Source organism: Podarcis pityusensis, assembly GCF_964106645.2.
Source record: "Podarcis pityusensis genome assembly, chromosome: 12".
NCBI classification, from domain to species: domain Eukaryota; kingdom Metazoa; phylum Chordata; class Lepidosauria; order Squamata; family Lacertidae; genus Podarcis; species Podarcis pityusensis.
Window position 1 is genome coordinate 24,743,232 of NC_138037.1, and position 124,736 is coordinate 24,867,967.

General features: G+C 43.3%; 2 protein-coding genes and 1 long non-coding RNA gene across 4 annotated transcripts; 2 read left to right on the top strand and 1 right to left on the bottom strand.

Moving 5' to 3' along the window:
* The first annotated feature begins 13,688 nt into the window (after positions 1–13,688).
* ST8SIA6 (ST8 alpha-N-acetyl-neuraminide alpha-2,8-sialyltransferase 6) lies at positions 13,689–69,740 on the top strand. 2 transcript variants are annotated; one of them, XM_080974508.1, is made up of 9 exons: positions 13,689–13,822; positions 16,806–16,916; positions 27,749–27,847; positions 49,397–49,483; positions 60,338–60,482; positions 61,901–62,010; positions 62,792–62,884; positions 65,058–65,532; positions 66,123–69,740. In XM_080974508.1, exons 2-8 carry the CDS (start codon positions 16,855–16,857, stop codon positions 65,524–65,526), a joined length of 1,065 nt encoding a protein of 354 aa, XP_080830634.1. In that variant the 5' UTR covers positions 13,689–13,822; positions 16,806–16,854; the 3' UTR covers positions 65,527–65,532; positions 66,123–69,740. The 2 variants fall into 2 exon arrangements, with proteins under 2 accessions (XP_080830634.1, XP_080830633.1); XM_080974507.1 differs by lacking the exon at positions 13,689–13,822 and adding an exon at positions 16,339–16,534.
* Positions 69,741–77,068: 7,328 nt separating this feature from the next.
* LOC308459331 lies at positions 77,069–80,127 on the top strand. The gene is made up of 2 exons (XR_013978011.1): positions 77,069–78,700; positions 78,782–80,127. It is a non-coding gene; the product is annotated as an uncharacterized lncRNA (long non-coding RNA).
* Positions 79,996–93,641, bottom strand: VIM (vimentin). The gene is made up of 9 exons (XM_080974497.1): positions 92,988–93,641; positions 91,468–91,528; positions 85,508–85,603; positions 85,236–85,397; positions 83,436–83,561; positions 82,040–82,260; positions 81,906–81,949; positions 81,332–81,414; positions 79,996–80,359 (listed from the first exon to the last, which is right to left on the bottom strand). The coding sequence occupies exons 1-9, from the start codon at positions 93,545–93,547 to the stop codon at positions 80,321–80,323; spliced, it is 1,392 nt and encodes a 463-aa protein (XP_080830623.1). The 5' UTR covers positions 93,548–93,641; the 3' UTR covers positions 79,996–80,320.
* Positions 93,642–124,736: the final 31,095 nt, after the last annotated feature.

A 124,736-nucleotide genomic window follows, 5' to 3' on the forward strand; every position in this document is an offset into this window, starting at 1 on the left:
TCTCCTGGAAGTTGTGTCACAAGATAACGTGGCTTCTGCCTTACAAATTCTATGCAGACTGACCTGTTCTGTAACTCCCAGACTAACATGAAGATTTGAAAATAGGTTTGATCCTCACTTCTCTATCATGAGGCGGTTTTCAGCTCAAAAACAAAATCATATTCTGACATAAAACACATTCAGAAATGCATGTTTTGAGAAGGAATACATTTTAAGAGAAAGTAGATTTTAAATATATATATGTATTTTTGCATATTGATAGTATCACATTTATAAATTGTAATAAGTGATCTAACAGAGCAATCTATATACAAGGACCCTAGCTTGTGCTATTTGTGACTTGTTGTTTCATTAAATCAAATACAAATTGTAAAACAAAAAGTAGTACAATATGCATAATGATGACGATAAAACACACAAGAAATGCCTATTTAAATGTGAATTTTCACACAATTTTTTTTAAAAAAGAAAATTTGCAGAAAATGTGTCAGAACAGAAATGAACATTTGGGGAAGAAACATGGACTAGAAATAGACTGATCCATCAAACGACATCAGCGGCTGTTTTGTTTCTCCTAACTGAAGTATTCTGATCCATCTGGCTCAGTGGTTTATTAAGCTTTGCATGTTGGTTTGGAACGGTTACCATGCCATCTAGTGTTTACTTTACCTTACTGATGGATGATGTGCAAAATGGCAATGACACAATAGCTTTCTTTTGTTTTATTAAAAGTGTTACAATAGCACCTCAGGAGTTTCAGGAAGTTTTTAATGTTTGACATTTTATTATGTTTATATGTGCTGGAAGCTGCCCAGAGCAGATGGGCAGGGTATAATTACTGTCTAGTTAATAATAATAATAATAATAATAATAATAATAATAATAATAAATAACAACAACAATAATTAGAGTGGAACCTCGGTTTTCAAACATAATCTGTTCCAGAAGGCCGAGGATCAATGGGCTGGCTGCAAAGTTAATGGGGGAAAAATAAAAAACGCACCTCAGAAGCTGTTCAACTTCCGAGGAACGTTCGAAAACCAGAGCACTTACCTCTGGGTTTTCAGCATTTGGGAGCCGAAATGTTCATGAACAGAGCCATTCAAGTTCCGAGGTTTGACCGTAATAGTCATCTTTGGAAGGGATTTCTTCCAAAAGACCCTGTGCACTAATTTCTCAGGGGCACTGAAGGGAAGTCAAGGCACATTAAGAAAGACGTCATTCACCAGATGCCATTGGACTCCAACTCCCACCAGCATGGTCAATGGTAAGGGATAATGGGAACTGTAGCCCAATAGAATCGGGAGGGTATCACTTTGGCTATATTCCTGCCTACATGGTTTGCTTTTGAAGCAACTCAGCTTGTTCAGGTCCTTGTGTTAAGGCAGGATCCAGAGCCAGAGACACAACAAAGCCAGGAAGACCAATGTGCCTCAGACAAAGCCACAACCCAAAGCACAAAGCCATCCACTCATCAATTTTATTGCATATACATACTTTCCCCCTCCCCATGTTATCCACACAACTACCCTGTGAGGTCATGAGTGACTGGCCTCAAGTCACCCAGTGAGCTTCATGGCTGAGTAGGGATTTGAAGCCTCATTTCTTAGGACCTAGTATAACATGCTAACCACTGCACCACACTGCCTCTCTTTATAGCCCCTTCTGAGTAGGCAGGAACAGTTGGGAGCCTAAGAGCCTTCTCTGCCAAATGGTTCACCACATTGGGCAGCTGCACGCAGAAGGGAAAGTTCCCAGTTGCCCCTTAATTTGCTGCAATTAGCAGATGAATAGTATATTTGCCTCCAAGCTATTTAAAAATAATAAGTCTCCTACATATCAAATCCTGTTAAAGGAACAGGAAAAAGACCAGGCCATGTTTATTCCCCTCGTCAGTACAGTGGTAGGCTGCTTATGGCCATGTAGTGTTTATTCCATGAGCATCCTGTACCCCTGGCCTACCTGGAGGCAATTCCCACTGGCATATACGGTACATCAAGTCCAAAGTTCAACAGTCAGGACCAGTCGTCTGGGGGTCAATCCATGTAAGCAAAGTCCATAGTCAAACAGTCAGGAAACACAGTCCAGGGTCAATCCAAGTAAGCCAAGTCCAGAGTCAAACCTGAAGCACAGTCCCATAGAGGTCCAGGAGCATCCAAGCCAAGTTCCCTCAACATGGGTACTTGAGCAGATAAAGCACCTCAGCTCTGCTTCCCTTTTATGCCTTGCATTTTGATTGCAGCACCTGGGCATGATGAGGCATGTGACCTTCACCTGTCCTGAGCCTACTCCAGCTGAGGAATCACCCCTCCTTCCCAAGCTAATGAGCCCCACCTGGGCTGTGGGCCCCTGCCTACCTCAGCCTCCCAGAGCACGCCTCCTGCTGCTCCCTACGCCTCAGAGCTTGCCTTGTTTGTGGAGACTGTGGCCTCTCTGGCTCTGATGAGGGGCCTGCTCTTCTGGTCCCTGCATACTGACTCCCATCCCCTTGCCATCCTTGTATACTTTCACAACCCCAGCCTCTCTTTTCCCATCCCCGTCTTGGCCTGGTGGGTCCCAGTCGTGGCTGCACCCCTTGCTGGGATCCTCTTCCTCTTCCCCATTGTCCTGCCAGTTCATGGCAGTGAGGAATAATCCTTCTCTTGGATCTCACCAGCCAGATTCTCCAACCTTCACCTTGCATTTGCACTGTTTGCCTTGACAAGACCTGGAAATTTTATGTGGTGGTGTGAAATTGACAAATGACTCTCTCCTCACAGAGGCCAGGGAGCAAGGGCTTTTCCTCACGATGCTGTGGCCATTTTGTGTTTCTGGAACAACTGAAGAGTGGTGGTCCTCCCAGTGTTGCTGGTCTAGGGCTGGGCCCAAAACATTCGGCTGCATGAGGCGAAGGTGAAACTGCCTCCCCCTCCACAAACAACAACTGGCTGAAGTGGCGGCTGAATTTTACTTCAATGTGGGCAGTGGGACAGCATCCTCCATAAGCAGGCTATCTTAGAGAGTGCAATGCGGCATATACAGATATTATGTATTATGTGGCATATACAGGTCTGTTGCTATGCACCCCTCAGTATCTGGCACTCTGCCCTGTACCGGACTACCGCTCCCATAATCCATGACCATTGTCCATTATGTCTGAGGCTGATAGGAACAGGAGTCCTACAAGATCTGAAGGGCTGTGGGTTCCCCACCTTTGCTTAACAACAATGTTGTTTCCCATGCTGAACTATGGTGAAATTTCAGTTAACAGAGGCATAAATGGGGACGGGGTGTGAACTGTGCTGATTTTCTCATGTCAGGTTTAGGAGCTTGACCAGAGAGAGGGATAATTCTGCTCCTTGTGGCTGAATTTAAAGCAGCCTTTTGTGCATTTGAATACACCCTCAGATAAATGTAGATCAAAAAGATCAGAAGCGGCTGCAATCCATTAGCAGGGCAGTAGGTAACAGAACAGTCTTTAATGCATCCTGCTTTTTGCAAAATCAGTTCTTCACGATTAGCTTCATGCCTATGGTGACTAAAGGCACCTCACCCTTCCCTCTTTTCAGATTATCAGTTTCGATGCTAGTGGCTTTCACCACAAGTGTCTGTGCCTCCTGCTCCATTTCTTGACAACTGCGCAAAACTCTTAAATGATGGCAATACATCTTGGAGGAAGCCGAAAGAACAGAATCTGCTGTACCTATAAATACTGTCCATTTTCTCTGACACTCCTATAAGAGCTTGTTTGTTTGAGTTGCATGCATGCATGCATGATAAGTGCTGAAAGCACAGGAGTTCTCAGTCTGTGCAGTATTTTCTCATCCTCTATAGTAATTTCCAATAAAGCTGATTGTACTACATGTATAAAAAGAAAACCAGAAAATTCAAGACAAGGTGATACAAAGCATGTTACATCTTCCACATCTTATAAACCCAGCTAGAATAAATAACTTTTACCCACAACATTCCACACCTGATATATGTGTCCTAACATTATCTTGTACAAATCTTGTCTCCTTAAATAAATGAAACAAATATCACTCTTGAAGAAAATGACTATCATTCTAATCTCCCTGAACAGCTATGGATAATTGCTATGATCTTGCTAATAATTTTTACATGCCACGCTTTTTGAAGCTACTTTAAAAAATGGTGGACCGGGTGAGCTGTGTACCTGCTCAGTCTGCTGTCCAAGTGCTGTTAATGGGCAACTTTCAGGCCCCTCTGCGCAGGATGGTATCTGAGCAGCTTCTGTTTATGGGATGGGGTAGGACATCTTACTCTCTGCCTTGAGTAGCAGAATGTATTGGGTCTGCCATGCTGAAAATGAATCTCAGAAACTTAATGCTGTGATTTCTGCTTGCAAGGATTTCTGCTTGTGCAACAGAATGTTCTCTCCCTCTCCTTTCCCCATGTAGCCCCTAAATCTGTTCTAGGGGTTCCCCCAACTCTCTAGAGCAAAATTGGGGAAGCCAGAGGATGTGCATGGGGAGGAGGGAAGGAGAGGGAGGAATGTCTCATGGCGCAAGCAGAAATCCTTGCACTAGCGGGATGTGTTAGTTGGATAGTGCTGCCAGTGGACCAAAGGTTGAGAAGATGACAACTCTAGCCCTGAATAAAGTAAATCTCCCTGTCTCAGAGGCATCCTTGAAAATGACAAGACATGACCCTGCAGGAGATCTCAGGTACATGCTGTTTGTCTGGCTCTGATCCTGCCATGACTTATTTCTTCTTGAGGAGCCTCATCCTGCCCATATTAAACATGCTCTCCAAGGCCACTAGCGCTGCATCTATTTCTCTTTCTTCCATCCGCTCACTGTACATACAATTGTTAAAATTGGCCCCCTGAACTCTGGAAGAAGCTACTACAAATGAAAGGAAATTGTTCATATACTTCACATTTCCTTATACATCAAGGAGGCTCAGGGATGGACTTTTATTCATGAAGCAATTGTCAAACATCGGAAGTTATACATTACACAGCAGGTTAACATCTGAGTCTAATTAATTCAGATGAGCAGAGCTGTCCATATGACTAACTGGTGGGACGCAGGCAATTAGGCTCCAGAAATGATGCAAACTACTGAATAGTGCGTAATAGGATTTATTAACTCAAGCCAAATCTTCTGACTGCAATTAGGGCTTATGCTAAAAGCCCCACAGATGTATTTGTATAAGTGTTGGTACAATATAAACTCTTAGGTTTGAGAGAGTACCTTATTAAATTCAATTTGGAGAAGACGTATGACACTTCTTGTTTACAGAGTCAAAGTTGATAAATCCAGACGACTGGTGTATGAAAAAACCAATCTGAACACGAAAACTCTGGTTTGATCCTAAGTATATGCAGGGAAAAAATCCATTCAAATAATTGGCAGTGCCTTCTATGTAAATGGATTTAGAAATGGATTTGGGTTGCATTTTCCTCTGAAAATCAGTGGGATTTCAGCAATTAACTCAGGGTTTGAAGCCCATTGATTTCAAAGAGATTTGCAGTGCAATTGCATATGTGTCTTCTTGGAAACAAGTCACCTTGATTTTAACAGTACTTGGTCCCAACTAAGTGGAAATAAGATTGCCGCCTAGGCTATACCATATATCCACTTACCTGGGAGCAGGAATAGCAGGTGGTGAAGGCTGTGGTAGCAGACCTGACCTCCCAGCCGTGGCATCACTGCTGCTTACTAGGACAGTGCAAAGGCAGGACAGGGTGGTGGCAACGTTGGGAGAGGGCAGTGTGGGCACACCAGAGGCAGCACTGGATTTGCACCACCCAGACCTCACTGCTGTGCCCCAGCTCAATAAGGGGGCAGTGATGCTGGTGTTAGGAGGTCAGGTCAATTATAGTATCACTCCCTGCTGGGCATAAGGCTGTAGCACTGACCCCACTTACCTGGGAGTAAACCCAACTGAATTCAGTAGGACTTACTTCTGAGTAGGCATGGTTAGGCTTGCACCGTTCTATTTAATTCCATGTGACTTTTGAGAAGGCACATATAAGATTACACTGTAGGAAACATTTAATCTTCTCTGGGTTGCAGCCAATAACGTCTTGTCACTTACTGTTTTCCTCACATTTCTTCAACTTCAAAGTTAAGAAAGTGGAATAAGTGTGTTATTCTACGCTGCATTCCCAAGGCTGGAATTGAATCCTATGCATATTAAATTGGGGATAAATCCACTGAATTCAGTGGGGTTTATTTTTGAATAAACATGTATAGGATTAGACTGCAAATTTCAATCTTATACGAGCTACCCTGCCAAAAAGCAGGTATCCTTGGAGCAACACAAATTAGCACCTACTTTTCATGATACTGAAGGCACAAAATCTTCAGCGACTGGGAGGTTATACATTGGGGGAAACTTTCCAGTTACAGGGATGGCAACTGTGGTCTAACAATGGTCCAGGCTTCCACCTGCTTGTCTTTGAGAAGGCTGGCTCTTTATACTTCCCTTTGTCATGGAGGTTTTATCTATTGAAATCACCTTGCATATTCACAGCTCAGAACAAATAATCATTGCAATCCTTCCTTTTCACCATGTGGCCTGCTCCAAGTTAGATAACACACACTTTCAATAAATCATAGTTGGGGGTCTGCAACTGCCAGAAAACTGCAGCACAGAGGGGTGGCTTGTAATGGCCCTCCTGTGAAGCTACTGGCACCGGGAACTATGGTAATGTCTGAGTGTTAGCAAATACCTGGAACAGACAGACAGACCAGCTAGGCTGGTGGACACTCCCAGCAGCAAATTGCCTATGTGTTTATCTCCAAATGTCTAATTGTAGACATTTTTAATTACATGTAAAAATAAATAGTCTAAAGCGCATTCCACATAAGGGGAGCTAACAAATGACATAAATTAACAAATAAGCATCAAGAAAATAAAACAGAATAATCAGCAATGGTAAAAGGTACAACAAATGTTTCATTGGATGCATATATCTTACTATATAATAAAATTGTAAGGTTGTTGTCATGCTGCAGTTTGCGTGGCTACTAACAGGACAGGACAGGCTGGGACAGCTCCCAAACAAGAATGCTGCCATTGTGCATATCATACTGACAATGATATTTTGACCTCGGCAGCCGAGGTGGAAGACAGCAGAGGAGAATGGATCCTGGCGATCTGTCTCAGCCTGTCTTGCTTGTTCCTCTGCAGCTTGCCTGGGCCACAGTGTGGCAGAGCTGTAAGGGGAGGAGCATGGTTTGACTGAGCAGGCAGGCAAGCGAATGAGGCCAGCAAGGAGGTGAGGAGGAGGTAACTGGAGGCAAGTAGACGGAGGTGGGCAGGGTGGAAAGTAGAAGATCAGATCAGTGCAGCTGCTTGTGGGAGAAAGTCAGATCACCTGTTGCAGCTGCTTATGAGAAGAGGTCCTTCTTCCCTTCATTCACCTGCCCTGGCACCACCACTGCTATAGATGATGTGTGAGTGCACTGGGTGTCCTCAGTTTCAGCAATCAAAACTTGTAATCAAGGTTTTGAGTGATTTGTAAGTGGGTGGGGTGCAGGTCTGGGCAATCTGTAAAGCGAGGGGCATGCAGCTTGGATGATCTCTAAGGGAAGTAAGGAAAGGTGTTGGGCTGAATTTGTTTTACCAGCCTTCCTTCCCTCCCTCTCAGTTCCTTTTCCTTTATGTGTCATGTTCAGGCATTGGTGGTCCAAGCACTGGTTAGCTTGAGATGGGATTACTCCAGTGTGTTCTGTGTGAAACCAAGCTTAACATTGATCTGAAAGCTACAGCTAGCACAGAACATGGCAGCTGTCTGTTAATGGGTGTGGACAGCAGAGAACACCCTGGCTGAGGGAACTGCACTGGCTGCTGACATACTAGTGGGCCAAATGGAAGGTGTGGTGCTGGTTTATAAAGCCCTAAACAGCTTGGGACCAGTTTACCCAAGGGATCATTTTATCCCACTACGTTCATCAATGGAGGTGCATCTAACAGTGTCATATTATGTCTGTTCTCTAGCCAACAGGAGCAGAGCATTTAGTGCAGCAGCAGCAGCAGTGTTATGGAGCTCCCTTCCCATGCATATTAAGAAAGCTCCCTCTGTTTTATCCTTTAGATGCTTGCTAAAAATGCCTCGTTTAACCGAGCTTCCCCTGAAGTGTAACCAGCTTTTGTATTATCCCTTTATTGGATTGCTGAATTGTTTTTAGCATGCTGAATGCTCATATTTATGCAATTCAGTTGTTCAGTGCTTATAATTTCGAATAGCGGTATGCAAAGTGGTATAGGCCTTTCAGCAGGGACTGCCTGGTTACTGACTGTTGCAAGCAGCTGTTGGTCTGAAGCGGAGTGCAAAAACACGGTAAATAAAACAAACAAACTACCATTTCTTTTTTAGCTGGGCTCCACTTCTGCAGTCTAGGCTGCAAAGCCAGTTCCTATAGAAAAAAATGGCACGTTGAAGAGGACTGGGCAGCTGTAATTTGAAATGGGTTGTTTCAGAGCTGATTTGATCATGTCAGTTTGTACTCTTAATGGCAGTATTAGAACTAATTGCCCTGGCTGGAGTTCAATATCATGCCACTGGCCAGTTAGGATCTGCTGGAGTGTGATGTGCTCTGCTTAATTTGCATTCACAGTGTGCTTCATAATGATTCCTTGAGAAGTCGTACTGCGAGTGTGTAGGAACAGCCAAGCAGATTTGGAAGATGTGCTGCAAATGCTCACTCGCAAAAGCAAGCAAGCAAGCAAACAAACCCTTCGCTACCCAGGCTAATGTAGGATGTCTGGAATTGCCAGGATATAATGAAATTTGTACTTGTTTCTTCGTTTCTTTGTTGTGTGAGTGTGTGCACGAATACTCTATACAGAAAAATCCAATGATGGAGAGACCGGCCTTTGGGGATGTAGAGTGAAGCTGTGCTTGATCGTTTCATGCTGCCTTCTCTTTGGAATTCTCCCCCATCCCTTCATATGCCTCCATGTGTGATCTGAGCATCTTCTAAAAGCTCCCCTCTAGGAAGTTAAGTGTGATGGGGCAGAATGAGGATGGGCAGGGCTTACAGGGACCTGGTTCAATGCAGCTTGTCTGCTTCTGGGGACTGAGTACTTCTAGACCAAGCAAGATCCATGCACCACCAGATTCCAAACCAGAGCCCGCTAAAGCACGATTCATTTTTTGTTTAGTTTTCATGAAAAAGCCACATTCAAGTAGCTAGGCAAGCACTGTGCCTTTTCTGTGCAACCTCTGTATGTGTGTTGTGACAATATTCTTCATCCATCTAGAGAAGTTTGCTTACTTCTTTGCTTATTTATTTGAGAAAGGCACTTAAATTTATCTATTTAAAGCACACCCAGGGCTGCTTACAGAAGATCAGCAGCAGAAAAGACAGCATCCCCCCCCCCCGCCCCCCGGCTTCAGGCTCACAATGTAAAAGACATGACTCGAAAGGAAAAAGGGATGGTGGAGTGGGAAGAAGTGGCGGGAAGTAAATTCATGCCCCAGGTCCTGGAGAGATGATCTTGCCGTGCTTGCTGCTTTTGGAATAGTATACTGGCTAAGGAGGAAAAACCTGAGACTCAGACTGTTTATTCCCCCACAGCTGGCTTTTGAATCTGTGTACCCATGACAGTACTCACGACACAGGGCTATCCTTGGGAAATAATGAGAGAGATATTTTCCAATGCATTTCAATTTTCAATGCATGTTCAATGCATTCCCCCTCAAAGCAGCTTCAATCCAAAAGCAAAACCCAAGCCATAGTCACCTGTGTGTACGTTTGAGGTTGCCATTGCACATGCGTGGATGACAGCACATGTGCAGGTGACAGCTTCAGGGATAGGAGTTGCATAGGCAGTAGATCACTGATGGTCCATGGACCATGGCCTGTGGAGAAATAGAATGGCACAATAGGATGCAGGTGCCTCTCTTGTTTCCTCTGTTAGACGATAGCTCACGCTTCGCTGAGTGCTTCCCAAATAGGCCTTCAGAAGCTGAGCAATTTAGCTGTTGTGAAATGAAAAGATGCAAAAGGGAGTCCATATGACTGACAACAGGAGTGAGCTTTATTCCATCCTCTGCACTGAAATGGAGAACACACAGGCTTCCCCCATTGTAAAAGCCAAGGCTATTTTGCAACTTCAACTGCAGCATCACCCAGTACTGTGTAACAATGGGGTCTTTCCAGATTACAGCTTTTTTCAAGGAGCACACAGTCAGCACTCAGGGGTGATGGAGAATCCCTTTTATCCAAATGAAAGGCATCCTCAGGAGTCTCCTCAAGTGACAGGATCCCCTGGAGGAGAATGTTATGTACTGAAGTTCTCACCCTGGGCCAGCAGGGGGATACTGTAGATAGTTATGCAAATAAGGGATTGAAAGTGACGTTCAGTGATTGGATAGTTTTAGAAAATTGTTACAGTTACGTTGTACTGGAGCTCTATATAAGCAGGCTGGCTGAACCCTTCAGTTCAGTACTGTTCTGACCTGTGAATAAACAAGAGCTGTTTGAAGAATCGCTGTGTTGTCTGATATGTTCACTCACAACTTAACAGAGAACCTCTGGAGGTGATCCCAGTACACTGAGATTTATAGCAGCTGGCAGGTTGACGTGGGAAAGAGCAGTCCTTCAGATTCCCTGAGGTTCCTCCAGATGACCTGTCTAGTGAACATTCAGCCTACTTTGCTTGGCCAAAGCTTGCACAGAGATTATACAATGCCCAGTCTTCATTGAAGATTCATCCTGATTTATTTGTATGGAAATTACAGTATATGACTTCCGGTCAATTTATCCCACACACTTCAGTTCATTTTACAATCTCAAAAGTATGTTGGTGGGTTGTTTTTTTAAAACTGAATTTGCTGTACCAGAACTCTTTAATCCACTTTAATTAAACAAAGCTAAATGTCTGGAATGTGACGAATCTCTTCCACAAAATAGTGACTGTCTGGAAGAGACCCAGATAAGCACCAGCTCTTGTAAATAGACTGGGAGCTCTTTATGCTCTGGCAAGATATGCTCCCAATTACCAGTTTAGGATTTAAATTTCAGCAACCCACTGATAATATTTTTCAGAAACCATTTCCATAAAAAAGCTCTACTGTGTTTCCACCCCCCCCCCCCAATGTAAACCGGCTATGAATCCTTCTGGGTCAAAAATCAGGATAGAAATCAATTGTTAATTTTTTAAAAAAATCCAGACAAGATGCTGGTAGCTAAATTCTGGGGATATCTAACACAGTGCAGTTTGCTGTTGTGGCTCTTTGGGTTGTGAGCAGTGGTCTTTCCCAACATAGTTGTTGGGGTTTCTCTAGGATGGAGATGACTGAGATTGAGTCAAGCATCTTTGGCATTTAAAGCCTGTCCTCCTGGAGAACAGAGATGTGGCCCTTTCCCTTTGTCTGCATCAGCCAAGATATTGCCCTCTGCAGAGTACAGCAGCTGGAAGGCCAGCAGAGCTGCAATGAAGTCATTTGCTCACCAGAAGGCTTCATCAAGATGCATCTTCAGATGCAGTCCTGGTCTTATTAAAACCAATGGGTAAACTCCTATAGATCTTAATGAGATGGCAGCTTGGACTCCGGTTACCAGTGTCTTCAGTGCATGGCTGGACCAAGACATTTTTCTGTTTAAGGTATGTATAGCAAGCCATGAGGCACACACACCTGTGTCCTGGGGCCATAGGAAGAGGCTGCCTAATAGTATTGATCAACCAAGCTCAGTACAGTGGTACCTCAGGTTACAGATGCTTCAGGTTGCAGACTCTGCTAACCCATAAATAGTACCTCGGGTTAAGAACTTTGCTTCAGGATAGGAACAGAAATCGTGCGGCAGCAACGAGAGGCCCCATTAGCTAAAGTGGTACCTCAGGTTAAGAACAGTTTCAGGTTAGGTACAGACCTCCAGAATGAATTAAGTTCTTAACCCAAGGTACCACTGTACCGGCAACCTTGACTAGTAATTGCTCTCCAGGTTTTCAGGCGGGGTCCCACCTAGAGATGTTAGGGACTGGAACTAGGACCATCTGTTTGCTCTAGCAGTGAGCTATGGCTCCTTCTCCACATTGGACAAAAGATTCCTGCATTGCAGTGGGTTGGACTAGATGAGCCTTGTGGTTCCTTCAAACTCCGCAATTCTGTCTCCCCACTCCTGTGCACCTGCTGACTCACTTTCCCATTATGGCAGAGCCAGTCCTCCCTGAGATCTTTCATCTTTCAAATCAGTTGAAGTTGGACAAGTGGATGCACTTTAAAAATAGGGTTTTAAAAATAGCATCCTCCATAATTCACAACAGGTCAGGTGATCTGCCTTTTTACCCTGCTTCCTCTCGCTTTGTTCAAACCTGTTGTTTTTATGACACTGCACAGCAGCACAATAGTGAAATATTAATATAATTGGGAGATTCTGATTGAAGGTATCCAAGGAAATGGAATTTCTCCTTGAGCAGTTGATAGTTGGCTGCGTAGCGCCTATAGAAATGGACCTGAGAGGAGACCACCATCTTAGGCATACCTACCTTACAAACAGCTTTGAGATTTCATTGCAATCAAGCGGTATATACATTTTGTTACATAAATAAATATTAGGGATTCCACTGAATCGATTGGAATTTGATGACTGCCAACATGAGCTTGTTCTGTACTTCATTACAAGTGCCTCCAGTCCTGTTCATATTTCTTATGTAAGAAGGATGCATGAGATAGGCTGCCCAGCTATGAAAGGCACATACAAGTGGACTCCTGTTGGAAATCCATTCAGCATCTGCAATAGCTGAATTGTCACACAAGCTCCATGTTCCGAAATAGCAGGCCTCTGAATGTCAGGTGCTGGGAATGGACAATAGTGGGGAGCTGGCATGACTAATGACTTGACTAATGACTTCACTGCATGCCCTGCGTGTAATTTTCCCAGAAGCAGCTGGTTGATCACACTGCTGGAAACAAAATGCCAGACTAGATAGACAATGTCCTGATTCAGCAGGACTCATTTTATGTACTTAATCTCTCCATAGACTTTTCCCTTTTCTTTCTGCTTTGCTTTGTTGAATGCCCTGTAGCTATTTCAAATTTACTGTAAACCAACTTGAACATTCCAGACACTCAGATCTGTCTGCATGACTAAATTATGCCAGAGTTTGTTCTGAAATATACTATTGCTGCATGCTGCCCCAATCTCCCCGCGGTGCGAGATTCTAGGGGGTTCTTGGTGGCTTACCCACGGTTCCTGTTTCCCTTTGGAAATGAGGCACAGCTGAGACTGTGGTGTCTTTATGATAGATGGTTTATTTACACACACACACACACACACACACACACTCACACATATATACAGGGTGAGTCCTTTAAAAGAGGCCCCGTGGATACAGAGTACACAAGTTCCACAGGGCCTCTTTTAAAAGACTCACCCTGTACAACCTGAGCCTATGATGGAGCGGTTTGCAGCATTAATACTGCAAGAGGGTCTTGCTTCTCCTGTAGTTGTAGCCTGGGATCCAAACAGCCTATACCAGACTGCAACGCGTTCTCACATCACAGCCAACACTGAAAGCCCAGGAATTTGGTGTGTATGTGTGTGTGTGCTCCCTCAACCTCCTCTCTTGCCTCATCCATCCCCATGATGGATGAACCCCACCTCCCTCTCTAGGGTTGTCAGAGCATCATCTCTGACACACCCATGGTGCTTGTTGTGCAACTGTGATGGCCTGGGATTCTGATTCAGAGGCTGAACCGGAGGAATCCCAGCCTGCACAGGAGTCCCCGCCTCCAGGGCCGGCTGAACTGGGCAGGGCCTTGATTCTGAAGCGCCTGCACCTGTGCCGGATCCTCAGGAGCAGGCACCAGGTGAATCCACTCTGGCTCCGGAGGTGGTTGAGGACTCAGTGCCTACAGGTGAGTCTCCCCCTGGGCCCAGTAACCCTTAGGCCTCTCCTGAACTGCAGAGGCTCAGGGCAGAGAGGCGAAGGGAACTGGTTTCTCCCAGGAGGAGTGCTCGCCTTAAGGCCAGGAGAGGCGGGTCTCCTGGGGGCCGGGACCGCCCCTGGCCTCAGAGAAGATAAAAGCCAGTCAGCCCGGTCCCAGGTTGCGGGAGCAACGTCGTCGATGAGCTGTTTCGGCCAGCATCCAGTCCTGTTCCCCCAGTGTTCCTGTCCCTGCCCAGCTTCCTGCTTCGGACCTCACCTCGCTCCTTGAGAACTGTTTCCAGACCAGTGACCCAGGACCGGACTTTGACTACGCCAACGGTAACCTTCCCCCCGGGACCAGCACAGCAACCCACCCTGGCATTATCAGATACCCAGAAGGTGATATTTCACCAGTCCTGGCCACCTCTCAGAAGACATAGTCACGTCCCCCTTCACCTAGGTCCAGGAGGATCCACTATGCCGGCTAGGCATAGTGAGAGATTGCAGAAGATGGGTGCACCTCATTCCTACACCAAAGGTGTGTGACGGTGTTGCAACAACATCCAAAGTTTGGGCAGTTAAAAGCACTTGCCTTTTGTTGCAGCTGTAGTTAGGATTAACCATGTGCATTGCCTGAAACCAGTGATTTGCATCAAAGTGTACCAAAGTGTACCAAAGTGATCTCTAAACATTAAGGCCTTGGGAAAGAATCCTTCTTCAAGGCTTTTGTTTTTTCAGCAGCTGGGAGCCAGGACATCTATTATTCTACCACTCTTTAAGTTCATACGCTGGCACAATAAAATGCCCACTTCAGCAGGTTATGCCTGGGACTGACTTAGATCCCCCCCAGTTGAATAGGTACTTGGTGGACTCCTAATTCATGAGATTCCAAAAATAGATGTTCACTGGAGCACCAAAATCCTTCTCCCACCTTGTACAGACACCTTTGAAGGGCAGGAATAAAACATAGTTCCTTTCATTTGATCACCCTGATGAATATCTATTGCCCAGTGCCATCACTGTATTGTAGAAAATTTGATGACACTCATAAAAGAGGCCCAGGACATTCTGGCATCTCCAGGTTTTTTCAGCACATCAGCCTCTTCTTATGACATTTATGGCTTCCCTTAAGGGACTCTAGGAATTGCAATTGGTGTTCGCATTCACAATGTTTATCAGATTCTCGTTGCGAACCTCTCACAACACTGTATATATATATATATATATATATATATAGCCTGCAAGATTTCTTGCATGATCAGGCACATTTTCACACATGTAATTTAAATCACCTTCTGAGATTTCCTCATGCTCTTTAGAAGAATGTGTCATCGTATAAATCGAAAGCACTGATGGGGGCTATCCATCCCCCCGCCGCTAAGATTTCCCCTCTTTCTGTGCCACAGTACAGTTAAAATACAATACAGAACAACAATACAGTCATTAAAAGCCAGTAAAAATTAATCACAGGCACAAGCCCTTGAATGTAACATGTATGGCAAGCAAGAGGGTGAGGCAAAGAGTCAAATCTCTCAAGCCAAGCAGGGAAAAGCCCTCACCCTGGCTCCTCACCTTGAGGGTTTCCCTGGAGGTCCCCAGAGTTTAACTGGACAGGGCAGAATAGTGTGCCTCCTCTGGTTAAAAGAGGAGTTTGTGACTCTGCTCTCCCTATCTCAACTTGAATAAAATATTAGGGGAGCCCAGGTGTGAATAGAAATGCCCATCAACGGGGGGGGGGGTGTTCAATTATTTTATTGGGGCGAAGGGACCTCAGCCCCTAGGATTGGCTCCTATTCCCCACTTTGTCATTTCCCCAACAGAAATCCTCCTAGGCTGCGATTTGCTGGGGGGGGGGGGGGCTGGAGGAAGAGGCAGATTTATGGCAGCAACCCCCCGCCCCGCGCTTCTTCTGCTAGTGGTAACTTTAGAGGGGTGGGCGCGACGGCTCATGGCAGCCGTCCACAGCGGGGGGAATGGTTGGCAAGCCCTCCGCCTGGGCTGCGAGCCTGATCTCCATCCTGCCTCTTCCTTCATCAGCTGAGTTCCCGTCTACCTCTGGCCCTCCGCTGACTCTCTGCACGTGCTCAGAGGCAGCCTTTGCCGTTTCCAATGAACCCGGGTCTTGTGGCTAGGAGAGCTCGCTCGCCCCGATCTTCCCAAGGCACAGATCTCCCCGACCCTCCCCCCCCCCAACTTCCCCATCCCTTCTCTCCGGATCTCTCCTCCTGCCTCTGTGAGACACGAGCCAGCGAGAGTTTGAGCGACTAGCTAGGGCTGCCGAGGGGCTGGGATGAGCTGAGGCCCCTTCGGCGACAGCTCGTCTCCCCAGACCCCGCAGGAGGCGAAGCGGATCCGCCAGGAGCCGGAGGGGGGCGGAGCCAGAGCGGCGTCGGGGGGCGGGAGCGAGCGAGGGGCGGGGGGCGAGAGCAGCCGAGCAGCGCCGCCCCTGCTCTGCCGCTCGCCGCCGCCCCTGCTCTGCCCGACGGGGTCGCCTTCGCTGTAGTGGGAGGCGGGCGGGCGGCCGGGCGGGGGCAGCGGCGACGGCGGCCGGATCCCGCGGCAGGCAGGCAGGCAGGCAGGCAGCTCTCCTCCCCACGGCGGCGGCGATGCGGGCGGTCCTTGCCCTGGCGGCTCTGCTGGGCAGCCTGCTCCTCTGCCTGTGCCTCGGGTGGCTCTCCGCCGATGGCTCCGGCGGCGCGAGGTACTGGAGGGGGTCTTGCCTGGGGGGCTGCTGGGGGTGGCGGGATCCCACGCGGCGGGGATGAAGTCACGGGGATGGGGTCGGGAGAGAGGCCAGCTCCAGCTTCCCTGCACGAGGGAGGCTTCCCCAAGGCAGGGGGCGCGCGTTTTTTGCGGGGGGGGGGCCGTGCACGAAGGTGCCCAGGTCTTTGCTGTGGCTGGACTGGGCTCCTTCCTCGCGCCACTTAATGCTCCCGGCTGGCCAACTTGGGTTTGTCTCGCTTGCTTGCCAGGGGCTGGGAGAAGGAGGTCAGGGCGACGACGGGGGGCACCCCCAGGGTGATGCGATCTCTCCGGGCGGCGTCGGCACCTGCCCAGCTGGAGCCTCCGTTGGCCACCAACAGGTAAAAAGGCTGAGCTGTGTTGTTGTTGTTGTTGTTGAAACGCCTTTTCTCGCCTCCGTGTTGGGTTGGACCAAGAAAGGAGAGTTGCGCTGGTCCAGCGTGAGAAATGCAGCTGCGAACATCTGGATTGTGGACCAGCGGTGTTCCAAGAAGGGCCGATCATCTTGAAAACACCGACGAGTTCCTGATATTGTGGTTGGTCCCTGATTGTCCTGCTCTCACTTCGAGATCCCAACTCTCAGGGGTCAACATACGGTGACCTTACTTTTTCTTTTCTTTTTTTTGCAAAACATTGTTCTTGTAACTTGCCTTTTGGCTTTTTTTTTTTTTTTTTTTTTTTTGCTTTTTGCCAACAGCTGTGAAAAGCTTGTGGTAGATTATCTTATCCCTGTATTATTTCAGTTACTTTTAAAATTGCATTTTGAAGTGTTGATGATATATTTCAACTGAAGCAGCACAAGGAATCATTTGTTCATTTCAAAATTTGTAACTGGTGGTGGAAACCAGATTCCTTTCCAGGAAAAAATGAAATCAGAATTATTTCCCATTTATGTTAGCAGAGAAACCATCTTCAGCTTTGAAGATATTCTACCCCCACTTTTGTTTTCTTTATTATTTCTTACTTACTTTATCCATCATCTTCGCTTCGCTTCAATCCTTTCTGCTGTGAGTCACCATCCTCAAGCTCCGGTGTTTCTCTTTCAAACACTTTAGCTGTGATCCACGAGACCACAGTAATTTTTTCTTGAGAAGTTTCTTGTCTCCTCAACCCACTTATTAAACTCCCACGGCATAAAAAACAAAAATAGTTTTAGGATTTGGTGTGAAAACTTGCAGAAATGGGAAATGTCACCAGAGTAAGATGAACAGTTTCACACAATTTGACCTTTGGAGAGTTCTCAGGTCCAGCCCCCACCTGCTTTTAGAATCCCAGCAGTTTGTGACTACAATTCTATACCAGCCTCCCAATTCCATTTAACCAAGAGTCTTACTTCTGAGTAGACATGTATATGATTGTACTGTAAATAGCCAGTTAGGTTCAGGTTTAAGAGGAAGATTCTGAAAAAGTTTTGCAGGAAGAGAGAATTCAGATTGAGAACATTCTTGTGTCGGCAATCTTTTCCAGCTGGATGGGATTGGTAAGGTTTCTTTTGGGTCTCTATTTCCATTGTTTGGTTATACTGTTTTTAAACCTAGTAGCTTTTATTGTAGGATTGTAAATTGCCTTGAGATTCATGTAGTTCATATAACAACAAAATGCTGTGTTGCCTGGAATGGACTTTTTGAGAAGATGCTTCAGAGTACTGTGATCATTTGGGTATATAAGGGGTGAGACAATCTTTCAGGTAAACTGGTCCCAAGCTGTATACAGGGTTTTAGCCACCAAAGCCAATACTTTGAACATAGCCTAGTAGCCGATTGGCAGCCAGTGCAATTTCTCCAGCAATAGAGGTAATGAGCCGTTGAGTCACTGCATTTTGCACCAGATGCAGCTTCCAGAATCCAGATCAACCTCAAGTGTAGCCCCGCTTAGAAAACATTGGAGTAATCCAGCCTGGAGGTTACCAGTGCATGGACAGTAGAATCTAGGCAAGATCAATACAGCCAGGGAACTGACCAATGTTAAGTCTATTGAGCTTGGAGCTGATCACCATGCAAACCCCATTCCTTAATTGAGGGCTAAACAGAATGTAAGGGGTGGGTTATCTGGTTTGGAGCCTTGCATTACAACACTTGATGGATGAGCTTATACAATGCCTACTAACATTTTGATCAGGGCTTTAAAGGGGAGTTATTGCCTTTGGGTGGGTTCAGCAGCAGGTTCAGACTCCACACCCAGAAGATCTGAATCCCTTTTCTGACACTAGCAACAAGTTCTGATTCTCAGGCAGGTCTACAGGTTATTCTTCCCCTGTATTTTGGGTGGGTTGGGGGCTTTCTCCCTATATTTACATACCGCTTTTCCTCCAAGGAGCTCAAGGTGGTGTTGTTGGCTCCCCCACATTCCATTTTATCTAACAACCTTGGGTGTTGAGTTAGGCTGAGAGATGGTGGCTAGTCTAAGGTCACTCAGTGAGCTTCATGACCGAGTCAGGATTTGAACCCAGATCTCCCAGCTCCTAATCCAACACCCTAACCAATACTTCACTCTGGTGTTCAATTCCATATGTGACAGGATTCTCCTCAACCTGACATTATAGGCTGCTCTGCATTGGTCTCTCCTGGGAGAGAGACTCATTCTTCTTATGTAGCTAGTTCCTCAGCTGATCTGTGCCTTTTGCAAGTATTTCCCCCCCAGCATTTGACTGACATTTTTCTATTACTAAAGCGCTTGCTTCTACAGAACTTCCAATATCAAATAAGCCTTTCCACCTAGATTTTGATGCTGATTAAAGGTATAAACGGAGGCCTTACAAGTCTTATTCCATTACAATTAATAAAGGATTTGCCAAGTTAAGCCGAGCAGTGATTTCTTTCTTTCTTTTTATTTTTAAGCCATGGCACAGAACATCCATTTTCTTGGTCAAAACCCTTTTACAGTAAAATAGTATGTTTCCCTGTCTCTTTGGCCTTCTGTGACTCCTGTATTTTCAAATTACTTTAGGGTTCAAAAGCAGTGAAGAACTGACAATATTTATTTCATTCTGTGGTTGAATGTTCAACATTTGCTGCAATTCTTTAGAACACTGGGGACACCTCCAGGGGCAATAATTGTCAATCCACTTATATAAATTTCCCAACGGCTTTTTAAAGAGTTCCTTTTGTTTGCTTACATCTAGTGTTTAATTGTGTGGAAGCAAAGATAAGAAAATACTTTGCACAAAAAAAGCAACCACAGGAGTAGCAATGCAACAACAAAAGCCTTTCCTTGTAAGCCTTTCTCTACCAGGATGCCAGGTGCTGAACTGCAGGACACACAAACAGATGTGGTGCCTCTTACAGTTTCCCCCCAAACATTCTTGACTCTACTGTCAGTTTCCATTAAAGTTTGTAATGTGCATGTTGTAGGAGCAGCAGTCAGGCAAGAGAGATTAACTGACTAATAAAGAGGGGAAAGCACCTGTTTCCAGGGATGAAACATTACAGCAATATAATGCACTGGAATTATTTGGCTAAAAATTATGGCTGATTATTGTCGAAGTGTTAGCAAAGTCACTTAAGTAATGCAGATGGAGTCCAGTGAAAAAAGAATCTTTGTAACAGTTTATTGAGGGAAACGGAGGGAAATGGTGCATACCGTAATTTGAAGAGAAAGGAACAGAGGGTTTCAGTCCTTGTTTTGGTCAACCAAATATACAGAGGAAAACACTCTTCAGGACATTTGCCACCTCAGTGAACCAGCCAGATGGGTGGGGTATAAATAATAAAGTTGTTGTTGTTATTGTTGTTGTTGTTGTTGTTGTTGTTAAAGAGCATGCCAGTCTGGTTGCTAAGCAATACCTCCACCCACCCACCTCTTGTCTAGTTGGCTTTAACATTAACAGAATTAACCCCTGAGATCCAAATAGAAATATCTCTGCTATTGCACTTCCAGAAAAATGATTGTGTGAAATTCTTTCCACCAGTTGTCTACTCAGCAGCATGTTGCCAGTCCTATTTCTAGGCCCCGTGTGAGCTGTCTCTTCCCTTCTCCATCCTGTCTCCTGACTATCTCTTCATCTGAATTGAATTGATTTTATAATGAAATGATTTTAGTATATTGTATAATTTTACTGTTGTTAGCCACTCTGAGCCCAGCTTCGGCTGGGGAGGGCGGGATATAAATAAATTTTTTTATTATTATTATTTATTATTTCTCTACGCCCCGTTTATTTATGCCCTCATATCCTCTATGCCCACTTCTGCCCAATTTTATTATTTTCTTTCTACTTTCTTGCTCGACAGCTTCTCTATACTACACAACCTCTCCAGGCACTCAGCCAGTCAAGAAGGGTTTTCTCCAAAACTGACACTGCACCTCCCGCACAGCCCCTGCCCTGATATTTGACCTTCCACAATGACAGACTTGGGCTTTAGAGCTTAGAGTGCTTATAAACCTTCCATGACATCACAGCAGCTCAAGCAATGACCTGGCTTGTGTGTGGACACAAGAAACAGGGATGGTGTGTGCTTCTGTGATTGTTATTTTTTTCATGGCTCCTGTCTACAACAACAGACCCTTTTGGAGAGGCTGTGAAATAATTAACCAAATGTAATTAATTATTAACCATGCTACAGAGACCTCTATGTTCTTTCTTCTGTCAGAACATTGTACCCCGAGGGTAAAATAGTTATTACAAAGAATGGGAATAGTTACTTAGCACATAAGTAATGGACTGCAATATACATTGCTCAGCAAGCCTGGCAGCTGTGCTAAATTGACTGCCATCATTAACATTCTTATTTCCTCCCAGACTATGTCTTTAAGACACATTATGAAATAGCCTTTCTGGGGTGCACCTGGCAGAACTGATATGCCGGAAAGCATCGGCCAGCTATCCCCACATTTCTCCTGCAGGGGTGTTGACTTCTGAACTCTCCCTTCTATAGCTGCCCCTTTTAACAGGAATAAATAGGTGATTATGGCCACATTCACACGCTGCATTTAAAGCACTATGATACCACTTTAAACAGTCATGGCTCTCCCAAAGAGTTCTAGGAGCTGCAGTTTTTTTAAAAGGGCTGAGAGTTAAGAGACCCACCCCCCACCCCGTTCCCCTCCCAGGGCTACAACCTCAGAGTGGTTTCACAGTCAATCCTCACAGGGAACTCTAGGAATTGTCATTCTCAGAGGGGCACAGCGGTCTCTTAACAACTCTCAGCACCCTTCACAATCTGCAGCTCCCAGAATTCTTTGTGGACAGGAACCATGATTGTATAAAGTGGTATCATAGCACTTAAAATATATGGTGTGGACGGGGGGTATGTTCAGCTTCACTTGCTGCCAGTCATACATCTCTTCTGTCAGTCATACATCTCTTCTGCTAAAGGGGCAGAAAATAATCCCCACTCCTCTTTTCTTCCTGAATGACATCTCTACACCCCTGACAAGCGCAGGAGAGGTGGAACTTAGCAGGGACCATGCTTGTCTTCCAAACGCAGAAATACTCTTGAAGAATCTGTGGACCCCATTATGGAAATTAAGTTTGTAAATGTGATCGATTATCTCAAGTCAGTGTTCCACCTCAGGCTGTGTTGTGGGTGAGCTTTGGGATTGGCTTCTTTGTGCCAAATTCCATTCCAGCGCAACCCTGTATGTTTCTCTGCATGATCTTAAGGCTCCCATGCCACAGCTGCTACCTTTCTGCTCCTGTTTCCCCTAATCTAGTTGCATAGGCCACATCTTCCACCCTGTCTCTTGCATGTTCAGAAAGTACTCCCTGGATCGGAGGACAAAAGGCACCTCAGCTTTTCTGGAGCACATACCGTTGGAATAAGGTGTGACCCCTTTAAGCCCAAGCAATTCGCCCAGTCCAGCAGAGCTGGAGGCACCCCCCTTGCTGAGCAGGACCACATAGATTTGCAGTTGGCGTCTGACACATCAAGCAAATCTGTGAGGCCTGTAGCCTGGCCTGATCTTGAATGCACAGTGAGCTATCCATGGTCCTGACTCTTAGTCAGCAGATCCATGCTTTGGCTCCTGGCTGGCCAGAAGGCCCCTGCGAACCACAGAAGGAGACCAGAGCATGGGCAGGTGTGGGTTTATTTCAGAGCAGAGCTTAGGGCTCATCCACACTTGTCCCATGATTCCTAAGCACAGGCTTGAGAGGTCATCCTTTTTCTTGAGAGGGAAAACCCACTGTATACAGTGGTACTTCGGGTTAAGAACTTAATTCATTCTGGAGGTCCGTTCTTAACCTGAAACTGTTCTTAACCTGAGCTAATGGGGCTGCCGCGCCGCCGGAGCACAATTTCTGTCCTCATCCTGAAGCAAAGTTCTTAACCCAAGGTACTATTTCTGGGTTAGCGGAGTCTGTAACCTGAAGCGTCTGTAAGCTGAAGCATTTGGAACAAATGTCAATCAGTTTTTCTGAGGGTTTTCCCAGGGCAAGCAGCAGGTGAGAGCTGGGAGGGCTCACCCTCCTTTGTGTGGAATAAGAGTTAAGATGCAACCTTGATATAGGGGTTTGTATTGTTTTATTGTCCTGTTGTCTTATTTTTATTTAGATTAGTTTGACTTTTATTGTATTCTATGTTGAAAGCTTTTTTAAAAAAAGAATTGATTACATGAAATCTCAAGACAAACAGAAATGTGAATGAGTCCTCTGTTGCAGTACATGCAGTATGATGTCTCATTTTTAGAAATGACAAAGTTCCCTTATGCAGAGTTTGCTTTACCCACCATGAGCAGGCTCTGTGCGGATGAGTGAGGGGTTCTGGGGAAGAGGCCGTCATCCCATCCTCGCCAGCTGCTGAACCCAGAGTAGCTATCAATTGAATTCGGCATTCAGTAGTGTTCTTGCCCCTCCAGGCAGAGTTCTGATTTGATTAGGCTCTCTTTTCACTGAGCTTGCTCATGTAATCTTTCTGCACCTGAGTTATAGAAGAAAATAAGCTTGGTGCTTGAAGAGGAGGGAGATCACAGCCCTGAGGCTTCCTTGCTTCGCTTTATAGTCTCTGTGGACATCACCTTATTACCAAGCAATGGCATAGTTCAGTAATTTTAGATTCTTGAGTTAATGGCCTTACAAAGGCTCTCTCTTTTAGGGGATAATTACTTTCCTTTGAAATGTGGTCATCCAGCCCTGCCGCTGTTGCATTTGAGGGGCCTTCCTGCTTCTGTTGTGTGGGGCCCTCGACTTCTGTTTCAGAGTGTGGCCCTGATAGCATTGCTGTTTCCCAGACTTTTGGGCACATGCTATTAGTTGGCCACCCCTGCCTTAGAGGAGAGTGACTTGTTGATGATCCTCACCACAGCATTTTCCAAGGGTCATTCTCTTCTTTTCCCATGGCTGGAATGAATCCTTGAACTTTGGTTAATGCACAGGAGCCTTTGCTTATGGCAAATATGCCACGCTGTCAAGTTTATGGGACTGACAGGACCAGCCCTGCCATTAGGCAGAATCAGACAGCTGCCTCAGGCACTGATTTTGAGTGCCATGAATTGGCAGCAAAACTGTTAGTTACTTAATTGATTGTAGTGACTGTATTTTGACTGACTGGGAATGTGGAGAGATACTTGTGGGATTTTCTGCCTTAGGTGCCAAATGAATGTTATTTGCCTTGTGGGGAGGAGTGGGGAAGCACTTTCTGCTGACCCAAACCAGCTTGGCTTTGTTTAAAATGTCCTGGGATTTTTCTGGATTTGCTGCAGAAACTGGAATTCAGAATGCTAAATGTACTTATTAATTCCCATTCCAGTGGCTTAACTAGTTTGAAGGTTTGATCTTGCTTGGGGCCGTCCCTACTATTAGGAAGAATGAGGCAACCGCCACAGGCAGTAGTTGCTGGGTGGGTTGTGTAGGAGCAACATGTTGGAAGGCAGATCTGAATGTGTCACTAGGCCTACTAGCCTGCCATCCTCAGATGTTCCCCCATTGCCAATGTCAAAGAAAGATTCAACTGCCAATGCAGTTGGCTTCTATACATGGCCTGTGGTGGAAGGAGTGGAGTTCAATGATAGGGCATATTCTTTGCATGCAAAAGTCCTAGGTTCAATTCAATGGTCTGACTCAATATTGAGAAGCTTCCTACATTCCTAGGAGATCCATATTGATTTTTACATCAGACAGCAAAATGTCTTGAGCCAGCCACGGGGCGTGGGAAGGAGATGCCTGCCGGTGATGTCTGGCTTCAGTAACCTTTCATTGGCCTAAAACATTAGTGACAATTCCATTGGGGGAAGGGGGGGGAGTGGGAAGAGAGTGTCAGACAACCTCTTACACAGTTGCCGTGATTAATGTCAGAAGACAATTTGTTACTTCTGCCGTTTAAGATTTTACAGTCCATTTCACCAAGCATTTAGATTGCATATTACCTTATTAATCAAAGTGTCACGAACCCTAAAACAGCAATGCAGTCTCATTATCTAATTCGACAAAATTAGTGGCAGAATACTTAAGAAGTTAAAAGCATGTATCCTATTGGGGAACAACAACTGGTTTATAATGGTCATGGAGTAGCTGACTTAATAAAAATGGGAGAGAATGAAGAATGAATAGCAGTGTTAGAAATAGAAGAACATGGTAGGGTATTTTCAAAATTTGTACATATTTTGTCACTTTGGGGAGTGTCCAAACTGTAATATGGGAGTAGGGAGCCTCAGGCCAGTGGCCAAATGAAGCCCTCCAGTTCTTTCTACCTGGCCCCCAGGCCTCTTCCCAGACCACACCCCTCGTTGGCTCTACTTTGCACCCACCTTGAGTGTTTTCCCATGGCTGGAATGAGTCCTTGAACTGTAGTTAATGCCCCTTGTTTGTCTGGGATGGGTGATAGAGAGCTGTATGTGTAGAAACTAGCCTACATACAAAGGTATGATAGCTTCCATTCTTCCACCCATTTCCCCTCTGGGCCTGCCCTCCATTGCCATGTGGCCCCAGGATTGTTACACATGAAGGGAATGTGTCCCTCAGGCTAAACAACACACTCCCCCCCCCCGGCTGTAATAGCAAGTGAATCCTGGATTTGGGGAAGAAGGATCATAGCTGGGGTAACTATGTGGGTGTCTATCCAGTCCGTATGCCAAGATCCAGCTGCCCGTGTGCCAAGATAGTGCCAGGCACTTGAGACAAGTGTAGAGTCCAGAAGGAGAATTGTAGCCAGCAATCAGGGAATCTATCAGCTCTTTCCAATAGTTTTTTGAAAGGAGAGGGGAAAGAGTGCAAATATAAAGAGCATGTATTGTGAGCTGGCACAGTTTTTGACTTCCCACTTGAAATCCAGAAGCTAAGACGACTAGAAGTAATGAGTTTTAGGCAGTGTGAGAGTCAAGGCTAAGAAAGAAGGGAATGCTAATATGCAGAGAAGGTCAAAGTCACCCAACCTTTGAAAGCTGGAGATTATATTGTGATTGGGTAAGAAAGCATTGGACCAGGAAATATAATATTACCCAGCTTTTGGGAATCATTGGCTACCGCAAAGGAACTGCAGCACACAGAGCTCGTTTTTCATGTTATTAGCTTTCATTTTCCCCTCTAGAGGTGGCAGTCATTTGCACTCCCATGCACTCAGAAGGAAACTGAAAGCGAGATCCATGTTGTGTGTTTCCCAAGCACAAAATGTCAGGAATGGCTCCTGGATCTTAAAAACCCGAAGAGCAAGAGCAAAATGATAGGTGGCCTGGAGATTGGAGCAGAACTGAGCTGAGTGACACTGGGCTGTTTGCTTTTCTTCTATAAGTAATGATGGATTTTATTTAAAGCCTGTCACCACTCTTAGGACACTCTGAGGCCTGTTGGCTGTGGAAGATGGAGCTTCTTTGCTTCAGTCCCTTTTCTGCTTTACACTCTCCTCCAAAATATTTGAGCGGGCACACCTGTTTCTCATGACAGCATAACACATTTGCAATTCTTGCACAACCTCATGCTGGGATAGCTGTGAACTCGTGCTGTTCATAAGCAATTGCATTCTAGCATGTTGACTTGGTCTGCTTGCACTGTCCCATTAAAGCTATTTAATAGAGATACATTCAGAGATAAACTCAGTGTTTGATTTTTATGGTTGTGTGTGTATCTCGGAGCCAGTTTTCAATACCACTTTTATTTTTAGTGCGGCACTTTATTTTCTCTTGTATTGTTGTGTGCCTGTCATTCATTCCTACTGTGAAGATGAAGGCTATGTATTTGGAGACATCATTGCCAGGGGAATGAACAGCGGTCTCCTTCTGAAGGCAGAACCAAGGTTGAAGGGGAAGAGGAATTCTGATCCTGAAATCTCCACCCACCTGACAGAACCATGAACTTATTCAGGGGAATAAGATGAACAGAGGTGATTTAGAGTAAAAGGGGAGTAGGGCCAGGGGTGGGGATGTCTAGGAGAACATTTGCCAACTTGGTGGCCTTCAGATATTTTGGACTGCATGCTTTGGGTTGTGGCTGAATCTGGTGCACAGCCCTAATATCTGAAGAGAATGCAGGCAAATTAAATTCGCTGTGTGGAGCATTTCTTGCCATATTGAGGTGGTTGCCTGACGTCAAGGCCTAGAAAGTAGGTTTAAAGCAGTGGGTGGAAGCCTTTGGTCCTCTGAATGTTGTTGGACTACAACTCCCATCATCCCTGGCCCCTGAAGGGCTGAAAGTTCCCCACCCCTGTCTTAAGAGCACACACAGCAGTAACACTGCAGAAGTGAAGCAGCACAAAGTCTCAACATGATACAAACAAAAGGTGGCCTTGAGTTCAATCATGGAAGAAAGGCTGGGTATAAAGGTAACAAATACAGCTATAATGATGCTATTTGAAATGCACATTCATATTTGAAATGAGCATCTTGGGTCTTTGTAAAAGCCATTAATGTTTATTGTTAATATAGACGTGCCTTTTTGAAATGCAATTATGTTGAAGCTGTGTGTGGTTAGATAGATGATAGATAGATAGATAGATAGATAGATAGATAGATAGATGATAGATAGATATCACATTTCTGATTTACATCAAAATCAACATAACACACTGAACAATGCAAGCAAAACTCACCCCTTTATAATAAAATATGCTTCTGGTGGCAACTCAGAGCAGCCCACTTCTGGACAGAAACCATAGAACGAGAGTGAAACAGACTTTGCCATCCTGAGTTTTCTCCCCTCACAAGCTGGAACTGCTGCTGCTTATCTTTGCTTCACAGCCATCCATTGTGCAGCTGCTGCCAAGACCATTTTTATTCTTTCAAAGACTGATTTTCCCTTTTATGTTAACAGAACGGCTCCCAATCAGACTGGAATTCAGAAGTCTGAGCAAGCCTCAAAATGCAAAGAGTTGTGGAACAACAATTGGTCTTCATCTATCAAGAAAAAAAGGTAGGGAGGTCTTCTTCTGTTCTTAAATTCAGTTGGTTTACATCCAAATACAGCTGCTAAACACAACCCAGGATACCCAGATGTGTGTTGGCAGTAGTTCCAAGGGTGAGATGCTCATTGCAAAACCAGGGCTAGAGTGGAGTCGCATTGTAAAGAAAGGAGTTACAAGACTGACTGAGGTTACAGATCAAAGCGCAGAGTGGCCAGACCTGAATCTAGACCTGGAATGCATAATCTCCAAACCTGAGTCCCTCAGGCCAGTGACAAGAGCTGGAGTCAATGACTTGAACTGGAGCTTGAAGTACACATAAAACAGGCACAGGTAGAATCCCAGGTTCCCAGTATTTATATAATTGTCATCTTGGGGCACCTCCCAAGGCCCACTGCTGATGCCTGTCCTGGGCAACTGGGAGACTGGGTCTAGCCACCATTAAAATCCCCCCACAATGCCCTCAATATCGTATCACCCTGCGGAATTGTGGGAAAGATAGTTGGTAGCTACTGCCATCTAATTTCTGTTGGAAGTGCAACAGCAGGAATCGTGCTGCTTGTAACTTAACAGTTAGTTCTGCTATCAATATGTCAGTTAACCAAGTTGGGGGTGGGGGGGTTGTTTAAGCAACAAGGCAGAGTGGAATGATATTTGTTGAGGTATCATGTGACACTATTGGCAGTGTGATTCTGAGGGAGCATTTCCTCTGTAGGTTTGGTTGAATGTCTCCCTGCTATGTACAAGACCTCAACGAGAAAAGAATATACTTCTCTGTTCCTTTTTCGAATTCGATACTGTTTTTGTGTTCCTCAGCAATGTGTTGTCAGGATTTCTTTTCTCTCTGGGCTACATTATTTAAATGACTTTGCCAGCCACCCCACCAGCACCTATCAATGGCACCCTGGCAATCTAGGAGCATAATACTGCTGGTCAGGTACAAGGGTTGATGCTTCACATCTTATCCCTCTTCCTTTCAGTGCTTGAAGAGGCTCTGAGGCTGGAGCTCACACAGTTTCCATTAGTCCACCAGCCAAACTCAGAGCAAACCCACTGAAATTAATCAAGAACTAACTTTGGATTCAACCTCAAGTCACTGTCTACTTCACGTCCCAGAGTTCCTGGATGTATGGTGTTCCTTGTTGTTGTCTTTCTAGCCCAACAAGCATATTACTTCTAATTTCTTCCCCTTCTTAGTCCCAGAACTTCTGGTTCCACTGTAAAACAGATGAGCAACCTGTGGTCTAATTTCAAAAAGTCTTTTGCAAGCAGCCTGTTGAGTGGGAAGGAAGAAGCACCAGATGAGAGTGGAAAGCCGGCAGTAGAAAGAGGGACTGGAAGAAAGCAGGGTTGCAGAAAACAAAAGAGGTGGTCCTGCCTTGTTTTTGCTCTGGCCCCGCCTACCACTGGATTCAGCCCTGCCCAGTGTCAGCACACGGTCCCTGACAGATTTCCCCAAGGGAAAAAGGTTGTCCCACCATGTCCTCTCACATGATGTGTCCACAAATGTTAATGCACAAGGACAAAGCAAACCTCTAGCAAACACCCTCAGTGTTTTGTTCTTTTCTCTGTGTATTGATTTTTATGCTGCATGTTTCAACAAGCAACAATGACTATACCTATTTCAGCGAGGTATTTCATTTACTGCTTCTCCTGAGAAGTCTCTCCCCCCCCATTCCCTTTTTTTCTCATTAGACTTCAAGCTTTCCAAAATCCTTCATTAGGACGAAAACCATCAAGACACTATCTTCATTTAGGCTTCTTCTTTTTTTAAGTGTTTTGAACAGCAGAGAACGTTTAAAAGTTTGCCTCTGTTGAATGAGATGCCTCTAGGTCAGCTCTCGCATTCAGATTGCTCTGACGAGTCACAATGTGATGGAAGAGCACACAGGACAGCATATCAGAGCAGTAGCTCCTCGCATGGACCTGTTCTGCAATTCTGGACCACCACTAGGGAGTAGGGAGCAAGGAGAGAAGTGCAAAGTCGTGATTCTGATGGCTCAGCTATGGTAACAGGCAAACTCTGCAGTAGTAAGCGGAGCAGCTTGCTGGTGCAATACCTGGCTGCTAGGATGGGGTGGGGGGGGAATTCCTGCCTATATCCTTAAGACCAAGGATAGCCAACCCATGAGCACATTTGCAAACCATAGAAACTGTTGTGGACACCACCTCTGTGCCTCAGCTCTCTGCTTTCGAGCTGCAACCTCCCCTCCCCATAGCATAAAGGTAAAGGGACTCCTGACCATTGGGTCCAGTCGCGGATGACTCTGGGGTTGCGGCGCTCATCTCGCTTTATTGGCCGAGGGAGCTGGCGTACAGCTTCCGGGTCATGTGGCCAGCATGACGAAGCCACTTCTGGCGAACCAGAGCAGCGCATGGACACAGCATTTACCTTCCCGTTAGAGTGGTACCTATTTATCTATTTGCACTTTGACGTGCTTTCGAACTGCTAGGTTGGCAGGAGCAGGGACCAAGCAACGGGAGCTCACCCCGTTGCAGGGATTCGAACCACCGACCTTCTGATCGGCAAGCCCTAGGCTGTGTGGTTTAACCCACAGCGCCACCCGCGTCCCCCCATAGCATAATTAGGCTTAAAAAACATTTCCATTTAAGGAAAGCTTCTTTCATACTAGTTCAGATGGGAGCCTGTGGGTGTCAAGGGAGACCTATTATAGCACACGTGTGCTCACAGGCATCATGTTGGTGACCCATGCTTAAGGCATGAATTGGGGAAAGGATATTGCTCAGTGACAGAGCATCTGCCTTGCATTCAGGGGTTCAATCTCTGGCATCAATATATGTAGGAACTGTCTGTTATCAGAAGATTCCAAGGTCGTTAAGGAGAAGCCTGCTTCCTAATGGGTTTGTAACATATGCTGGTTGGGAAGGAGATATCTCCATCCTCCACATTGTGGTGTGCAGCTCTGTGCTTTCCCCATCATCCCTCAGAGCTATTTCTTTAGTTCTTCCCTGAAGGCTTCTGTGACTCCTTAAGGCAACCGAATTTGCAAGCAAGTCACTCAGCTTACTCAATCCCATTAGAGAGCCAGTGTGATGTAAAGGTGAGAGAGCCAGACTGGGAGATTGGGGTCCGAATCTCCACTCAGCTCACTGGGTGATCTTGGGTCAGTCACCTTGGACCACGCACTGCCTCTCAGCCTAACCTACCGCATAGGGTTTTTCTGAGAATAAAATGAGGAGCGGAGACCATTGTACACCACCTTGAGCTTCTTGGATGAAATGGCATGGATAAATGAATGACAACAACCAGAGAACAGCTGGCCAAGATGGGAAAGGCTAAACTTTGGCCACAGCTTTATTGTAGGGAGAGTTGGGGAAAGGCAATGCAAGGTCATGAATGCCATGCTGAAAAGAGATGTGTGTATGCAGGAGTGCCCAACACTGACATGGTTAGGCCTCTCCCTTTGTAGAAAGCAGCCGCGCACTGGCGAGACTAGGCCAATTGATGGAGGATATGACTTTCAACAGCTATTAGGCAAGATACATACTGTGTTTTGCCCCCATTATGTAGGCTACTGGGGGCTCAAAAATCAAAATGGAGATTGGAGTTCACCAGAGGTCACCTCACCATCCCTTCACCAGATCAATTGTTGAAATTATGTAAGACCGTAAGAAACTGCCATATACTGAATTAGACCACTAATCAGACAGCCCTGTCTAGACTTATTGGCAGGGAGTGTACTGCAAAGAGGTCTTTGCTAGCCCAGCTAATTGAGCTCTTTTCAGCTGGAAATTCCAGGGATTGAACATGGGAATTATCCATGCAAAGCATAGGCTTTTTCACTAAGCCTCTTCGTTTTATGTTTGTTCATACACATCTCCTCATTATCTGAATTCATTGTGTGTCCTTCTAGTAGATCCTTGCCAACGTAATTGGAATTTCCATTGATTTAAATGTCTGATTAGCAGATCAGTTTTGATGACCTTTAAGTTGTTTAGCTACATGGTTTAGTTATATTTCCCTCCATTATCACTATAAGATTGTCGCCTACTGTTCACACTTGTGCACCGTTTTCTGCAGGCTGCATCTGGAGACGTTGGTCCTGGATGTACCATTTACCCACATTTGAAGCAAAACACTCCACTTGAAACACCCAGTTCGTATTGGGTTGCATTTTGAATATGTTTGTAATCTCATGAACACTGATGGGATAAATGATTGCCATCTTATAAGAAAGAAAGAAAGAACAGCTGTCTTAAATAATTACAAAAATAACAAACAAAAATGACTGCCCTGGCTGTTCAAAACATGAATTATTATTATTTTTAAAAAATCAATGGAGACAGAATGAAGAAGTTTCAAAAAGTGCTGTAAACTGAAATGCTTATCTCCTTCTGCAAAAGCTGTCAATAAAGGCCCTGAAGTCTCCTTGAGAAACAAATAGGCACTTAGAGACCAAGCAGAGCTATTTCATGTTCAAAAATGAAAGGTAGGCAATTGAAGACTTTTCCCCCTTTTTGTTTAACTGGTATTGAATGGGCATTGTGCGGCGCAGCATGCAGTTAATGCTTGATTCTAACACAACCTCAGTAAAACCTTGCGAAACTCTCAGTCCTGCCCAATTTGAGGGACTTTGTGGATTGACAGTAAAACTTCTAAAGCAATACAATACTTAAAGGTATCTTGTTTATTGCACATTAGGATCTGTTTTCTCCACCACCTGCCACTGGCTATAGATAAATAGCCAGTTTGGAAGCCTCTGTTGACTCAAAAGTTGGGTAAAAAAATGGTTGGTTCACTAGCATGGGGGCAAGCAATGGAGGATGCCTTCACCCTGGTGTGGATCCCCTTCATTATATATACAGCACAAGAAGACTATGACTTATCCCGCCCACCAACAGCATACAAATCAATATGGCTAACCTGACTCAGCACACACTCACCCCACACACATACAACCAAACTACACTGCAACCAACTGAATGCAACCAACCAAACTCTGGACCCTCCAATCTCTTACAATGCCCAGAAAAATAAATAAATATTTAAATAAAGGACCTACCCACGTGATGCTGATACAAAAACCCTGCACAAACACTATGCAATAGAATGAAATATCATTATCCCCCCCTCTCTTTCCCCCCCAACTGACTACAGTGTCTCATGCTGAAAGCAAACAAACTGTGAAAAACATTCTATGAATGGAAAGTGGAAACACTCTATATGTACTTTTAAAGTTTTGTTTTATTTTGTTTGTTTGTTGCACAAGAAAATCTTTAATTAAAAAGTAATTATTAGAAGTTGGGTAAAAGTAAGTAAATTTTAAGTGGGTGCTGCTGCATCTGTTGTTGCAAGAAGCTTTGATCTCTTAATTCCTTTTATTCAACTTTTATGTCACAGAAGTGACAATGACTCAGCCAAGGACTATTGCTGAGGAGGAGGACTCTGTGCAGAAGCAGGAAAGCTGCCGATAATCACTTCTAAACCTCAGGATAAATGGGACTTGGAGGGATTGGGATAGAAAGTGTTGAGAGCTTTAGGGAACAGAACAATGTCAAGGTTTATCATGCTTCCCTCTCAAGGTTTATCACGCTTCCAATGTCAAGGTTTATCACGCTTAGCATCTTCAGAGTGAGAGATTTGTTGCTCAAGGGCTCCAGTTGCCATTCTGAACTTAAGTTTCTTTCAAGAGTTGATGTTGCTATAAAATCATGTGTGAGGAGACGTTGGGGTGATCCAGCTGGAAGGTGACAGAAAGGGATGAAGTGGGAAGAAGGTACTGATGATTCAGCCTGGTGGAGGATACAGGTGGGGTCAGGAGATGCCTTTGGCGTGGGTCCCAGACACTGAGAAAGAGAAGGGGAAACAGGAGCAGGTCAACTGACATATGGGAAGAGAAGTGGGATCAAAAAGGACAGCAGCAGCAGAGAGTATGGATGAGTTGGAAGCTAGGAAGAAGGAAGAAGAATGAAGAAGAGAGACTGAGATGAGCTGGAATGGAGAAAGGAGTGGGAATGTGTGAGTGAGCATGGAGGAGGAAATGGAGGAGGGAACAGAGAGTCAGGGAGTAAACGGGGGGAGGGGACCCAAGGAAAGTAACAAGGGATGAGAGACAAACTATGTTCTCCAACATTGAGCTAATGTCTGCTCCCTAGTCCATACAGTTGTACCTTGGTTCTTGAATGCCTTGGTACTCGTACGTTTTGGCTCCCGAACACTGAAAACCCGGAAGTAAGTGTTCCAGTTTTCGAACGTTCTTTGGAAGCCAAACGTCTGATGGTGCTTCCGCAGCTTCCGATTGAGTGTAGGGAGCTCCTGCAGCCAATCGGAAGCCGCGCCTTGGTTTTCGAGCAGTTCCGGGAGTCAAACGGACTCCTGGAAAGGATTAAGCTCAACAACCAAGGTACCGCTGTGTATCCCCACACTTAACGTAATGGACAGTGTGACCATGCCAGATACTTCTGCGGGCTCAAGGCTACATAGTTGGAAGGATTCTTTTTTTTTTTAATTTTTTAAAAAACATTTATTCAAATTTTAAGATTACAGAAAAAGAAAAAAGTAAAAAAAGAAAAACAAATCACGTACATCCTACAAGAAAAACACACAATACAAAGAAAAATACACAAGACAGAAAATCACAGTAAAGAATAACAAAAGAAAAATTCAACTTAAACCATTAAAACCGTTTTCCCATTTACTTATTTCCGTGACTTCCTCTCACTTCTCTTTGTATTCTAATTCAAATCATATCTCCAGCAAATCCTTCTAACCTTCTTTTCATTTGCTTATTTTAACATTCAAAAATATTTAATTCTCCTCTATCTTTTATTTTACACTTCATATTTACTTATTCCATTATACTCTGTCTGCCAATACGGTCTAATATTCTTCTCCAACCTTTTCTAACATTCTTTTATATTACAGTATTTCTGAAGATATGTTTTAAATTTTTTCCAATCTTCTTCCATCGACCCTTCTTCTTGATCTCGAATTCTGCCGGTCATCTCAGCCAGTTCCATATAGTCTATCACTTTTCTCTGCCATTCTTCTCGGGTAGGCAATTCTTATGTCTTCCAGTATTTCCCAATGAGTATTCTTGCTGCTGCTGTCGCATACATAAAAAAATTCCTGTCTTCCCTTCGCACCAATTGACCGACCATGCCCAAGAGGAAGGCCTCTGGTTTCTTCAAGAAAGTATATTTCAATACCTTTTTTAATTCATTATATATCATTTCCCAGAAGGCCTTGATCTTTGGGCACGTCCACCAAAGGTGGAAGAAAGTACCTTCATTTTCTTTACATTTCCAACATTTATTATCAGGCAGATGATAAATTTTTGCTAGCTTGACTGGGGTTAAGTACCACCTGTAAATCATTTTCATTATATTTTCTCTTAAGGCGTTACAGGCCGTAAATTTCATACCTGTGGTCCATAACCGTTCCCAGTCAGCAAACATAATGTTATGCCCAACATCTTGCGCCCATTTAATCATAGCAGATTTGACTATTTCATCCTGTGTATTCCATTTCAACAGCAAATTATACATTCTTGACAGATTTTTAGTTTTAGGCTCTAACAATTCCGTTTCCAGTTTAGATTTTTCCTCCTGGAAACCAATCTTTTTGTCTAAATTAAAAACCTCCCTTATTTGATAATAATGCAGCCAATCTCGAACTTTAGTTTTTAATTTGTCGAAGCTCTGCAATTTTAGTTTGTCACCAACTTGTTCTAAAATTTCACAATATTTTGGCCAGTTTATCTCCATATTAGTTTTTTTCAATGCCTTTGCCTCCATTGGTGACAGCCACCTTGGTGTTTTACTTTCCAACAAATCCTTATATCTCACCCAAACATTAAACAATGCTTTCCTGACAATATGATTCTTAAAGGCCTTATGCGCTTTAACTTTGTCATACCATAGATATGCATGCCATCCAAAGACATTATCAAAACCTTCTAGATCCAAAATGTCCACATTTTCAAGAAGTAGCCAATCTTTCAGGCAGCAAAAAGCGGCTGATTCATAGTAAAGTTTAAGATCTGGCAGGGCAAATCCCCCTCTTTCCTTCGCATCTGTTAATATCTTAAATTTTATTCTAGGTTTTTTGCCCTGCCAGATAAATTTGGAAATGTCTCTTTGCCACCTCTTGAAACAGTCCATTTTGTCCACAATTTGTAATGTTTGAAACAAAAACAACATTCTAGGCAATACATTCATCTTTATCGCTGCAATTCGGCCTAACAATGATAACTTCAATTTTGACCATATTTCTAAATCCTTCTTCACCTCTGACCAACATTTTTCATAATTATCTTTAAACAGATTCACATTTTTGGCAGTCATATTTACCCCTAAATATTTCACTTTATTAACAATTGTTAATCCTGTCTCTTTCTGAAACCTCTCCTTCTCTATCTCTGTAAGATTTTTCTCTAATACCTTGGTTTTCATCTTGTTTAATTTAAAACCTGCTACTTGACCAAATTCTTGGATTGATTGTAACACTCTTTTTGTACTAGCTTCTGGCTCCTGTAATGTCAAAACTAAATCATCGGCAAAAGCTTTCAATTTGTACTGTTTAGCTCCGAGTTGTATACCTTTAACCAATTGGTCTTTTCTAATCATATTGAGCAAAACCTCGAGGACCGATATAAAAAGCAATGGGGAGATTGGGCAACCCTGTCTTGTTCCTTTCTCTATCTTAAATTCTTCTGTAACTACATTGTTCACAATAAGCTTAGCTTTTTGTTCCGAATAAATTGCACTTATACCATTTTCGAAACTTTGACCTACCCCCATCCCCTGCAAGTTTTTCTTCATAAAACTCCAAGAAATATTGTCAAACGCTTTCTCTGCATCTACAAATATTAAAACAGCTTTAGTATTGATATTAACTTGCAATTTTTCCAAAATATCAATGATGTTCCTAGTATTGTCTGACAAATGTCTCCCAGGGAGAAAGCCCGCCTGGTCTTTATGAATCTCTTTTACCAATACATTTTTTAATCTTTTAGCCATAATTTCGGCAAAAATTTTGTAATCCACATTTAGTAGGGATATGGGACGGTAGTTCTTCATCTGTGTCTTCTCCCCTTCGGTTTTTGGTATAAGTGTAATATATGCTTCTTTCCACGACTCGGGTGCTTTTCCTCCCCATAGTATTTCATTGCAAAGTTCTTTCAACGGTTGCAGTAGCCATTCTTTCAGAGTTTTATAGTACTTTGCAGTTAGTCCATCCGGCCCTGGAGATTTGCCCAATTTCATATTCTGAATGGCTCCTTCCACTTCTTGGTCAGATATTGTAGAGTTCAATATTGATTTACTATCTTGAGATATTTTTTGTAATCCATTATTTTCCAGAAATCGGTCAATGTCTAGTTCTTTCTGAGTCTCCTGCGTATATAACTGTTTAAAGTACTTCTGAAAGCACTTCCGAATCTCTCCAGGATTCTGTATATTCTTCCCTTCTACAACCAAGTTCGTAATCGTATTCAGCTTTTGTCTTTTTTTCATTTGCCAGGCCAATAACTTCCCACATTTATTTGCCGATTCAAAAGTCTTTTGTTTCATCTGTTTGATCTTCCATTCTATCTCCTGATTCATCAATTTCATATATTGTACTTGATATAGCTTTATCTCTTTTAAAATCTCCTGTGAGTTCGGTTTCGCTCTCAGTCTTTTTTCTCCATCTTTAATTTTTTCCAAGATTTTTTCTCTCTTCTCATTTTGATATCTTTTCCTAATTGCATTTTGTTGTATCAAAAATCCTCTCATGACCGCTTTGCTGGCATCCCAAATCACTCTTTTTTCTGTCATAGTATTCAAATTTATCTCAAAATAGTCTCTCAAATTCTTCTGAGCCTTTTTAATAATTTCCTCATTCCTAAATAAGGAGTCATTCATCCTCCATCTAAAGGCCCCAATTGGCGTTGATATCATTTCAATCTTTACTGGATTATGGTCAGAGCAAATTTTCGGGCAAATCACCGCTTTTTTAATTTTAGGGGCCAGTCCTCTAGTTGTCCAGATTTGGTCTATTCTTGTCCATGTCATGTTTGCTTCAGAGAAGAAGGTTCCTTCTCTTTCCAAGGGGTTCTTTATTCGCCAAATATCTACAAGATCCATATTGTCAGTCATTTCAAAAAATGTCCTTGGCAGTCTTCCATCTTTTGTCACTATTTGTCTTTGGGCTTTGTCCATATTTGTAGACACTACTCCATTCATATCTCCCATCAAAATAATGTTGTAATCCAAATAGTCCAGGAGAGTTTCATGCAGTTTCTTGAAGAATTCTGATTTTCCCTCATTTGGTGCGTATACGCCTATTATCAAAAATTTCTGTCCTTGGAATTGAATTTCAATTGCTATATATCGTCCTTGGTCATCTTTAAATATAAATTTTGGTGACAGGCTTTCCTTCGCATAAAGTACTACCCCTCTTTTTTTTACATTGTCCGATGAAATAAATTCCTCTCCCAATCTTTTATTTATCAGGATTTTCTGATGTAGCCTTGTCACATGAGTCTCTTGTAAACAAATCAAGTCCAAATGTTCTTTTTTCAATGTATGAAATACTCTCCCCCTTTTTGCCGACGAATTTAGGCCATTAATATTCCAGCTTAAAATTTGTAGTGTCATTTTGTATCTACTCTCCTTCTCCTCCAACAGCCCCAAGAAGATTGTCTATATCTGTCGGTGGCGTTGGTTTCCCTTTTTCTTGCAGACTCTTGTCCGGTATCACAATGTCTTTTCCCAATCCTTTCAGTAAATCTTCTTCGTATGCACTCAGAAACTTGTTCTTTTCCTCCACTGATCTGATCTTGGTCTTTCTTCCTTTGAAGCTAAAGGATAAACCTTGGGGAAATTCCCACCTAAAGAGAATTTTGTTTTTTCTCAACAAGTCCACCAGGTCTCCAAAGTCCTTTCTTAAATCAAGAAGGTGTTTTGGTATGTCTTTGAAAATTTCCCCTTTTTTTTTTTTTTTTTTGCATTTTAAAATTTTATTGATTTCCCATTATTTATACATTATATCCATATTTCAATACATCTCATACATTTTGAACTTCCTTCAGCGTCTTTGACATTCATTCGTATTTATATCTTTAAAACACATTCCATATTTCATATTGCCATTCGTTCCTCCCTTCATACATTATTTCTATTAAACAATACTTATTAGTTCTTTACAGTGCCTCTTTAAATCCCACTAGCGTTGTATTTACAAAGCATTTATTCTCCAGATAACCCGCAAATTTCCCCCAGTCCTCAATAAACTTTTGATCCTTAATATATCTGATTTTCCCTGTTAATTTATCCAACTCGGCGTATTCTGTCAGTTTTACTCTCCACTCTGCTACCGTAGGGATTTCTTCCTGCTTCCACTTCTGAGCTATCACAATTCTGGCTGCCGTTACCGCATACTGGAAGAGTTTGCAGTCCTTTCTTCTGATGTCCTTTCCCACAATACCTAATAGAAAGGCTTCTGGCTTTTTTACAAAAGTATAACTTAACATCTTTTTCATTTCGTTATAAATTTCGTCCCAGAAGCTTTTAACTTTTTTACACTCCCACCACTGATGATAGAAGGTCCCTTCCTTTTGTTTACATTTCCAGCATTTGTTATCTGTCTTGTACATCTTAGCCAGTTTTACAGGTGTCATATACCACCTGTAGAGCATCTTCATCACATTTTCCCTCAGTAACGTGCATGCCGTAAATTTTATGTTCACTCTCCATAACTTTTCCCAATCCTCCAATTGAATATTATAGCCGAAATCCCTTGCCCATTGTACCATCACTGATTTTACTTCCTCATCCTTCGTATTCCACTCTAACAATATTTTATACATTTTTGACAGGTTTTTATATTCGTTGTTTATTATCTCTTTTTGGAATGCCGATTCCTTTTCCTCGTAACCCCTTTCCTTCACCTCTTTTTTAAACATTTCATTTATCTGAAAATAGTGCAGCCAGTCATATGTAAATACTTTAACCTGATCGTATGATTTTACTTTCCACTTCCCTCCTTCATTAATAACCATTTCTTCATACTTTCCCCACTTTTCTCTCATATTAACTTTCTTTACACTTATTATCTCCAACGGGGATAGCCAATGTGGAGTTTTCGGTTCTAATATATTTTTATATCTGTCCCAAACCTCTATTAGTGGACCTTTAAAAATGTGGCTACAAAATTCCTTATGCACTCTCTTTTTATCCCTCCATAAATACGCGTGCCACCCAAATCTGTTATTATGCCCTTCCAGATCTAGTAATTCTTTGTTCTCCAACTTTACCCATTCTTTTATCCAACACAGACATGCTGCTTCGTAATACAGTCTCATGTCTGGTAGGGCGAAACCCCCTCTTTCTGTTACATCTGTTAATAACTTAAACTTAATTCTGGGCTTCTTTCCTTCCCAGACATATCTAGAGATCACCTTTTGCCATTCTTTAAAGTTTTTTGTACCTTTTAATATGGGTATCGTTTGGAACAAAAATAACAGCTTTGGGAGCACCATCATTTTGACCATGGATATTCTTCCCCAGAATGATAATTTCATCCTGGCCCAGACCTCCAGATCTTTTTTAATTCCATTCCAAACCGGGGTATAGTTATTTTGGTATAAATCGATGTTTTTGTTGGTAAGCCAGAGTCCCAGATATTTAACCTTTTTAACAACCTCAATTTCAGTTCGTTGCTGTATTAATTCAATCTTATCCTGATCTAAGTTTTTAACAATCATTTTTGTCTTACTCTTATTCAATTTAAATCCTGCTAACATCCCAAATTTCTCCATCTCTTCCAAAATCTCCCTTAAACTCTCTATAGGTTCTTCCACTGTTAAGACCACATCATCTGCGTAGGCTTTAACTTTGTACTCATTTGAACCTAATGTTACCCCTTTAATTTGTTTATTTTGTCTTATTGCACTTAGTAAGACTTCCAAAACCACAATAAAGAGCAACGGCGAAAGCGGACATCCCTGTCTTGTTCCTTTGGATATTTTTATATCTTCAGTAATGACATTATTAATTATCAGTCTCGCTTTCTGTTCTGTATAAATTGCCTTTATGCCATTTAAAAACTCTTGGCCCACCTCCATGATTTCCAAATTTTTCAACATGAAATCCCAGACTACATTATCGAAGGCTTTCTCCGCATCTACGAAGATTAGGCTGGCTGGTTTATCACATCTATCAGAAAGATATTCAATTAAATTAACTATACTTCTTGTGTTATTTCTTATTTGCCTGCCCGGTAAAAAACCCGCTTGGTCTTCGTGTATAATTTTTGTTAGTATCTTTTTTAGTCTTTTGGCTAGGATTCCGGCGAAAATCTTATAATCCGTATTTAGTAAAGAGATGGGTCTGTAATTCTTAACTTGGGTTAGATCCGAGTCTTGCTTTGGAATTATTGTGATAAATGCCTCCTTCCATGTGCCTGGGATATCTCTTTCCTTTAGGATGTTATTCATCACGTCAATTAACGGAGTCATCAATGTGTCTTTCATTTCTTTATAGTAACTCGATGTAAACCCATCTGGGCCCGGTGCTTTCCCTCTTTTCAATTCTTTTATCACTTCTTCTACCTCTTCTCTACATATTGGGGCATTTAGCTGTTCCCTTTTGATCTATTGAAATCTTCCTCACCATCTTTTCTTTTAAATATCTTTCTATTTTTTTTTTATTGTTCCTTTCTTTATTCCTATATAGTTGCTCATAGAAGTCTACGAATCCTTTTCTAATTCTTTTCGGGTCAGTTGTTTCTTCTCCGTTTATTTGTATTTTGCTGATTGTATTTTGTTCGTTCCTCCTTTTAACTTGCCAAGCAAGCCATTTTCCTGACTTATTGGCGAATTCAAAATTTTTCTGTCTTAACCTTTTGATATTCCACTCAACCTCTTTATTTATTAACATAGCAAATTGAGTTTGGAGGGACTTTATTTCCTGCATTATCCTTTCATTATTCGGTTTTTTAATCAATTTTTGTTCATTGTCCATAATCTGTCTCAAAATCTCCTTTGTCCTTTTTTCTTTGTTTTTTCTTTTCCACACACTTTGCTGAATAAAAAGGCCCCTCATTACTGCCTTACTTGCATCCCATACCACACTTATTTTCACCCCTTTATCTAAATTATCCAAAAAATATTCAAATAGTTTCTTCCGTATTTTTTCAACGAACTTTTGATCATCCCATAAGTTATCGTTCAACCTCCATCTGAAAGTTCGTTCTTCAGCTCCCTTCATCTCCATTTCTATTGGGTTATGATCAGAAATGACTTTGGCCTGGATTTCAATTTTTTGAATTCTTGGTGTCAATTCATTTGATATCCATATTTGATCTATTCTTGACATTGATTGGTTTGGTTCTGAGTGATATGTGAATTGTTTCTCCAGAGGGTGCCTAAGTCTCCAAATATCTATTAAGTTACAATTCTTGGTCATCATAAAGAATGTCTTAGGTAACTTTCCTTCTTTGTTCTTCGTTTTTCTTAGTCTGTCCATTTCAGTTGAAACCACCCCGTTCATGTCTCCCATTATTATGATTTTCTGGTCCATGTGTTCGAATAGCTTCTCTTCCAATAATCTAAAAAATTCTGTTTTGTTTCCATTTGGTGCGTAAATCCCGACTATTATCAAAATTTCACCTTGCCATTTAATACGAACCGCTATTATTCTTCCTTCCTCATCCTTAAATAATTGGTGGGATTCAATTTTATTTTTAATGTAAAGTACTACACCTCTTTTTTTCTCTTTATCCGAAGATATAAATTCATTCCCTAACCTCTTATTGATGAGAATTTTCCTGTGTTTCTTGGCCACATGTGTTTCTTGAAGGCATATGATGTCCAAGTTCTTCTTTTTTAGAATACGTTCAATTCCATTCCGTTTTTTCTTATCGTTCATTCCATTAATGTTCCAATTCCATAATTTTAGCGTCATTTTCCTTACCACTGATCAAATTTGAATTTTAACCTATATCCTTTCTGTCTCTTCTCCTTCTTCCTCTTCTTCGTCTTCCTCAAATTTTCCTCCGTTCTGTTCTTCTTCTTCTCCCAATTCTGGTTCCTCCCTCAGTCTTAGTCCTCCTTCTGCTCCTTTAGTCTCCTCCTCTCCCTGTTGAAGCTCTTTATATCTTCTTGTGAACTTTCCTATTTCCTCGGGGCTTGTCAATCTTCTCTTAACTCCTTTATAAAAGAATGAGACACCTTCTGGAAATTCCCATCGAAAGTCAATCCTATTTTTCTTAAGCAGTTGCACCAATGGTTTGTAAGGTTCTCTTCGTTTCAGCAGCCTTATTGGGATATCTTTAAATATAATTATGTAGTTTCCATCGATATATAATCTCTTCTCTCTATTCCTTTGCAAAATCAGGTTTCTCATCTCTCTATCTTTAAACGTAACTAAACAGTCCCCTGGGAATTTCTTTACCCTATTTGATTTAATTTTCATTCTGTATACATTTTGTATTGTCTTCGCCACATCTTCTTCCGCCAACTCCATCCACTGCGCTATTTCCTTTATTAGTTTTTCTTTTATATTTTCATTTTGTACTTCCGGAATTTGCCTCAATCTTAGATTAACTTCTCTCTGTTTTAGTTCATTCATTGCAATAGAATCTTTTATTTCTTCCTGCATTTTATTTAAATCTGCTATCTCATTTCTCATTTTTTCTTCTTCCCGCTTCATTTCTTTCATTTCCTGTTTAGTCTTTTTTAATCCTTCATCCACTCTTTTTGAGACCTCCTTGATCTGTCCTTTCAGTTCACTTACTGTTTCCTCAATCTTTTTGTCCACTTTTGATTGTATAATTGTCAAGGGTTTTTCGTAGTGTAAACCCAAAATTTTGTCCCTTTCTTCTTTGGATCGAAGAGTAATCAAACAGTCCCTTATTTTAATCTTTCTTCCTCCTTTCCCCAATCGAAAAGCCCTCACAATCTTAAAATCCTCTTGTTTCAATTCCGATTTCCAAAAGTCCAAAAATTCTTGTGTCAAAAAGTCTATCAAGGTACCTTTCTCCAACTCAGGAACAGCTCTGATTCTAAGATTCGTTTGTTTGTCTTTCAAGTCAATCATAGATAACGTTAACTTATGTTCTGCAATCTCTTTCTGTAAGTCTGGTACTTTTTCAGTTTCCAATTGCCCCAATTTAAATTCTACAGCAGCCGTTTTTTCCTGTATAGACTTTGAGTCTTGCAACAATTTCTGAATAGATTCCGTATTGCTGTTTACTTTTTTCTCCAAATTACCTAATGTTTCTGTGTTTAAGTCAATTTTCCTGTTTGCAATGTCCACTTTCTGATTGGTCTCTTCCACCTTCCTATTCGTTTCCCCCACTTTTGTACTTAGCTGCTGTATTGATTCATTAATCTTAGTCAGAGCACTGGCTAAAAATTCCTCAGACATTCCACCAGACTTAGGTTGTATTGCCGAGGCGGGCAAACCAGCAGATGATTGCCTTCTATGTGTCCAAGGTTTCCCTGATCTCAAAGTTGACTGGTCCTTATGACCATCAGCCATAACAGAGTGAAGGTCAAATTCCTTTCCCACGTCTGATATTCCTGTTTATAAATGGAAAATTCCTTTCCTTTCCTGCAATTGCAGAGAGTCCCTCTAGATGGACACTGTTACCGCCTAGCAAGTTACTGTCTTTTGGAAACAACTGGGGAAAGATACTGAGTAAAAAAGAGTCAAAAGTTAAAGACACAATATAACTTTCCAGTCCTTTCCAATCCTTTCCCAGTAAAATTGGCCACTATGTATCTCTTTAGCAGCCAGCAAACAGCTTTAACAGCTTTGACAGCTTTGACAGCTGAGTGACAGATCACTCATTTAATCCTTCAATTTAAACAGTCCAGTAGAATCAAAAGTCTTTCCCTTAACTCTCTTAAGGGTAGATCCCTCCAAAGTTTTCAGGTCAGAAAGAAACACTTATTTCAATTCAGCTCCCACGTTTAGCTCCAAATCTCTTTGCTTTGTTCTTTATACAGTGCAGTGAAGCGGACTTCCTGTTTACGCTTCCACCGCGGTAGCCAATTCAGACATTTTTAAAAAGCTTTAAACTCTTCCGCTTTTTCGCCAAAGTTCCAAATTAATCCAAATCTTGCTCTTTTATCCGATTCTTCTACTCACGGTTAGTTTTTGAGTCCGAATGTCCCAGGAATAAGTCAGCGCTCTCCAGCAACGGCAACGCGGCTTCGCTCAGTGAGAGCAGCGATCCGCTCGCAGCACCGCGCTTCTCCCCCGCTCCCTTCCGAAGCCTCGAAAAGGCTTCCTTTCAGGTTGGGGGGGGGCGCTTCAAGGTGCCCGCCGAGCCTCCACGTTCGCAGGAGACCGGAAGTCTCATAGTTGGAAGGATTCTGAAGCTGTCCAACTTCCACACTAAACAAGAATCTTCAATAACCTTTTTAGATTAATCTCTGTTATCCATATCATGTTCTACTTGAGCATTAGATGGTATAATCCATCTTCTGAGTTTTATTCTTCAGGATCTATTCCCTCACAGTGAATAAATTTGCTTATTTATTAGAATTATTTATACCCTGCCTTACAGCCCCCCATGGAGTCCCTGGAGCAGTCCACAAACATACATGTATTATACTAGTCTCTCTCTCTTTCTCTCTCTTTTTCTCTCAGTGTGTCCTTCATGTGACCATTGAGCAGGCATCTAAACGGAGTGCTTTGATGTGCTTCAGAGCTAGACATTGGCTCTGTGGCTTTTTAATATGTTGCCAGTCCAATGACATCTCTTCCAGAATCTGACAGTTGTTCTCATTTTGTGATCTCCAGCTTGCTGATGTCCTGAGGCAGAAGTCTGCTTTTAGAACCGTGCAGGAGTTTCCCCTCGACAGCATAATTGCCCCAAGTCACACACACACACACACACTCACAGTGTCCTTTCTGTTGTATCAGCTTTATAGTCTTTCCCCTTAATTTATCAAGATTTCCCCCTTAGGCCTCAATCTTCTAAGTGAAATTATTTTGTGGTATATGATGATATTCAGCATCAAAGAATGGAACTGTCAAGCAGTTTTCCCCACAGCCAACTAATTCTCTCTCTGTCTCTCCCTGGCTGAACTGCAGCCTGCAGCTAATATAACCATACTTTTTATGTAAGTGGTTGCTTAGTAAAATCAGCTAAGTTGGAGTGACTTGGAGGGGGGTTGTTTTAAGAAATCTTCTTTGGATGTGTCTATCAGCTACAATGTGCCAATGTCTATTGCATTGAAATGTTTATTTTAAGAAAAATTCTGTTCTGCTCATCCTGTTTGTTCTGGGTCTCTCTTTTGCTAAGTGTCCCTTTTACAAAAAGAAGAAAGAAAACTATTCAGCAGAGTCCCTCGCTTCTTGGCTTTAAGGCTGCATGACCTACTATCTTTATATGTGCTGTAAGGGTGCCTGACCTTCAAGGCAGAGAGAGCAGCCACCTGTCCTGTCATCTCAGATGATCTCACCCTTTACATACCCAGCCGATCACTGTACTCCTGCAGATCCCATCTCATCAGGAAAACCCTTTCCGTGTAATGTAGGAACTGGGCCTTGAATGTGACAGCACCCACCCTCCGGAACTCCCTCTCATGATATATCAGGCAGGTGCCATCTCCATGGTCTCTTCAGTCCCTATTGAAGACCATCCCTTCCAACGAGCCTTATCTCTAAACCACTAAGCCTCTTGGGCTTGCCAGTCAGAGGGTTGGCGGTTCAAATCCCCACAATGGAGTGAGCTCCTGTTGCTCTGTCCCAGCTCCTGCCAACCTAGCAGTTTGAAAGCACGTCAGTGCAAGTAGATAAATAGGTACTGCTGCGGCAGGAAGGTAAACAGCATTTCCATGCACTCTGGTTTCCGTCACAGTGTTCCATTGCACCAGAAGTGGTTTAGTCCTGCTGGCCACATGACCCGGAAAGCTGTCTGTGGATAAACACTGGCTCCCTCGGCCTGAAAAGTGAGATGAGCACCGCAACCCCATAGTCACCTTTGACTGGACTTAAACTTCCAGGGGTCCTTTACCTTTTAACTATCAGTGAAGATTTTTTTAAAAAAGAAGATATTATCTGTATTGACCTATGAATGAATGAATATATATGGTTTATTATTTAGGTTTTTGTTTTTGCTTCAGGGTGTTTCACAGGAAGTGATTTGTGTATGAAATTGTCATCATCTCAATGATGGTTCTCTGGGGCTGATGTTCTGCTGTAGGTGTTCCATTATTGGCTCCAGTTGGTAGGAATCACTTGCTTCATCCTGGCTGTGTAGCTGGTGTGGCAGAGAATAGTGGTCGTTTGGAGGGGTCGCCAAGGATGGGAACTTTAACATGATAATTGCCAGAGTGTTTGTGAGTGGGATCTGAGGGGTCTCACTCTGCTCTTGAAATCCCCCATGCTACTTATTGCTAGCCAGCAGAGTTGCTCCAGCAGTGAGTGATTCCTGGTGGTCTCCTAGCGTTGAGTCCCCAGACAGTGTTGTTGGGGCATAAGATTGCACACACCCTTACTTTGAAAAATGTACACAGGTCCAACTTAGACAACTTACAGTATATGTATTCAGGAGTCCAGCTTTTCTTGGTCCCTTCCCCCATTTCTTTTTAAATGGATCTTTCCCTTAATCCCAATCAAAGGAAGCTGCTGAAATCAGGGAGCTGGAATAGGGAAAGATGTGTGAACCTCCCCAGGTATACCAATGTTTCTCTCCTATTTTAGAGCTGGGAAACCAGGACCTGCACTATTTTTGGAAGGGGTGCAATGAAAAGACGTTAGTACCCTACTTCAGGGCCACCTACATTTGGTTGCTCTGTGAGTTGGAGGACAAGGCGGTGCCCCGCCCAAAAAACCATAAAGTCCAAGACTTTATGTTATCATTCGCAGCTTAACAAGCAAATGCTTGGATTTATTTATTTTTAGTTTTTATTTGATGGCTTAAAAAAAAAGAGTAGCTACATTTTTGAAGAATCGTAACCATGATGTGCAGAGACATTTTTAACAGTGCAATCCTATACATGTCTACTTAGAAACACAGCCCTATTGAGTTCAATGAGACTTACTCTCAGGGAAGCATGTGTATAGTATACTTACTCACAGACCTTCCAAGTGTCCCTATTTTCCAGGGACAGTCCTGGATTTACAGAAGCCATCCCAGTTTCTGATTTAATCCCGAATGTCCCGCTTTCCCTTAGGACATTCCTATTTTCATCAGAAAAATGTTGGAGGGTATGGAGTTATGTGACACCGCCCCCCCCCCCCCAGCCAAGGAGATAAGTAAATTACAACCTTTAGAAGACATCTGAAGGCAGCCCTGTATAGGGAACTTGTTTTTAAAAATTAATGATTAATTTTGTTTTAATATATGTTGAAAGCCGCCCAGAGTGGATAGGGCAACCAAGTCAAATGGGCAGGGTATAAATAATAAAATGATGATGCTGATGGTGATGATTCAATAGGACATTCCTATTTTCATCAGAGAAATGTTGAAGGATATGTACCCACTTGGAAGTAAGCATCACTGAACTCAATATGGCTGCACTTTGAAGGCACAAACGGAATTAGCACTGGCAGCAAACACACAGAATATTTGTTTTTAAAATCCGAATGAAGTCTTGTTTCCAAGATGCTTTATCAAGGGGTGAAACATTTCAAGGGCTTGCATCTTTGTGAGGCCTTTGCCACTGAGGCTCATTGCATCTGAATGTGATGTTCTGCTTAGAATGCGTCTCGGCAGACAAACATTCATTTTTGCAACAAAAATATTGAACAACCCTGAACACAAAAGGGAAGCTGTTGAAAGAGCCCAAGAAATAAATAAATGAACATTCAAGGCAGCGCAGGGTGGAATGTTGCTTCACAAGGCTTGCCTGTCTCTCCAAACATCATAAATGTTTAAAAACCTGGTTCAACAAGAAGGAGATTATCTGTGGCACAAATGGGAAGAGATGTGTGTTTCAGAGAGGCTGTTTCAAGTAGGGCTGCCAGGTTTTTTTCTTCAGAAGCAATTCCGTTATACTGTGGAGATCTGTGGAGCAATGTCCATGTTGCTCAGCTGGAAATGCCCAGCTGGAAGAGCTCACATCACTTGCTGACCTTTTACCTGCCTGCCCGGCCTTAATTCAAAACCATTGCTCATCTTCTGCTGTGTATTTTGGAAAGTGGTTTGCCTGTCTGATTTCTACACATCTGGACACCTCTTCAGATACCATATATCCAAATTTTGCATTATTATTCCTGAGATCAAGGAGCAGGTTTTCATCTATGCTTAGATGGAATTGGATGCCACTTGGAATCAAGATGGCGAACTGCGCCATTCAAAGCAGTTTTTAACCAACATTTACATATTTGTTTCTGAGATCAAGAAGCAGCTTTTCATCTATGTCTCCCTAGGAAGAGGGACTGATTGTTAAACCTCTGTGGGAATTGTTGCTGCTAACAATTCTCAGCCCCCTTTACAAACTACAGTTCCCAGGATTCTTTGGGGGAAGACATGGCTATTAAAATGCTATAAGGATGCTAAAAACGCATGGTGCAGATGCGGTCTATGCCACACCATGTATTAAAGGGCAAAAAAAATGTATGCTTTTGATAACACATTATTTTAATCTTTTCAGATATTCTGAAGACTATTATTTGCAGATAGTTGGGAAACTACAGAATTGTACGTGGAAGAAGAAGCCACAAGAGTATGCCAGATTCAGGTAAGTTTGTTTCCTTAATTCTACAAAACTGTCTGCAGGAGAGCTGTCTATGAAAATGTGATATACTGAGATAATCAAAATCTTGGGGTTTTTTTTACATCTGTTGTACAGAACATACAGTTGTCTGCTTCTTGCTGCTTTGGGAATAGAATGCTATATTAGGGCAATTTTCAGCAGTGCAAAAGCTGAAGGAATGAATAGAAATACTGCTTTGTCTACCTTGCTGCCCTGGGAGGGAGGGTAGGATATAAATTAAATACCTTCACTATATAAAGAAATGCATAGCAGAATTAACCCAAGCTATTTCAGTGGGTTCAAAAGCAGTGTTCATTCTTTACGTATAGAGAATGGGTGGCATGTGCCTTTCAACAATGACACAGATTCCGTAGATTTGTGGGCAACCGTAGGAGATTTATCTGTCTTCCACCCATGCCTTTGCACTTTAACCTTGTGGGCGAAGCTTTCCATTAAAGCAATTTGACATCGTTCCCGATACCAGAATCCAAGGAGATTAAGAAGAGAAGTCTTCTGACGTTTTGCAATTATTATTCTAGCAGCTGTTAACTAGAATAATTATCAAATCCTTAAAGAGTATGTTCTTTGCTGATGAGAAGATTACTGCTGTGGAAAACCTCAGAGGTCCTGTATAGAATTGCTGGGACACATCTGATACACACTAACAAAGATCTTAGTTCTCTGAGTGGTGGTCCTTATGTAGCCAAGGGGATGGGGAGAGAAGCACACCCCAGTACAGTGCAGTAGGAAAGTATCAGCAGAGCTAACTGTTTGCAGAAGAACAGAACCATCTTTATAGAGGAAGTAGGACTTTGGGGTTCAGAAAAGGGCGACCAGAATGATCAAGGAAATAATAATAATAATAATAATAATAATAATAATAATAATAATTCATTTATACTCCACCCATCTGGCTGGGTTGCCCAAGCCACTTCTGGGCAGCTTCCAAGACATAAAAACATCATAAAACATCAAACATCATAAATTAACCAAAATAATAAAATAATAACAACAAAAACATACATTTATTGTGTGTGTTTGTTTGTTAAGTAAGAAAACTAATAAAAAGCATATTAAAACATAAACATCAAACATTAATAGTATCAATCTTATCCAATATAAAAGTCACAATAACTTTAAAATAAGCAACTTATATCAAACAAAGCAACATTCAACAATCCATCTGAATCTAATAGTAAACAGTAAAATTAAACCTCAGCAAATAATAATTAAACAGTTCTGCTTCCATGGTCAGAGTCCCCAATGCTGCTTAATGTCAGTTGCTGGAAACCACAGGAAGGGGTGTTCTTATTGTGTTTGGGTCTTGCTTGCTGGTTTCCCACAGACATCTGGTTGGCCACTGAGAGAACAGGATGCTGGACTAGATGGGCCGCGGGCCTGATCCAGCAGGGTCTTATGTTCTTAACACTTTGGGGTGGGTGAAACTCTGCAAAGCAGCTGAACGAGAACTGGGCATGCCAGAGGCGCCAGCTTACGAGGGTGATTAGGGAAGGCAACGCCCTGTGGTTAATGCTCTAAGCTGCACTGAAGTCTGAAGTTACTGCGACTATTACCTCTGAGTTTGATGGGCTTTGGGTCATGCCTCCGAACTCTTGATGCAGATGTGTGGCAATGAGCAATGGAAGCTAATTTTAAACAGTACCCGATAAACAGTTTGAAAAACTATTTCATTATAACTCGCATGCAGCAGCGGTGACATTATCTTTGTAGAAGGTTACCAATTAGCTGCTTTTCAAAAACAACCCACAGATTTACTTATTTTTAATGTGCTTTTAAATATAAACTCAAACTATAGGTTCTGCAACTGGAAGATAATTAAGAAAATGAGGCAGAATCTAAGGCTTTTGTTTTTGGTCTGATTTTCCTCTATTAGAATGAGGCAGGGTGACTTTTTGTTTCTGCATACATAACCAACTGAGTTGCCGGTGGTTCTGAGGGAGAAATGTTTCTTCAACGAGTGCCTGTTTTCATGTAACTCCCCCTGCCCCCGCCCGATATCTTCTCCTTTTTACACTTTTCAGAAACAGGATATTAAAATTTCACAGAGATCTTGCTTTGACAACACATCAGAGGCTGGCAAGAGTTCTGATCTTTTAATACATCTGAGAAAACAGGCTTCTCCTCTTAGAACCGACTACATCCCCTGAATTTCTCAGTAATTGTGAAGACACACATGTTGTGGATTGATGTCTCTGTGCCCCCATTAGAGAAGTAGATCAACCAACCATCTGGGGTGCCAACATTCTTGGGGAGTCTGTTTCCGCTATGGAAATGTCTTGAAAAGGAAACTGCTGCTTAGAGGAGGCTCATCGTGACCCTTGGGTTGCAGTCTTCTACATGCTTAGGAGTAAGTCCTATTGAAAGAATAGATCTCACTTTGAGTAGTAGAAGAAGAAGAAGAAGAGTTTGGATTTGATATCCCACCTTTCACTCCCTTTAAGGAGTCTCAAAGCGGCTAACATTCTCCTTTTCCTTTCCTCCCCCACAACAAACACTCTGTGAGGTGAGTGGGGCTGAGAGACTTCAGAGAAGTGTGACTAGCCCAAGGTCACCCAGCAGCTGCATGTGGAGGAGCGGAGACGCGAACCCGGTTCCCCAGATCACGAGACTACTGCTCTTAACCACTACACCACACTGGCTCTCAGTAGATGCCCATAGGATTCTGCTCAGTTGCTCTCCTTACAGCTGTGGCATAACGTGAGACTCTTCTCATTTTTTCTGGCTCCCCAGCACTGAGCCAGCAGAGATGATACTTGGAATGGCAATCCAGGCCATTTGCTGCCTCTGACTGTCTGTGCAAGGATGCTCCAACCAAGCGTAATTTCACACATGCAATATGATGCGCACAGCAGGCGCCTGGCTTTCATCTGGAAGTCAACTGTAGGTTTTTGGCTGACACTTGCAGGCTTTTATGCCGATAGACCAGAGTTGGGGAGCATTCTCTTGTGGACAAACTTACAGAGGTGGCCACATGCCAGCTCTGGGGGTGGTCAGAAGCAAAAGTGAGCGAGGCAACTGATTCCAACCTTTTCTACAGTAGGCTACATTCCAGCCAAGCAGAAGTCAAAGGTTCCACACGCGCACACAGGGGTGCCAACTTGAGTGAAATATTGGGGGGATTCAAGGTAGCCATGCCCTGTATAATCGATCTCAAGACATGGCACGTGCACACCATTTAAATGGCAATGCCCATCAATTTTGGGGGGACCCTCAAATATTTTACTGAGGGGGGAAGGGACCTTGGCCCCTAGGAGTTGGCTTCTATGCACACATGTATCTCTCTCCATCTGGGCAAGCAAGAGGCATTCTCACAGTTAAAAGACACTTTTTGGTCAAGCAAAAGCACTTGAGAATGCAGAGCTGGTAAAATATGGTTTAGGTATAGGTGATGTGGCCCGAGGTCCCCCATGTTAGTGGAATCGTTTGAATAATGCAGACAGAGTCCAGACAGAAAAGAAATTGATAAAACTTTACTGAGTAAAGAACAATGTATAACACAAGGAGATAGAAACAGAGGGGTTTGGTCTTTCTTAGGTCAGGCGTTATTCATAGCAGGAAAACATGCAAGGGGAGAAACCGTCCAAACTGTACAGCCAATCAAGGCATGAGTTACTTGAAGTAGTCTGATCTAGGTGGCAGCAACACACCCACCAGTTGGCTGACTGTTGACAGAAGTAACCCTTAGTTTACTAACTGAATGATCTCTCCTGTTGCACTTCCAACACTCTATCCATGGTATATAGACCATGTGCAGATGAGCCATCCCTAAGCCCGAGCCTGGCTTTGCAAACTGACTCCATGCAACAGGGTGAATTGGTCCTTTAAGTGCTGTTGCAAAGGGGAGAAAGCAAGTGGCATAGCGTGGGTTGCTGGTGCCCGGTGGTGGGGCAAGTGTTGTGCCCACTGGGCAGCTGGGAGGAAGTAAAGAAATGATGGACATTGAAATAAAAATAAGCAAACTGCATGCCAGTCAGCTTTTGTTAATTCATATTACTCATTGTCTCATTGCTCAGCGTATGAGAAGGACAGACCTTGGGCTTTGCATGTTGATCACCAATACTTGTTGCCAGGCACAGGTAAAGCCACCAGCAAGCAGCTCTGGCAGTGTTTTCTGGCAGTGTATCATTACATTAGGTAAGAGGTATCAATGCATGCAGATATTTGCGTGCAGTGCAGTGTGGGATCTGCACTCCCATGCATAGCAGAAAAAACAACAACCATGAACACAATGGGCTGAGTTTATATTGGATCTAAACAGGCTAAGGAGGACAGCCATGACACATCTGTAGCAAGTTCATAAATACAGACCTGAAGATAAAACTTGGAAGTAGAAGAAATCAAAGCTTTTCACATTTCCTTCTAAATATTAACAGGGTGTAAAGGACTTACACTGCTATAATCACCATGTTAGTGACTTGCTTTCTTGAAGCCTGTCACACATTCCCATCTATTATTGGCACTGTATCGAACATGCAAGAAGACCGATATTTAATTAATGAGTAGCTTGAAGTGGTGATCACGCAGAGAGGGCTTGACACATCCATCACCAGCAAATGTTCCCTGACACATAATTTAAAACCAAAAGTTTGAAACAGGGGAAAATGTCAATCACAGAGCACAGTCACAAATCAATTCTCTCCGGCTGCTCAGTGAACCACACAACATACTAATTAACCTACATTTTTGGTGTCTGTTTCTGCCCTAAATACAGGGCCGTTATGACTCTAAGCTAAAGCAACTGTTGAAACAGGAAGGAAAGGTTGAGGGCAGAACTTGATGCACATCAAACAAAAGCAGCAGGAGGAAAGTACCATATTTTTTGCTCCATAAGACACACTTTTTTCCTCCTAAAAAGTAAGGGGAAATGTCTTTGCGTCTTATGCAGCAAATGCGTGGTCCCTGGAGCTGAATTGCCCAGGGGTGAAAAACAAATTGTGCCTTTTTTTTTTTAAGAAAGAGGGAAGGGGGTGTTGAAAGGAAGCCAGTGAGCAGCTGATCGGCAAGCGATCAGGAGGGAGATAAGGGACGCTAGTGATAAAGGAGGCTGCCTGGGAGGGGGGAGATAAAAGCACATGGATCCTCAGGATTTTTGCATTGGGTCACCCCAAATTCACCATCAGATCACATAGCATGTCCATGGCTACAGCCTGCACACCCCCCCCCATGCATCCACTGTTTCGTGGGACTGCAGTGGCGCAAAAACATGGTTACAAAGCACGGATCCGCATGGATTCTCAGGATTTTTGCATTGGGCTACCCCAAACTCACTGTCAAATCACATATCATGTCTGTGGCCACAGCATGAACCACAAAAATCATACATCTACTGTTTCGTTCAGAATATATTTTTTCCCTTGTTTTCCTCCTCTAAAAACTAGGTGTGTCTTATGGTCAGGTGCGTCTTATGGAGCGAAAAATACGGTAGCTTTGGGTGTGGGTGATATTAAGCAGCGAATCAACCTGGGGAGGAGTGCTTATCCCTTTCCCTGCCAGCCACTTCTCCACTATAACCCCACTTAGCTGCTGCTTCCCACCACATCCAACAGTTCCACAGGGAGCTTTGCATTTGCCTACAAAGGTCTGCAATATGGGGAGGGCAGGGAGTAGTCTTGGAGGAAGCAATTCCAGAAGCTGCACAGAGGACATGGGTTAAGTACTCTTTTCCCCAACACGTCTCCACTCAAAACCAGCACCTCCCAAAGCCACTCTTCCTTAGGTCAGACAGCTGTGTGACTTTTCTTTAGAAATGTAATGTATAGTTCTCTGTAGTCTCCCCATATTCTTATTTGATAATAATAATAATAATAATTATAGACACAATCTACATCTGATGGAAGGAGACCCATTTGCTTAAGCCCACATTAGTCCAGTCATGCACAAAATAGGGAAAGGGGGTCCAGGTTTTAGAGAAAGGAAATTTTGTGAGGGTATACTGAGCACTTGCTCTGCTTGCAACCCCATGCTTTTCTCCCAAGCCAAGCTGGAGTTGGGAAAGTGAGTCTGCCGGTGGACCCTTTTATCTTCTGCCCACCATGCTTGTGCTCTACTACTGAGCTATGATTCTTCGGTAAAGGATGAGCCTTTTTGAACTTCAGGAGTATATATTTCAATCTCCCCCAATTGCAAATTAGCCCCCATCACTACTTTTTGCAAAATACAACCCTGGGAAGGGGCTTCTTAGCACTCTCCCCTTTAGCATTTTTTCTTCTAATTATCCCCCTTCAAGTTCCTTACCTCCCCATCCTCACCCGCATAATAGATAAAAGTTAAAGGTAAAGAACCCCTGGACAGTTAAGTCCAGTCAAAGGCGACTATGGGGTTGTGGCGCTCATCTCGCTTTCAGGATGAGGGAGCCGGTGTTTGTCCACAGACAGCTTTCCAGGTCATGTGGCCAGCTTGACTAAACCACTTCTGGCACAATGGAACACCATGACGGAAACCAGAGTGCATGGAAACACTGTTTACCTTCTCACCACAGTGGTACCTATTTATCTACTTGCACTGGTGTGCTTTCAAACTGCTAGGTTGGCAGGAGCTGGTCCCCCATAATAGAATACATGGAGCATATTTATAATGGTGTCAGTATAATTGTGGATGTTTCAAATGCCCTGATGCCATTATACCATGTGCAGAATGCAAACTATCCAATTTGGTGGGAATATCCAATAGTGTGGGAGTTCTGGAACGTGGGGTGTTTGCAGATCATCAGTATTTTCAAGTGAGATTCAATCACATACTGTTAAATTCAGGTTGTGTCGTTAAAGTCTTGCACAACAAACCTGCTTCCCTGAAAGATAAGATTTTGTGATAAGAAAAGGGATGGGAAAATGCACTGAAACATGTGAGATAATCCTTGCTTTGCCGCATCGCCATCTAACCTTCCTGCAAACCAATTCAAATGAATGCTTAATAAATAGTAAATGTCATTTAATCTCCCTGCAAAGAAATCAGGATGAATGCTCAGTAAACAGGCCATCTAGAAGTGACCGTGACTGCTGGTTACTGCCATAATTTTTTTTAAGCATTGGATTATAGGTAACTCCCAAAGCCATGGTTCTCCATCATTTTGAATCTAATGAGCCTGAATTTCTGCCTAAAGACCTTCTTAGTCAATTGAATGCAGCAGCAGAGCTGTTCATAGCATATCATTGGAAGCAAGCTTCTAAACAGCAGTGGATTAATAAATGTTTGAGAGACCATTTGCCTGGGCAAACTTGCTGAGCAGGTGCAACAAGCAAGGAACCCCAATTCTTTCTTAAAAGACTGTATCACTTATATAAGGCTGTCACTTATATAGCTGCTGGTGAGCAAGCTTCCCCTAAAGCTGAATTACTCTAACTGTCCCACAAGCTTATACTGAGGGCTGTAATTAGTGAAATGATTTCCAGAGGGTGTTAGCCTCTTGCAGCAAAAAACAACAACAGAGAATCTTCTTTTGACACTTTAAAGACTGACAAATTCATTAAGACGTAAGTCGCCATAAGCCACGAGCTTTATGCCATAATGAATTTGTTAGTCTTTAAGGTGCCACACGACGGGGTGAGCTCCTGTTGCTTGGTCCCTGCTCCTGCCAACCTAGCAGTTCGAAAGCACGTCAAAGTGCAAATAGATAAATAGGTACCACTCTGACAGGAAGGTAAATGCTGTGTCCATGCGCTGCTCTGGTTCGCCAGAAGCGGCTTAGTCATGCTGGCCACATGACCCAGAAGCTGTACACCGGCTCCCTTGGCCAGTAAAGCGAGATGAGCGCTGCAACCCCAGAGTCAGCCACGACTGGACCTAATGGTCAGGGGTCCCTTTACCTTTAAGGTGCCACAAGATCCTTTGTTGTCTTTGCTGAAATCAGCGGTTTTCCTTGAAATAAGTGGGATAAATATTGCATTGTTACGTGTGTTCTTCCTTTTCACTGCATGTATTTTGAGCTTTATTTCAGAATACATTCTGTGCTGCAAACTGGACACGTTTCAGTTGTGTGCTTCAGCCCAGAAGCAGGGAGGCAGCGAAGGCTGGACCTTGAGCCACAACATAGGGGACCCAAAAGACGGCCCAGAAAGCAGCAGGTGATGATGGCTGTGGCAAACAGACCCACAACATCACTTTGGCTGGCATGGATGTGCCAGAGCCCCCTGGGACTGGTGCTGGTCTCCTCTTCTTCCCTTTCTTCTTCTTTACTTGGGGGGCTGGCCAGCTAGGCACATTCATGGTTACGGATGATTTTGTTATTGTTACTTTAAAATTATGCCTACAGCAAAACGATGCTCATTCCCAGGTAAATGTGCTTAAGCATCAGGCTAATCGGAAGTCAACTGTAGTCATGATGGTGCTGTGATTTAAGCGAGTTTTTAAAAAATAAAATGCAAAACTGCATAACTGCATATTATTTTTTTTAAAAAAAACATGGTTAGCTTGATCTTTCTTTCTCTCTCCAATGTATCAGGAATGTAGAAACAGTTGTAAAGTACAGAATGGTGGTGTTGGGAGAACAAAAGAAATATTTATTTGCTGCTTTAGAGATTTCAGAGAATCCCAATGGAAACAGAAGCTGAAATTGTCCATTTTGCCTTATTTGTCCTATATCCAGAATGAAAATCAATCCAACAAATATGCTCAGTATTCACTGTTGCTGTTTTCAGTCTGCAAATGATACGTAATTGTAGGTGTGTCCCGTTCCCCTATTTGCATTGCATTTCCTTTGTATTGAAATGAATTATCCTTTCAACTGAAATTAATGGTGTAGAATAATGTTGCCTCTGTCAGAAACTGAGCTGCAGCAGAATGGAAACAGCACTGCATGCACAGAACACAGGTTGGAACAGACATAGGCAAACTCGGCCCTCCAGATGTTTTGGGACTACAATTTGCCATGGAGCAAATTGCGATTTGTGCTGCAACATGCGAAGCTGATCCATAGGATCTGGCTGCAAGAAAGAGAGATAAGACGGATGAGCTCAGTCTCAGTCTACAAAAACAGCAGGAATAGCTCTAGGGTACACAGAAAGGTATTTGCTCATTAGATAATGCCATTTTTTTCTGTAAACATCAGAACTGGTCTGACGCAGCCTGCCTCACACAACCTGCGAGTTTGCCAGCAGTGAAAACCTTTCAGTTTAATAAGGGTGCCATTGTCAGCCTGAGTATTTTAATGAAAATTTTGCCGTCGCTGGTTTTATGAGTTGTGTTTCTTTTAAACCTTAGTGTTTCTTCTGTTCTGTTCTTTTATTTTGCTTGACTTTGGACATTTTAATGATTAGAAAAGCCAACTTATTTGTTTCATAAAGCATTATAAACGATAATAAACTCATGCAAAGTCCAATGTCAAGGATGGTTAAGTTGCTGGGAATTTAACTGAAGGGACCTCTACTCATTGTATATGATCCCCCCAAAAGAGAATGTCTCTACTGCAGAACGTCATCAAGTTTTATTGTGTTTATTGATCTCTCAAGAAAGAAAAATGAATAATTTCAAACTGCTCTTCTGTTATTCCCTCCGTGGCACAGCGTTGCGTCGCATTAATATCGCACTGCCTGACTGTGTTTTATCACATTAGCTAAACCATAACATTAATTAGAAACAATTCTTTTCTTATTAGTTCTGAAATCTTCTTTTATGCTAGACTGTTTCCGATTATATTGAAGCATTCCCTTTTATGCTGGGGGCAATAAAGAAGAGGTGTGCACCATCATTGCTAATGAACGTTATCCATCACAAAGGCATTTCAGTTGATGCTCAGATCTCGAAAGCCCAAACGTGAACTGTGCTGCCCTAAACTTCTCTCTGGATTGCATGCGAAGACTCCAGAATACCTTTGGAAAGCAGGAATTCAGCTTAGAGCTGCATTGAAATGGTCAACTTCATGGGTTCAATTTCATATTTTTCTGCCATGATTTAAGATTGGCAGCTCTGCACCATATTCTTCATGGTAGTGACTGGGCTGGTCAAAGCATGAATGAAATTTAAAAAAAATAAAATTGCTGGCACAACAGACAGCCAAGAGAGCTGGCGGAAGCAGCATGGATGCAAAGCACTTCTTACATATTCAAGCACTTTCTCGGGGAGTGGGGGACACAAATGTTCAGTTTAAAAATGAATCTTTTTTCTTTCTTTCCAGGGAAGTAGTTTTGTATTCAAAGCACTTCCTCGGTGCCTGGAATGCAAAACCCACTTCCGTCCAAGTGCTTTTGCCTTTGCCCTGATGCTGCCTCCCCGCAAAACCCCCCACTGCTTAGCACTAAATCAGAACAGCAATCGAAAACCTGACCGCTGTTTTCCAAAGCAACAGGGCAAATGGAGGCGTAAATGACCCCTCACAATCTGATGACCATCAGTTAAAGGGAGCCTCTTTGAAGTTGAGTTTTCAGTGTTGATCAGCTAAAATGGAAAAAAGTAAGGTCTCAGAGCCTAAAAGGATACAACACAAAAGGAAAGTGGATTGGAAGGAAGGAGGAAATAAGGAAAGTCAGATGCAAGCTCTTTGTTCCAAGTTCTTCTGATGACTATCTGGAATGGAAAAATTCAAAGAAAAAACTGTGCCTCTTTTCTGTATGGATGGGGTGGTTCCTCACCCCCTTTTCTTTCCTCCTTTACTGGAGTCTCCTGGGGCTGCTTCTGCCAGGTGACAGGTGATGGAGCGAGGAGCCTGGCTTCTCAGCAGAGCTCTTCGTGGTCTTGCATCCCTCCTCTTCCCTCCTCTATTACAATCAGATGCTCTGGGTGCTGCCAAGGGCCACGAGTAATAAAGCAGGTTTTGTTTTGTGTTCCTTTGCCGCCTCCACAACATTTATTATGCTGATCATTTATTTATTTATTGTTGTTGTGCAGGTCAGAGCTTGCCTCGTGCTGCGATGCTGCTCACAACTTTATCGCTTCTCAAAATAACACCCCGCTGGGAAGCAACATGAGTTATGAAGTGGACAACAAGAAAACCATTCACATCACAGAGGATATATTCAGAATGCTGCCTGAGGTAATAAGAGCTCCTTGGATGGTTTCATGGCCATAAAAATGTAATCTAAAAGACACACACACCTTCAATCCTTTGGTATTCTGTGGGTGCCTCTAGACCCAGTATGCTGCAGGAAGGACTCAAGCACATATCAAGAAATGTAGGTTTGTGTAATTAAAGTGGATTAAAGCAATCTGTTGCCTTAGTGCAGCAAATCACTTAAAAAACAACTTTTTGTGATTAGGAAAGTGATGGGGAAATCCATTGGAAAGGGTGGGATGGATGAATGAATGATTAATTGGGAGATGCACTAGTACCCAACGAGCAACTCAGGATGAAAGCAGGAGGAATGCTCTGTGCCATATAAGCTCTCCACAAATAAATCAGAATAAACAATCAATAAAGTCGGCATAGTTTAACCTCCATGCAAGCAAATCAAGATGAATACTCAATCAAGTGAGGCATCTACAGGAAACCTCTGTGGTGCTGTCCCTCAATACTTTTGCTCTATTAAATATTCCTCTTTTTTTCTTCATTTATCAGTAACCTAATAGCCAGAGTTCTGTGGGTGATGGGCCAATCAGAACCAAAATACCCAAAGAAGCCCAGTCAAGAGCAACACAAAAAAGATGTAAAGTGAAACAACCACGTCAAAGCAGAAATTAACACAGTTTAAGGCAAATGTCATAGGATACAGAGAGCCACGAAATGATCCCCACACAGTTGAAAGCCACCACCCTAACGCTCCAGTTAAGATAGAAATTAAAAAGTATAATCAGTGTGTTGTATTCAAAGTTAGTTCTGCTCAAAGTAGATTCACTGAGATTAATTAACATGACTAACTTGGGTCCATTAATTTCAATGGGTCTATTCTGAGTAGAACTTAAAAGTCCTGGAGCTCTAAAACATTTTTTGATTGGTGCCTAAATAATGTTAACAAAGGCACCAAGGTGAGCCTCTCTGTGAAGGACATTCCACAGAAGAGGTCATCTCCTTTGGAGCCACCCTCTGCATCTCAGATTGCGGGGCCCCTTGAAGAAGAAGGGTCTCAGCTGATGTTCTCAGGGCCCAGGTAGAAACCATAGTTCAGTGGTAGAGCATCTGCTTTGCGTGCAGAAAATCCCAATCCATGGCATCCCCATGTTGGGTTGGGAGAGACCCCAGCCTGGAACCCTGGAGAGCTACTGTCAATGTAGACAATAATGGGTTAGAAGGAATAGCAGCCAGATCTGGTATAAAGAGATCTTCCTGTGTTCCTAGGCATATCTGGCTGATTCCAGCATCCCCAGGTTGTGAAGGCTCCGTCATCATTTTCAGACCAATGGTCAATAAATAACTTTTATAGCAGCTTCTTAGAATTAGTGGTGGTGGACATAGGACCTATGAACTCTTGCTTCTGCTATGCAAGAACAGAGTGCACCCGTTGTTTTTGTTTTCAGTCACAGCCCCTGGATTACCCATTCAAGAACTGTGCCGTGGTTGGAAATGGGGGGATCCTCAAGAACTCCAGCTGTGGAGCAGAAATTGATAAATCCGACTTTGTATTTAGGTAAGAAACTCTAAACTGTGATGCATGCATTAGCTTGCACAGGGTCATAGGCACTCTGACACCGGCATCCTTATTTCTGCAGTTTTTCTTGCCCGTTTTCATAAGCCTCAGACATGTTATCAGAAGTGCATGATTTCTACTTAAGGACAAATTTCTGGCCACTTTGAAGAGCAGAAATGTGCTCTGAAATATGCAAGTAGCTCACACGAGCATATTTGTGGTCAGTTCCTAGGTGACATTTCTGTTCTCTTAGGGTCTGTGAGAGCTGAGGCTAATAGTAGCGAGAGAGAAGAAATTCAACACCCCCTCCCTGTTTGCTGTGGTTCAGACAAAAATGTCCCAATGATGATGATGATGATGATGAAGAAACCTGGCAGTGGCATCTGCATTTAGTGCCACATCTAGTTTAACTCTTAGATTTGCTTTTGTTAAGAGAATGGCCACTATGCACAGAAAGAGGGGTCTCCTGTTGCCCTGTCTCTCCCTGCCACTGTTGTGTGTGTGTAAATATCTACATCAGGATCTGCTGTCCCTGTGGATCCTGCCACCTGAGGCAGTCTCCTTACCTTGCCTCATGGCTGGACTGGCCCTGCGTGTACAATATTTACAGCAGATGCATGTTGAAAGTCCAATTGCAGACAATAGTGCTTGCTTCCTAGTTACGTGTGCCTAGGACTGCAGCTGTAGGGAACAGACTCAAGTGACATGTCGAAGAGATGTCTGGATGCTATAACAATGGGATGTTTGAAGTGGCTCCTAAATGGCTCTTGTAAAACTTCAGGTGTAACCTTCCCCCAACAATGGGAAGCATCAGTCAAGATGTTGGCAACAAGACAAACCTTGTGACAGTCAACCCGAGCATCATAGCACAGAAGTGAGTATGACTGCAATGTTTTTTGTGTGACTCGTGTTTAATTGCTTGATTCTCCATTAGAGAAACGCATCGGCATGTCACCACTACAGCCACTGAATTGCAATTGCTTCGTTAGCGGTCCCAAGCTCCCTTTTAACTGGCAGCCTAATGCAGATTGAAAGCCCTTAAGCTTTTCGTGCTTTTGGAAAGAGCTGGAGCTTTGGTGAAAGGAATAAAGCAGCCATTTGTGATTTTGCTCCCACAAATTCTCAGCTGTGCAGCAAGGACGGTTTTACAAAAATCATAGCCACCACCTAAATCAGGGGTGACCATTGGGGGGGGGGGTTGCATGCTAATGGTGGGGCAGGGGCAGAACGAGGGGTTGGGGAAAATTTGATTCAGTTCCCATATCAAGGCTAATCTACCTAATTCACATTATCCAACACACTACCGTCTTTTGAAATTCACACTTCTCCAAATGTTGCAATGCTGTGCTCCAGCCAAGTAATTTTTACCAGGGTGAGGGTGTGCATAGAAATGCAAATATTAGTGAAAGTAACGTTTTGTTAGGGGAAATGACATTGGAAAAAAATGTGTTCATTGGCTTAAACTATGTACAAAAATATGTATATTAGGAGAAATTCACACTAAGATACACTGAATTTTCATGAGGACATGAAACAATGGTCTGTTGTTAATACAAGAAGAACCGGACTTAAGACTAGAAAAACGAGAAACTAAACTTCAGGTTTTTGCCCATCCTTAAGTCTGAACCTTCACTCTCTCTTTTTCTGCCACCCCCATTTTCTCTCCTCTGTTTCAGCCTCTCCTTTGTCTCTTTCCCCCTTTTCCAGCAGGCTACAGCAGGTGGGACATATTGCTTTTGCAAAGGTTCTGAAATAATCACTTGCAGAAGACTTCTGCCATCCCAGATCTAAATGGCAGTCAGGTTCTGCTTACAGAATCTGCTATCTTTCACATTCACCAAGTTTTTTTATGTGTGTGTGTGCATAGAAACTATATAAACCACTTGAGAGAGAGAAAAAAAGTCTCCAAGTAGCTCAAAGTACTGGCCTAGCTCACATGTGGCACTAAGCCAAACTATGTATGGTTTAACATGAACAAGCAATCATGCTAGTGCACAGTTTTTTAAAAAACCACACCTACTTCTCCCTTGCCACACCATTGGGAGCTAAGCCAAGGTTTGCTTTAGTGTTACGAATGAATCCAGTCATGTGGTTTCACTCCAAGCTTGTGGTTTAGTGCTTGTGGTTACTTTGTAGGAAAGAAACCATGAGCTCAGGAACTCATGATCCATAACAAAAGACAAACCATAGCTTACTTCCTAGTAGTGGAGCAGGACTGTGAGAGAAGTGAAGTGGCCTCATTTTTCTTACTGTGCACCACCACACTTCTTTGTTGTTGTGTTTGTTATTACCATATTTATTAAATTTATATACTGCTAAACTATAGTTTGGCTTAGCATTGCACACAAACACCACCACCATAACTTAGTACAGCAGCTAGTTTTGCCATACAAACTGTGTTGATTAGATAATAAATAGCAAATAAACAGAAATGGGGCGATTGGCTCCTTACAGAACAACATTTAGTCTTCTTTTCCATGTTATTTGCTTCCTGGGGTGGGGTGCAGTTTGCAAATAATATGGAATTGTGCTATATTCCATGATATTTCTGGAAGCGGCTTTTGCATCATGTGAAAGCTCAAATATAATATGAAAATTAAGGAAACTTCAGGAAAATGGAACAAAATATCATGTGAATGCAGCTAGAGTCTCACAAGACTGAACAGGGCATTGCTCCTGTTGCTTTTATAGGTGGGATTTAATTCTCATTCTGTTTCCAGTGGTGAGCAGTTTATAAAATACAGTGGTACCTCGGGTTAAGTACTTAATTTGTTCCAGAGGTCCATTCTTAACCTGAAACTGTTCTTGACCTGAAGCACCACTTTAGCTAATGGGGCCTCCTGCTGCCGCCGTGCCGCTGGAGCACGATTTGTGTTCTCATCCTGAAGCAAAGTTCTTAACCTGAAGCACTATTTCTGGGTTAGCGGAGTCTGTAACCTGAAGCGTATGTAACCTGAGGTACCACCATACAATAATGGACCCCACTGAATCACACCCAGAGTATCTGTACTGATGAAAATTTTTCACATGTCTTTTCGTCTCTGCAGATATAACAAACTGAATGAAAAGAAACTCGCCTTCCTTGAGAACATTGCAAGCTATGGTGAAGCTTTCCTTTTGCTCCCTGCCTTTTCCTTCAGGAGCAATACAGCAGCTTCTTTCAAAGTGCACCAAACTCTGAAAGAGTTCAGTGCAAAGCAGGAGGCCATATTTTTCTATCCCAGATATCTCAGAAATCTTGCCCAATTCTGGAGGACTAAGGGCGTCAAAGCCTATCGGTTGTCTTCAGGCTTTATGATCACCAGTGCGGCTGTGGAACTGTGCGAGAACGTGAAGCTCTATGGCTTCTGGCCTTTCTCAAAAAGCATTGAGGGTGCGCCTATCAGCCACCACTACTACGACAACCAGCTACCCAAGCCTGGCTTCCATGCAATGCCCAAAGAGTACAGTCAGATTCTCCAGCTCCATGGAAGGGGTATCCTCAAGCTGCAGTTTGGCAAATGTCTAACTGACTAGGCCAAGGTAGGTTTCTTTGTGGGAATGTCCTGCATTTCATTAAGCCAGGGGAGTCCCATGCCTCGCATCGGGGATGGGGAACCTGTGTCCTTCCAGATGTTGTTGGACTACAATTCCCATCAGCCCCAGCCAGCATGACCAATGGTCATGTACGATGGGAGTTGCAATCCAGCAACATCAGGAGGGCTAAAGTTTCCCCACTTCAAATGTTTTAGGCAGAAAATTCCAGCCTGGCCTGGATGTTCTTGCAATGATTGAGCCTGCCATGTAACGCAGGGCAGCTCTATAAGGTGGCCATTTCTTGCTTTAAAAGAAAAAGTGAGAGTGGCCAAAATTACATTATGTTTGATTAATCACCAAATGCCAGAGAAGCAATATGGGATTTTAAATTGAGACAAAACTGAAGTGACTTGTCTGACTGCTCATTCATCAGTGAAGTGATGCAAGCTGATTTATTCATTTGGACTTCTCTTTAACCCCTCACCCTTTTTAACCCAGAGGCAGATAAATGCCAACTGTAGCTTGTGATGCACATGTGGTACGGTTTGCTCACAAATTAATAATAGTGCTGGCGTATTTTCTTGTCTCAATTCCAGAGTGATGATTGCTAAGAAGAGAATTTGTATGCACCGCTGCGGTTTGATGTTGGATTTGATCAAATGTCAACTTGTGAGCATTAAATTGTGCTATTATAATTCAGAAGTATTTTGCACTTCAAGATGGCAGTCTTTTCCTTTTTCTCCTACCATAGTGGCGTGTGTGACTTTAGATTATTGTAACCTGCCCTTTTTCTTACATGGAAACAAAATTTTTACAAAACCCAGAATATCCACGAGAGAGAACAAAGCCAAATCTCAGGATGATAGCTGGCAGTTACATTTGTAAAACTATTTATTGTTTTTGTTTATGCCATCTAAGACGCGGTCTGTCTTCGTATCTTGCAGCTATAATATGACTGCACCATTTTGCTGATCTGCAAACAATTACACGTGGTTACATCTTCAGCTGGCAGACTGAAGCTCCGCAGCCCACAAACAGTTTTACCTCCTCATTGTTGTATCCAAAATACTGTGATGCAGCTCTCTTACATTTTGTCATAATGATTTCTTTAAACACAGAGAAAGGGCTTGAATACCTGCTCGAGCATCTGAACAAGATGTGACAGGCCAGCTAATTTATCCTTTATTCTCACTTGTGGCATCAGAGCTGGAGTTGGGCGGGCTGTCCAAAACAACAAAGTGCAACAAGGAAATACAAGCAATTTTATTTCCGCCTGCCCTTTCCCCCTTTTTCATTTAAAGAGACACCCACACCCACTTCGTAGTTGAGCTGAAGAGGTGTGTGGACAGCAGATCTGTCTGTTGAAAGCCAGGCATTCTCCAGGCATACAGTGTAGTGTTCCAGTTTTAAGAGCAAATGGGACTTGCGGGTGAGGAGCGTGAAATATTCCCCTTGCCTTTGTGAGGAGCACAAAATTCTCCCCCCGCCTATGGCTTACCTCCTTGCAGTTTGACCTCCAAGGTGATGCTGCCTCCAACTGGACTTAAATTCTGGAAGTTAGTCCTATTGAGAGGAAATTATGGACTGCACAGATGACATAATCATAGCTGTCAACTTTCAGATTTGAAAATAAGGGATCAGCAGCTTTGAAAATAAGGGATCAGCAGTCTCACCTGTCCTGGGGACAGTCTACGGGATATCTAACAATCTGGGATAGCAGCGGGAAACAGCGCTGGAATAAGGGAATTTCCCCCCCAAAAAGGGAAGGTTGACAGCTATGGACATAACAGAGGGAGGCAAGTTAGAAGGTAAAACAAAATTAGATTGTTAAAAGTTGGTCTATGTGTTAGGATGGGGCTGTGGGCAGGACTCTGAGGTGAACCAGGAGCTCAGGAAGACCTTGTTGCTCAAAAGGGCTAACTGGAATAGGACACTGTCTCATGTTCCTTTCTAACTAGTTTAAGTGAATGGAGTTAGTTCAGGCTTGTTTGTGTTTCACAGAGAAACTGTCACCTGAACTTCATGTTCTCGCCACATGGGGCTGCTATCCACAGACCCCATCAGCTCATGACAATTTCTGACTTACCAGTTTTCTGTCACGAAAGGTTGCTGTGGTTCCAGGCTCCATCTTGTGCACCTGTGAATCAAGGTATATTTTTCAAAAGCTACATCTGTATCTAATTGATGCATGTTTTACAGAAGAGCTTCACACTGGGCTTCTACGTTTAAATTCTTAATGCTCATTTCATCAGACTACCTATTAGAATTAAATTATTTAAAAGCCCTGATTAAATTTTCTTCTATCAATTTGAGTCAAGAGGGAATAAGGTACATAATGTTACCTAATAGAAAACCATCATATGCCCCTAGAGTAACATTTCCAGGTCATTTGTAGAGCTCTGTCATCTAATAAGGAGCATGGCTTCTGAAATAACTCTGTGGATTGAGTCTTCCCTAGGTGAGGAAAACGAGGGAGGGTTCTTTTTCACATGGACATGGACATAGCAATTTCAGAAATGGAGACTAGTTCTATGTTGGGCTTAATTTCAGCAAAACAAGCAGAAAGCAGTCTAACCTAGCTGTGAATAGAAGTCCACTGGGGGCTTGATAAACCCAACTTTTTCCTCTGAGACCGTAAATGTTTGGCTGGTGTCAGACATCTGGCAGGCCGTAAGACAAAGGTTGGTGTCACAGGCTGTCCTCAGATTGCTGGGACACAAGTTTTGCATTCCTAATATAAAAGCTCCTAAGCTTTGAAATGGAACAGGCAGTGTATACCTAATACCTGCAATCCACCATGTCAGGGGCCGAATGCTGCCTCCCAAGCCTCTCTCTCTGGCCCTGTGGATTCTCTGCAGCCCCCCCCCCCACCCTGGCCCTCTTCATCTTCCTTGAGTGTCCTTGCCTGACTGGGATATGTTCTTGAACCATGAGATCGTCCAGGCAAATGAAATGTAGAAAAAAACTAGCTTACTGTCCAAGGATAAAATTTACAAGAGCTGCTCTGCCCACCTGGCAGAGTACCCAGGCACCACCAACACTGGCATATGGCCCCCAGAAGGGTGCCTGAAAAGAATGGGTTGTTGGGAAAAGATGTGTCGTCCGCATCTGACACAGGGTGTTTATCTCCCACAGACACAGAATCATAGAATTATAGAATTGCAGAGTTGGAAGGGATCATAAAGGTCATCTTATCCAACCCCCTGCCATGCAGGAATACTTTACTCAACACGGGGCTCAAACTTGCAACCCCGAGATTAGGAGTCTCATGCTCTTCCGACTGAACTATTGAGCTGTGAATCCCACAGAGGGTCAACTGCTGAACAAGGTCCTTACAGGGAATCCTTATACAGACTTTTCTCACCCTGTGATGACAACAACAGGCGTCTTTCAGTTATAGTTGAAAGGTTGTCTTTAAAAGACCATTCTACGTATCTCAGTAAATATTTGGATATCCTTTCCTTTCGGCATGTGATACTATCAGGCTTCACCAACCTGGTGCCCTCTGGCTATTTTGTACTAAAGATTCAATCACATGCCAGTGAATGGGGATTGAAGTCTAAAACAGCCAGAGAGCACCGGGTTGCTGTAGGCTGGCCAAGATTGACGAACGTTGCATTTCGGGATATTTATACTTGAAAATTGTAGTAACTACTTGTGGCTTCTTGTCTCCTACAACTCTCACTGTATTGGGACCTCCCTTTTTCATGATACTGTATGAACATAAGAAGAGCCTGCTGGATCAGGCCAATGGCCCATCTAGTCCAGCATCCTGTTCTCACAGTGGCCAGCCAGCTGCCAATGGGAAGCCCAAGCACAGCAGCAGGGCCCAAGCACAACAGCACTCTTCAAACTTAGGAGTCCCAGCAGAGGTAGAACATAGCCATCATGGCTGGTAGCCATGGATAGTCTTCTGCTCTAGGAAATCTCCCCCATCAAAAGGTCCAGTGTTGCCAGGAGGCATTTGATGCTTTAAAATCTAAATGTGATATTATGGTCTGTTTGAAACTGTTGCTAAGCGTCTGACTGTATTAACGTATGGATAACTTCTCTTTCTGTGTGATGTATTTAGAGGAGTGCTGTGTCATACTTCTGTTTTTAATTTTATTGTACTTTGAGGTAAAGTTTTATTGTCAGCCAGATGATGTCGTCGATGCTCTGTATTGATGAAGTGCCTCAGTGCCAAAGACTGTTTGCTTTCATGTCATGGTGTATACAGTGGATGTTGCACTCATTGGATGTTGCACTAACTAGATGTGAACTGGAATATTTTTGCAATTTTATTTGGAAATTAAAAAAAAACACAACGCCTTGTTATAGCCATGTCTTCCACTAGATTATACACATGCCTTCAGCCAGATCAGTAAGACTTCAGTCCTAAACACACTTACTAGACAGTAAGCTTCAAAATGGACTTAAAAAGGTAAAGGGACCCCTGACCATTAGGTCCAGTTGTGGCCGACTCTGGGGTTGTGGCGCTCATCTCGCTTTATTGGCCGAGGGAGCCAGCGTACAGCTTCCGGGTCATGTGGCCAGCATGACTAAGCCGCTTCTGGCGAACCAGAGCAGCGCACAGAAACGCCGTTTACCTTCCCACCGGAGCGGTACCTATTTATCTACTCGCACTTTGATGTGCTTTCGAACTGCTAGGTTGGCAGGAGCAGGGACCGAGCAACGGGAGCTCACCCCGTCGCAGGGATTCAAACCCCGACCTTCTGATCGGCAAGTCCTAGGCTGTGTGGTTTAACCCATGTCCCTTTAAAATGGGCTTACTTCCAAGTAAATGTGCATAGGATTGCACGGGGAAAACATACCTCACCTAGGATTTCTTCTGCTCTAGCTATGGTGCTCTTGCACAGCTTCCATTTATTGCAATGAAACCCAAATCATGGACATTTGTGGAATCACTGGGCAGGGCCAGCCCAAGACAATGGGACACACACAACACACACATACCCTGCATACCCTGCTTTCTCCTCTTCCACTGCCTGGGGCAACTGGAGGTGGCTCAGGGAAGCCCTGGCATGCTGAAGGCAGCGGGGAATAGGTTGGGCAGGAGCAGGCAGCAGCGGAGGGACTGTTACTAGGTTGGTGGCAATGGCAGCCATTCCTATTCACAGCCAAAGGAGAAGTGGAATTCCTCTTTCCAGATCTGCCATCCCTTCCAGCTGCCCCAGCCTGCCGCCTCAGTGAGGCTAATGGTTGGGTGGGCTCTGCCACTGGGTTTCTTGAAAACCTGTTTGGAAGCATCAGCCCATTGAAAGGTTTATACACCCTGATTCTGAACATTTGTGGCGCTTCCTCTCTTCAACTTAGTCATCATATAACCATGCAACCAGTAGCAAAACCAATGATGAGCATTGTAGGCCTTTGACAATGGCACATCATGTAGGGAAACACAGGCAAGATTGTGGACATTGGACATTCAAGAAGACAGGAAGCTGCTTTACACTGACTCAGACCATTGGCACACCTGGGGCCATATTTCCTTCACTGACAGGCTGCAGCTCCCCAAGATATCAGACAAGGGTCTCTTGCTGCCCTACTTGGAAATGCCAGGACTTGAACCTGGAACCGTCTGCATATGAAGCAAATGCTACTGAGCTATGGACCTCCTCTTAATCAGTGTTCCCTAAGGCTGCAATCCTATGCATGCTTACCTACAAGTAAGCCCCTTTGGACTCATCAGGATCGGTTTCCGAGTAGACATGCATGAGATTGCTTTGTAGTCATTTGTTTGGATGTGTAAATCAGGCCACTAGTCAATCCTCCTGCTTTTCTCTTTGATTAACTGAAGAACAAATAAGCTTAAATAATTTTTTTCATTGGCCAAGTTTGCATGATTGAAACTTCATCCAGCCTCACACAGCCCTTTTGCTGCCGCCTTTACTTTTCCCACTGCATAAGCAGGGAAACAAGCCAGGAACTTGCAGTTAATAGCAGTGCAATGAGTCTTGGCCAGACAGTGAGGCAGTTTGGCTCCTCACCCACCCCTGCTGCCTGGGTTTAAGCCCAGTGGAAACGTGTGGATGGGGCCAATTCTGCTTTATAGGCAGAGGAGAATGTTGAGGAAAGAAGACAGAAGCAGGAAGGACTAGCTGGATGAAGTTTGTGCACAGTGTGAATTAGGTAAGTTCACCTTCAGATGTGAACTGAAACGATCTTTTCTTTCCATCCAGTGACATCAAAGAGGGGGCAGTGAACTCTCTTAAGATATTGTGCTCTTATGGGGAACACCAAACGTGCCGTCCCATCCTGGGCAAACCAAGAATGGTAGCTTGTGACGTAAACAAGCCAGATCTTGCTTGGAAGCCATGAACTCTAATTCCTGGCTCACAGGTTAACTCTTCACTGCGACTTCCAAGCTTCTTTTCTTGCTTGTATGAGGACTGAGTTGTGCAAACTAGGCCACTGTCTCACTGAAAAATATTAAATTGTTTCCCCTGTTGGAACAGCAGGAGGGAATATTAACAGTCCTTGACAAAATTCTGCTAAGCACATCCTGAATCAAGTGAGGGAAATAAATTGTTTACCATGTCATCACCTAGGACTGTTTTTGCAGGTGACAGCTCTGATTAAAATTTGCTGAGAAATTCTCATTTGCATTGCTTAATTAATTAATGCTCTCGGTCCTAGAAATAATGGGGGGGGGGAGAGAATGAGAGGAGCATCTGCTTTGATTCCTTTAAAATGTTTGCTCTGTTCAGTAGCAGTCTGTCTTTTTTGTAAAAATCAAAATAAGAAAACCTGGGGGGGGGGGGTGAAGCATAATCCAGGGAACTTCCAGGACATTTGACTTTGGGTTTTTTGACCCCCATTCAACCACAAACATGCACATACACACTGCAGCACAAATCAAATCCAAGCTAATAAATAATAAAGCTTCTTTGTTGTGCTGATCTTGATTGCAATCTGCCCACGAAAGAGGCTGTTAATTTATGGAGTCGTTTGTGTAGCAGGAGTCTCCAGCCTTTTCAGACTCAGGGACCACTTTTAACCAAACATCCCTCCCTCTTTTTTGCCGTATATCTGTATGGTGGTAGTGCTGCTTTTGCAACCATTATTATTATTATTATTATTATTATTATTATTATTATTTACCAACCCTTCACCCTAAGGTCTCAGGATGGGTTGCAACATTGAACACAGTGCTAAAAACAGCCTAAAACAAATTACAACCGCAGAAATACGTGGGTCCTAGAATATACATCTCAAATGACAACCAGGGCAGCTGTACTAAAACAGGTGTTATGTGAGAGCTAAAGGAAACCCCGGTCAGGGATCTGCTGCTAACTTTTGAACCAACAGAAGTTTCCAAGTCATCTTCAGGGACGGCCTGTTATAGAGGGCTTTGCACTGATCCAACCCGGAAGCTTCTTAGATCAAGCTACCCCCCCCCCCCCAGATAACGTGTCCCAAACCACCAGCTGAAAACCAAAGCTTATAAGAAGGTTCCTATAAGAAGGTTTATAACAGGGACCAGGCAGACGTTTCTAGGCCACTTATAAGCAGTACATGAAGGCAATATTCTTATTTAACCCCCACCCCCAGTTGTCAACAAGCAACCGACATATAGCCATACCGCCCCATTCTATGGTTCCCAGCATCCAGTATTCAGAAGCATACTGCCTTCCTGGTCCGTTGAGGCAGAGCATAACCCCCATCGTGAACTTGTCTGATCCCTTTTTAAATCCAGCCAGTTTGATGGTCCTCACTGCCTCCTGTATGAGCGCAAATGCATAGGGTTGGACAGTCATTTCCTCCCTGTGGAAAGGCACGCTGCAGATGAGAGAAATATTCCACTAGCTTGTCTGTACATAGAAATGTACAGTTCCGTCCATGGAAAATCCACAGAAGTGGGAGGCTGTGGATTCGTAGCTTTGCTAAATTATATTTGCATTTTCCCCCATCAAAAGAAGCCATTTCATATCATTTCAATTACTGGAAATGTTTATTTGATGAGGTGCAATTTGACTGACGGCCTCATACACTCATTTGCAAATCTAAGAAACCCCCACGGAATTTGCTATTAGCCGTGTTGATATGAAATAATTGCCGAATATTCTGAAGTGCAAATGTTAGTTTCTCTGCTGCTGGTTAAGCTAGGATTGCATGGGAGCAATTGCTTGGAACAGCCACATCGGAAAGATGAAAAATAATAATGAGAAAGTTGGTTTGTGGGACAGGAGGCAAGGGAATAACTCCCCTTCCCCCAGATTTGCTGTGCAGAGAGCTCTCAAAAAGGTGAGCGCATGCTCCAGACACTATATCCTCTGGTGTGTATTTTTTGTTACTCTCCCCTTCCCACCAAGGAGTTTGGGACTATATGCATGCCCTCCCATGACAATCCTGCAATATAGGGTAGGACTGAGAGAGACTGGCCCAACAGGAGAACAATGTGTCACGCAGCTGTAAATTAATCAAAGCAGAATCTGAGTCTTCTTCAGAAGCAGAATAAAACTTTACTGAAGAAAATAAACTTGGTCATAAACAGCATAGTCAAAGAGCATACACAGAGTGCTCATAATAGCCAGCGGACTCTTCACAGAGGCACAGATCTTGGTTACTGATTAACTGGAGTCCTGAAGTCACTCTGTCTGCAACAACACAACATACTGGCTGAGACACACACACTACACGACAAACTGAGCAGAGACTCTGAAGGCTGGTTACATTTATAGGGAACCCAAGATGAGTCACGAGTCACAGTGACACAGCATTTTACTGCTAACAGTTAGGCTTGAAAGATTTGTGTAGGCCACTGCCTAGGCCTTGCCTGCTTCTACTCTCAAGAACCATTGTCTCATGACACAATGGACCCATGTGTTTACTTCCTCACATCCTCCCCAAATCACTGTGACTGGAGTGCACTGGGGACATAATTCACATGATTAAAAACTAGACCTGCCAATCAAAAGTCCCCCCTCCCCCCTCCCTCTCAAGCTTTGAGCATTTTCCCAATCATCTTGGTTTCATCGCCTCACTATTTGGGGTACACCCACAACCAATAAACACACCTGTACTAATTTCTACACCACACTGTCTCTAATTCAGAGAGGGCTTTCCTATCAACCAGGAGAACACAAAGTGTCTTATGGCAAGAAAAAGGCAATAAGTCTGCCGTGCCAACCACTTGCCGCCACCCCCTTCATATTTGCACTTTCCTACCTTGAGGGTAGACGGGCAACTTTTTTTTGCTGCTGTGGGCTGCATTCCCCTGGGGGGTGCAGGGGGCAGGAACAGGGTCAGAGCCAAAGGTGGAATAGGGTAACCCCCCTCTCACTGCCAGTCCTTTTTCTCTCTCTGCTTCTCCTTTCTCCCACCCCACAACACACATCCCCATTTGCCCCTGCTATATTTCCTCCTTGATGCCAGCATAAAATTGGCCTGATGTTGCAGGCTGCCTTCCCCAGCTATAGCCTTTGACTCGACAGTGTTTGGGAGGTGCTCCTGATGGGCACAAATGAAAGAAGCTGCATGCTCAATGCTGGGAAGTTGTAGCCCGCAGCTCACAGAGAGTGAAAAATTATTAACAAGGGAGCTTTTTGTTGTGCAAGAGTGCCCCTCTGGATGGCAATAATGCAGTAAAACTGGAGAAGCATCTCAGAACAACTAATAAAGTGGAAATATGGGCTGGTGGTCCAGTATTGCATCAATGACATGTTTGCATTTCAGCTGCACGTATTGACACAGGCAAAAACACAGCACATGCAGGCACTAGTTGAACCTCATTCTTTCTCCTGTGCATAATAGCACCCCCACACACCCTAGCCTGAGTGGGGGATATGCTGCAGAATTAAGAGAAAGTCGAGACCCTACATGGAGTAACAATTCAGTGTTTCTTCCTCCAAGTTCAAGCCAAACTTCTTTGCACAGTGCCACCTCGTGGCTCTTTTGATTGCAATCACCACATCTCCCTTCCTCCGGAGAAAGAAAATGAAAAACATACAAGAAGATGAGTTAAAAACATGGCAGGACTAATATAGAGTCACTGTCAGGATCACAGAATCATAGAATCATAGAGTTGGAAGAGACCACAAGGGCCATCGAGTCCAACCCCCTGCCAAGCAGGAAACACCATCAGAGCACTCCTGACATATGGTTGTCAAGCCTCTGCTTAAAGACCTCCAAAGAAGGAGACTCCACCACACTCCTTGGCAGCAAATTCCACTGTCGAACAGCTCTTACTGTCAGGAAGTTCTTCCGAATGTTTAGGTGGAATCTTCTTTCTTGTAGTTTCTTGTAGGATTGCTAGCAATTTCTATTTTCTGATTGTCCTTGCATCTGTAGGCTGTGGAAGTCAGGCTAGAACTAGGATGAAAAACGGAGTGGAATCTAATTTCTCTTCCTTCAATAGCTTTGTCTGGCTGATGCCTCTCCTCAGCGGCCTTGAATCATCAGCCACCTAGTGGCCTTTGTGCTTATTTACACTTATTTAAAACTTTTCATGCTCTTTCCCACAATGCGAGCTCAAGGCTGCCTGCAAGGCAAAAATTCAAACAACTCCCCCCCCCCCTTTAAAAAGAGTCAGTAAAGCTAACTGTCCAATGTATAATAATGGTTAAACAATCCAAGAGCAAAGTGAGGCAAAAGCAATGACGCATCAACAAATAATAAAGAGAAGCCCAGAGAAATAAAAGAGTTTCCACCTGGTACTTAAATAATAACCTAAATCAGCTGCCCCAACCTGGTGGCCTGCAGACATGTTTGGATTACAGCTACTGTCATCCCTGGCCATTGGCCATGCTGATGGGCATTGCCAAAACACCTGGAGGGCACCAAGTTGGGAATGCCTGTGAAGTAGGCATTTCTGAAGTGGGCTACAAAACTAAGAGGAGGCTCGGAACAGGATTTGCTGGGTAGCTCTCTTCTTGCTCTTGAAAACGATAGATCTAGAATCACATCTAGTTTTTTCTTCGGATGGACTTAAAACCTGTTTATCCTCTGCTTTCTTGAGGGGTCCCTGCTAGTGTACCTTCTACCCAGGTGCTGGTCATTTGACAATGCAGAGTGCCAGTAGGTGCTTGCGAGATCATTCACATCCATTTCTCAGCTTTGTTTCACATTTCTTTTCTCCAGCGATGTGTTTGCGTGTGATTTGGCTTCGCAGACACTCCTGTTTGCTCTCCAACCACTGCTTTGGGAAGTGGTGTGCACATGACATCCGCCACAGTTCACATCTATCCTGTTGTTTGTGCGGCAGTCACACGTGGCAGCCCAGGAGGGCGGCAGGAAGGAGCACAACCAACACACCTTTGCAGGATGAAACAGGCCACAACTTTATTGGGCTTTATGCAACAATGGGTTTGCAGTTGTATTAGTGCAAGGATTTTGACTCCGTTGCAATCCGTTCTTGCTGCCAAAATGCTATTGCCACTTGGTTAGAAAGTCACTGGAGCTAGCCTAGGATTCTCCTGAGCCAGGGCCATGATGTGAATCATGGAGGGAAAGGCCAAAAAATGCCCTTTGGAGGGTTGAATTCCCCTTCAACCCTGTCAATCAATGACCCAAGAGTTCAGTGAAGCACAAGCGTTGAGGGTGGGCTGGCAGGATGGATGTATATTTAGTATGTGTCTAAAGACAGGATGACTATTTGAGAGGGCTGATAAAATACAGTCAGCACTAGGAATTCTGAAAGCCAGGCTTGAAACAAGAGGCCATGCTCACAGGGAGTGAATAAATATCATCCTAAATGTTAATATAATTTCCATGTGGACACCATATGAGCATTGGTCTTCAAATGCCATATTTTCCTCGCCTACCCCTTTCATATCATATCAATTTATACAAATGAAATATTAATGTGTGGCATTAATGTTAATGCTGCTCAATCAGAAATAATGGCTTTGAAGATAAGAAAAGGTTGCCCGATAAGAGATGCTTAGTAAAACGTAATTGGAGGCTGGTATCTTTTATATAGTCACTTAGGTGGGATATTTTCAACAACGGGAAAATAGAAAAAGAAGATGGGAGTGTGTTCTCCCAGCTACATTCAATCCAGTCTAGCTTGTTTGTTTAAAATGAATGGGTGTCACTAAGAAAAACAGGGATATAGACATAATTTCAGTGCAGCTTCATTTTCATTGTAAGCACACCTGGAATCTTTTTTTAAGGGCATAGTAAAAATAAAATGGATTTATAATGCTAAATGCCTATAGTAAGTAATGGTTGTAATAACTAAGCAGCAAGACCCAACAACCTTTTGTTCTCACACTGTTCTAAATCACAGTTCTTAAAGAAAAAAAAAATCTGGAAAGGCATTGCATCAACTGCCCACCTGTTCTCAAGCTATCATTAAAAGCTTTCACTCCATAATAAACAGAGAGAGGGGTATTTATAATTTTTAAAGGCCTGCTCACCCATGCTCTCAAAGGCTGGGATAAGCCACATGATCACCCAACAAATGATTATATTAATTTACTCTGCTAACACTACCCGAGGCTTGACTTGCGTGAGACGAACTAGCAATTGGCTGTGTGGTCCCTACAGGGCCAAAGTCTGCTGGGAGGGAACAAGGGCCTAAGCCTTGTTCTCTGCCAGTCATGCTGGCACCACAAGCCCACCAGGGAAATAATTTGTGCTATGCAGACAAAGCAGATGTGAGCAAAACAAGCGCTTAGCTGCAAGAGCAAATGAATGGAAGCTAAACCAGCCATGAATACTGGCACGCAAAACACACACACAGAGGTCAATGTGGTATAATGGCAGGAGTGTTGGGACTATGAGCTGGGAGACCAGGGTTCAAACCCCTACTCAGCCATGAAGCTCCATTTATGGCCTTGGACCAGTGCTATCTCACAGGGTTGTTGATATTTTTTAATTCATGAAGTTTATATACCTCTTGATGGTAGGAAAAAACTTCAAAGCAGTTGTGAGGAGAAAATGAGGCAGGGAGAGCCATACGCATCACCTTGAGCTGCTCCTAAAATAAACCCATTCACATGTCCCTGTTAAATTAGTACATAAAGACAGCAAAAGTGGTATGAATGGTTGCCTGCAAGTTTGATCAATTTGAAACTGCACATAACAAGATATATAGGAAGCCTGGCACTACATATATGTACATAAATATGTGCTCTGTGTTTACTCCAATCAATGAGACAAATGGGGGTGATTTGTGGCACTCTCATATTCCTGAGTCAAATTGTGCTGTTTACTAGACATGGGAAGGCAGGTCAGGGAGCTGCAAGGAGATAAAGAGCCTTACTGGTTTTCACCCTGTACCATTGAGGGCTAAATGAGTGCACCTGAACAGCAACAAAAGCAGTCTATTTTTTAAAAAGACTAGAGAGTAATATGCATCTCATACCCACATTGTGGAACCATTCAACAGATGGTTTGTACCATCAGGCACATTCCATGCAGGTTACTATTGCAGCTAGTGATGTCAAAATTGGTGAGGCCATAAACTTCCGTCCCAAGCACTGGCTTATAACCAAATTGACCCTAGTAGCATCAGTGCCTCTTCCCTTCCCCAAAAATTCACCAGAAACAGTGGCAACGGCAAGACCTATTTGCCTTCACAGGCTCTGGAATGCCATGGCATTATTTTAGACACCTGTGGGAAAAAGTAGCTTGCAGGACACCCCAAATCTGATAGATAATAAATGTTTCTTGGACCACTGCTGTTGCATTTCTAACGCAAGGAGTGCAAAAGTCTTGTAGCTACCTTTATTAGGCATCTCCAAAGTCACTGCTGCCAGGTAGGGTTGGGGGCAAGAGAAGATGCTCAGATCAACTTATGGGAAGCACAACAGGGTCTGGTTTTTTTAATGACTTCAGGTGAGTGCAAAAAAGAACTTCACAGCTTTGGGGAAGGAATACCTTACTATTAGTTCAGCCCAGTATAAAAGCTGATCTGAAGGGAGTGTGTGTCTTGGTCACTAGGGGCAACTAGTGGGGGAGCATAGTCCACTTGCAGAGCAGATGGCTTGCATGCAAAAGGCTGCAGAGGTTGTTTCAATCCTATGTCTCTCCTTATAGTGCTAAGACAGACAAGCTGTCTCAAATGCTAGAGGGCCACTGCCAGTCTGTGTAGAGTAAGGGGTGGGGAGCCTGCCACTTTCTAAATGTTTCCAGGGCTGATGAGAGTTGAAAAACATCAGCAATATCACAAGTTGCCCATCAATACTAGCCTAAATTGACCAGTGGTCTGATGTGGTATGAAGAAGCTTCCTAGGAGAGACACCTTTTTCCTATATTAAAACAAAAATCACAATGAGGGTGCTGGAAAATGAATAGTCATGTGCTTATACCCCAAGGAAAATATATTTATCCCCTCAATAGTGTATAATTACTGTGTAAGAGCTAATCTTGACAGACATCAAGTTTCAAAGAGCAGGTGTAAATGTGTGCGTGTGTGTTTTCCATTAAAAAAAAAAAATCTTGGAAGCATTTCTTGCTGCTACAATGAAAGTAGATCTATGATTGTTGCTAAAAACTTGCTGCAAATTAAGAAGACATGAGAAAGCAATTTCCCAAATGTTTATTGAAGCAGTGAGAGGTTGCTCATCATACTGTGCTGAAAAAGCAGTTTTATTCAATTCAGAAACTTAAAAAAACAACAGTATTGCAGCACAAGATAGTGCTATCTGAACTAGACTCCCTTTTTTTTAAGCTCTTCTAACCCATCAAGAGAGTCAGTTTTGCATGATCTAAGACCTATATCTTCTAGCATAACCACCTTGCGCTCTTGGAAAAAACTGCAGAAAGGCACTTGAAAAGCTGTTTCTCTTTTTTTAGTTTTGCTGGTAAGGGTTCATTTCGGCACAAGGAAGATGTGCTGTTCTCTTCTTCACTCCAGTTCATCATGGTGAGAAGTTTCATTGATAACCTATTAAGACAAGTATTGTAAAGCATTAGAAGGATATTTAATTGTCAATTGATCTCAGCTCCTAAACCTTTCACAGGGAAGCTTAACTGCCACTTGAAATATTTTCCACTTGAAGCTAGTGACTAGAAATCTTGCACAAACACTACTATCTGGCTCGCCACATGGTCCACAGATTGTATAGGCAGCAAAAAGGAAGGTGCAACTCAACAGGCTGGTGCAACACTGTGCCCAGCTCCCCTTGCCCTCCCCTCTGATACCTCAAAGCATATGGAGGGACACCAGAAAGTCTTTCCAGCTTCCCACCACCTGCTCAAGATATCTACTTGGGAGCCAAGGGGGGGTGTGGAGGGGGGAGTTTAAAGCAAGGCAACTCAGCAATTTAGAGACAGCTGGCCTTCTGTTACCACATGCTTAAACCTGCCCAAGACATCCAACAAATGCAGAGCAGTCCTTGGAATTGCTACACCACACAGCATTTGAAGCACAGCATTCAATGGAAAAATTATTCACATTGTGGAGGTTTTGAACAGAGACAGCAGCCTGACTTAAGGGCTCAGAAACCAGGGCTAGATAGGCTTGTTGATGACTTTTGGGTGGAATTCTAGGCTTCACCCGGAATCCTTGTAGAATTAAATCCCGTTCATCCAAGTTTTCATACCCTGTCACCAGTATCTATCCCTCCCACCGTTCCAATGAAACAACAGCAAACGCAGGATCTAGATCCTTCGCAAATTCGGAGGTAGACACTCGACTTTCATTAAGCATCCTGGGCACAAAAGGTTGACTATTTCAACGGTCTTTGTGTGTGCATGCGCACAGCCAGTCCAGAAGAGAGGCAAGGTTACCGCCATAATATATTCCAGTATGCTAAAGTAGTATGTTCCACACCCCTAGAAGATACATTTAACAGCATAAATGTAAATATGTATGTATATATACAACCCCACATCTGTAATTGTTAGCAGCACTCACTTGTCCATCTCTAGTTTCAACAGTCTTGATAAGAAGTGTTCTCTTGGAGTGGGTGTCTATTGGGATAGACTCAAGGTTTGTTTCTGTAGATAAGAATAGCACAGTTAGAACTCTGTAGAGAATTCTCACTCATGTTAGAAAGATACCACAGCAATGCTGCTCTTAGAGCAGTGCTTGGGTAATATTGCTATGCAAAACCAATGAGATATCAGGCCTTTTGAAAGTTCTGTTTAGGTTAGCAACAAAACAATGTTTGAAAAAGCAAACGGCAAAGTCAACCCTAAGTCAGGACCATCCACACCCACCCACTGGCAAAAGGCAGGACCACCCACCACCTAGACCCAGAGAAGGACACTTCAACAATTCTAGTCCCAGATTACACATCTGATACAAAGTGGGCATTGCAACAAGGACTCAAGAGTGCATCAAGGGAAGTCCAGACCCTTTACATACATCATATGCCAAAACTGAGACCTTCTATTGCAGACTTAAACTCAATATTAGTACTATTTACATAAAAATGGTTAATACACCAAGGAGGTCCAGCTACCAGGTATAGATGGCACTTGCTTACCTCTCAGGTTCAGGGAAGCAAAAGTCGGAATTGGCATTGTGATTCTGAAAAAAGAAGACAGAAGTCATATTTAGATAAGGTGGCTAAAACTTTTCAGATATGCCTGCTGAGGGTCCACCGGATGAATCTAGTACCTGCTCTCTTCTCCCTCCAGCAGTTTCCTATAAGTGGCAATCTCAATATCAAGAGCCATCTTTACATTCAGCAGGTCTTGGTACTCGCTCAGATGGCGAGCCATTTCTTCCTTAATGTTTCGGATCTCATCCTGGAGTCGGGCAATGTTGTCTTGGTAGTTAGCAGCTTCAAGATTAAAGTTCTCCTCCATCTCACGCATCTGGCGTTCCAGGGATTCGTTCTGGAGAGATTTTACAAAAGCATACACTGAGGCTTCAAGCGATAGCATTCAGTTCATGGGTAAAATGGTGAAATCAACAGGTTGTATCCAACCAAGTGGACCCGAGTTAATAATGTCTATTAATTTCAATGAGTTTATACTCCGGTAGGATTAAAGCGGAAAAAAACCCAATGGCTCAATTCATCCCTGACCATTAAGAAATGCTGCCCAGGGCTGATTCAAGTTTACATATGTAAAAACGTATTTTTTAATCCAGAAACATCTGGAAGACCACATGTCTGCCAGCCCTGGTGTAGACAATCCTGAGTGAAATACAACTTTCTGGCTCAGTGTTAAAGCAGATTTATATGTTCCCAAGTGTAAACATGGAAGACAGAAGACTCCTTCACTTGCTACAAGAATGTGCAGAATGGACTCAATCGTAAGATTAGATTCATTTTACAAGTGCAGAACATTCTGCAAAGACAGCAGCTCAGCAGCAGATCACATGCATGACAAGGCTGTACATTCAATCCCTAGAATCTCCAATTGAAAGCATTTTTAGGGTAGCCTGAGATCTTGGCCCTAGTTTTATCACCAGCTTGAGATCAGAGACAGAGATGAACCACAGGCTCATTTCCACATCAGGCAGCTTTGTTAGGGCATATGCCAACTTTATTGTTTGAAAGGTCTCTTTTGCAAACATGTAATATTTAAGCTGGGACGCGGGTGGCGCTGTGGGTTAACGCACAGAGCCTAGGACTTGCCGATCAGAAGGTCGGCGGTTCAAATCCCCGCAACGGGGTGAGCTCCCATTGCTCGGTCCCTGCTCCTGCCAACCTAGCAGTTCAAAAGCACGTTAATGTGCAAGTAGATAAATACATACCACTCCAGCGGGAAGGTAAACGGTGTTTCCGTGCGCTGCTCTGGTTCCCCAGAAGCGGCTTAGTCATGCTGGTCACATGACCCGGAAACTGTACATCGGCTCCCTCGGCCAATAAAGCGAGATGAGCACTGCAACCCCAGAGTCGGTCACGACTGGACCTAATGGTCAGGGGTCCCTTTACCTTTTTAATATTTAAGTTGCGCTATTCCGAAAGAATGGCTGAGAAATGCAGACCTAAACATACCTTTCTTCTTAAAAAACCACCACCACCTGCCAAAGCCTTCCCCTCCAAGCGTCATCTTTCACTTACAGTTCCTTTAAGTGCATCCACTTCACAGGTGAGACTCTGAATTTGCCTGCGGTACTCATTCGCTTCTTGTTTGGCCTGACGCAGGGCATCATTGTTCCGGGAGGCTGCTTCAGACAGATCTGCAAACTAACACCACACCAAGGTTAACTAGATGAACTTTTTCAAGAGCCCACCTTTTAGCAAAGACACATATCAAGGACTGGGAGAATTAAACTCTGGTACCAAAGGGCATGATTGATAAGCAGAACTCAGCTGATTTGCACCTTACAGGACAAGCCACTTTGAGTGGACTAGGCCTCTGTGTCATGAAGACTTGCATGCTACAACCCTGTCTTTTTTAACAAGCTCGTTTCACAATTGCAATGTGACCTCCTGATATATGTGTCTGTGAGACATTTGTTTACCAAGCAGAGAAGTCCCTACAGAATTCCAACTGCTTTTAACAACATAACCAAACCCATCTGCAGCTTGCCAGATGCACCTTAGCAACAGGACACAATACTTTTTAAAAAAAACAAACCAGTATGTTACTGGCCTGCAACTATCCCTTCAAGACACATCAAGGTACAAAGACACACACGATCCTGTCACAGAACAACAAAGCAAGTAAGTTTTGATTCTAGTTTTATGGGGAATACCGTATTTTTCCGTGTATAAGACTAGGGTTTTTTTACCAAAAATTAAGTTTAGAATTGGGGCTCGTCTTATACATGGGTAGCGCTCAGGGGTGTTTTCTTAATTTGGAGTCCCCCAAAATAGGGGGCATCTTGTACATGGAAAAATACAGTATATTCTTAGAAGTATTGAACTTACAATGCTGCACCTACATTTTCTCAACTTTTACATGTTATTAAGTACCACTTATCAAGGAACACCAGGAACCACCCTTATTTTAAAAATTGAAAATATGTTTTAAATTTAAAATATCCAAAATATAAATTAAGAAAATTTATATAACACGTATTTGACAGAAAATCTCCAAGAGGTTAAACCCAAGTAACATTTTTTTAACCGAAATATAAATAAAATCAGTGATTCTAACACAGATATGATGTGTGTGCTTTCATGGCCCACCCTATTCCTGCAACTGTATTCTGTCTTAACTGTTTTTAATTCTGAATTTTAAATTGTTGTAACCCACCCTGGGACCTGCTGGTTAAGGGTAGGCAATAAATAAGAATTATAAGAAGAATTCTAATGCTGATGGATAAGAAGCTAAAACTGCATCCCTGGGCAGACTTGCCAAGTTCATGTGTTCACCCAATTCAGTTCCGGCAGTTTCCAAAGTTCTGTGTTGCGTTACTTGGAGACTATGATTTGTTTCTTAACTGTTTCTGGTATTCTCTTTGGGGCACTGGAGGTTGGGAAGAGGCGAAGAGTGTACACCTTACATAGCCTGAGCTGAGTGTAGCTTGTAAGTGTCCCTCTCTTAAAACGAGAGTGAAATGCTCTCATTACTAATTATTATTTATTTTTAATGGATTGCTTTTAATGGTCTCATTTTATTAAAGCCACCTGTCAGAATCCTTTTTGTGACAGAAAGTGTGGGACATAAATAATCTAACATACACACGTTTTATTTTTATTTTTTGAAGAAATCTGCAGTATACCGCCATTTTGAGGCAGTGCTTTCTGTAGTATCAAGGCCTACAGTAGATCCCTAATAGTTCCATGACCATCACATTCAGACAACTAAGATTAGCACTTTGCATCCAAATGACAAAATGTAGAACTGCTGAACTAAAGTATATTATTTTATTAAAGAAATCCTCTAATTGAAGCCAAAGGCCATTCGCTTACTTTGGATTTGTACCACTCTTCAGCTTCCTGGAGGTTCTTAGCAGCAACACTTTCGTACTGTTGACGCACATCGCGCAGGGCAGCAGTGAGATCAGGTTTGGCAACATCCACATCGATCTGGATATGTTGTTCCTGGATCTGGGCCTGAAGCTCACGGATTTCCTTCAAGGGAAGAAAAGGATGACATTCCAGAGATTGAACGTTTTTACCAATGCAATTCATTTCCCCCCTAAGGAATCACATTTGAAAGCTGATGGGAGTTCAAAAATTACCTCATCATGGAGCTTCTTCAAGAAGATAATCTCTTCTTGCAGAGATTCAACTTTGCGTTCAAGATCCAGGCGGTTCAAGGAGGCATTGTCAACATCCTGAGGGAGGAACAACAGGGGGAAAGGTGTCAGAAACGTTCATAAGCTAACTGGGAGAATGTTGTAATATGGGGCAAAAATGTCTGCAATGAACAAACTTCTGTCTAAATAAGGAGCGGCTCGATTTCACTTCCTTCCTTCAGTAACTGAGGTGGAGGTTTGACATTTCTCCATGGAAAATTGTCTACAGCACAGAATCCGACCAAAGCTCTCCACAGCTATATTTTTTCTGCATACAATTTTCCATTTTGAGAAAGTCATTGTTTCATAACATTAATTAATGATCAACGAAGTCTAGTCAAATCTGAAACTGCAATCACTTTTTCTAGGGAGCTATTTTCAGAAAGGCTGCACAGCTTTCAGTCAAAAGAGGGGGAAGTATAAATCTTATTGGCACCTTCAATTGTTTTCTTAATTAAAAAACATACTATTGTCATGTCATGTCTTAATCATTCCATTATCAGTAATTTCCAATAAAATTTTTGATTATAATATTTTAAGCACACCAAGTGTACTTTATTGAATTCCCTAACTCTAATTCAGTATTTCAGTTCAACTATTTTTGGCTACGGAAAAAACTTTAAAGTTAGTATGACATACTTTTAGTTTGGCTTATGAATACCAGTTTGAAACATGCAGAATCAAATCAATATGGAGTAGCAGAAATTTTCCAGTATTTTTTTCTGGAAAGCCAGCATCACTGTATCTAGGTGATCTCAACTTAGACTAAACACATTTGACCACCAGAAAAAAAAAGTTTAGTTTAGATAGAAGTTGTATGCAGTCTGAGATGAAACGAATGGTGTGGCATGTTTTTGTGTGGTTAAAGTAACCTAGTTACACACTAAATTCATTGCAACAGGATCAAAGGCATACAAGTACTTTAGGAACTTTAGGATATTACGTCAGGAAAGTTATTTGAAATATTAATGCACCTGAAACAAGCTACTAATGAATGTCCACAAACTTTATCATTCCATTCCATTTAGGACAGCAGGTTTGTTACACAAAAGAAATAGTTGGTGTCATTTAAGACTCCAGGCAAAGGATTAGCTGGGCTGGAGAAGGACGGCAAAATACAGCAGGGCTCAGCCACAACAGAAAGGCAGATAATGTTGTGTTGTGTGTACTTGGCAGTAAGCAAAAGAGATTAGCGCTCATCTCAGAACCTACTTTTGTTTTCTCTGCAACTGTGCAAAGCTGCCAGTTATTTCACACAGGAACTCAGCAATGCCATTTCAGAAATCAGATTTCATGCCTGAAAGCTCACTGCTTATCCCAGACAAGTGTGACCCCACAGCAAGAATTCATATCCTCCTCTCAAGGCACCTGTTGCAAGTATAGCTGAAAAATGAACAGGCTCGGTCCACTGAAAGCTAATGCAGATTGTTCTAGATGCACCAGGCTAGTGATTGTGGCCCACTCTCCCCCTCAAAACTTTGAACAACAACACCTTTAGGCAAAGAGTGAAAGAGTGCCATTGCTGGAAGATGTTTTTGGAGTTTCATAAGTGGTCAAGCAAACTGTTATTTATTTTACTGTTAGAAAGGGGAGATGTTCTTGTGCGATTTTCAGTCTCAGGTGCTAAAGCAGGAGTAGTCAATGTGCTCCCTTCCAGATGTTGCTGTACTCCCAACTTCCATCAGCCCAATTGTCAGTCCAGTACCATCTGGAGAGTACCACATTGGCTCCCCCCATGCTAAAGTAACTTGGCTGGCTAGGGGTATTGCAGATTTTTATTTGAGAGTCTGGGAAAGCAACACAAGCTCAGGCAGCAAAAGTATTAGCCCAGTTGTGGCTAGCACTAAAAAATAAATAAATATCCACATGCAAGTATAACTAGAGTGCACTCTTGCAGCTTGACTTGAGATGACAGTCTGGGCTTGAACTATTGGGGAAGGAGTTCCTTTGAGTCCAATAAGCAACAGGTGCTGGCTCTCAGTGGAACACAATTATGGAGAAAGCAAAGAACTATGAAGGAAACTTAGAAGACATAATCATGTAGACTGCAGAGAAGAGCCAGTTTTAGCTCTGGTGTTGCACCTTCAACAACCACATGGTTCACTCTGCCTGTAGAAGAACGCATGTGCCTCTGCAAGCTGGAGCACCACATGCCTGGCCCACTGCATGGAGCTCCTTGCACACTGGGCTTTTTTCTACATGCGGAGCATGCCATTGTTGGGGGCGGGTGACACAATTTGGGGGAGGGAGAGGTAAAAGCAGAGTCCCACTCTATGTAACTATGCTCTACATACTCAAGTTAACATGTGCAGAAGGCTAAGAGCTCAACTGTATATATGCATCTGTATATATACATATAGAGATGCATTGTGGTGAAGCAGGTCACTAGCCAAGAGATGCTAGTTAGGAACAAAGCATTGCTGAGTTGAGGTTTTACGCCTGAAGACAATGGCTGGGGTGGGGAGCCCTGCAAGACCATGACTCCCATCATTGCCTGAACACTGGCTATGCTGGCTGGGGCTGATGGGAGTTGAGGAATCCTACAACAGCTGGAGAGGCCCTTGGTTCCTCACCCATTTTAGAGGAATGCCCTGAGACATTTATGGGATACTAGAGGAATACAAGCTTTGCCCCCCACCTTCCAGCTTCAGGGATTTAGCATTTTTCTTCCCCATGTTTCAACCAAGGGGGACGCAGCTTATCCTTCCTAAGCTCTTTCCAGCAGGACACCCTCATCTCTTTCAAGTGTCACTTTACAGACTTCAAAGACAGTTTGCTGAAAACACTCATTGTGAGCTGCTATTTCATTCTGAGCCATTAAATTATGGGGAGGGAAGCTTGACACCATACATACACACACACACACACACACACACACACTTCACAGCCTTAAACCCCTATGTTTGGGAGGTCACAATCAAACTTGGGATCCATACTAAATTAAACTTGTAAAGGTATCTGGCAACTTCACTGCTGCACAGAGTTGTAGCAATTAGGCTATTTGGATCTGAGCGCTGGTTCTTCCATGGCCTCCATCTGTCAATCATGCACAGTAAAACGAGGAAGCAATTCTTGCAGGCAGACCAGCCTGAGTATGTGAAGCTCTTATATCAAGTCAAGATAGCCCAGTGAACTCCAGCAAAGTTGTTTTGGGCCTGCTGCCAAAGAGCTTGTCAATTGACAGTAACCTAGGACCCTTCTGTCTAGGACAAGCCATGACCCAAGTCAAATGTCCCCTAAATGCGTGAGCAAAGTATCTTTCATTCTACCTCTCGACAACACTGGTTTCTCTATTCCTTCCCACAAGGTGTCCTAAGCATACCTGGAGTTAGCTAGGAAGGTGGAAGTGGGGAATCAGCCTCGGGGCTTCCAAAAGCTAATGCTTAGCCTAATGTTAAGGATTTTAATGATTTCACCACCCTAAGTAGTTCTGTTCCAAGATCCTGCTTTTTCTCTTTCAAATGCCTAAGCTATACAGTGGTATTGTACCACATGTAACATCTCACCAGCAAAATGCATGCAGCTTCCTACATGGTAAGTGTTTTACCAGATCAGATATTGTACCCAAAGGTTCACTTCATTACATCATCTGTGCATGACCATCTCTTATCATATTCTTCCATGTGCTCAAGAATGCTGGAACATAGCCAGTGTGCTTTAGGTTTACAGTATGGCAGAGATAAAAATAAAAACAGAATAAGCTCCTAAGTGTTGCATCTGCATTATGGGTCTGGGCTAAATAATCCTCAATCAACATTGCAAACACATGAGGAAAGAGGACACAACACCATTGTGCATTGTTCCCTTTATTTATAGCTCCCCCCAGTCACGTGGCTCATGTAGGATAGATCAAGAGTCCCAGCAAAGCAAGGGGAATGAGTCAAGAAGGCTCAGTATTTGGTAATCTTTTTCTACCTGAGTGGAAGTCTTGGAGAATACCCACAAGACAGATGTGGTCCTAGCAATGTGCTATGTTATCCCTTCTCGGATTCCCCACACTCAGAGGCAGACAACCATGCAAATGGAACTATCAGGCCACGCACAAAGGTGCTCTGGGCTACACAGAGACTGAAGCTCTCTGCAGTACTAGACATATCCAAAGAGTACCAAGACTCAGTTTAGGGTCACTCTGGGGGCTCACACCAGTAACTGTAGAAGACAACTCTGCAAGCCACATGTCTCATTCATGCTTGTGCACCCAGCTCTCTCGAATTTCACCTTCCTCTTCTTTTACTTCAAAGTCTCAAACCAAATGCACTATCCTGCTTCAACTCTAAAGTAATTCCCACAGGATTCAATGGGCTTACTACAAGGTTGCGTATAGGAGTATGGGCTAAAGATGTTTCTTCCACAAACTGAGAATCTGGCTCAAAAGGGGGGGGGGATATAGTCAGTAAAGTTGCAAACATTTTTATTTTAAGTTAATTGAAAAATGCAACTTATTTCATGAATTTTGCCCAAACTCAGACTCTCACTGTCTTATGGAGATGGCTTTACTTAAAAGGATCCGTTTCCATCTGACATTCTCCTTTGAAATAGAGGTTTGAAAATTAGTTATTGTATTAAAAATTGGCACACAGAGAACTTAAGGCAGAAAAGCTTCCTTTTTCAAAGCAAAATGGCTAAGGTTTGAAAGGCTCCAAATGTTATTTACTTCAAATGTCCAGTGAACCAGTCTAGCGGGATGGGAAGGAATGCCTGAAGTATTAATTATTATGCAGTCCTAAATTAACATCCTTGTTGACTTTAGGTCGGTCTTCATGTCAGCAATATAATTAGCGGACAATCTTGTTCAATAATCAGTTAGAGACTGGACCAGCTGAAGTGGCCAGTGCTTTAAATTATGGGTTTCTAAATATGCTTGCATCATTACACATCCAGCAAGAATGCAGCCTGCCATAAGCACCCCCAGAACACAAAGGCTCCTATTATTTCAATCTGCTGCCACCACAGTCGCTGTTAATGCCTGCATCGGCATTCCATAGTGAATCCCATAGAAACCATTAATACCTTTCAGCCAAGCGAACAGATGGCTCCCTTTCACCCTTACCAATCTGAAAAACCGATTCCACAGAGCTTCTCTGGGTAACAGGCTAGACGTTGATAAAACAGAAACAATTCTTGGCCCCTGCAAGAGCGCTATGTGCTTGTAAGTGCCTCTGCTAAATTCAAGCACAGCTCAAAAAGCTGGACACAGCTGGTGTTAACATAGTGCCTGAAAGCATGACCAGCAAGTTGTGTTAGAAAGTTTCTCCGCCACAAACTTACTACTTGGCCCATGGCAATATGCTATCCTTTCATCTTCAGCATCTGAATGCAACAATGCTGTTATATGACAATGTGTCTAGATCAAGGTTAGCCAATATTGGTGCCATCTAGATGTTGTTAGACTACAACTCCCATCAGTCCCAGCCAACATGGCCAATGGTTGGGGGAAATTGGTTTAGGTCAACATCATCATGGTGGCTACCCCAGTATAGATCTTCATAGTTACTAGACATCATGGTTAGATGAAAACTCCAGGAACAGAGGCAGCGTGCATCAGACTATAAGTTGCTGGGGAGCAACAAATGTAGCCAGCTTCCCAGAGGAATCCCATTAGCCACTGTGCAAAAGCAGAAAGCTGGTCTAGACTGACCTTTGGGTTTGATTGAGCTGGGCTCTTATGATCTTAACATTTCAATACTGCTAAAAAATGCAGAAATACTGTTTCGTATGAGTCAAAACACAAGGGAAGTGAAAGAACTACTTGAATTTGTACCGAAGAACCAGAACACTCCCATTATCCATTTTCAACCACCAGGTGGCTTTCCGTTCCGCTTTTTTCTTGTAAGAATTTAACAAACACTTAAAAACTTTAACGGGGTGGGGGTGGGGGTGGTGGGATGTATGAAATTACAAACCTGTCTGAAAGATTGCAGGTTGTTCTCAGCTTCTTCCCTCTGAAGCATCTCATCTTGAAGTCTGGAAAAATTAAAGGACCCATTCAAAGAAATGAAAAAAGCTGACCAAGTGAAGTTCAGATTTGATGGACAGTCAGCCACACCCATGAGGGAAAGAGAAGCAAAAGGGGGAAGAGTGTGGGAGGGGGAGGTCTTCCACACAAAAGCACCCCATGCCTCCATTTGTGTGGCTCCGTTTTCATTACAGTGTGACCAGACTTGGAGCAGAACTCTTGCAGAAGCAGCAGCGTTAAATCCACCAATAAACATAAGCCCAGCAAAAAAGGGAGGGAAGGGGGGGAAGGCTACCCCACTTATTCAACTAGCTGAGTGGGAGGGAGAGATGACCTACAATTGTGGATTGTTTGCCTAACACATTTTGTTAAAACTGGAGGTTTGCAGCAGCTCCCCAAACCATAAATTCAAACTTAGCCCTGATCTAGACCTTATAATTCTAATACCAACGTGGCAAATTACCAGGCACTTGCAACCATGCAACTTTGGAAAGTACCAGCATAAACTGATTCAACAATGGGTAGAGTAACAGTGCAATCCAATCTATGCAACTTTACACAGAAGTAAGTCTGTGAGGAATTGCAGGCTAGCACCACAATCCTCTACAAGTTTATTCAGAAGAAATTCCCACCCAGTGCAATGGGCCTTGCTTCTAGCAAAAAATGCAAATTGAAGCCAAAGTAAAGTCTATTGAACTGGGTGGGGCTAGCAGCCCAATTCTATGCACACTTACATGGGAGTAAACCACACCTCTCAATGTTTATTTGCAAGTAATTCCCCTTTAATGGAATCGCCCTGCTAAAGCATCAGAGTAAAACAAGAATGGAACTTTATCCCTTGTTCTTTGTGCTGCAGAGTGTGAATAACGGGACCCACCACACTGCAGATTCTTAAGACAAAGGCGCTTGCCCAGCTGCCTCTTCAGTGCCTCCAGCCAGCGCAGGCTCAGCTGTGGAAAAGTTTTCTGAACTTTTTCACATGACGAGTCCTTCATGCGATTCACAAAGTGAATGTGATCATTCTGAATCAGCCCACGTGACTGAATTCACAAGCTTTCTGAATCAAAGGAATGAATGAACGCTCAGACTTTTATATTTGCTTAGCGCTGATGCGACAACTTCATTCCTAAGGGGAGAGGGATGGATGGAGAAGGACAGAACGAGGGCTGTAACCTGAACGAGGAAGTGTTAACCATCCAATCAACCAACAAATCAATCAATCTGGCTGGCTGAATTCGCACAAATTTGCAGGCATTTTGAAACGAGAAGCACATTTCCTTTGTTTGCAAAGGATGCGCGCGCGCCATCACAGACGGAACCACTACTCGGAGAGCAGGAAGTCTGGCAGGGCAAGCCACTACTCAAACCCCAAGTCCCATTGGGGCCAATGTAGTTTACTCAAACAGCCCAGCCCAGCCCTCGCCCCGGACCCCCCCCCCCGCCCCGTCCAGGGGACCCGCGCCTTACTTTTCCCGCAGGCGCATGATGTCTTCGGCCAAGTTGTCGCGGTCCACCTCCACGCGGGCCTTGTCATTGGTGAGCTGGTCCACCTGCCGGCGCAGTTCGCGCATCTCCTCCTCGTAGAGGTCGCCCAGGCGGGACGTGCCTTTGCCCTTGAGCTGCTCGAGCTCGGCCAGCAGGATCTTGTTCTGCTGCTCGAGGAAGCGCACCTTGTCGATGTAGTTGGCGAAGCGGTCGTTGAGGTCCTGCAGCTCGGCTTTCTCGTTGGTGCGGTTGGCCTTGAACTCCGTGTTGATGGCGTCGGCCAGAGAGAAGTCCACGCCGCCATCGACGCCCAGCATCCGCATCGGCGGCAGGCTGCTCCGCAGGCGCACGGCCTTGGAGGCGTACAGCCCGCCGCCGCCGGGCGCCGACGACACCAGGCGGACGCTGCTGGGCCGGGCGCTGCCCAGCGAGTAGCGGCTCGACGACGTCACGTAGCGGCTGCTGCTTGAAGAGCTGGGCCGACCGCCGGCCCCGCCGAACATGCGGCGGTAGGAACTCCGGCTGCTGCTGGTGGTACTCATGGTTGTAATCCCAGAAGAGGAAGGTGGGCAATCCCGGGGAGAGAGCGCGAGAGAGCAGCGCCGTCGAGCAGCGGGAGGAAGAGGCGCGGGAGAGCGGCCGAGCGGGCTCCGCGCACCTCTTATACGCCAGTCACGCCCTCCCGCCCCGTCCGACAAAAGCCAAGCCCCGCCCCGCGCGGCGGCCAACCGCTGCCCGACGGGGTCCCCCGGGACGGGCGGGGCGGGGCTGGTCCCCCACAATCCCGGCCCATCTCTGATTGCAAAAGCAGGAAAAGCAGATGCAAAGGCTTTTCCTGCTCAAGGGGAGGGAGGGGGATGATTAATAGGGGAGAAAAGCCACGACGGGGGGGGGAGGAGGGAGGCGGTGCCCACCCCCCTGGCCTTGCAAACTCCTGATTTGTGGCTGCGCAGGGTGCAGGAGGGAGGAGGGGAGAGAGTGAAAAGGATGGAAAGGACGGGGGCGGAGAACGCGGGGGGACGACACCGCAACAAGGGGGGTGGAGAAGTTGGAGGGATCTCAACGAGAAACAGATGTGGGGAGGTTGAAGGCGAGACGTGGAGATCGGAGCCTGTGGAAAGTGGAAGGAACTGGCTGCAGGATCATGAATACCATGGGGTGGGGATGGGCAGGACAACCAAGCTAATGGGGGAACCGTCGCGTCCCCTTTTCCTCGCGCAGAGTTTTTGAGAAGTTGGGAAAACGAATCCGAGGGAGGGAGGTGCTGGGCTGGGTGGCGAAGGAGTTCTCCTTTGCTCTGGGGAGTCCCCGCATGTCGAGGCGCCTCCAGCCCGAGGAGAAGGAGGCTCTTTGCCTCGCGAGCAAAAACCAGCCAGGTTTCCTCGGGACAGGCGCTTGCAGAGACGCAAGAGGCTGCACGCGTCATTATCAATCCCTTCCACATGGCACCAGCCGGGGCCTATCTGAGGCGCCGTGGCCGTTATTTGGCTGGCTGGTTTTTCTCTCTTTCTCTCCCTTTAAAAAAGCAAAAACAAAAAACCTTTCGCAGCAGTTGGGCTGCATTTTCTGGTCGATGCTTCTCCTGCACGATTGGAGACGCATCCGTAAAGGGAAGGACATATAAGTTTGCAACTTCCCTTTAAAGCTGTGCGCCAGACTCGGCGCCCACGCAGCCTATTTGCCCTGGAGCAAACTTCGCTGAACTCGGTGGGACTTGCTTCTGAGTAACCAGCTGCTAATGGCAAAAATCGGTGCGGGGATCGTGCCCCCCCCCCAGATGATGATGGGTGTCTATCTAGTCCAGCCGGTGGGATGATGATGGGAGTGGGCGTGAGCTTTGAAACCTGCAGGAAAGACTACTTTCCCTGTCATCTCCCAGCCAGCCTAGCCAATGGGAGTTCTTCACAGCAACATCTAGGGAGCCACAGATGTTTTTTCCTGAAAACATACCGTATTTTTCGCTCTATAAGACGCACCAGACCATAAGACGCACCTAGTTTTTGGAGGAGGAAAACAAGAAAAAAAATATTCTGAATCCCAGAAGCCAGAACAGCAAGAGGGATCGCTGTGCAGCGAAAGCAGCAATCCCTCTTGCTGTTCTGGCTTCTGGGATAGCTGTGCAGCCTGCATTCGCTCCATAAGATGCACACACATTTCCCCTTACTTTTTAGGAGGGAAAAAGTGAGTCTTATAGAGCAAAAAATACGGTACATATTTTTGACATGGATTCTGCTGCACATCTCTGATGGATCTTTCCAGAAGTCCACATAGGGCAGTGTCCTGTTTTCTGTAGCAGCAAACCAGTTGCAGAAGCCTGAAGCAGGGCAAGCACAGCAATAGCTCTCTCCCGCTTCTCCTCCCATCAGTTGGCCTACTGTATCTGAACCTAACTGTTCTGTATAACCCTTTTCACCCTGAGGTTCACATTCCCATCTGGGAAATCTTTGGAGAGCTGCATGCAGTGGTGGGTGGAGCCAGAGGCAAAAATGGCAGGAGCTTTTGTTCTGTAAGCTTCATGCTCTCTTATCCAAGCAAGCATTATCGGAGTTCAAGGGCACCTTCTAGCCAGGCAAAAACGCTCGGTGGGGATTGTGATGCAGGGCTAGTGAAGCATGTGGTCTGGAGAGACAGTCTAGAGAGACTGGGGGGGGGGTGGAATGCCCAACATGAGGTCCCTGGGCCTGAGGTGTGCCACTTCTGTGCATAGTCGCCAAGGAATTTGCCCAGTTTGGCCTTCATCTCTACAGCCAAGGGGTGTTTCAGCGCAGTAAGCAGTGAAGAGGTGTATTGACATGCCACATCCTTGGCTGAAGGACAGCAACACAAACTTGGCCCTTGAGATTATAATAACCGTACATAGCTAGCCAGTGGGAAACAAAAGCCCAGTGTCTCATGCAGAATTCTTTACTGATAAGTTATGCAGTTGACAAAAGTGGTTCCCCACCCCATGTGCTCCTCTATATTTGTTAAATCTTTAAAGCACCCTGATACGGCTCCTGTTTTCTTTGCAAAATACAATTTAAACTTTTAAAAATAAAATAAAAAGGCAGATGAAAAACATTAAACTTACTACATGTGTCGTTATTGCTCTTATAATCCATGCTCCTTCGAGGGAGCTCAGGATGGTGCAGTGTTTCTCAAACTTGAGTCTCCTCCTGTTGTTGGACTACAGCTCCTATCATCCCTGACCACTGGTGCTGCTAGCTAGGGATGATGGGAGTTGTAGTCCAGCAGCAGCTGGAGACCCAAGTTTGAGAAACACTGGTAGGGTTTGTTTTTTTTCTTGTGAGGAAGGACAGGGCCTGCTAGACTTCAGGCTATTTTGCTTAAGCCACACCCACCTGCCCTGCGCCTGAAGTCATATACAACACCAAATGAGCAGGCCTTATTAGGCCCAGAGGATCCCCATTACTGGTCTTTTCTGATGACCTCAGTCCAATTCCAGCTGCTTGCAAACATTTGGCACATGAGCTGGTCATCTGCATGCTGCTGCCATGTGTCACATTCAGCCTGAATCAGCTCTGGTCAGGCCACTAAATTTGTAGCTTGTGACTGTCTCTAAAAGGATGAATGCTGAAATTGCTGCTCATGGGAGCTATTGCAAAATGTCAATCCCAGTAATGGCAATGGGATACAATATATTGAGTCAGAGCAGGGAGAATTGGACAGAAAGGACAATTTGCTTACACATGTAGAACTTGTTCATAATGCATTGCTAATTCCGGTTCGAATTCATAGCATTTGTGAAATTTCAGCTTATGAATAGCTGACGGTAAACAACGTATTACAGTATCGAGACAGATTAACCTTATTCCTGTGTGTGGACAAAACCACAGCAATTGCAGCAGTGGAGACGACCTTCACATTCCTGCCCTACTGTTCCATAACTCTTATGAAGACCAAGATACAAGCTGACCATGAACATGTTGAAATCCCAATGGTGTTATGAAATTTTCAACACTGAAGCAGCTTTTGACAGGAAGGAAGTGCTCAACCCATTCTCTGCCTGCTATAATTCATCTTCTCTTCTAAGTGACTCTTCCTATGCTACACTCCCCCACAGGAATCCAGGGGAATCTGGTGGCAATTAGAGAGCACATGCCCCAATCACATTACACAGTGCACAGCCAGAAGCGGGGAACTGGATCTGGGCAATGGATCAGCTGATTGGCAGCATCAATGAGCTTTATTTGCAAAGGTACAATGGGAAGTCCACTTTAAGAATGCAATTCTTTCTTGAGAGGTGTGTCCTTAACTGCCCCACACCTGATATGACACCATATCAGGGCATGATTTGAGGGAAATTCCCTTGCGGTCTAAATTGCTACCCATGCTGGGCCTAATTAGAGCTGTTGGCTGAAGGATCCCCACCCCTGGTTGCACACTATATCACACCCTGTACAGAAGTTCACCAAGCCAGTAGAGCCCCATGTTGGGCAAAAGATTCCTGCATTGCAGGGGGTTATGGTCCCTTCCAATTCTTAATGTTCCTTTGGTGTATACCTCAGCAAAATACCGTAAGTGTAAGGGGAAATAGCCCGAAGCACTCAGGACATGTACCCTCTTCAAAAGAAAAGGGCTGCAAAACAAGCTCTTTAGAAGGCAAGTTTTAATAGGCATCATGGAAGATTTTCATCGTGGGGTGAGGAGGCCATTTGTATTATTACATGCAGTAATTAATTTCTAGCTAACAGTTTGCTCTAATTCTCTGCTTGTCTTTAATACTGACTTGGCTCCCACTTGAAAGCTACCTATGCCTTCGCTTTGACAGAAGCTACTTAAGAGATAGCGGAGGCAGCTCATAACCTTATAAGGTCAAATAACCATTTTCATTATGGCTTAATAACTTTTTGGGCTTGTGACACATTTAGCAAACCCCCAGAGTCCATGCACTACCCAATTCATTACCTAATTGCTTCCGCTGATACTGAATGTTGATCCATAAGCAATGCTGATGCAAAGGTTGACTGTTTCACAGTGCACAGCCTTTGCTCACTCTGTTCCCCAAACCTAGCCAACTTGTTCCCGAACAATTTCTCAGACAAACTTGAGCAATGTTGCTATATGCATTCATGGTGTTCCTATAGGGGCGGCTAGGGCTTTTGGGAGTCATGGTCCAAAACAGCTGGAACAGGGAACCTTTGGGCTACCTGATGCTGCTGAACTACAACTCCCATCACCCCTAGCCTTTGGCCATGCTTGTTTGGAGTTGTCATTTAGCAACATCCAGAGGGCCAAACATGCCCTGCACCTAATCCAAAGGGTGCTAGGTTGGCAAAGGCTGGCTTAAGCCTTGCAATTTCATATCCTACTGGTAATTCAATAGATCAGGAGTGAGGAACCTCTAGCCCAGGGGTCAGCAAACTTTTTCAGCAGGGGGCTGTCCCTCAGATCTTGTGGAGGACCAGACTATATTTTGAAAAATAATAATAATAAACAAATTCCTATGCCCCACAAATAACCCAGAGATGCATTTTAAATAAAAGGACACATTCTACTCATGTAAAAACACAGATTCCGGGAACATCCACCGGCCGGATTTAGAAGGCGACTGGGTCAGATCCGGCCCCCGGGCCTTAGTTTGCCTACCCATGCTCTAGCCTTTTGGATGTTGTTCAACTCCCATCAGCCTCAAAGACTTGGAAGGGACCCTGAGAGCCATCTAGTCCAACCCCCTGGAATGCAGCGATGTGAACACGCAGCCCCTCATCCAATTTGAAACCATACCAGACCCTACTTAGCTTTGCAAATGTCCTAAGCAGGGTTTTGTTTTGTTTTTTAATTGCCGGTTTGGGATGATGGAAATGGTAGTGCAGGCACATCTTGAAGGATACTCTGCATGGAACTATGAACAAGATGCTCCTGTTTTGGTGCCGAATTTATTTATTTGTTGCATTTATATACATTTATATCCCACCTTTCCTCCAAGTTGCTGACAGTGGCATACATGCTTCCTTTCCCTTTTTCCATGTTATCCTCACAACCACCCTGTGAGATAGGTTAGGCTGAGAGTGAGTGACTGGCCCAAGGTCACTCTGTGAGCTTCATCAGATTTGAACCCTGGTCTCCCAGGTCTTAGTCCAACACCCTAAGCTACCTCTACACCATGGGGGCTCTCACCGCAAGGCAATTGTTCTAAAAACTGTGGCCTTGGCAGAAGAGAAATGGTGCTGGTTGTAGACGTGACGATAGCAGGGCACCACTTATTAGCAGATGCCCAGTTTAAACTTTTGAGAATTGCGTCACTGAGAATTGCTCCGGTTTCGTCTGGAATCCCCCCCCCCCCCCGAATTGCTTTGTCAATGTGAAGGACTAACTTTTGATTCTAGATGGGACACACAGGAGTATAATAAGGTTGTTTTGCAACTAAATAAAGAGATTTGTTTTAGCCCTCTGGGCTAACTTTATTTTGTTTTATTTGTGTCAGGCAGTCGAGAAAACGAAGCTGACGAGCCTGAATTGAAGGAGTATTGGTAGCGCAAACCCCATACAGAAGTCCATTTTGTTCTCTCATTCAGTGGGGATCAGAGGTCGCACGGAAAGAAAACATTGCTGGGCCTAACTGTACTGGCACCCAGGACTGTATTTTGTTGAGCTGTCCAGTTCTTTGAGAACTCTTTAGTTAAGCCGTCAAGTTTGAGCTATAATCCTTTGTGAGCCTCCCAAAACTCCTGGTACAGGCAAAAGAAAAAGAAATCCCTACAACGATCCTCTGCAAAGAAAAAAAGGATGAGGGCAAGGCTGTTCAAGCACTTAATGAACAGGCTCTCCTCTCAGGCCAAATATCCTCTGAACTGGTAAGTGCTCATGTCTGTGATTCAGTACAACAGCCGACTATCTTGCAACCGTTAGAAACAAACTAGTAGCCAGAGTTAGTCAGACTTAACGTTAGTCATGATTTCTGTGAGACTAATCTAAGTATGACTAGGCCAAGATCCAACCCTATTTCTGCAGTATAGGTTTCCCAAATCAAAGAAACAGACAGTTGTGTGTAGCCTAGCAACCATTCAGATGTGCTCGATCCTTCTGAGGTAACTCGAGCACTACTTGGTTTGTGGTCATGCCTATTTCCCCCCTTGTGTAGGCCTGTAGAATGAGGCAAACCTCTGCATATTTCTCCTCATGTTGCACGGTTTTGTTCGGTTCACCCTCAGTAAAGTACTACCAGTTTCTTTTCTGTCTGTTTTATTTCTGTCACTCTGTTAACATACCCAATCTGTGGATGCCCACTGTTCTTCCAGTTTAGATATGGCAGCTTAGATATAGCAAATAACATACTCTCTAATATTTCTCCAACAAAATAGGAAAGTCCCATTCCATAATGATAATTTTACTCTTTCTATCCCACACATCTTACTGGGTTGCCCCAGCCACTCTGGGCAGCTTCCAACATATATAAAAACTGAATAAAGCATCAAACATTTTTTTAAAAACCCCTTCTCTATACAGGATTGCCTTCAGATGGCTTGAGGGTCGGATAACTCCATACCCTCCAACATTTCTCCAGTGAAAATAGGGACATCCTAAGGAAAAGCAGGACATTCTGGGATCAAATTATAAACTGGGATGGCTTCTGTAAATCAGGGATGTCCCTGGAAAATAGGGACACTTGGAGGGTCTGAAATAAATACAAGGGAAATAAGTGTTTTTAAATTTTTGGATCACTGTGTTGGTCAGCTGCTTTTGGTCTTGCAGTTATTTCCTTCAAGCATAGGAGATTTTTTTTTTCTTCTTCTCTGTTTCTTCAGGAACATTCTTGGAGCTGATGGCCCATGTAATTGCTGTTAGTAGTACTGGTGTGTGCATGTTTATGGGTTTAATTTGTCCCACACTGAAGCTTTGGAGAAACCAAAGGTGCCAATCTTGAAAAAATACACCTCAGTTAATTCAATCTTTTGGTGCTTATTGGTAAGCAACATTTCTTTTCCTTTCTTGGTAATAATTTATTTAGTAAATGGAACCAAATACTTTTTTTCCGGTTGCCATGTAACCCCCCCAAACACACATAACAGATCTCTGAGCAGTAAGCTGGTGATTTAGCAACGGAAATGACTGGGTTTTTTTCCTCTGTTCAAAACCATATCTCTCTTTTTTTTGGTCTGGTGTACATCTATGACTCTCTCACTCTTTTTCTTATTCAGAAAGGAAGCACCCTCCGGATGATTCATTCTACACAAACCATACTGGTGCCATCTCCATAGTGATTGTGTTTGGTTTCTTGTGCTCAGTTCCTCTGGTCTTTCAGCTTTACTTTTGTAAGCTCTACAAATGGAATGGAAAGAACCTTATCCAACTGCCTGCTGACCTCCATTCTTTCCTTATTTTACCCAACACAGACCAGTGTACCTCTGGAAAGAGTTGACACAAGAAGTTTAGTCGCTGCCATATAGGAGGTTCTAACCCTTATGCCACATAATCCCCGTTCACTAGCATAGCCTTGCTCAAGAGTCCAGTGGTTCAATATTATGAGTCACAATGAATGGGCAATAAATATGAAGGATAAAGTGCAAGGGTTTCATCACCACTGCAAATGTTGCAAGTTGTGCTGGTGCACCAATATGATGAGGCAGACCCAGGGTATTTTGTCAGTGCTGCAGCAGATGTTCATATTGATCTGTCTCGAGCAACAACTGCTATTATTTTTGTTATTTATGGCATATCGGCAACGTAAATTCTGCTTTACAAAGTAATGTAAGTAAAGTAACAGTGTGCCTGTCTCCCAAAGGACCGCATTATGATTTACATTTAGACAGTGTACATGTGTGGGTACAGGGGGTAGAAACATAAACAGGAGAGATGAGGCATGGGAAATAAGACAATGTAGGGATAAGGCAATGAGAACGGCAACAACATCTAGTGATAAATGCAGGAAACAGTTAGATTAAGCCAGGGATGCAGACCATGTGGCCTTCTAGATGTTTGGACTTAAAACTCCCATCATCCTTGACTATTGTTTATGCTGGCTAGAGGCTGAGAGCTAGAGTCCAATATGCCTGGAAGGCTTTTCCAGAGGGGAGGGCCCACGTTCAGCTTACAAGATAGAAGTTTTCAGTAAAACATTCAGAACTTCCTGATGGCATGAACTGCTGTGGCAGGGGAATAGACTGCATTGGAAGATGAGAGAGGTGGCATCATGTTATGTATTCATAGAGGGCATTTGAATGGCATGGTGGAGGCATTTATCACTGCTGAGCTACCACAACATTAATATGTCATTTCCTGGCAGGGGAAACCAAATATGGCCCTCCAGGAGTGAGTCTCTATCCAGTTCCAGGCTAGCTCTCCTCCCCAGCCCCAGCCCCTGCCCCCAGGCTATACCCTTCACCATGAAATGATACGATCACCAGATGTTGTGTAATTGGAGGACTTGGGGACATGGGTGGTGGGCACTGTGGTCTAAACCACTTAGTCTCTTGGGCTTGCTGATCGGAAGGTCAGCAGTTTGAATCTGTATGATGGGGTGAGCTCCCATTACTCTGTCGCAGCTAGTAGTTCAAAAGCAAGCCAGTGCAAGTAGATAAATAGGTACTGCTGTGATGGGAAGGTAAATGGCATTTCCATGCGCTATGGTTTCTGTCACTGTGTTTCGTTGTGCCAGGAGTGAGTCTCTGTCCAGTTGTTGGGCTTCCCCTCCCCAGCACCAGCCCCTGCCCCTGGCTCCAGGTTACATCCTTCACCATGAAAAGATATGATCACCAGATGTTGTATAATTGGAGGACAAGAGATGATCTGCAGATATCGAGATCTTTGGGCTGCTTCAAATACATCCACTGGTGGTGGAATGGGGGTGCAGAGGAAGCGGACCGCCCCCGGCACCACTATTCTGGTAGGGTGCCATCGTGGCAGCCCCCCTGGACATGCGCCGTGCACCCCCCGCATGCTGGGTGCCACGCCCCCACAGGTGACGCATCATGCCCCCAGAGCGCGCGCCACGCCCCTGCGGATGGCGCGTCATGCCCTCACGGGTGGTGAACCACGCCACCGCCTGCTCTCCGCCCCCAGTAGTGGAGCATGCAGCTTCGCCACTGAATACGTCTGCACCTACATGCTGTGCTGGCCAGTCAACAATGTCCAGACATAATTCATTACAATTAGTAATGTGTTTTAGAATGAATTCAAAACTAGGGGCTCCAGCAAGGGGCCTGCAGGCAACATGGTGCCTGTGAAGCCTCTGAGCCCATCCACCCTGCACTGTGGGTACTTCCTCCTCTCCAAAAAAGACCTTGAACTAAAGCAGGAAGTGAGAAGAGCAATATCATTCCCCGCTTCCTCTTTCAGCTCTTACTCGTGTTTGAAGGCTCAGATTGGCACTTGAGCAGCTAAACATAAAACAGAGAGTCTGAAAGGAGTGGAAGGGAAAGCGGAGCGCAGTCTGAGGGACTTGGGGAAAGAAAACAGGGTGACTGGGAGGAGATGGGGCAAGAAAGTAGGGCACTACAGGAGCTGGGAGGAAAGGGGAGTGAAGTGTCAGAAAGAATGAGGAGAAGGGGGAGAAATGGTGTCCTTGAGAAGGGGAGAAAAGGTACATGCGCATGTGTATATGTGCCATTTAAGGCTGTGTGCTCCCTATACATTTAAAGCACATTTTCCTCCAACCCCCCAAAAGAATCCTGTGAACTGTTCGTTAGGGGTGCTGAGAACTGTAGTTCTGTGAGGGGATAAGCTACAATGTCCAGGATCCTCATGAATTTTATATTTTTTTCACAGACCTCAAACCACTATCAAATCATAGATGACATCTATCTCCATTTACTGAACTGTACAAATCAGGGCTCCAGTGCTTTTCGGGCCTGCCAAGAATATAGCTCCAAGGCATGGATCTTCATAAAATTTACAAGGCACCCCCTCAAACATACCATCTGGTCGTAGGTTACCTCTGTGTCACAGAAGTGTTCTGTGATTTCTTGGTAGCTTTGTTCTCACCCTGTGCAAAATAACAAGAAGGATCTGTGTCTAGGATAAATGTTGTTTGCATTGCTGGCAAGCACTGGGTCTGCAGTGTTTACTGCACAATCTACCAATGTAACCCATTAATTTGACAGTGCAAAACCATACAAATTCAGGAGGATCCATTTTTAATTCTGCTGGGTCTAACTTTTATCCAGACCCAATGAAAAAGCAAAGTTTGTGTGCGTGCAGACACGTTTTCTCTTGGGGGTGGGGAGCAGTTGTGGGGAGCAGGAAGAGAAGGGTGGTGCCCATGGCACTCTCCCAAAGTCCCAGAAAGTTGGAGAGCCTTGGTTTAGAATTACACAGTACACTAAATTATGTGATACCTTTTCCTTCCAAAACGTCTTTCTTTTTTTTTCTTTTTTTAAGAAAAAGGCAGCTGTGTTAAAGGCTGCAGTTTGAAACAGAAGAGCAAAACAGGGGGAAGGGGATGAACAATAATATTTCCCCCTTGTGCTGTTTCTCCCTAGGAGGAGCCCTGCTGGATGAGGCCAAAGACCCATCTAATGCAGCATCCTTTTTTTACAGTGGCCAGCTAAGGTGCCTCTGGCAACCCTGGAAGCAGGAGCTGAATGCAACTGCACTCTCCCTGCTTGCATTTCCCAGCAACTTCATTCAATGGCCTACTCCTTCCTCTGGCAGTGCAGGGAAGATAGTCAAAGTGGCTAGTAGCCATTGCTAGCCTTCTCCTCCATTAATTTGTCCAATCCTCTTGGCCAGCCATCCAAGTGGGTTGCCATCATTATATCTTGTAAGAGCAAATCCCATAGTAATAATAATAATAATAATAATAATAATAATTTATTTATACCCTGCCATCTGGCCGGGTCTCCCCAGCCACCCTGGGCAGCTCCCAACAAAATATTGAAAAAGCAATAAAACATCAGACATAAAAAACTTCCCTAAACAGGGATGCCTTCAGATGTCTTCTAAAAGTTCAGGTAGTTGTCTATTTCCTTGACATCTGGTGGGAGGGCGTTCCACAGGGCGTGCACCACCACCAAGAAGGCCCTCTGCCTGGTCCCCTGTAACCTTAGTTCTTGCAGTGGGGGAACCACCAGAAGGTCCTCGGTGCTGGACCTCAGTGTCTGGGCTGAACAATGGGGGTGGAGATGCTCCTTCAGGTATACTGGACCGAGGCCATTTAGGGCTTTAAAGGTCATCACCAACACTCTGAATTGTGCTCGGAAATGTACAGGGAGCCAATGTAGGACTTTCAGGACTAGAGTTATATGGTCTCAGTGGCCACTCCCAGTCACTAGTCTAGCTGACGCATTCTGGCTCCCACCGCTGTTGTTACCCACCTGGGGTAGTTAGATGATTTTAGACTCTAGATTTAATTAACTTGTATAGATGGGGGAGATGATGTTTAGATGCTTGTGTACATTGCTTCATTTGCTTCGAAAAGCATTAAACCAGCCCAACTTCCTTTTGGGGACCCTCCTGCCCCCTGGACCTTTGGCCACAAATCCTGTTATGATGGTGCCACTGTATTCCCCACCCCTGGGAAAAGACGTTCCTGCTCATATCCGCCCTTAGGCTGCTGCTGTAGCAACAGAGGGTCAAGGCAATGCGATGCTGCATTGCATATCTGTGGGACTAAGAACCGAGTTCCATTGTTCTATCCTAGGCCAATAGCACTTTGGTTTCTATGGCTACAACCCCCAGATGACTTGCATCATCCTATTGCAATCAATAGGAGCTCGATGTAAATGATTTAAGGTTTGCATCTCACTAGGTCCCTTATGGCATACACCTGCTTCACTGCTCTCTTCAGTGAAACAAAAAATAAAAAATGTAGCCCTCAGCTGTTTTGGGACAATTGCTAAAAGCCAGATTAGATATGTGTAACATTTGTACCATGTTACATTAGTTTTTTAAAAAAATAAATACAACTTTGTTGTTATATATTTATTTTTTTTAAATGAAAAACAGCCTCAGGAGCAGAAAAATAATAGGAAAAGCAGCTAGTGGGGAAATAGTTAATGACCCCCCCCCCAATTCCTCCTCCACTCCTGACTGCAGCCACTTGAGATTCCTTTCCATTAAAATAAAATATCCAGGATACTTACATGTAGAAATGAGCAACATCTAGTATGACCTTAAGCTGCTGCTAGATTGTTGCAGTCCACAATTGCAGATGTGAGCCAGCTCTGTTCCCCACCAATTCAGAAAAGATGCTTTGCAAAGGCCGTGGTATATATTAAAAATGTGTAGGTGAAAAACAGCCCTCATTTAGTTCTCTGGAGATGGATGTGGGGAGAAGCTTGAATTGTTGAAGAAGATCCCTGAGGGCTGAGTTAACAGGAGACAGGTCCTGTTCTTAATTTTTTAAGGATTAGAGAACCTTCCTTCCATAGCAATGATGGGCCCTCAAACGCTCCCCAGAAGCTGTTGAGTTACAGATCCCATAAGTCCCAGTCAGCATGGCCCATGGTGTCATGGGCCAGGAGTCAGCTTCCTCTGCTAAACAGCAGCCTGAAGGTAGAGAAGGTGGAGTGACTCTACCTGCAGCTGATCAGGAGAAGGCACAGATGAAAACCAGCTATCTTCTGGCTTCTGGTAGCAGTCAGACACTGGAAACAATGCCTGTGATTCCCGGCTCTACCTTGCTGCTCCCCACTCCCTGTTTGGACCCTTGGCTTCATGTCCATTTGGATTCCATGACCCATGGATTGTTGGATTACATGGGCAGCTGTTTGCCCAACCCTTGGAATGGACTGGACTTCACATATGGATTCTTCTTGCAGAGACTCCTATCTCTTGTTTGTTTGGCCTCACATCCCACACAGCTCTGCACTCCATTGTTCAGCAATGGGATTTGAGACAGAGCTATGACACATTGGTCAGGGATGGTGGGGGTTGTAATCCAACAACAGTGTGGTGCAGTAGTTAGTGTGTTAAATTAGGACCTGGGAGACCCAGGTTCAAATCCCATCAGCCATGAAGCTCATGTGTGTGTGTGTACCTTGGGATAGCCATTGCCTCTCAGATGAACCTACCTCACAGGGTTGTTGTGAGGATAAAACGAGGAGGGAAGAACCATGTATGTCACCTTGAGCTCCTTGGAAGAAAGGTGAGATATAAATGCAATAAATAAGCAAGCAAGAAAGAAAGTATATGCAGGACCATAGGTTCCCTATCCCTGCACTTTTCATTTTTTAACCCAAAGTTAAAGATGTGCATCCCTTTTAGAAGGCCTGGAATTTATTTTTAATGGTATCATGCAGAGCAATGGTAGAACCATATGCCCCATTCAGGAGAACATTCAGGAGAACAGTCAACTGCTGTTTAATTTCATTTTGGAAGGTTAACAGAAATCTGACTTCAGGGGGTGGTTAAGCAGCAGCCCAATAGATTTTCTAGGAAATGTGTTTAGATCGGACCCTCCTCCCTCCATCACCTATGCAGAACATAACTAACAGTAGAATGTTTTTGTTAGGTGGTTGGAAATGATGATGCTATTCCTGAGGATGAGGCAGAGCCCAGTAATGGAATTGCTTATCTGGCAATGACTGCCTCTTCCTCTGAGATGCCCCAAGCCAGCCAGAGCAGCTGCCACCTTAAGTGACGGCAGTGCTTTCGGCCAATTCCTGATGCCAAGTGCCCAAGCCAAATTCTCTGTGCCAAGAGGACTAGCAAACTGGCTACATGCTGATCTGGCTATTTGGGGGCTGTTTGGCTTGGTAGACAAAGGGAGGTAGGGAGTCTTATAGGCCCCTCAGTGAGAGGCGGGCCAGTGGAGCTGCTCTGTATACAGGACAAGAATGCTATTCTGTTATCCCTTTTTACCCAGCCTATATGTCAAGGGAAGGAGATACCGTACTTTCCCCCCTCCTTCTACCAAGGACTGCTTTATCTCGGTGTACCTGGTTGGAGTGGTAGTCAGTGGGCAGGAACAGTGGTGGATTGGGTCCAAAATAGGAATGTTCAGATCTGTCAGTTTTTACTTCTCTCCATTTCTCTTTTGCAATCTTAAATGAAGGTCTCCAGATTTCCACATTAGTTTATCATCATAATTATTTTCTATAAAAAACGTCCCCATGAAAATTTATCAGCATTTTAGTGCAAATTTCTCCTAAGGATTGCATGCAATTTTGCCCACTTTATCCATTTTTAAAAAAGCATTTCCACACACTATAATGCATTTTGGGGGGGGGGGTTATTTTCACTAATGTTATTTTTGTATGTTATTTTCATATGCGGTTGTATGCACACTCTACCCTGGCCCATGCATTTTTGTGCATGTCGCTTGGCTGGAGAACTGCACTGCAAAACTCGGAGAAGTACAAATTCTAAAGGAGTGCTTTGTTTTGGTTCTTATATTGTTTCGGAAAGGGCATATTATGTAGGTTTGCATTTAAATGAGGACTGAATCAAATATCACCCCCCATCCATAATCCAGAGTCAGAAGTGAGTGGGGTACCCATTATCTGTCTCTCTCCCCCCCTCACTCCTGCACTGGTGCCAGACACTGGGTGTGTGTGGAAGATGGCATTTTGCTGCCTTTGGGAGGGACAGATAGCAGTAGTCCAGGACTCAAAGTGGTTGGGGGTGCCCATTTTCTCTCTGTTGCCTCTTTTTCCAGGCCTGAACCCCAGACTTGGGGTTCAGCTGAAGATTTTACCTTGGCACAGGAGTAGCTTCCACATGTTTTCTCTGCCACCCCGCCCCACTTTGTTTATATTAATTTTTTGTATTTTTATTTTTTATATATATCTTCTTTTTTACATCTTAATATTCATGTGTAAATTGTTCAATTTTGTGTTTTATTTATTGTTTAGGACTATTTTTGTTATGTTTGTAGCTATGTAATTTTTTTATGTTGTAAGCCGCCTTGAACATGGTTTTAACTTTGGAAAGACAGTATATAAATATAAATTGTTGATTGGCACTTTAGCAGAGGGTGAGCTGAGACTGCTTTAAATGGCAGTTAACAGTGGTGTTCACTGACCATCTTAAATTACGGTACCTAAAATGTAAATTACCCCAGGACATGCATAGATTTTATAGGTCTATAGTCCTACCCATGCTGAACCTCATTTCACACTCCAAACCAGATAACAATTTCGGGAGGAACTTTGCTTGATTCATGAAGAGTTGGACAAATTAACATTCCAAGATGGGACCACCCAGTTTTGTGCAGATTTGCCTAGCCCAAGAAGGAAGTATTAGCTGTAACTTAAATTACGGAATGATGACATCAGCTGGAATATTCCCATTTACTGAAGTGGGCCTCTGAGTCGAAAGCATCTATGATTCCAGAGCTTGCATTCCTAAGGAAACTTCCTTGAATTTAGATAAATGCAATCACTGCTCCACTTTCCCCAGTCAAAAGAGAGTAGGTAATGAAAGTGATGAGGAGGTACTTTTGTTAGAACTGTGGGAGATTTAACCCATCTGCTTCCTTTGTCTTTACAGCACACCTGCAATATTGTCATGTCAGTAAGGAGATTCCATCCTGCTTGTCTTTGGTATATCACATCATGCACAAATGCCAAAGATAAGGCAAATGATTTCTGGTCCTGTGTTCTCAAAGTTTCCCTTTGGAGAGAATCGGCTACTCATTTGTTCAGTTGGAAGGGTTTTTCCCCCTCCTTCTTTATGATGTTTCCTGTAAGCCCACAATGCTAGTAATTTCTAACGTTGGTTACAAAATTTCCCTTCTGCAAAAATACTTAGAAGAAATAGGCAACTGTTAATGTCAGGTTCTGATGTGGACTGACTGTGCCAGAAACCTATTTTTCTCTTTCTCTTGCTCGTGTCCATGGCACTCAGCATGATGCAAAACATAAATCTGTGAAAAAAAAGTGTACTGTTGATGGATTCCAGTAACACCCTTGGCATACTACTGGGAAGAGCCCACAGGCTTCCCTTGTCTAATCCCCCCCTTTAATGTGATTGCCTTCTTCACCCTCAAAAGTGTGATGTCTGTCTTTGAAGTGTTGAAAATAGATCATTCCAACAGCATTGCCAAGCAGGAGTAGGGGGCAGCAATTCTCCCACCTACACAAAGCCTTTCAATTAGCAAGAGGTGTAGACTTCCACCCCTGTAGCCCTTAACAGAGCAAACAGCCAAAGTAGTGTGTGTGTCGTGTGTGTCCAGTACGATATCATAGCATTTTCTCAGTTATACTTGGTGGCAGGCACAAGTGAAGTTACAGCAGATGGGTGGGGTATAAATAACAAACAACAACAACTATTATTATTATTATTATTATTATTGAATCAAACCCAGAAATCTGCATGCTTGCATCATCAATTCTGCAATAAGCTGCTGTCTGGAAGAAAAAGTCTGTCTAACACCTGAAAATACAAGCATTTGGCCACATCTTCAGGGGAAAATGTTAGCATCATTGGTCAGTGTACCATGCTAGCTGCTGATCTTTCTATTCAATGGATCAAGTTATGTAATTTTATCTTCAGCATTAGAACTCTTATTGTGCATGCGTAATCAAACAGGTTCTGGGCAATGTCAACATTCTGCATTTGTTCATGACTGTGACAGGTGAACAAGAGCAGGTGCAAATAGAGAGGCCAGCTGGGATAACAGAGATGCTCCAAATTAATAGACACCAGATGCAGGAAAAGCAGGCAGGGCAAGGGGAGAGTTCAAAGGCAGTCCGCAGGGGAGCGGAGGCCCCTCTAAAAGAAGTGATGATAGATTGCACATAGATAGAAGTGCATGCTTTAATTAGATTGTGCAGATAGAAGGGCAGACTTCCATTACCACAGTTTGGAATGTATTGAGAAAAATAAATTTACAGTGCCAGACTTCTCTTTTTGCAGTTCATGCATCTTGATGCAGGAAGTATTCCCATGTCTTGAATGGTTAAGGATGTTTAATTTGTGAACTTGTAGCATAAGTCTGATACACAAATGCAGCCAAAAAATTTAAAGCGGGCTCTGAAGTCACGACTCTGTTGACGAGTTCCACTATGAGCTATAAGTCTATACAAGGATGGGTATAACCTTTAGTCCAATTGCTTCTATGCAACATCACCAAAATAATCAGAATGTAAGTTAACTGATGTCCGTGGAGATAAAGAACAAAAACGGATGTGGTCTTTTAAACCTAATTTCAAAGAAACCACAACTTATCAGTGAAAATATGAAGGGGGGATGTTTTATATCATGTGCTCCCAGAAAGTATATCTTGCGCATAATCTGTCAGACACAAATGCAAGCGGAGGATAAACTCCCCTTGGGTGAAAGTAATGATTTATGATGCCTAACAGTTTGCCAGATTTGAGGAAGGTGCCTAGCATAAGCGATGTATCCACCTTGTGTTTTCAGTTAAAAGGCTCCCCTTTAGAATGTAATCTTGTTTCTTTCTTCCTTTCCTCTTGCATAAACCGCTTGCTTATCATACTTTTATTTTTTCTTTCTTTGCTTTTTAAAAAAAGCATAGGAAGCGAAACAGTTTCACCACTAACTTCCTTCCTCTCCTGCTAGGCAGAAAAAGAAAAAAGAACTTTTAAGAAACAATGTTACTCAGTAAAACCATTGCTATAAAAAGAATGAGACTGAAATGTGGCTTCCAATAATTGGGTGGGAGTAGAATCTTTTGTTTTAGCTCTATGGTTTGCATCAGCATTGAAGACATCAGTGCTTTGATAATTTAATTGCTTCTAGAGGTGCAATTCTGCAGCTGGGAGCAAACTACACCAGGGCTTTTTCTCAGCTGTAGGGATCACTGCAAAGGTTCTCAAACTTTGCCTATCCTGGTTAGATAACCAAAGACATTGCTTCTGACAAATGTGTATGTGTGTTGTAGTTTACACGCTTTCTTGTTATTGTGTCTTAAACGCTGTGACCCATCTAACAGTTTTGCAGCCCCAAGAATTTACCTATAACTTGGATAAGCATTTTCACTAAAAGTATGAATCAATTTTTGTTCCCTATTCTGAAGTTAGGTGCATAAAGAGCTAAAGTTTCGTGGGCAAATGTCACACTTACAGTACGGCCATGTCTATTGGAAACTGTAGAGAAAAGGTTTTCTGGCAAATGACCCACGACCAATGTAACATGTGAAAATCCAGTGACAAGACAACCATAAATAGATGCCTCCAAAGCATGATCGTGTGTATGTGACACTTTATTATGCATTCACAAGTTGCTGGTCGCATCAAGTCCATGTGGAAACTTGCAATGCCCAAGGGAATTTGCACTTAGCTATGGCAACACCCTAATGAGTTGGGGTTTTTTCAACATTGTAATGTAAAGACTCAGCTTGATTTATTTATTACCTCTATATTCCCCTGAAGTGTACATAATTATCCCCCTTCTGCATTTTAACCTCATAACAACCCTGTGAGGTGGGTTGGATTGAGATGCAGAAAGAGAGAGACAGAGAGAGAGAATGAAAAACAGAAAACTAAAAGAATACAAGTCAGTTGGTTGGAGTGCAGTGCTGATAAGGCCAAGAGGTTGAAGGTTTGATCCTCGTATTAGACAGTTGCATATTCCTGCATTGCAGAGGGTTGGACTAGATGATTATCAGGGTCCCTTCCCTTCTATGATTCTATGAAATAAGTAAATGTTTACTCTGCCCCCCCCCCCGGGAAATGCTTTTAAAAGAGCCAAAGCACATGTTTGAGGCATGTTCCATTGAACTTAAGGGAACATGAACATCAGAAAGACTTTGCATGCCCAGACTCTGATCCTCACCTTACCCGAGTGGGTATGAATGATGGACACAACACACCTAGATTAGATGATTAGATTAGATTAGATTAGATTAGATTAGATTAGATTAGATTGAATAAGGCCACAACTTTATTTACAACAGATGTCAGAGGTTTGGCAGATCTCCAATGAAAACAGGAATGTCCTGCCATACCCTCCCTCCAACATTTCTCCAAAGAAAATAGGGACATCCTGAGTAAAAGTGAGATGTTCTGGGATCAAATCAGAAACCAGGATGGCTTCTGTAAAACTAGGACTGTCCCTGGAAAATAGGGACACTTGGAGGGTCTGCTAAAACCATCTGTATTAATGTTAAAAGCCCATTAGAAACACACGTTTCCAGATATATTGCAATTGAGCAAGGAAGAGCCAGTTTGGCAGGAGTGTATATTTCAGTTTATGCTGTGGCCAATCCTATGGAAAGCTTAAAAAGAAACACCACTACAAGCATTTCATTATATTCTGGATTTGTAGGGTGTTGTACTTTTCTGTAACAGCATTATTTACAGCTGAGGTTTTTAAAAAAGAAATTTAAAAAAGAAAATCGTTTTCTGCACAGTCAAAACTATAGGTATGCTACAATAACTATTTTCTGAAAAGTAGGATTTATTGCTCTAGAGACTGGTTTTAAAAATGGATAATAAGGTGCTTCCTATGTGAAACGCTATATACACTCAGTCCCAGTTTATGCACAATCCCATCATCTTGGTCAGGGGTGAGGAACTGGATGTGCCTGGTGGGGCAGGCCCTTATCTTCCCCCACCCCACCCCCCACTGTCAAAATTTGGCAGGTAAGGAACATGCAGGCAAAAGCACAGCTTGTAAAGCACTGATAAACATCTGGTTGTGGGGGCTTGCGAAGTCCAGTGCACAGCATTTTGCAAGACTCAAAGATTTTAGGTTTTATGCACATTAGAGTGTAGGAGAGAGGATGGGTTCCCTCATCAAACAAAGAAGCTTCAGTGTGAATTTAGGTCTACACAGGTAAATGCTGCAACTAGTCCATCACCCCATTCCTGCACAGTTGACCATAATGATTCACATTGCAGGGTCTATATACAGCAGAAGTAAAGAAAAAGAAAAAGGTAAAGGACCCCTGACAGTTAAGCCCAGTCACAAACGACTCTGGTGCTCATCTCGCTTCATTGGCCGAGGGAGCAGATGTTTGTCCACAGACAGTTTTTCTGGGTCATGTGGCCAGCATGACTAAGCCGCTTCTGGCAAAACCAGAGCAGCACATGGAAACGCCATTTACCTTCTCACCAGAGTGGTACCTATTTTATCTACTTGCACTTTTTGGTGTGCTTTTGAACTGCTAGGTTGTCAGGAGCTGGGACCAAGCAACGGGAGCTCACCCTGTTGCGGGAATTCGAACCACTGACCTTCCAACCAGCAAGCCCAAGGCTCAGTCGTTTACACCACAGTGCCACCCGTGTCCCACAGCAGCAGAGATGTTCATATCTGAGTGCCCCCCCCCTCTGAGTGCCCCCCCTCCTGCCCTACGGTTTGTAAAAATATACTGCTGAGGCTCATTTCAACCAGACCACAGAAATATTTCTGGGGCCTGAAAGATATAATTGCCCCCATTAATGTGTGAAAATTGCATGGTCTTTTGATATTCAAAGATGTATTTTCATAAAGCAATATAATCTCTTCATGTCCCCCTTTCAGTATTGTTTTCTTTTGCTTTCCTTTCTCTCTCTGTTGATTCTCCCTTCCAGCTGAAATTATGCAGAAGCTGGTTGCATAGATTTAGTCAGTTTCACTGCTATCTAGGGGTTTGCTAGACATGGTCTGTGATTAAAAAGCCCTGGATGAACAGAATGATCACACTGTAATGCTTACCATCAGAACACCACGTGATGGACATTAAAAGCAGCAGCATATGCCATGTGATAAAAATAATCATGTGATTATTTTTAAGAGCATATCTAGGGAAATGGCCTGAAACATATTTATACATAGTGAGAACTGGGCATTTGGTTTGCAGACAAAAAGTATTTTAAAGTCTGGACAGAATACAGGAATCACATACAAGATACTATCCCTTCCAGTGTACCATAAGCTAGCTATTGCATTGGTCTTGTGCATCGCATTGCATTTGTTTATAAATTAAGAACTCATCTGTTGAAGCTGATTTATTGCCCCACACTAGGTGTCAGTGTTAACTTACCTGATCTGTCATCTCAGGTACTGGCTATCCCTGTAGCAGAGCAAATTACGGTAACATACAGGTGACTAGTATACAAGCACAAAGTACTGTTCTTGCTGGTCATCTGGAATGCTAGAGAAGACAACAAAACATGCTGATTTTAGAAATGTTTATTATAGTGGAACTTCTATATCAGATCACCTGTTGCTTCTTCCTTGTGAGGTTTGCATCCTGTTTACCGTGAAATATGAGGTGCATCTCTGCACCTCATATTTGGGATATGTGGGATTCCTTGAATGTAAGCTTAGATGCAAGGTTTTACTTCCTAGCTCACAAATACAATTCTTCATTTAGTTATCAGCAGAGTGGCCACTTTTTTTACTGGCCGTGCAACAGCAACCCAATACGCAAATGTCAACAGCCTGATACGCAGCTGAGACCATTCCCTATGTCCCACCTCAAAGAACGCATGGAGGGTGCTCATCAAAATACTGGCCTTCTCTGCAGTGGTCCCCTGTCTTTGCAATGTTTTCTACAGGGAGACCTGTCTGGCACCAACTTTGCTATCATTTGCATTCCAGATTGAAACATTTCTATTCTCTTGGGGCAGCTTTAATGATATTGTTACAGTTACTCAAACTGGGATTGTGTGTGTTCTTATTATGATTATTGCAGCAATGCTCTGCATTGTTTAATAGGTTTTTATTACATTTAGACCCAGTTGGAGGGGACTGCAAGCAGGAGAGCACTGTTGGCCTCGTCTTCTGCTCCCCAGAGGCATCCATCTGGCCACTGCAAGAACTGACTGCTAGATTAGATCGGCCTTTGATTTGTTTCAGCAGGGCCTTGCTTTTATGCTGTTTTGTTCATTTCCACTGCCTTCCTTCCAGATGCCACCCAGCACACAGCTGTGTTGAAGGGCGACTTTACTGACCCCTTTGAGCTAATTGATTAAACTGAAATAACCTTCTACAGAGGCATGTTTGGTTTCAAGGGAAATAAGGGCTGGTGCTCGTAGTTAAACTTCAGTAGCTTTTGCTTGTTGGTGTCCCATCGAGCTTGAAAGCCCTGAGGCTCATGGCCTTGTACAGCTTATTGGAACAGCACGGAAGCAGAGTTTGCTTGAAGTTTTCAGTGGCTGCAGATTTTAAAAAGCCATGACTGCGCCGTTTTCCAGCTTCACCAGAACAGTTGGCTAGCAGTTTCATTTCAAGAACAGGAATAAGCACAACTGATTTTATGAAGGATATGATTCTTAACTAAATGACATTTTAAAAAGAGAAAGCGATGGCATTGTTCTGAAGCTGACTTTCTCCTAATTGTCCCTGCTTGAATTCTAGCAAGTAGCAGCCTTGCAGAAATTGTGCAGTTGTTGTGAACACAGTAGCTAATGACATTTACATCCACAGCTTCCCTACCACCCTATTGTTGCCCAAGACAATTGAGGTGAGGAGTCAGGATGATGCCAAAATCTTTTGGGTTTTTGATCCCAGGCAATGTTGACTTGACAGGTCAGGTTTGGTAAGAAAGCAAATTGGATGTTCTACTTCTGGACCAGTGGTATAGGAAGGGGGGTGCAGTGGGTGCGGGCTGCCCCAGGTGTCATCACTGGGGGGGGGGGGCGACAAAATGGCAAAAGTATGTGTTTTTAAAATAAAAAAATGGGGGACTCATGACACTTCGCCCCCAAAATAATATTATTTAAAACAAGTTTAATAACTTTGTCTGACAATTAAATAACCTCAACAAGTCAGCACAATGCGTATTGAAACTTTTTAGTTTAGTCAACAAATGCAACGAAATGTGGCTGAACTCAACGCTGTGTAGTGCATATGGATAAGGAAGGGGAGCGGGTGTTTGTTTCCACCGATTCGTTGAAGTCTGTCTCTGCAGTTTGTACCCGTGCGAGACGTAAACAACCGCTGACTCATCCGCAACCAATCCTATCCACTGCCGCGCTGGTCAGTCACCCCCACGTCATTCTGTTGAGTTAGTTGTGCATTATTACTGAAGCTTATAAGTGCCGTGCTGAATTTATCTTTGTTACTTTTTTAGTTCATTGATTCATTGTGATCGTCCTCTTCTCTATGATATTGAGTTTGGTAAGTAACGTAAATGTTGTGATGCATGCTGTTTGTTTGTATTTGTCTGCAAAATAGCAAAATTAAGTAAAAAAATTCATTCATCAGAAATTCCCATCGCGACAAAAAGGTTTTAAGTGCTTGTGCTCACAATGTTAAGTAAATAAACTAGAAAATAACACTTGCAACAGTATCTTATTTTTCCTTCTTTTAATAATTTCAATGTGTGGGGGTAGGGACAAGAAATTTTCCGCACCGGGTACCACCTGGCCTTGCTACACCACTGTTCTAGATTGCATCTGACCAAGCCACAGTGACCCACGTGCTGGTAACCTTGAGGCTTGATTACTGTAATCCACTCTATGTGAGTCTGCCCTTGAAGCTGGTACAGACATTGCAGCTGCTGCAGAATGTTGCAACTAGGCTCCTGTGGCCTGCTGTGAACATATATCACCCATCCTGAAAGAATTGTGTTGATGGCCAAGCACCACTGTTTAAACATTGGTAACTATCTTAAAAATGCAGTTTTTGCTTCTTCCAGCCATTTAAATTTTGACGCTGTTAATGTTTTGAAATGTGTTTTTTCCCTCATTTTTGTAGTGAGCACACTGTTAATCTCACTGGAATAATTTTGGAGCTGTTCCTGCTGTTCTGTTAAAGTGATTAGCTAATAACATTCTGGGCTATGCACATTCCTGCTGACATCACTATGGTGGCTGGCCTTTGATATGACTTAACTGCAAATCTGCAAAGAACATTCTCTGTGTATTAGAGAATGGCCACCTTTATGACAAACACATGGCATTAGCAGTGTTACTTTTTTAAGCTAAGGTGGTACTGCAGCATGCAATGGAATGTGAACACAATGGAATTTTAACGCAGAAGCAAAGAACGAAAGCATCCTATTCGTAATGTTAAAATGCTGAATTAATTTCTTTATATGGGGAATATCATTACAGAGGTTCAACAGATTGTCTTTTGCTATGATTTTGATGAGTCCTCTTTGTCAACACTTTATGAGGCGCATGTTTCAAATTCCCTTCTGTTTAGAAAGAGAGGAAAACATGCATTGATGCACATTTTGGAAGAAAATACAGCTCCCAGAAAGAGATATATGATTGCAATTTTTTTTTTAGTTTTTTTTAACGAAGTACAATACTATGACAATTAATCGCATTTAATAAATTTTTTAAAAGAACAGATGGGAGGAAATAAAAGCAGAAGCGTGAACCAGCTTCAGCACAGCTGGGTTACTGGCTGTCAGATTTGTGTTCATCACCTATTATGAAAGGGAGCTCTCCTGTTCACTGGGCCTAATGATGAAAAAAAATGTTATGTTTAACTAAGTTTCTATTGGAGTGGACCCATTGAAAGCAATGTCTCTAAGTAAAGGATGTCTGTTGATTCCAATGGGTCTATAGTGAGCAGGATTTCCACTGAATACCACCCCAAACTGCAGTTGAGCAGTTTTCAAGCTTTTCAATTGTAAGGTAAAACAAAGCTGAATAAACTGCAGGCTTGCTTGTGGATGCAGTCACAAGAATGAAAACTGTATCATATATAGTGCATGTGAATGAACAAAAACTGCACCTAACCTCTTGATTGAGGTCTAGTATTTATGTGAAATGAAAGCCTAGCAATTATCCAGTCTGAATTGAGAGCTGTATGCACAAAAGTTATGTTTGCTTATAGCTTTGACTCTGTTCTCTTTCTCTCCACAGAGTTGGCTGACAGGGTGATGTTTCTGACCCCAGGACCCGGTGTTTTGTCTATAGTCTTGATATTCTTCCAAGGTAATTGAATCAAAACTTCTAAAGTGATTTTGCCTTCTTTAGAGTTTTTTTAGGTAACGACAATAGTGTCCCAAACCAAGCGTATTGCACTGCCAGCCTAATACTTGTCAGCTCTCAGATTAATAGGCAAAACAAAGGGTTGCAGTATAAAATATTGCTGCAGAGTGAAGTTGTGTTGAGGCAAGTGCTTTTGCAGGTATCTCAGGGAAAGGAAAGGCTGTCCCAGCTGTGGCCCATTTGTGTCAGTTTCAGACTGAGTTGTGATACTGCTCTTACCAATCATTGTATCTCATAATAAGCACCTGAGCCTGTTTGTTGCCATTAAACATGATGATTTAGCATGTAAACACAGGGAAAAAAGCATCTGAATGTTGACTCCAATTCAGTCATTGTGAATATCCTCTGAAGCAGACTTGCCAGTATGGTGCCCATCAGATGTTATTAGACCAGGCATAGGCAAACTCGACCCTCCAGAGACTACAGTTCCCATCATCCCTGACCACTGGTCCTAGGGGTGATGGGAGTTGTAGTTCCAAAACATCTGGAGGGCCGAGTTTGCCTATGCCTGTATTAGACTATTGTATCCACCCTGATCATTGACCTCTGCCTGCTGGGTTCCCTTCATTTTCTCACTTCTGGTGTGCTAATCTGCTGCAGACAATAGTGGACCTTGAAAGCTTGAAAGCCAGAGGCTTCATCACTTACCCCAATGCTACGGCAGATGACATAGTCGCTCCTGCTCTGCAAAAAGTCCTGTGCTGTGCTTCCTGCTCCCATTTCCCCTCCATTACATTTCTGATTCCCATCTGCTACATGATGACTGTCTCCATCAGGGAATCTAGAAATGAATGAGAAGAACAGAATGGGGTTTAATGCTGTTTCTCGCTCAAAAAGCTCACACATATGTGACGGATTTCTTCTTACCAATGCTTATTTGTATATTAAAAATTGTTTCTGGATTATTGTTATTATTAAAAGCATATCTTTCTTTTGCTTTTCGTACTTGATGACGTTGTCACAGTGCCTGCAGCTGAGATAACACCGCCTGTCACATGTAGTAATGATGACTGTTAATAACATAGTGCTGAGCGCCATTGGCTCCCCCATGACCTCAAGCAACACTTCTCCGAATAAGGTTGGGTGGGTTTTGTTTTGTTTTGGGTTGTTTTTCGGCTAGGCCATGAATTTCCCTTTCTCTGAGTAAGAGACCGTGCCATGGGCACTTCTTTCACCTTTGCCACAGTCACCCCCAATATTATTTCTTTATAGGCATTTCTCTCACCCTTCACTATGCTGTTCAGGGCAGCTTACATATAGCTCTGTTGTTGTTGTTAAAGAATTTATTCATTTTCAATAACAATCTTCCAATTAATGATGAATTAAATCAAATCAATCCAAATTACAATAATAACAATACACCAATTATATATTCCAATTATAAAAAAATTCTTGGGACTTCCCATGTTCCAGATGTCTGGAGATAGTCATCCTCATTCATTTTCTCTGTATTTTTGGTATTTTTCAAATTCAAAACTAATATTATCCATCCTTATTCTCAGTCTAATCAGCCGTTGTTTCTGTGACTTGCATCTTCTGTAGCAAAATTTTCATGTTGTTAACCCACAAGAGGCAGTTTGTTTAATCATTTTATTCTCTGTCCAATTATTTGGTTTTCAGTCCTCTTATCTCTCCTTTGTTCATCAAGTTCTCATTAAAGGCGCTGGGCTTTGTTCCAAAAGTAAAGTTTATAAATGGCAAGTCAACAAATTCTCTCTGATGTCTTTTAATTAGCTGGTGTCCATATAGGTCTGTATATATTGCTGTATTGTGGGACGTGTTTCCCAGCTGTATATTATATGAAAATTATTTAAATACCTCTGAGAACAAAAGGGCCCCCCATCAAGCTCCTCCGGGCCTTAGAAGAGCTAGCAGGGATCCAGCACTCTCTGTCCTTCTGTCCACAATTTGTGTCCACAATCATGTATAAAAATAATCCATACAGGTTGATATGTTTTAGAATGAAATACACCCCAAGAAGCTCTCTTCCATAAATATTCTTTCTTTTTTTTGTAACTGCACAATAATGATCGCCATTTTGTTTCCGTCTTCAGCTCGATCAGGGCAGCTTACATATAGCTCAATACACGGAACCCATTTAATACTTGGGGGTCATCCACACTTGTCCCACTCCCACAGGTGTGCTTTGACCTGATGTTAAAATCTATACATTGAAGAGGCCAGATGCACCTTGGAAGGGAGGACATTCCATAACCTGAGACCCACTACAGAGAAGGCTATCTCATGAACTGCCACCCTATAATCTTCACAGGGCAATGGAGCTCTCTATGGGGAGAGGCATTCCTTTCTATATTTGGGGCCCAAGCCATTCAGGGCTTTGTATGTCAGCATAAGCACCTTGAATTGCCCCTGAAGCACACAGGCAACCAGTGAAGGTCTTTAGGAACTGGTGCAATAGGTAGCCAGCTATGTGTTCATAAGTATTTAATAACCTAAGCAAGAGAAAGCAGAGATGAAATGGTACATTGTCCAACATCTAGAAGGCAAGGAGTGAATATACTGAAGTGTTAAAGTTACACACTCCAGGTTATGCAGATCAAAAACAAACCAAAGACAAAACTGGCCACAGTCTCTTGAAACTAAACCTTGTGAGTAAAATTTCAGCTAATACTGGATACCTATAAGTCCATAGTCCTGATGTTTGTCCATTATATCAGGGCAGGACAACCCTAATATTGTGTGTGGGAGAGGCCCATCATCTCATCCAGAGACCTGCCAGGTCCCTCTAAACCAGGGGTGTGCATGTGACTGGTTTCTCTTCCCTGCTCCCAGCTGCTTTGTTGTTGTTGTTGTTGTTGTTGTTGTTGTTGTTGTTGTTGTTGTTGTTGTAATATTCCTTTCCCCATTCACACCTGTGGAAGGGAAAATGTCTATTCCAGCTCCAGGCTGGCATAGCTTAGGGGCCTGATCCATGGGCATGTCAGGGGAGCAAGGGGGGTTGAATCCCAAGTCATTCTTTATTAGATGAAACACCCTGTTTCATCTCTTCGCACTGGCAGGACCTTTGGAGCAGGGATGCGCCTTGCTGGCAGAACTCCTCTCTGTCATCAGATAGGCCATTCTGCCTCATACCAGCTCTTCTTATCCAGTCTTTCATAGGGATCGCTCTGTAAATCATTAGCTAGTTAATTAGCTGTACAGCAGCATTCTCTGCATATGTTTCTTATAATTAAGTGCTACAAATTCCACTAGGAGTTAGTTCCAAGTGAATGGAACATATTAATGGAACTTTAGATACTTTTAGGAATATTTTGTGGGGGGAAAAACATTTTGTTGACACTTTTAAAAAATGTAACATTTATTTATCAATTATATCATCAGTGTTTGTGGTTTTATATACGGGGTAACAAATATATCTAGTAAAGGAGAGGGTTTTTTTAAAAATAGCATTTCCTGCCATCAATGCTTTAGTGCTGAAATGTAGACTATTGAATGATGCCTATTTAAATTATAGCATCTCTTTGCTTACATGCAGAAATATTGTTCGGTAAGCAAACCATTTTGTGTAGCCTCTCCAAACCTCTGCAGCCTGAGAAGAGTCTAGTTTGGGTGGGTGAAGTTATCTGGAAATATGCAAACGCACTTCTAATCTTCCTTGGCCATGTGTTTCTGAGTGAAGCTGCAAGTACTCAAATTCCAAGGCTACCGTATTTCTTTAGACTCCCCCAGCTCTTGTGTGTCGCTGAGATAGTGCTCACATGCTTTCGTTGCCTGGGGCTCCTGACTCTAGAAATGTTGAACATTTTTGTCATTGTTTGGCAATTAAAAAAAAAGAAAAGAGGGAGGGATAAATGCACTGTCACACTGTTCAGATGTCAAATCTAGAAGGCATATTAGCCTAATGGCGATTTTGATCCAAACGTTTTTGCTTTATATCTACCCTTTAAACAAATTGTTTTGCAGATTTGTAAAGCTACCCAAATATTTACTTTTAGAAAATGTCAAAGGCTTTGAAACATCTTCTGCCAGGCATGGTGGAATTACACTTCTTTTCTAATTTGCTGGCAAGCTGGAGGGGTGGGAGAGAATCAGTTGAAAAATAACAAAAAGGTATTTTCAGGCTGAAAAATGCTGTTTCCTGGGGACAGAATTGACATAGAAAATAACAGAAGATCTGCGCTGGAAAGATGCTTGGTGGTCTTCCAGTCCAAGAGCGACTACCCTGTTGTCTCCCAGATGTTGTGTGACTCTCATCTGCCCCAGCCAGTATGGCCAAAGGCCAGGTTTGATGGAAGCTGTTAACCACCCTGATGCAATCCTTCCTAAATCCAACAGTCATGCAATTATATTTGACTTTCAACCATGGATGCTACCCCAAGATGACAGGATATATGGATAAGGTACATAACTCAAATTCCAGACTCAAAAGCTTTTCGTGGTGGATTGTAGTGGTCAGCGGAGGCTGGTGAAGCAGCCTCTATAATTCTAGATTCACAATCACCACCAGGAAATTTTAGGACATCTTATGCTATTAATGTTTTTTTAAATATATTCTGAAACTTGTGTTTCTAGGGAAGGACATACAATATTGGCTTTCATTTAAAATTCAGCACTAAATCCTGACCCAGTAATGTGAAGAAGATGCTGCAGAGATGTTATCCTTCCACTTTCTCTTAAGCAGATAAGAATAACCCTGCTGGATCAGACCAAAGGCCTATCTCCTTCAGTATCCTGCTCTCACCCAGCATTTTTCCCACAGGCCATAAAGGTTAGGGATGTAATCGGGACAGAAAGGAAAAACAGAAGGCTGAACTAAAGCATAACAGTTTATCAGCAGAAAGTGTGTTAATACATATAGCACGACCTGGGCATTTAACTTGCCATAGTGCAATTTGTGTTTTGATTTTTTAAAAATGTATTGCCAGAGGTGAATTCATACGGACACTGGAAAACTGTGGATTTACATATGAAGAATTTTCTTGTCTCCAATTTGCATGAGTAACGTCATAATCAAAAAGACCTCTTTGCAAGGAAGAGACAACAGTGAATTTAAAAAAGATTGGAAGGACTTTATTGAATATATACAGAAGCAATGTTAAGGTTAATACATTAGCAGGATTTTAGAAATACTTGTAATGACATTATGAATGGACAATAAGTAATTTCAATGATTTTTCAATTTAAAATGGACATGCGGTATGGTGATAAACAATGGAACCAGGGAAGGAACTAGGGGGAAGTCAATTTTTTCTCTTTTCATGTTTGATTATGAAGATGGACTGTTGTTGGGGTTTTTGGGGGGAAATTATAAAATATTATTTTTTTAAAGTCCTCTTTGCAAATAAATCGAATCACATAATATATCATTTGGAGTAGCCCTGCAATGACTGCCAAAGAACTAGTGTGTTTCTCTTAAGCTCAGAATAGAGAAAATTTCTTTAATTGCTTGCACATTTTTGTTGGTATTGCTTGGTATTGACAAGATTTCCTGAGCTCAGAGCCAGCAGATTCAGAGGTGTCCAAAGGCCCTACAGACTTGGCAGAACACAGCTCCTCAGAGCCTACGAAAGAGCCAGACTCTGGTTATGACAATGATGGCAGACAACACCCACAGAAGGAGGACTTTCTTTTCAAGCTCAAAACAGTGGGAGAACTGGAAAGCGGACAATGACTTCTCTTTGCAAATGCTGAAAGAGGACCTCCAAGATTATGTGATGGAAGCCCTGAGTCAGTACTTCCTGCCAGGAAAGTTATTACTGCATTACGCTGTTTTTCTAGACATTGTTCCACCCTCTTGCAGAAGATCTACGTGCTTCATAAAAGGGTAAGCCTCTCAGAAAAGAAGTGTTGGTGAATATTATTCTCATATTAGAATACAATATTTTCTTTGTATTTTTTCTTTTTCTTTTTAAAAAAGCTAGCCAACAAACCAGACTATTCTGGAACATATTTTTCCTAACTGCATTTTTCCTGATCTAATAAAAAAGAATTGACTAGCCTGTGGGAACATCCAGCCCTAAACAGTGCTCACAAAGGACAATGCTGAATG

Bases quoted from the DNA above. Each gene is read 5' to 3' on its own strand.
- ST8SIA6 (XM_080974507.1), top strand. From the start codon at position 16,440: ATGCGGGCGGTCCTTGCCCTGGCGGCTCTGCTGGGCAGCCTGCTCCTC. The intron at 49,484-60,337 runs GTAAGTTTGTTT...GTTGTTGTGCAG, and splicing joins CAAGAGTATGCCAGATTCAG to GTCAGAGCTTGCCTCGTGCT. The intron at 62,885-65,057 runs GTGAGTATGACT...TCGTCTCTGCAG, and splicing joins CCGAGCATCATAGCACAGAA to ATATAACAAACTGAATGAAA.
- VIM (XM_080974497.1), bottom strand. From the start codon at position 93,547: ATGAGTACCACCAGCAGCAGCCGGAGTTCCTACCGCCGCATGTTCGGC. The intron at 81,950-82,039 runs GTACTAGATTCA...TTCTTTTTTCAG, and splicing joins CTGGAGGGAGAAGAGAGCAG to AATCACAATGCCAATTCCGA. The intron at 80,360-81,331 runs GTGAGTGCTGCT...TTGTCTTAATAG, and splicing joins TTGAAACTAGAGATGGACAA to GTTATCAATGAAACTTCTCA.